General features: G+C 43.7%; 1 protein-coding gene and 1 long non-coding RNA gene across 2 annotated transcripts; both read right to left on the reverse strand.

Moving 5' to 3' along the window:
• Positions 1–32,579: 32,579 nt before the first annotated feature.
• On the reverse strand, positions 32,580–54,434 carry TNNI1 (troponin I1, slow skeletal type). The gene is made up of 6 exons (XM_073618003.1): positions 54,362–54,434; positions 52,048–52,179; positions 51,849–51,938; positions 51,341–51,517; positions 33,498–33,608; positions 32,580–32,730 (listed from the first exon to the last, which is right to left on the reverse strand). Exons 2-5 carry the CDS (start codon positions 52,171–52,173, stop codon positions 33,501–33,503), a joined length of 501 nt encoding a protein of 166 aa, XP_073474104.1. The 5' UTR covers positions 52,174–52,179; positions 54,362–54,434; the 3' UTR covers positions 32,580–32,730; positions 33,498–33,500.
• Positions 54,435–66,731: 12,297 nt separating this feature from the next.
• LOC141128603 (uncharacterized) lies at positions 66,732–94,863 on the reverse strand. Its single transcript, XR_012241717.1, has 3 exons — positions 94,704–94,863; positions 91,330–91,481; positions 66,732–66,770 (listed from the first exon to the last, which is right to left on the reverse strand). It is a non-coding gene; the product is annotated as an uncharacterized lncRNA (long non-coding RNA).
• Between the last annotated feature and the right edge of the window lie 49,316 nt (positions 94,864–144,179).

The following is a 144,179-nucleotide window of genomic DNA, read 5'->3' on the forward strand; positions in this document are numbered from 1 at the left end:
AATACAGCAGCAAACAAAGGAAGAAGTTCATCAGCTACTGTCCAGGTTGTATAAATATGGTACTAAAGTTTGGCAAATCATGCTTTCTTAGCGTGAAATTTTGTTCTAAGGGGTGAGTCAATTGAGAGATCCTGTTTCTGTTGACAACTCAGAATGCTAAGAGGTATTCTGGACCACCTATGGGATGAACACATTAGGAGAAGTAGTTTCCTCACTTTGGGGACACATCACCAGAAGTAAATATGTCTGTTTTATGTGGATTTTTGTTTTTTTAGTTATGCAGAATAAGTGTTTGTTGTATACCTGTATTAATTAATGAATTAGTGCACTTATCTTTTTTGTGAAAAACGTAATTTTTACCCTGTGTTCACGTCAAACAATAAATTATGTTCTTGGAGACTGGGTAAGGGGAAAATAAGGTTCACCCTATTTACTATCCTCTGACTACTACACATGATGAGCTTTGAATTATCATTGGAATTTTTGAAAATGGAACCATGGCACGAGTCAGGGAATACAGTCATCTGACACTGCTGAAAATGTTGAATGCCAAAGAGTCTTATATAGGTTGCGGCCCTGGAACAGAAAGTAGGTAGGAGACACATACTGCATCAAATTTTCAGCAGGAATTTTTTTGTAACCTTACAAGGTCACTTTAAATGAACATGTGAAGCCCCTGGTCCTAAACTGGGGCTTCTATTACAAATGTTTTGGCTGGGCTGTAGGCAGCTCAGACTGATTGTACAGTTTTTAATTTGGCCTTTCCCTAAGCTCAGTTGGATTGTGCATTTCTCACTGTCGCCAGTAAGTGTCATTGGTACCTCAGGCCGTAGTATGAGATTGTACAACTAGACTGAGTTATAAATATTTATATTTCTTAAGCCAGGCAAGTAGGAGGTTCTTGGCCACTGGTGCACACTGGGAGAAGAGATAAATATTTGAGATGGGCCATGTGCTCGCTCTCTGGCCTGAGGAGATGCTGTTGAAGTGATCTCTGTGCTTAGGCCCAGAAGCCTGTCTGGGGCCTACTAATGATGAGGCTATCTTGACTGGTGTGGAAGAAGCCAAGCCAAGGTAAGAAGACCAAGGGAGGACCCTTGCTGGAGAGAGCCAGGATGAAGGTTGGACTCTCGGAAGGGCCTGGTGACTCGTTTGGAGGACGCACCAGAATCTAAAAATGTGCTTGCAGTTTTGCCAAGTCGGCTTAAAGGTTCTGACACTGTAAAGCTGGATCTTGTTCTACATCTAAAAATGCATTTGCAGTGTTACTGGGTTGGCTCAAAGGTCCTGATACTATGAAGCTGTACTTAATTTGGATCCGAGGAGTCTGTAAGTGATCCGCTGCTGGTATCTGAGCCCCCATACCCTCTCTCCTATTACCTTATTTCCAAGTTTAACATTAAAGCTTTGAAAAGAACAAAAGTGACTGGCACCCAATTTTTGTTCAAAACTCCCCATTATAGCCATGGACTCAGCCCTGGTGTAAATGCCTCCCTCCCTGCAGGTTTCATATTGCCTTTAGACGTACCGGAGGGTGCTACACATGTATGCAGTTAACATGAAAAAGATATCTGATGGCCCACTTTGACGCTGTTTTCTTTGTTTTCTTTTGTCCCTCCTAATGTGTATGGGAGATGTAATCTTCACTTTAGCTTTACTGCCAAGTTTGACAGGTGTAGTGCACTTTTACTGTGCCAAGCACACTGCAATGCAATGCAGCACCAACTCACTTAAATGTGCAGATAGCCTTGCAAAGTTTAAATTTTAGTTTCAGTTTTAGGAATGATTATCTGTTATACATTGGCAGTATATAAGTTTAATTATGTTCTCCAGTCTAGACAAAGTTCTGACAAAAAAATAAAAATAAAAGCAGATGTCCAGCCAGAACTTTATTTTTAGTTTTGAAAAGAGAAGAGCTGGTATAGAACTGCTTTGTTGATGTCTGTGCCCCTATTCGAGATATTCCTTCACTTTTTTTCCAGTGACATCATTAAAGCAGAGTTCCACCCAAAAGTGGAACTTCCGCTTGTTGTACTCCTCCCCCCCTCCGGTGCCACGTTTGGCACCTTTCGGGGGGGAGGTGGGACAGGATACCTGTCTAATACAGGTATCTTGTTCCCACTTCCGGGAGCCTCAGCCTGGGCTCCCTCCACCTCCCTCGTCTTTCCCTGGCCGCCAGGCCAGTAGCAGAGAGGAGCGGAGACTCACACATGCGCAGTAGAGTTCCCGGCGTGAAACCATAAGGCTTCACTGCGGGGTTCCCTTACTTGCAATGGAGACGGCATGCACCCAACAGCTGATGGAAACTTCAGCTGCGGTGCCGACATCTCTGGATTTCAGGACAGGTAAGTGTCCGATTTAAAAACTCAGTTATAAAGTTAGAAAAGTTCATTCATTTGAAAAGTGGTGATCAGAGTACTGAGCTATGATGTATTGTGGTAAAAATAACTAAATAAAAACAACAAACAGTTTTCATTTTCTAATTAACCTTTTAATATTTCACTGTGATCCTAGAATAGGCAATTAGACCCCAGGGTGTCAATGCAAGTGATCATTAACGTCAGATTTTATTGGGTGTTTAGCCTGTTGCCTTTTCTCCTGAATCAGGTCTAAATTTATGAAAATACAAAAAGATGTTGGGCAGTAAAACAAAATCAAAACAGGGGTTTACTTATCTGAGCTGGGCTAGAATTACATATTAGGGACGCATGAGTCAGTGCATGGACCTGTAGGTTAAGAGAGTGCCACAGAAAAATGTAGAATTAAAGTGTTTGCAAATGCTAAAAATACATGTATCTTGTTTGCCTCCTTTTGATTTGTTAAATATGCAAATGAAAGCGTTTTATTATATCTGTTCAACAAATGCAAAAAAAATTGCTGTTCATCTGGCCAGAAATTGTGTGAACTGATAGCTTCCTGTGTTCTCTGCCTAAGGATCAATGGTTGTGTTCAGATCAGGATATGAAGTACCGTATATACTCAAGAATAAGCCGACCCGAATATAAGCCGAGGCACCTAATTTTACCACAAAAAACTGGGAAAACTTATTGACTCGAGTGTAAGCCTAGGGTGAGAAATGCAACAGCTACTGTAAGTGGAAAAGAGGGTCAACAATGCCCATCTGCAGCCTCACTGTGCCCATTTGCAGTCTCACTGTGCCCATTTGCAGTCTCACTGTGCCCATCTGCATGCCTCACTGTGCTCATCTGCATGCCTCACTGTGCTCATCTGCATGCCTCACTGTGCTCATCTGCATGCCTCACTGTGCTCATCTGCATGCCTCACTGTGCTCATCTGCATGCCTCACTGTGCTCATCTGCATGCCTCACTGTGTCCATCTGCATGCCTTACTGTGTCCTGTGCCCATCTCCCTGCCTCACTGTGTCCATCTGCAGCCTCATGTACCTTGATCTCCAGAACACTGGCGCTGTGACATGCAGTCAGTCTAGTCGGCGGCTGTCCAGTGTAACAAAACCCCACCTCCTCCTCACCCGTGACGGAACACTGATTCAGTTTCCCAGCAGTGAGTCAGTGTTCCACTTACCACGGACGAGGAGGAGGCGGGGCTTTGTTACACTGGACGGCAGCCGACTAGACTGCACATCACAGCGCTGGGAGATCAGGCGCATGAGGCTGCAGATGGACACAGTGAGGCAGGGAGACTCAAGTATAAGCCGAGGGGGGCTTTTTCAGCACAAAAAATGTGCTGAAAAACTCGGCTTATACTCGAGTATATACGGTAAGTTTGTCCCAGATTCAGGCAGTTTGCAGAGTGTTTTTCTAAGTCTGTGTACCGCCATAATGTTGATGTCACATGAACATTGCCCAACCTGGTCCTAGGCAGGGATGGGCTGAACACCCCCCTGTTCTGTTCGCAGCAGAACTCTCGAACAGGGGAAATGTTCTAACCATTGAAGTCTATGGGAGCTTAACAGGGAAAATCAAAAGTGCCCATTTTGAAGGCTTATATGCAAGTAATTGGCCATAAAAGGGGTATGCAGGTCTGGGTACTGCCGTGGGGGACATGTATGAATAAAAAAAAAAAAAATGCTTTTCAGGAGCAGTGATTTTAATTATGCTTAAAGTACAGCAATAAAAATTAATATTGCTTTAAATATAGTGCCTGGGGGTTCCCGTTAATGTGCCTGTAAAGTGGCGCATCTGTAGTATGCATAAAACATGCAACAGCAAAAATTACATTTCTAAAGAAAAGAAACAAGTCAAATCCCATTTAAAATGACTCACGGTTACAATTGCCGGCACCCAGCTATTGAAAATATAAAGAAAAAACGGCATGCCCCCCCCCATTCCATACCAGGCCTTCCGGGTCTGGTATGGATTTTAAGGGGAACCTCATGCCAAAATTTAAAGAAAAAGCGGCATGGGGTCCCCCCCAAAATCCATACCAGACCCTTATTCGAGCATGCAGCCTGGCAGGTCAGGTAAGGGGAGGGGACATACCAGGCCACATGCCCTCAACATGGGGGGTGGCTTCTTTGGGGCGGGGCTCATGTTGATGGGGACAAGGGCCTCTTCCCGACTACCCTGGGCTATGGTTGTCAGGGTCAGTGGGCGGGGGGGCTTATCGGAATCTGGAAGCCCCCTTTAACAAGGGGGCCCCCAGATCCCCCCCCCCCTATGTGAAAGCATAACAGGTACATCGTACCCCTACCCATTCCCCCAAAAAGTGTTAAAAAGTAAAAATCACAAGAAACAGTTTTGGACAAGTGCTTTATTATAAAATAAAAAAATAGTGTCCCTCAATGTAAATCCATCATCAATCATGATGTCCGCTGGACCCGAAGAATAGAAGAAAAAAAAAAAGCTCAGCCTCCTGGGAGTCCTCCCGCTGCTCTGCGCTGTAACAGTTCTTATATAGGCAAGGGGCCATCCGGCTACTTCACCTGGTGACACCACCCCCTTCTGACGTCACAGAGTTCGGGTGTTTTGGGCGAACAGCCAAACAGACAAAGGTTCGGCCCAAACTCATGCTCGGGCCAAACCGTTCGCCCATCCCTAGTCCTAGGCATTAGCAAGTGCATACACCGGAGAGTCCGGAGGAAGGAGAAGAGTAAGGTCCCTTTCACATGGGCTTTCTGATCATGTCCGCCTGTTCGTTTTTCAGGTGAACGCCACTGAACGCCCCATAATGCACTGCGAATTCACAGTGCATTGCTGTATGATGATTGGCTAAAGCATGCACCTGACTTGCATGCTTTGGCCAATCACAGTGCGCTCTGCTGAGAGCCGTAATTGGCCAAAGGCAGGTGCCTTTGGCCAATAATGGCTCAGGGGGGCTAAGTCCACTAAGTCCACGCCCCACACTATATAAGGCAGGCTTACAGAGCGGCCATATGTAGTGTTGTTGTTGTTGGCGTGGACAGAGAGATAGCTGGAGTTAGATTAAGCAGGCAGGTTATTCAGTTAGTGGCAGTGTATTTGAGATATATATACACAGTCATATATATATATATATATATATATATATATATATATATATATATATATATATATATATATATATATATATATATATATATATACAGTTGTGACATACATATATATATGTGAGTACACCCCTCACATTTTTGTAAATATTTTATTATATCTTTTCATGTGACAACACTGACGAAATGACACTTTTCTACAATGTTAAGTAGTGAGTGTACAGCTTGTATGACAGTGTAAATTTGCTGTCCCCTCAAAATAACTCAACTCAACACACAACCATTAATGTCTAAACCGCCGGCAACAAAAGTGAGTACACCCCTAAGTAAAAATGTCCAAATTGGACCCAAATAGCCATTTTCCCTTCCCGGTGTCATGGGACTCGTTAGTGTTACAAGGTCTCGGGTGTGAATGGGGAGCAGGTGTGTTAGATTTGGTGTTATCGCTCTCTCATACTGGTGACTGGAAGTTCAACATGTCACCTCATGGCAAAGAACTCTCTGAGGATCTGAAAAAAAGAATTGTTGCTCTACATAAAGATGGCCTAGGCTATAAGAAGATTGCCATGATCCTGAAACTGAGCTGCAGCATGGTGGCCAAAACCATACAGCGGTTTAACAGGACAGGTTCCACTCAGAACGGGCTTCGCCATGGTCGACCAAAGAAGTTGAGTGCACGTGCTCAGCATCATATCCAGAGGTTGTCTTTGGGAAATAGTTGTATGAGTGCTGTCAGCATTGCTGCAAAGGTTGAAGGGGTGCGGGGTCAGCCTGTCAATGCTCAGACCATATGTCACACACTGCATCAAACTGGTCTGCATGGCTGTCATCCCAGAAGGAAGCCTCTTCTAAATATGATGCTCAAGAAAGCTCGCAAACAGTTTGCTGAAGACAAGCAAGCTAAGGACATGGATTACTGGAACCATGTCCTGTGGTCTGATGAGACCAAGATAAACTTATTTGGTTCAGATGGTGTCAAGTGTGTGTGGCGGCACACACACTTGCGTAGCCCCTACGGAGCACCGCTGGTTCAGAGGACAAATCCGCAGAGGAAGAGGCCATAGAGGAAGAAGAAGAGGAGGGGGTGGAGGAGAGAGCTGTGGCAGAATCACCACTAGCATTTTGGAGGCGTGGTTGCGAAACAAGCTCCAATAATACTGAACCCTGTCCTGCATCCTTCCCAGCTGCCAGCAGAGTTACCCAGTGCGCCATGAAAGAAAGGTAACGTCCCTGTCCATGCCTGCTGGACCATGAGTCAGCGGTAATATGCACTTTACTGCTGACCGCCCTGTCCAACGAGGCCAAGACATTGACTTCCACATGCTGGTAGAGAGCCAGAATGGCCTTCCGTGAAAATAAATAGCGTTTGGGAACCTGCCACTGAGGTACCGCACATTCCACAAATTCACAAAAGGGGGAAGAGTCTACCAGCTGAACAGGCAGCAGTTGCAGTGCTAGCAATTTGGCCAAGCTAGCATTTAGATGCTGAGCATATGTATGGCTGGGACCAAATTTCTTTCAACGGTTTAGCAACTGGGGTAGGGAAAAAGTACTTTGGACACCTATTTCTATACCTTCATTCCTCTCAGGGCAGGTTTCTGAGAGGACTGGAGGTATAGTGGGATTGGAGAAGAGGTCCGCCTTGTTCTTTGATGTGGGTCTTTTAAGTGCTGTTGCCAATGGACTGCATGGGAGGTCGTCATATGTCTGGTCAAGCATGTGGTGCCCAAGCAGCTGCTATTTTGGCCACACTTGATACACTTCAGACATATGTTGCAATCTGCTGCACACGTGTCAAAAAAGGCCCACACCAAAGAACTTTTCAAAATATGCGGGGAGTCAGCAGCACCCCGCACCTGCTTAGCTCTGCGGTGTGATGCAATAGGGTGGCTGCCCTTAAGCTGCCCCCTGGAGGGCATCCTGCCTCGTTGAAGATGTGCCTCCTCCTCCTCTCTTCTATCAGGCACCCAAGTAGAGTCAGTGACCTCATCATCCCCTCCCTCCTTGTCACTGGAGCAAACTTGGCAGTATGCTGCAGCTGGGGGACATGACTGCCAGTTTCTTGTCCTCCTTGGGCACCCCCTCTCTCTAGGCTCACGTTACTCCCTTCCTCAACCTGGGTACCATCATTGGAGCCTTCAAATCTCTGCGCATCCTCCTGCAGCATGTACCCGACACTGTGGTCGAATAGTTCGGGGGACTCCTCCGTGCATGATGGTGGGGCTAGGGAAGGAAGCTGCATTGGCAGGCAAACTTCTCTGAGCCTGGGTTACGGAGGATGAGGACGGCTTTGTTATCTGTTCCACCAACTCTTCTGCATGTTGTGGCTCAAAAACACAGGCAGCTGCAGAAAAAAGGACAAGCGAGCCCCACGGCCACGAGCTGAGGATGCACCGTGTCCATGACCAGCACTGTTGACTGTAGACACAGAGCCTGCTTGCCCTCTTTTAGTGGCCTGTGAGCATCTGCCTCTCCTTGGTGGTGTCAGGAAATGTTCCATCCGCTGGTAATATCTGTCATTTGGCATGCAGTACTGAGGTCCACCAGCAGGTGTCTCCTGGAAGTTTGGAACTGTCAGGAGAGCTTTTCCCTGCTGATGTTATGTCATCTTTGGGCCGCAGTACTGGCGTCCACCAGCGGATGGATCCTGGCAGTGTGGAGCAGACAATACCTCCTACAATCAGGTGTCACTTGAGGCCAATCACAGGCCTATAAATACCCGGCAAGCACTCACATGTTTGCCTTGGTTTCTTCATTGCCCCCTGACCTGCTAGCTTCTGATCTGATCCTGATTCTGAACCTGTTCCTGTGCCCTGAACCTGATCCTGTCTCCCTGTCCCGATCCCTATCCTGTCCCACCTGTTACCTTGCATCCCTGCCTGCAGTCTGATCCATCCATCCTCTCCCTGTCCTGTGTTCCATACCCCATCTGCTAATCTCCCTGTGTATGACCTTGGCCTGGCTTACGTTTATGTCTCTGGAACATCCCCTGTCCATCTGCTGATCTGCTGTGTATGACCCTGGCCTGGCTATTGTTTATGACACTGGTATTTCCCATTTATTGTACTTATCTGTCTGTTGTTATTTGTGGGTCTCTGTCTGTGGTTGGTTATTGCACTGTGTCATATTGGAGTTGGTTGTACTATATTATTCACTTACTTGAATAAATTATTATATTTTCACTTATATACGTTTTGGTGTCCTCTGTCGCAGATCACACGGTTCTGGTCACACCTGTTCATGACAGGTGGCCTTCCGGACATGCTGTAAATTTTGTTTAGCAAAACCACACTGCACTGTATTGTGTACTGTGTACACCACCAGAAAAGTAGTAGCAACTGTACTAAGAGTGCACGGTATTGTGTACACCACCAGAAGTCTAATAGCAACTATGGGTGCACGGTACTGTGTATACCGTCTGAAGTATATTATAAAAAGTACACCAGGAATGGCCTGCAGTCAGATATAGGCTACACTGGATGCAGTGTGTGTATATCTATATATATATATATCTATATATATATATATATGAGACTGACTGTGTGTGTATATATATATATATATATATATATATATATATATATATATATATATATATATATATATATATATATATTTAATACACTGCAGCTAACTGAATAACCTGCCTGCCTGAAGTATATTATAAAAAGTACACCAGGAATGGCCTGCAGTCAGCTGTAGCCTTGGCTACACTGTATATATACATACACATATATATATATATATATATATATATATATATATATATATATATATATATTGTGACAAACCTAGCCGGAAAAGAGGCTTTTGGAGGGGACTGAATGCCAGCCTCCTGCAAACCGATTATGGTCCCTGGCATTTGGGGGGACGGTGCTCTTTGTGAGCTGTATGCCTGGGGACCCTGGAGGTGGCGTTACTTTAGATTCAGGTCCATGTCCCCCAAGACACACAGACTCTGGGGACCCTGGATATGCCATTGTGATGGGAGTCACTAATAGGGGCACAAGGTGAATGAGAACCCCACTATGATCTGTGCTAGTCAGAGACTCAATGCTGTATATATGTGTACTGTTTGCTGTGCTACTTTGGGGTGGGGCTGTATTCCAATGTTCTATTGTGTTTGTCTGCCTTGGATCACAGGATGTGTATTGCTGTGAGGAAAGAGGGAGGGGGGATTCCTCCAGCAGCCCCCCTGTTAAGACTGTTTACTGATGAGAAGTTAAGCACACCTGACCTGTGTGTCCATTGTTATTGGACAGTTTAACCCGCCCTGTTTTCCAAGGGTGGGGGGGAAATGTTTTGAAGTGGGATCTGTATAACATGTGTTTTTTGAATAAAGATTAATTCCTGCTTGGAACCTGAAGACAGAGCCGTGTCTCGTTTTTGGGGTGGATTATTTGTACGGGTTCCTTGTTCGGCTGATTGGAGTGTTCGGTAGCTGCCTTTGTGTTTGGGTTTGAAATGTCCTAAACGACTTTAACCCCTTTCATACTCGGGGTGTCGTTACACTGGTGGCTAGCAGCGGGATCATTCCCACAGCCCAGAAGGACAGCTACAACCGGAGACCGGCCAACAACCGTAAGAAGAGGGACATTATCGCAGAACTAGTCGAAATGGATAGAGCGGAAAGACCCAGCATAACCGAAAGACCCAGCATAACAGACAGGACACCCGAAGAGGAAAGTTTTGATCGGGCTGTTAAAATAAGACTGGCACATTATGGCCCTAACCCTACAGCGGAGATCATAGACCGAGTTATAGCGGCTGTGGATGCAAATTGGCTACAGCAAAGACGTGCTGCAGCAGCGGGAGTCGCAACAGCACTAACTGAAAAGAGAAAGGTACATTTTGCTGCTTTTAAAAATTTCATTGAAGCAGAAGGGGAGATTGATGGGTACCTTGCAGATTTTGAACGGCAATGTGCCCTACACCGGGTGCCCACAGAGGAATGGGTTACCATTTTGTCTGGGAAATTGTTCAGCCGGGCCAGTGAAGCGTTCAGGGCCATCCCAGACAAGGATATTATGAACTATGGGCTGGTAAAAGAAGCACTGTTGGGCAGGTATGCCGTCACACCGGAGGCATACCGGAGGCGGTTCCGAGAGACGAGCAAGCAAACTGGAGATTCATATACCGAGTGGGCATGCCGCCTACACCACACGGCATCCCACTGGGTCGCTGGATGCCAAGCAGTATCCGGGGAAGAGGTGCTGCAGCTGTTCCTGCTGGAGCACTTCTTTGACAAGCTGTCCCCAGAAGTCAGAGAGTGGGTCCGGGACCGAAAACCTTGCACCTTGTCTGAAGCAGCTCGCCTGGCAGACGAATACACAGACGCCCGCAAACTGGATAACCATGTGGTCAAGACAACAGCTCGGGTGGATTATCGATCAGCGGCACCCCCTCCAGCTGGTGCCTACAAACCACAGTTGTACCGCCCTACAGCACCACCTCCAGTGGCCACTTATTCTCGGCAGCCCAGGTTCAACTCCCAGGGCTACTCACAACCCCTCAGGTGTTTCGGGTGTAAACAGCTACGGCACAAAAAGCCAGACTGTCCGTTGAATCCAGCCAGGCAGTCCCACTCGTGGAGAAAGCCAGCAGGGGGGAATCCCCGCACATCCATGCCTGCGGCTCACTGCATTGAGGAGGAAGAACGTTGGGGCGTCCTGCATGAGGCTGATCTAGTACAAGCAGCTAACCAGGACAACCGGCAGCAACACAGGCAGACCGTCCGGGTTAATGGAAAGGTAGCCAATGGCCTACGTGATACTGGTGCCACCATGACCCTACTACGGAAGAACCTCATCCCAGAGAGCCAACACACCGGGGACACTGTAGTCGTAAGGGTAGCAGGAGGCACCATTTTCCGGCTACCCGTTGCCCGTGTTCACCTGGATTGGGGGGTTGGTTCGGACACATGAATGTAGGGGTGATGAAGGATTTGCCAGCGGATGTACTACTGGGGAATGATTTGGCCCCCCTTATTTCTGCTTATGCCCCGATAGGCCCCGCTGAAGCCAACCGAGTGACTACCCGTGCCCAGATCCCCAACAGCATGATGGCGTGAGCCCAGTCACCCTGTCTTCTCTCCAGCACCTGAAAAGACTACAGGGTGAAGGGCCAATCCAGGCCTCTCCCCAGCGGCGGGCGTGTTCTCCGAGAGAGGCAGAGGTTGGCTGGGTAAGTAATGATCTGTTTGGAACAATTTGTTTGGGGTACGGTGTGGATACCAGCATTAGAGGACTGGAACTACTGACTAACTTCGGAGTCAACCCATCTGGGGTCTCCTCCTGTGTTAGTCTCCTGCCGAAAGGGGAGAAATGTGACAAACCTAGCCGGAAAAGAGGCTTTTGGAGGGGACTGAATGCCAGCCTCCTGCAAACCGATTATGGTCCCTGGCATTTGGGGGGACGGTGCTCTTTGTGAGCTGTATGCCTGGGGACCCTGGAGGTGGCGTTACTTTAGATTCAGGTCCATGTCCCCCAAGACACACAGACTCTGGGGACCCTGGATATGCCATTGTGATGGGAGTCACTAATAGGGGCACAAGGTGAATGAGAACCCCACTATGATCTGTGCTAGTCAGAGACTCAGTGCTGTATATATGTGTACTGTTTGCTGTGCTACTTTGGGGTGGGGCTGTATTCCAATGTTCTATTGTGTTTGTCTGCCTTGGATCACAGGATGTGTATTGCTGTGAGGAAAGAGGGAGGGGGGATTCCAGCAGCCCCCCTGTTAAGACTGTTTACTGATGAGAAGTTAAGCACACCTGACCTGTGTGTCCATTGTTATTGGACAGTTTAACCCGCCCTGTTTTCCAAGGGTGGGGGGGAAATGTTTTGAAGTGGGATCTGTATAACGTGTTTTTTGAATAAAGATTCATTCCTGCTTGGAACCTGAAGACAGAGCCGTGTCTCGTTTTTGGGGTGGATTATTTGTATGGGTTCCTTGTTCGGCTGATTGGAGTGTTCGGTAGCTGCCTTTGTGTTTTGGTTTGAAATGTCCTAAACGACTTTAACCCCTTTCATACTCGGGGTGTCGTTACATATATACTGGATATATATATATATATATATATATATATATATATACACACACACAAGACTGACTGTGTGTGTGTGTGTGTGTGTGTGTATATATATATATATATATATATATATATATATATATATATATATATATATATATATATATATATGTACAATGCAACTAACTGCCTAAAGTATATTAGAAGTATACCAGGAATGGCCTGCAGTCAGATATAGATACACTGGATGCAGAGTATATATATATATATATATATATACATACATATATATATATATATGAGACTGACTATATATATATATATATATATATATTAAATATACTGCAGCTAACTGAATACCCTGCCTGCCTGCTCAATCAAAATCACACTCTCTCTCTGTCCACACCGAAGAACACACTACACAGGGCCGACGTGCAGGCAGTCTTATATAGTGTGGGGTGTGGACTTAGTCCCCCTGAGCCATAATTGGCCAAAGGCACGTTGCCTTTGGCCAATTATGGCTCTCTTAGCTGAGGGCACTTGGATTGGCCAACGCATGCAGGTCATGGTGCATGCTTTGGCTAATCATCATGCAGCAATGCACTGTGATCTCGCAGTGCATTATGGGGCGTTACACGGCGCTCGAATTTGCCGCTAACGCCCCATAATGTTGTTTTTTGACGAACGGGCGAACACCCGATGTTTGAGTCGAACTCATCTTCGACCCGAACATAAATCTCATCCCTAATTCCTAGGATTCGTGGTATCAAGGAGAGGGATCATTACTGGCTGGTAACCCTTCTTGATCCACATTACAAGGGCAAAGTTGCAGAACTCATCCTGCCTTCGCAGAGGGAGCAGAGGATGAAACATCTTCAGGAGGCCTTGAAGAAAGGTTTGTGTAATGCATTTCCAGACCCTGGGAGGTTACCATTTCCTGGTGCTGGACAACATGTTGCTGAGGCTTCGTTCAGTCAGAGGAAGAGCGGTGGAGAAGGTGGCCGGCTGACCGTTGCCTTTAAACAATTTTCAGTCCTCAGTGCCAAGGACTGATTGGTTCAAGCAACCATTGCCAGCGTCTGCATTATGTGGTGCAGGAATATCTAGGGACAAGAGCAGACTTGGAGACCTTTCCAACAGAGCATCCACTGGGTTACTGGGTCTTGAGGATGGACCACTGGCAAGAACTTGCTCAATATGCAATTGAGCTACTGGCCTGTCTTGCATCCAGCATGCTTTCAGAACGCACATTCAGTGCTGCTGGAGGGTTTGTAACGGATCGAAGAGTGCGTCTGTCCACAGACTCCGTTGATAGGCTCACATTCATAAAAATGAATCAGTCTTGGATCAGCAGCTTTCAAGCACCTGATGCTGATGTAACTGATTGAATTTACTATTGATCTGGGATCCCTTAAAGACTGCCTATGCTGACTATCCTATTCCTCCTCAATCTTGATGATGCTAGCTTCCAACAATATTTTTCGTTTAGGGCACCACCACCACCACTACTCAAGGCCCAAATATTCTGCCCCTGTTTAACAGGGGCATGTAATTACAATTTTTGATATAATATTTCACAGCAGGACCTGTTCCTGCACCCAACAAGAGTAACTGTGAGGGGTTACAGTTTTCTGGTACCACCAACACCTAAGGCCCAGTTTTTCTGCAGAGTATATAGGGCAGGCCGTATAGTATATATACTGCTGTTCAGAGTATATAATGCCTGGGGGACCCTCATGCCATTTTTTAGAAAATTTTGGTGCAGAGTTCCCCTTAATATCCATACCAGACCTGAAGGCCCTGGTATGGATTTTAGGGGGGCACATCCACTCCATTTTTTTTGGTATTTTTATCTATATTGCCGGGATCCGATGATACATTACATCCGAGAGCAGTTTTAAATGACATTTTTTCTTTAGAAACGTCATTTTGCTGTGGTACTGTTATAAACATGGGAAAGATGTGCTACTTTACAGGCATACTAAGGACACCCCCAGGCACGATATGTAAAGGAATATTTGATTCGTATTGTTTCACTTTAAGCATTATTAAAATCACTGCCCCCAAAAAACGCCCGTTTTTAAAACTTTTTTTTGCATTGATACATGCCTCCTGGGGCAGGAACCGGGTCCCCAAACATGTTTTGTGGTAATAACTGCATATAAGCCTTTAAAATTAGCACTTTTGATTTTGCAGGTTCCCATCCCATAGATTTTAACAGTGTTCGCACAAATTTTTTGCCTGGTCACATGTTCGCATGTGTTCGGCTCATCCCTAGTCAGGATCAATGATGTCAAAATACAGGCAGGTACTTATTCATCAAAACAAAACAAAAAAGGATGCTCCAATGGGCTTTAAGGCCGCAAAGAAAGGTCAGACCAATACAAAAATATACAGTATGTAGAAAAAACGTATTTTTTGATACAAAAGTATTTGTTAAAATATCAACATGGCTAGGTTAAAACATGAGCTATGGTATGCATAACCTCAGCAACAAAAGATGTCCCTATTCTACAGGCAGGAAACAAATATATATATATGCATTTTCCAACTTGTATTACTGCCAAGAAGGGGCCTCAATTGGAAGAAGAGACAGAAGGATTTGAGGCAGCCTACATCCACAGAAGATCTGTAGTTAGTTCTCCAAGATGGCAACAATGAGGTGCCGTATTATAACGAGGACTATCTAGTCATAAACCCTTTTTTTCTCGTTCTCCAAGATGTTTGTAACAACCTACCTGCCAAGTTCCTTAAAAAACTGTGTGCAAGTGTACCTAGAAGAATTAATGCTGTTTTGAAGACAAAGTGTGGTCACACCAAATATTTATTTGGCTTTCTCTGACATACGTTATGATCTGAGGAGTCACAGGTACCCCAATCTGACACTATGCCTAACATCAGATTTACAAAATGCACAAAGGATTTAATTTATTGTTCCAAACAGCACTGTATGCAAGTACAAATCTGGAGCATATATATATATATATATATATATATATATATATATATATATATATATATATATATATATATATATATATATACATACATTACCACATTTCATCACACAAACAATGCTGTGATGTAATATAGTATAATAAGCTTCTACTCAGTACTGTATGCCAGTATATGCCATTGTGGAATATGGCTTTGTTGTCTACCCCCTAGAGCGAGTTCTGAAGTCAGCTTTGGTTAATATTTAACTTCTGTGTTCTTTACACCTTCTTTTCAACAGAAGGAACTTGGGGGAAGGGAAGCAGAGATGATAAGGAATTGGAAAAGTATGACTTAAAGAAAAGGAAGGAGAAAGTCATTTGTCACTGCATGTTAATTAAAAATCAAGAAACAAAAATGTATTCTCATTGCATTGATTACCATGATTTGTGAAGACAAATGTCTTAATAAAAACGACTTTAGCACATCTGCAGATATTATACATGACATAAACAAATACATCTGTATTCATCATACAGAAAGATGCATTACCAAGAATCAGATGATTAACAAAGAATGCAGACCTCACCTCATCTCTATAATTTCCCTTTGTGTACAGGCAGAGAGCACAGTTATCAGCTCACAAGATTTCTGGCAGGATCACCAGGTATTTTTTTTTAAATTTTCAAACAGATATAACAAAAAACTTTCAATGGTACAGTGGGGACGGAAAGTATTCAGACCCCCTTACATTTTTCACTCTTTGTGACATTGCCGCCATTTACTAAAATCATTTAAGTTCATTTTGTTTCCTCATTAATGACACACAGCACCCCATATTGACAGAAAAACACAGAATTGTTGACATTTTTGCAGATTTATTAAAAAAGAAAAACTGAAATATCACATGGTCCTAAGTATTCAGACCCTTTGTTCAGTATTTAGTAGAAGCACCCTTTTGATCTAATACAGCCATGAGTCTTTTTGGGAAAGATGCAACAAGTTTTTCACACCTGGATTTGGGGATCCTCTGCCATTCCTCCTTGCAGATCCTCTCCAGTTCTGTCAGGTTGGATGGTAAACGTGGGTGGACTCCTAACCTAAATGATTTTAGAAAATGGCTGCAATATAACAAAGAGTGAAAAATGTAAGGGGGTCTGAATACTTTCTGTCCCCACTGTATATTTAGCAGACCAAAGGGGAGCAAATAAGAGAAGTTAATAGTTAGGGCTTTTGCACACAGGCTGCCTGAGCCAGTTCAGCATAATGTCTGGAATATTACCTCTGCCCAGGCAACCCAGGTGCAGTGTGGATGTGCACCATTGTACTTGTGTATATGGCGGTGCTATAGTAATCACAAGTACAGCATATGAGCATTTTCATTCATTTAGGTTAATGATATGGCTGTATGCACCTGGGCTACCTGGGTGGAAAAATACACTGGGCTGGACATTATACTGACCTGGCTCAGGCAGCCTGTGTGCAAGAGCCCTTAAAGTGGTTGTAAACCCTAAAAAGAAAAATCCAAAAAAGAAAAAACCTGCAAGACAAAGGCATAATGAGCTAGTATGCATAGCATACTAGCTCATTATAAATTACTTACCTGAGATCGAAGCCCCCACAGCGGTCCTTGTTCACCGCTCTGGCTGCCGACATCGCTCCTGGGGGTTACTTCCAGGTATCGTGGCTCCCACGCATGCACGTGGGAGCCGCCGGTAACGGCACAGTCTAACTAAAGCAACGGCACGTACGTGCCGTTGCTTCAGTTTGCTTAAGTGCGCATGTGCCGATGACGTAGGCACATGCAAATACAGGGATAGCTCCTAAACTGTGCAGGTTTAGGAGATATCCAGTGTAGCTACAGGTAAGCCTAATTATAGGCTTGCCTGTAGTAAAAAGTAGTTGTAAAGGGTTTACAACCACTTTAGGCTAGCAATATTGCTGGTAAAATTTTGTGTAGCACCCTCCAAGATAGGTGCTAAGATTAGGTAGATTTTGTTTTGGCTCTGGCTGTGTTCAATGGAGCAGTATTTTTGCAAATTTAGTTTGCTTCACTGTAACCAATGTGGCTGCAATTGCTTTGCTAGGTAAATTCAGTTGCGCTAACTGTATGTGATTAGTTAGGTCTGTTCAGTGTTTAAGATGCTGTTCGGTTTGATTGCTTCTTCTGCTTTCCAGAGAACGGTCGATTCCTTTGGAACATAGGTATGGAGCAATGTGAATAGCAGCATGAATATTTATACAGCCCTGGCCAATCCCAGGGAGGGTGGTGATAAAGGTTGCTTGGAATCTGTATAAATACTCTGAGACACAGAGTTGCTGGGTCTTTTCCTTCAGGAGAGGAACACAGGAACAATACAGACCTGATCACGGATGTGGAAATACGGGGAAATTTAGGAAACAGCGATCACAGGTCAATTAGCTTCAGTATAAATCACACAAATAGGAAACATAAGGCCCCTTTCACACGTGCAGACAGTATGTCCATATTTCATCCATCTGTTTTCGGATGAAATACGGACATACATGCATCCCTATGGTATAGCAGGTGTCAGTGGATGAACATGCGCTGACACCCGATATCATCCGTCCCTGCTATCGTCCGATTATGCAGACAGAGGAAAATCCTATTTTTGTCTATCCGTCTGCAATAGCGAATCGGATGAACACGGACAGACGGTCCGTGTTCATCCGATCACCCATAGGGGAGAGCGGAGATCTGACAGGGTGGTCCCTGCACAGTGTGCAGGGACCGCCCTGTCATCCGCCGGCTCAGCGGGGATCAACGGAGCGATCCCCGCTGAGCAAGCGGATGTTCACGGGGCGGATCATCATGGATCCGTCCCGTGTGAACGGACCCTAAGGGGAATACAAAGACACTGAATTTCAAAAGAGCCAACTTCCCTAAACTATGAACCTTGCTAGAAGATATTAATTGGGATACAATTTAGGAACTAAGAACATGGAGGAGAGATAGGTTTGCTTTAGGAGCATATTAATTAAGGGCATTAGCCAGTGCATCCCATTGGGAAATAAATTTAAAAGAGCGAACAAAAGTTCTGGGTGGCATGGACCATAGGGTGAGTACATGGATTGAAAACTGACTATAAGGGCAAGTTCAGAGGGTGGTAATAAATGGGGAGTACTCGGAATGGTCAGGGGTAGGTAGTGGGGTCTCCAAGGGTTCTGTGCTGGGACCAATCCTGTTTAATTTTTCATAAACGACCTGGAGGATGGGGTAAACAGTTCAATCTCTGTATTTACAGATAATACTAAGCTAAGCAGGGCAATAAATTCTCAGCAGGATGTAGAAAAATGTAAAATAATGCATTTGGGTGGCAAAAATATGAATGCAGTCTATACACTGGGGGGAGAACCTCTGGGGGAATCTAGGATGGAAAAGGACCTTGGTGTCCTAGTAGATGATAGGCTCAGCAATTCCATGCTGCTGCTAACAAAGCAAACAGAATATTGGCATGCATTAAAAAGTGTATTAATTTCAGAGATAAAATAATAATTCTCCCACTCTACAAGACTCTGGTCCGACCGCACCTAGAGTGTGCTGTCCAGTTCTGAGCACCAGCCCTCAGGAAGGATGTACTGGAAATGGAGCGAGTACAAACAAGGGCAATAAAGCTAATAAAGGTTCTGGAGGATATTAGTTATGAGGAAAGTTTGTGAGCACTGAACTTATTCTCTCTGGAGAAAAGACGCTAGAGAGGGGATATGAGTTCAATTTACAAATACCATACTGGTGACCCCACAATAGGGATAAAACTTTTTTGCGAAAGGGAGGCGTGACCGGATGTTGGAGTGAGAGGTGGTATTAGAGATCTCTCCCTGACCCGATGCCTCCGTGACCATCCGCACTAGCCGGTGGATCAAGCCCAGCTAGATGCGCTCTTTCCCGCAGTAAAGCCTGTGGATTGCTCGGCTGCCTGGCTCCCTTCAACCCCGCCTGTATCGGTGTGTGCTGCTGGAACATCGACGCTGCGGCTTAGACAGCGGCGCCGGCGACCCCCCTCCCTCGGATCGGTGAGGAGGAGTGTAGGGACTGGCCGCGCTTGAGAGGGTTGCCAGGGCAACGGCTCCGACGCTTGCGGCGGGGATAGACAGCAGAAGGAGCGAGCATTGGAAACGTCCCTGCACTGCCCAGGTAGTCCGGCAGCAATAAGGTATTAATCACTTTGGTCATCTGAGAGGTGGACTGTTTTACCTCTCCCCCTGGGGGCTGTACTGCTGCCTGAAGTGGAGGGGCTCAGGTCCAGGCAGCCTTAATTTGTGACTGAACGGAGGCTTATCCCTGTGGGGGAGGGGGACATCCTGCTTGCTGGAGGTGGGATGTGTAACCAAAGTAAATGCTGATCTATGGCAAAGTATATAACAACCTAATAAAGTTGAACTACCTGGTACATCAGGCTGGGTGTTAGCCCTAGTAACAGCTGAACACCAGAAAGATATTGTTGGGACAGTGTTAATATTTGACCTGAGAAAAGGAAGGGAAAGGTCAACTCGAGGTGCTGTTAAACCCCTATTAAGTGCTCCCCCCCGGACTACATAACAAAGCCATGACTAGAAAAAAGGGAGAGGAGCTGCAGCAGCAGGAGAATACTAGCTCTCAAACGACTCGTACATCTAAAGAAAAGGGGAACCAGGCAGCAGCAGCGGCCAAACTGGAAAAATTTGCGCACCCCTCTACATCATCACCATCTAGAAGCATCCCTCAGCAGCAGGAGAAATCCCATGTGGGGGGCTCTGGGGATAGGAAAAGTGTAGGTAAGGGGCCGACGGCAACACACATAACAAAAACTGCGAGCAGCAAAAGCCCTGCGGGTGAGCCCTCAGGAATGGCAACTAGTAACGTCGCCGAACACAATACATCACTAACAGCGGAACCTACACTGAAAGATGTTCTATATGCTGTTAATTCCTGTAAAGCCTCCCTAAGTGATTTGTGCGACCAGTTGAAGGGGTTAAAGGAGGAGCTAATCACAGTAAGCCAAGAACTGCAAAGGACTGTTGTTAGAACAACCACATTAGAGGAGAGGTTGAGTCAGGTTGAGGATGATTTGACCCCATGGAAGCAAGAGCTTAAAGCAATGAAAACGCAGATTGACCTGCATAAAGCTAAAATGGAGGAAATAGAAAATAGGTCTCGAAGGAACAACGTGCGGGTGGTGGGCCTACCGGAGCGGAGTGAGGGTCCCCACCCCGAAGAGTTCATGGAGGAATGGCTCAAGGGAATATTTGGGACGGAAACCTTTTCTCACCTCTTCTCTATTGAAAGGGCCCATAGAGTGCCAACTAGGGCCCCGCCATCAGGGGGGTATCCCAGATCAATAATTATTAAATTTTTAAATTACAGAGACAAGGTAACGCTGATGCGCAGGGCTAGAGAGAAGGGGGAAATCTTGCACAACGGGGCAAAAATATTATTTTTCCCCGACTACTCTCCAGACCTGCAGAAACAAAGAGCCGAGTTTAGGGACATTAAGCGTAAGTTACGAGACTATAAAATTGAATATGCCCTGTTGTATCCAGCACGTTTGCGCATCACTGCCCTAGGGGCTACTCATTTTTTTGACACAACGACAGGGGCAACAAAATGGCTCGAAGACAACAAAGTGAACCTGCAGAGCTAGGGGTGGCATAAGGCCGGTTGAATTATTATGCTTTTTTTTTTTTTTTTTTTTGTTTCCTTTTCTTTTCTTTTTCTTTTTTGCAATATATAGCGGATGGCACGGGGGAGGGGGGGCAGGGGGGGTGTGTTGGATGGAAGCACGGATGAAGGATGTGGCCTCACTAGGTATATATGCTTTAAGTATTGTTTTGGTGTTTTGGAGCTGGGTCGTGGGAGGGGGGGAGGGGGGGCGGAGTTTGGAAGTACGTCACAAAGTATTTGGTCAGTACATGAGTAGGGAGTTTTTTCTTGAATGGTTGGGAGGGAGGAAAAAGGTCACAAGCACAGCCCCTAGGGCAAGCCTAGCTAGGCAGGAGGGGGGGACAAAAAAAAAAGGTGTGGGGAAAAGGGGGACGGGTCAGGTAGTAGCAGGGGGGAGAGGGGGAAGGGGGGTAGGTCAAATAGAGGGTGGGGGGGGAGGGAGGTTTGCAGTGAATTATAGGGTTAGTTACTGGGGAAAACGAAAGGTACACGTATTTAGGAGGAGGGAGTTTATAAAAATAAAGCACATGTGCACATATTGTTTATGGTTGCAGCTAAGTGACACTAGGGGAGGGGGTGGATCAGTCCCTGGACGTGGGGGACCTCGCCCCTTCACCCTTTTTGTTTATCCATACTTCTTTTTTATTACCACAACCACAGAGAGGATGGCAAGTTCCACAGACATAATTGCACAAATGAAATGCCCCTACTTTTCGGGGGGGGGGGGTTTCTTTTTCTCTTTTTCTTGTGTTTCTGTTTTTCTTCTTTTTTTTCGTTAGATGCCTTTTAAAACTCTAAAAATAGGCTCGTGGAACATAAGGGGTATGAGTGTCCCTGCTAAGAGGGCAGCGGTGTTTTCGGTGATGGAGGACTATGGTGTTGAACTGGCTTGTCTGCAGGAAACCCATCTCACTAATGAAACTAAACTACATGTTCGGAGTAATAAATTTCAAGAACAGTACCACTCAACCCATACCTCTTATTCAAGAGGGGTGAGTATCTTGGTCAAGAGAGGTATTTCATTTTCCTGCAGAGAAGCCAGGATAGACACGTTGGGAAGGTATGTCTTCCTGAGCTGCGTTGTGGAGAGTAAACCTCTGGTGATAGCAAATGTTTATATCCCTCCTCCGTTCAAAACAGAGGTCATGCTGGATTTGCTGGAGTTTGTTGATGGTATGGTGGATACTCCAATAATAGTAGTAGGGGACTTTAACGCAGTCCTAGATAACAACATGGATCGGTTCCCGCCCGTAATCCGCGCGGAAAGGGTATCAGAGGGACGACTAGGCCAACTTCTCGAAGAGATTGGATGGTGCGATTTGTGGAGATCTCACAATCCAAATACTCAGCAGTATTCCTGTTACTCAGGGTCACACTCTACTCTCTCGCGCATAGATATGGCAGTGGGCAACAGTGAAGCCCTGCGACTAATAGGAAATATAGAGTATAGACCAAGGGGAATATCGGACCACTCACCCATGACCTTGACCTTAAATTTAAGCACCAGATCTAGCCAGAAAAGGTGGACAATAAATCCACTATGGTTGGATCTGATTAACAGCCCAGTAGAAGTAGCCTCCAAGCTAAAAGAGTTTGTAACATTCAACTCAGGTACAGCACCAGAAGGAGTAGTGTGGGATACTCTAAAAGCATACCTTAGGGGGCTACTACACCAGCAGGTTGCTATAGTAAAGAAAACATCAAGGGACTGGGAGGTGAGGGCCAGTAGGGAAGCCATGGAAGCGGAAGCACAATATGTGTTGGATCCAACCCCGGAAAAACAGAAAATTTGGCTCAATAAACAACAAGAGCACAAAGAAGTAATCAACAGAAGAGCAGAGAACAAGAGACTTTTTCAGAAACAAAATTATTTTGGTGAGGGAGAGAGAGTAGGCCGGATGCTGGCTCTCTTAACTAGGTCTAACTTATTCTCACCGGCCATCTCCTCAATTAAAACATCGGCTGGAAAGATTACATCTGATCCCTCCGAGGTCCTAGAAACTTTCGCTACATTCTATAGAGACCTGTATAGATCGCGCCGGGGTTTGAGCCAGCGCGAGATGGACGGGTTCTTAGGGTAGATTTGCCCGTACTCTCGGAGAGAGATAGGAGCGAGGTGGATTCTCCTCTGGCCTTGGAGGAGCTACAGAAGGCAGTCGCAGAGTTGTCAGGTCAGAAATCTCCGGGCCCGGATGGGCTGCCACTGGAGATCTATAGGAAATACGGGGAGGTCCTGCTCCCGGAGCTCCTAAAAGTGCTAGAACAGATGACCAGAGATGGAAGGCTGCCCCTATCAATGTCAGAGGCCGATATAGTAGTGATCCCAAAGGAGGGGAAAGATCAATCGGAAGTCTCCTCATACAGACCGATATCACTGCTGTGTACAGATGTCAAGATCATTGCAAGGGTGCTGGCATCCAGACTAAACAAATGTATTGCGAAACTCGTGCACCCGGACCAATCGGGGTTTATCCCCGGTCGGTCCACTAGCATAAATATCAGAAGGGCCTATCTGAACCTTCAGGTACCAACAGATAATGCGGGATCCAGAGCTATATTGTCTTTGGATGCTGCCAAGGCCTTCGATAGCCTTGAGTGGGAATATCTCTGGAGGGTGCTAGAGAAGTTTGGATTTGGCCCCGTATTTATCAGCTGGCTAAAAATCCTATACAACTACCCAAGGGCAAGGCTCAAGATAAACGGCGAATATTCGGAAAGTTTCCCCCTCGAAAGAGGGACAAGACAGGGGTGCCCCTTATCTCCTTTGCTGTTTGTCTTGGCTATGGAGCCATTGGCGGAAGCAGTGAGATCGTCAGCTGAAATACAGGGATTTCAAAGAAAAGGGAGGGAAGAGAGAATAGCGCTTTTTGCAGACGATGTTATATTTTTCCTGGGGGACACGGCCTCCTCGCTAGAGAAAGTGACGCACCTAGTGGAGAACTTTGGAAAGTTCTCAGGATTAACTATTAATTGGGAGAAGTCATCGCTCCTACCGGTTGACCTACTGGCTAACCTTGCCCCGATGTGTCTGCCTCATTTGAAGGTTACAGGGAAAATGAAATATCTTGGCGTTGTGTTGTCCAAGGACCCTGGCGCGTTCATTGAGGACAACCTGCTCCCTCTCTTATCAAAATTTAAGAGAAAATGCGACATTTGGAGAAAACTCCCTCTGTCTGTGGCAGGCCGAGCCAACTTGATAAAAATGGTTTGGATGCCGCAGTTGTTATACTTACTCCACAACTCACCAGTTTGGATCGGAGAGAAGTGGTTCCAAAAGATTCAATCCCTATTCAGGGAATTAATATGGAAAAAAGGACAGGCCAGGATTGGCCTACAAAAACTTCAGCGCCCCGACACGGAGGGGGGACTGGGGGTTCCTCAACCGTTTATCTACTATCTGGCAGCCCAGCTACAACAATTGGGTGGATGCGCCACTGAGACAGAGGGAAGCAATAATGTTAAAACTGTTCTACAGGGGAACCCACACAGCTCATTAGTGGGAGCTCTGGAGGCAGATTCATTGCAAAGGGAAATCCCGACACTTAAAATGATCACCAGGGTTTGGCATGTATCTAAGAAAATAATGGGGTATAAAGGAATTTCAGAATACGCACCAATCTGGAACAACAAGCAATTGCACGAACTATTAACAGTCGACAGGAACAGGATGTGGGAAAATTGCGGGGTAAGCCGGCTGATACAATTATATGAAGGGGACACTCTGAAATCTTTTGAGGATCTGAGGCACGAGTATGGGATACCAAACCAGGTATTCTATAGTTATTTACAGATTAGGCATGCCTTAAGCAAGCAATTCAGTAGACAACCCCCAATATGGTGTAGAACCCCACTACTACAAACAATAATCAAATCAGAGACCACCAAGGGTTTAATCTCAGAGATATATACCCAACTAACAAAGAGAGGAACTACGAAGGCGAGTCTATCAGGGGTAAGGGGCAGATGGGCGACCGACGTGGGGGAGATAACGGACGAACAATGGGAGAGGATTCTTGAATTTGGATCAGAGGTGTCGGTTTCTCCCTCACAAAAAGCCTCCCACTTGATGTTGCTGCACAGATCCTACTATACACCAAAAAAGCTGTTTATGTTTGGCCGTAGAATCAACGATGAGTGCCCTAGATGTAGAGGAACAGGCGACCTAATCCACATGGTTTGGAGATGTCCAAAACTAGTCAGGTATTGGACCGAGATTCTAAAGAAAATAAATGCCACGTTTAGAGTTAATCTAGAGCTTGATCCTAAGACCTGTGTGCTGGGCTACGTCAACAACGGGCTGAGGGATAGGAGTACAGCCGTAGCAATAGCAAGATGCTTATTTCAAGCTAGAAAATTAATAGCACAAGCCTGGCAATCAAGAACACCTCCAACCCCGGAAACTTGGGCCGGAACGGTCAACTCCGCAATATGGAGTGAAAGGACATTCTATACAAGGCTAGGCAATCGTAACACGTTCGTGAAACTTTGGAACCCGTGGGTCCAAGCAATGCCATGCCCCTTACCAGTGCTATTGTAGCGCCGAGGGCAACTGTCTTTCTATCAGGGCAGAGATGATATTACTGAGCACACTAAGAGAGAATAATGAAAAAAACAATAGCTTGATATAAGGTGTGCCTTGGAACAAATAGGGTGGGTCACTGGGGGGTGGGGGGCTTATTAGATTGAAAAGCAACAATATACAGCCACGTATTGAAACACAAGAGATTATGCGGCCGGCGGGCTGGGACGTATACAGCGGGTGCTTTTTTTTTTTTTTTTTTTTTTTTTTATTATGTTACACTTTTGTATAATAGTAACCACTTGTATATGGAACGTATATAGCAAGAGAAAAGTCGAGAAGGCCACAATGATGAGACTCAGTAAGAGACAAATATGACCATCAATCTGAAAGATGTCTCTGGATCAAGGTAACTGAGTGGCAAAAAAAAGAGAAAAAAAAAGAAAAAAATGGAGGAAAAAAAAAGAGTTTAACAAGACACGTGGCCACTCATCAAAATTAGAAGAAAAGAGGTTTAACCTTAAACTACGTAGAGCGTTCTTTACTGTAAGAGTGGCAAGGATGTGGAATTCCCTTCCACAGGCAGTGGTCTCAGCGGGAGGCATCAATAGTTTCAAGAAACTATTAGATAAGCACCTGAACAACCACAACATACAGGGATATACAAGATAATACTGACATATAATCACACACATAGGTTGGACTTGATGGACTTCTGTCTTTTTTTGACCTCACCTACTATGTAACTCCAGTGTAAAAATGCATATAAAAGTAAAGGAGAAGGCCTTCAAAAAATACTGAGGGATCATCATCAGCATTCAAACTTTGCCCCCCTACATTTCTTGTTACATTCTTTGTAATTAGGGCGGCTAAGATAGAACACGAAAGACACATAGCGGAGGAGAGCAAAAATAAACCCAAGAAATTCTTTAACTATATAAACAGTAAAAGTGGGAGGACATACCATATTGGCCCCATAAAGAATGAGGAAGGGAAATCTGGTTACAAGGGATGATGAGATGGTGAAGGTATTGAATTCATTCTTCTCCTCAGTCTTCACAAGGAAATCGGGGGGCTTTAGTAAGCAAAACTGCATTGTTTATCTGCATGACACATCACAGGAAGCACCCTCATGGCTATCAGAGGACAGACTTAGGAATGAACTTGAAAAACTTAGCATTAATAGGTCACCAGGACCAGATGGCTTGCACCCGAGGGTCCTTAGGGAACTCAGTCAAGTAATTGCCAGGCCATTGTTCCTAATTTTTACTGACAGCCTACTGACTGGAATAGTACCTGATTGGAGAAAAGTCAATGTAGCACCAATATTTAAAAAAGGGCCAAAATACATGCCTGGGAATTACAGACCAGTTAGCCTAACATCAATAGTATGCAAGCTCTTGGAGGGGATGATAAGGGACTATATACAAGATTTTAGTAATGAAAACTGTATCATTAGCAGTAATCAGCATGGATTCATGAAGAATTGTTCTTACCAAACCAATCTATTAACCTTCTATGAGGAGGTGAGCTGCCATCTAGATAAAGGAAGGCCTGTAGACGTGGTGTATCTGGATTTTGCAAAAGAATTTGACACAGTTCCCCATAAACGTTTACTGTACAAAGTAAGGTCCGTTGACATGGACCATAGGGTGAGTACATGGATTGAAAACTGGCTACAAGGGCAAGTTCAGAAGGTAGTGATAAATGGGGAGTACTGGGAATGGTCGGGGTGGAAAGTGGTGTCCCCAGGGTTCTGTCCTGGTACCAATCCTATTTAATTTGTTCAGAAATGACCTGGAGGATGGGGTAAACAGTTCAATCTCTGTTTTTGCGAATAATACTAAGCTAAGCAGGGCAATACCTTCCCTGCAGGATGTGGAAACCTTGCAAGTAGATCTGAACAAATTAATGGGGTGGGCAAGTACATGACAAATGAGGTTTAATGTGGAAAAATAATGTAAAATAATTCATTGGGGTGTCAAAAACATGAATGCAATCTACTCACTGAGGGAATCAAGGATGGAAAAGGTCCTAGTAGATGATAGGCTCAGCAATGCCAAGCTGCTGCTAACAAAGCAAACAGAATATTGGCATGCATTAAAAAGGGGATTAACTCAAGAGATAAAGCGATAATTTTCCCGCTCTACAAGACTCTGGTCCGGCCTCACCTGGAGTATGCTGTCCAGTTCCGGGCACTAGTCCTCAGGAAGGATGTGCTGGAAATGAAGCGAGTACAGAGAAGAACAACAAAACTAATAAAGGGACTGGAGGACATTAGTTATGAGGAAAGGTTACAAGAACTGAACTTATTCTCTCTGAAGAAGAGACGCTTGAGAGGGGATATGATTTAAATTTCCAAATACCAACTGGTGACCCCACAATAGGGATAAAACTTTTCAGCGGAAGGGAGATTAATAAGATATGTGGCCACTCATTAAAATTAGAAGAAAAGAGGTTTAACCTTAAACTGCATAGAGGGTTCTTTACTGTAAGAGCGGCAAGGATGTGGAATTCCCTTCCACAGGCGGTGGTTTCAGCGGGTAGCATCGATAGTTTCAAAAAACTATTAGATAAGCACCTGAACAACCACAACATACAGGGTTATACAATGTAATACTGACATAAAATCACACACATAGGTTGGACTTGATGAACTTGTGTCTTTTTTCAACCTCAACTACTATGTAACAGCCTGGAGGGCTTGCTGCCCTCTGGGCAGCGCTGCCATGTGCTTGCTTATTATGAGGCCTAAGGTGGGCAAACTGAGGGCCTGGATGCTGAAGCTACAGAGAGCTGACTGAGGGGCTGTCATCTGAACATCTAGTCTGGTATCACTGAAGGAAGGTGTCACATAGATGTTGGAAGGAGGCAATCAACTTTCCTTGGACATTTGTGAGTACAGACTGCTGAGAGATCTTAGAGGCTTTTGGGCTGCTGCCACCCCTCTTGTGTTAGAGATACAGCTGTGTATTTGTCTAAAGGGGACAATGGCTGGTGTCCTGAAGAGCTCAGACCAGTGGCAGCTGGTGCTTAAAAAATTTGGGAGGTGCAAACAAACTGAAAAAAGCATCAAATTCAGCCACTGTGCCATCAATTGCAGCTGCTTTTCCCATCAAATGCAGCCACTGTGCCCATCAAATGCAGCCACTGTGTCATCAATTGCAGCCACTGTGCCATCAAATGCAGCCACTGTGCCATCAAATGGCGCCATTGTGCCCATCAATTGGCGCCATTGTGCCCATCAAATGCCACCATTGTGCCCCATCAAATGCAGCCACTGTGACCCCCGCCCACCCGCTGTCTGACAGGCACTTACCCCATCTTGGTGGCGGGTCAGGCAGTGGCGAGCTGTGTCCTCCATGTGTCTCTTTTTGCTTCCTGCTAGGCATCCAATAGCAGCACCTGTCCTTTCAGCCAATCAGGTGACAGGTATCAGACCCGCGCTACCCGATTGGCAGAGAGGCGGTTTAGTGTTAGAAAAGCAAATATTCATTTGCTTTTCTAACACATCTGGGTGGACTCCGAGCGCAATGCTCTGCACTCCGAGTCCACCTTTTTTGAAGCCTATTAGAGCCTATGGCGCTAATCAGGTACTTCATAAAAACACCCCCGCCGCTGTAATTCAGGTGCCCGGTGTCCTAAAAGGGGCCAGATGCCTGAATAGGGGGTGGCAGCAGCGGCCTTGGATAGATTCATGCAATGCATGAATCTATCCATTCTACATAGAGGGAGTGGCTGGAGAGAGGGGGCGGCGCCCGTGAGCCCTTAATGGATGGGCCGCCCCTAGTTCTATGTGAAGGGACTCTGCTTTTGAAGAAGCTTGCTTTTAACTGCTTCTACTATCAAGCCAAGTACATAGTTTCCTATTGCAAAGACTTCTGCTTCAGCTTTATAGAAAGGAATTCACTGTCCTCAACTTGCACATAGTTCTCATTTTGGAGTATCCCACTCAATTCCCTCAACCCTATCCTAGTTACTCCAAAAATAAACACAATAAAGAGAATACCCCTAGACTTCTTAGTGAGCAACTGTGAATGTGTGCCTGGCATAGGATGCATTAAGGTGAAAAAACATGAGGGTTTACTACCTCTTTAAATTTTATGTACCATTGTTGCTACATACAGTAAATTGTAACCTGCTAATGTTCCTGTAAGTAAAAATATTGAACAAGAAAATAATATTAGCCTCCCCCAAATCAATGGTGGTCAGAGACACTTTGATCCCCCTTCCCCAAAAGCATTAGTGGTTGGTGGCAACATAAAAAATAAACTCATTGGTGCTTAGTTTGAACTTACCTGTTGAGATCTGCCCCGCACCACTGCCCTTAATAGGTGCTGCCGAGCAGGATACACAGGATCCAGGAAGGTTGGTAGCTCTGCTATTCACTGTCTGCTCTTTGCTGTGCAATGTATAGTAGCACATCAATTATTATCATTACTTTTTGTTGCAAATTTTAATACATTTTAATAGGGATCCACAGATCCCTTGTAAAATTGCTAATAGCTATGCCTTTGTTTTTCACTTCTCCCTTCTTTTACTGCATCAGGATGGTGACAAGACCAATGCAAACACCCAGGAAAAAGGTTGGACAGGGCCCATTTTGAGGTTACTTACTTGAGTAAGGTTAGGGAGTTACCAAGTCATGAGTAAAACTGAAAGTGACAGGAACAGAGAAGAAAGTCAGGGATTTTCCTGCTTGTCATTTGTGTACTTTAACAACTTTAGGATTTTACTTCCTACTTTTGTTATTTGCTGCTGTGTAATGATAAATACTCATATAAATCATGATAAATACTCATTATACTGCACTTTAGTATGTTCTCTTTCACAAAAAGATAAAAATATTATTTCTCCAAGTATTCTTCGGGGACAAAGTTTGCCTTCAACTGATAGGTTGGACACACTGAAAAGCAAAAACATCACAGTCCTATTTAATGGCTATATCCCTGCACATACAGCATAAGATGTATCTGCTGGTTCCAGACCTTCGAGCTAAAGATCCTTCAATTAGCAACTGCTGGCAATGTCATACCAGACCCCCAGATAATAAATATTTAACCCTGCAGTTGATATACTTATGCAGTGTCATGCAGGAAACCCACATTTAGATATTAACTGCAATGGTCATTCTGCTTCTCCATGACATAATTAACCCCTAGATTCAGATAATCTGTGCAGTGGTCCTCACCATCAATCTTCATACTAAATTCCCCAGATTCACATACTTACTGCGACGCTGCTCTGCATCTGTCATATCTGCCCCAAATCCAACTATTCACCAGCACCAGGTTCACCGTGGTCTCCCAGGTCACAGACTATCACAGAGATCACCAAGGGTGGTGAGTAGGCTGTATGGTAAGGGTTCTGCTGTATGTCCTGGAGGGCAGAATTGTTTGAACACTTCACCTAAAATATTATTTTTTATTCAAACTTCCTGGAGTCCTCTTGTTTACTTTTGTGTCCTCCTTTGCTTGTTCTCACTATTTATGGCACAAAATTTACTTAGAGCTGGCAGTACACCATGCACTAAGATCTTTCACGCATGCAATTTCCAGTGCTTGCTCCTAGCACACTGTACAGTGGTAGTGCTGGGTTTGTAGATTTATCCCCCGCTCTGACCACTTCTATTCCAAATTTAACCATTTTTCAAATGGCTCTGGGGAGAAACCAGTGGGACACAATAACTGTCACTATTTTCCACTTGCCTAAATCTCAGTGAATAATTGAACAGCCTGAGAACCTAGTGCTATGCCTTCCAATTGTGCGCTTGGCCACCTCTGCTAATGCAAGGCTCAGGTGGAGAGTTTTCAGTGGGACTTTTAAAGATATGCAATCCACAGCCTTTCCTTAATTTTGGCAATATGTGGACACCATAAAGCAGACACTGATTTTGGCAGACTCACACAGCAAACTTTACATTTGCTTGTACCATTGTGCCAGCTTGGGGCTGGGTTCACACTAATGCGAATTGGATGCGGGTTTCCCCGCTCTCTTTGTATACTTGTGTTGTGCTTCAGGTACTCTGTCTGAGTGTACTGTGCTTCAGATACTCTGTCTGAGTGTATTGTACTTCAGGTACTCTGCCTCAGTAACGCTTAGCTTAGCATGTCCCTCTTTTAAGACCAAATCCCTCTGTCCTTTGTGCTGCCTCAGTTGTCCCTCTTTTTGGTCTGATGTGTACATCTCTATACAAAATGTACAATTTTACTACCATAAATGTTGTGTTGCACTAAACTTTTCATCCAACCTCTATATTACTGTGTTTGTTATTTTGAAAAGCCAATAAAAATGAAAAATAGAGGTAAAAAAACACTTGTGTGGTTTAGCCAATATTTTCTGCATATTATAGTCTGATTAACCGGGACCATGGCAGGGATGTGTTCTTTGCCTAGATACTGTGTGCTAATAGGTGTCCTTTATCATTTCAGAAATTTGTGGGGTATATAATGGTAATGAATAAATATGACAGTGAACAGAGAGAGCTACTGATTTTTAAGTAGGTGCATGTTGATGCCACACAGTATGGCATAACGGTGCATGGGCTCCAGGGGGTTAGTACTCTGTTTCAATTTTACTCCTGTAACTTAACAGTCAATGTGGTACTGGAGTATACAGTACAGGGCTCAGTAAATAACCAAGATATAGTGACTATCATCAGGTCAGGAGTATACACATTGCATTATGCCTAATATAATCTTTAGTCCCCTGGTCCTGTTCAGTCTGTATCCATATTGTGATCTGATGCAAAGATAAAACTATTTTAAGGTTATCAATGAAAGGTTTTTAACAAAAAAAAGTTATTTAGTGTATATATAGTAGCCTTTAAACACACACAGAGGGCTTTCTAAAGAATATTTAGAAAAACTAACATAATTTAATCTTCCTCTACAATCAGAAATATTCAGAGTACCCGCTGCAAAAATAGAAACTCTGTCAGCAACAAAACAACCCAAATTCTAAGTAACATATTAGACCAAGTAAAAATGTGACACAGATATAAATTTATTGAGGTGTTTTTGAAGTCAAAGCCACTGGAAATTGACACAGCAGCTTCAGCTGCAGGACGAAATCTGGAAAATAATGTTGCAGATAGAACAGCAAAGTGACATGAGTTGAAGTAGATATTCACCTGATTCTGAAAAAAATACAGAAGAGATCAGATATAGCAATCATGTGTTAATGTTATTCACAAAAAATCAATGATTATATTTTAGGTTTCTATCCTTTTATCGTGCTCCTTCATCTAGATCTACATTATAACAGTGAATTAAATGACCCCTGCCAGATAGCAGAGTTAGTTCCTGGAATAAATTCAGGAACCCCACCCAGAAAGCACAATAATTTCTGGACTCACATGAAATCCTCTAAATGCACTGTAGTATTGAAATATAGCCTGCTCAGGTAACTACCCCAACCTGCTGAATGGGTGAAGAAGGAGCAGAAGCACACTGAAGAGATCAACACTCAGTGCTCTTCTCCTCTCTGTTAGATGTACTGACTGTGCACAACAAAGGTTTTTCATTTAGTATATTAACACTACTATGTATACATTTAAACAAGATTATAACTTCACATATTAAATGTTACTTTCTTTACTTTACACCCACTATTTTTATCCCTTTTAGGTAACCTTAATACAATGCATCCCGCAATATATTGAGTATATGCATACACATTGTGGAAACATATATTATTTCTTTGGACCTTAAGAGAATTATGGATATGCATCTCTGAATTTAAGTTGTATAAAGCACAAGTAAATAGGGAAATGCATATATAGATTTAAAATACCATAATAAATTTGTTGGGCCTGAACTATATACTATATATATTTTTTTTATATAGTACTTTTTGCAACACACTATGCTACTATAAGCAGATAACATTATAAACAATGCATACCTCTTATTGTGATGTTGGGGATTTTGCTGCATCAAACATTTTCTTTCTGCCTTCCATACCTGACATGGCCTCTACATTCTTACGCCAGTCACTGACTTCTACAGGACGCTCCTGAGAAGTGAGAACATAACATTTTATACAGTAAACACAGTTACTATCTGCTATGAATAATTTATAAGGAAACGTAAAATATAGTAAAAAAATTAAGTAAAACCTGGCACCATACTTTACACCAAGAAATTGCTACTGGCAGGAAGTAGACACAAAAAGTAAATTTAAAGTAAACTTGAGATCTCAAAAAATGTTCAGTGCACTTTTTATAATATTCTGATTCTCAAATCTTTAGTTAGTTTGATAGTAAAATGTAACTCATTGAATACTTGGTTTTTGTATTTATCAATTTGTATTATCTCCCCATCAAAGCAAAAATATCATAATGAATATGAGGCTTACCAGAAACAAAATGAAAGACTTTGCTACTTGACAGCTTTATCTTTCTCCAGCAAGTAAATTGCATAGAACAATACGGTTGTCATTGGTATATAAATAACTGGAGAATGCAAAAGCATATCAGAACAAAATTTAAACTGGGCAATGATCAGAGATCAATAATATATGCAGTTGTTGCTAGAAACAAGTTGCTACCCAGAAACAAAGTAAAAATACAGGACAATGTATGATGAAACAAAAAAAAAAAAAAAACACAGGGATTTTATGTCACTAATCTATACAAAATATTACCGAATATTAAAGTGGAACAATGTACACATTCTTCCAAATTGTTTACTAAAAAAAAGTAAAAAGTCTTGATTGCTTTGCTATTCACCCTTTGTCTACCTGCATGTAAAGATGTGCCATGTAAAGACTTCAGAACACGTTTAAAAAGCACCAAAAAGATAAAGAAGCTATCAAAACATGTCTTGGATCAGGTTCTTGAGAAGCACCAACTCAGTTTGAAGTTTTAAAAAAATATACCAAATGTTGAAAATACTCCAGATCACCATTATTAAACATAAAAATAATACTACTTAACGTGGAGTTCCAACAACATATAGCACTTTTTATAAAAACTCCTTCCATTAGCAGCATAGTCTTCTAATGTGGCACTCATTTGTCTTCTAATTTTCAACGCTATCGTTTAGATTATATATAAAAACTTATCTTATATTTACTCTTCTTGTGTGTTCCCATCTTGCTTGTGGGCAGATGAAGCCCACAAGGATATTCTTCCGGGATATAGTGCTGCTGAATAACCAGCATGCACCGCCCGTTCTCGCGCATGCACAGCATGGACACATCGCAGCGCTGGAAACGTGATGCTAGCCCTTGGCGCTGCCCGCTGACTCCTGGGAAATGATGACAAGCATCTCCCAGGAGCACTAGCGAGCACAGGCGCGGAGGGAAATGACATGAGGCGCCGCGGAGAGGAAGTGGCAGAATATAAGGGACCCCATAGCAACAGTGCTGAAGGGGAGAGCAAAAAAAAAAAAAAAAAAGCATTGCTGATGCATAATGCTGTTGATTTCTGCAAAGTTCATTTTATGGGTGGAACTCCGCTTTAACGCAGCCAAGGTTTTGACACCTATAGAAAAAGGAGGGGATTACCCGGTATGGAGAATGCTGGGTAAAAAAAGGGGGTTACTTTTAGCAACAAAAATTGATCAAAGCTAATAGTATCAAAAGTATCACATTTATTACATTAAATATCTCTTCTTTTATTTAAGTCAAACAACTAAATCAAACACATTGATGTATTCAGACAAGACAACACACACAAAATACAAAACACTGAACACTGTCGGGACACTTTGCGGTGGTCAGTGACCCAGCATCTATTCAATTGGTTTATTAGAAGTATTGTCCTTGAAGGGATCAAAATGGATCACCTGGACTACTAAATTTTAGTGATAACTGGCACTGATCAGCACAAATATGGGGGAGAAAGGATAGGTGAGAGAGCGGGTAGGGGGATACTGTTGGGTAAGGTTCACTGGGCCAGCATAAATGGAGTAACCTCACACATGTGCTATTGAATTGCTGTATGGGATTTCAGGTAGAAACAGCAGAATTGTCTCATAGAGGTCAGGTAGTCCATAAGGTACTATTAACGTGGGTTTGGTCAGGTCCTCACAGATGGTGGATTAACCTTTAGATTTAGAGATGTTGTCTGCCTTAATTCCCTAGACAATAAGCAAATCGTGAGTATAATTCACTCTAACATTCGATCACATATAGTGAAGTCACTCACTGATTACTGCATACTGGAAACAAAGCCCTTGATGTAAACAGATACTGTCACTGCAGTACTGAGAACCAGGACTAATGCCCTGTACACACGATAGGATTTTCCAATGGAAAATGTGTGATAGGACTTTGTTGTCGGAAATTTCGACCGTGTGTAGGCTCCTTCACACATTTTCCATCGGAATTTCTGACACACAAAATTTGAGAGCTTGCTATAAAATTTTCCGACAACAAAATCCGTTGTCGGAAATTCCAATCGTGTGTAGACAAATCCGACGCACAAAGTGCCACGCATGCTCAGAATAAATTAAGAGACGAAAGCTATTGGCTACTGCCCCGTTTATAGTCCCGATGTACGTGTTTTACGTCACCGCCTTCAGAACGATCGGATTTTCCGACAACTTTGTGTGACCGTGTGTATGCAAGACAAGTTTGAGCCAACATCCGTTGGAAAAAATCCATGGATTTTGTTGTCGGAATATCTGATCACTGTCCGACCGTGTGTACAGGGCATAAAAGTAACGAAAGCGACAATTCTGCAACTGAGCAAATTTCAGTGTTTTTGATTTGATTACATTATTGAATAATTTTTATTATTATTATATTATTATTTGTTATAATTATTTATAGTTATTTATTATATTATAATTTTTTATTTCCTTTTTCAAACTTTATCATACCAGGGATGTCTACTAGACTCTTGTTTGGACAGATTTAAGTGAATTATTCCTAAGAATTACAGGCCTACAATATAAAACGCCAAATTTCTGTGCAAAATAATTGTACCGCTTTCAGCACCTAAAATCTGAAATAATCACACCGCCAGGGAGGCTAGAAGACTATTTTGGAATTTCTAAATAAATGATACTACCGGATAGACTACTGTATATTCAGTCCAATGATTAACTCTGTAATCCATGAATTAATGCCAGAGTGTCATGGAAAGCTTGTCCATAGTACAGATGGAGTTTTTAGGCGCATATATGCAGAAGTTTGCAGACGTTTGCAGATGCGCAAGCTTACATATGTTCACGCCTGTCACCAGTACAGGCACCAAATGGCCTAGTTAAACAGGGCTTCAGCACTGGCTCATTGCTGTTTGGTCTACAGCATTCTGTGAATGTGTTCCTGATTCCTGTGCTTGACCATCTTGACTCCTGACAATCCTTGTCTGCTACCTGCCCTAACCTGGGCTGGTCCCCGAATTCTGTCTCTGCCTTCTGCTCTTGCCTGATCTATTCACCGTTGCTGACATTGATCTGTGACCTGACAAATCTTCTGTCTGCTGTCTATGCCTGACCTGCCTGCCCATTGCCTGACCCTGCATCCAGCTCTTCCAGCTTGCTACAACTCCTCAAGTCCTGCACACCATCTTCCAGCATAGTGCTACTTATCAGCAAAAGACTGGAAAACTTGTCAGAACTGAAGGCAGGTCTACAGTAAAACCCTCTTCAGTTTACAGAAGACCTGCCACTGGGGTGAAGGTTCACTATCCACTAGGATAATGACTAAACATTATTGGCTTTAATACAGGAACTTGAATGTCTTGTAATGGTCCAGTCAGAACCTAGACATAAAACCTTTTGGAAATCTGTGGCAAGGCTACCACATTTGCTTTATTCTAACGCTTCAGAGTGGTTGGTTCACCAGCACAACATACCCACATACTTTAATTTCACCCCACACCTCCCCTAAAAATCCTTCCCCTCCTTCCCAATCCCCTTCCTCCACTATTTTGTTCTCTCTCCTACTTCTCCCTTCCTCCCCTTCTACCCTACACTCCTTCATCTCTTTCACTTCCCTAATGATTCTAAAAATCCTTTTTTTTTCTTGTCAGAAAGTACACACTGTTGGGAATATTTCAGATATTTTGGGGAAATTCCAACCTTCATATCACTCCAATCTATACACTGCCAGTACACGCTGGAAACCCCTAATACTATTATAATGCTATCACCATGTAGTCATGTGCCTACCTTATTTACAGTTTTACTACGTTGCATATGTGTCATTTGAATGTATACTTTGCCCATTGTCCCTTGGATCCTTTTTTCTACCCTATTAAAACCTTCAATAAAATGTTACTGCATACAAAATCTGTGGAAAAGCCTGAATATTGGTAACAGAAGACAGGATATTAGGGGAAATATCTCAAATCAGACATAGGTAGCAATTAAAACACTTTAAAACACAGGTTTGTATTGTCATGGGAAGGGAAGGATTTGGGTTTCTAGAGCACAGGGTTGATTTTTCATTGGCGTACAGCCTATACGCTATAGATGGTTTGCACCTAAATGAAAGGGGGGCTGTTGTGTTTGGGGGAGAGGTTTATGGGAAAGCTTAAGGTGTATTTAAACTAGGATTGAGGGGGGAGGGTGAATTAATGGTGAATGAAAAGGGGTAAGATGGGCGGGGGCGCTATGGCAGGTAATAAGAAGGTTTTTATATTGTAAACAACCATTGGAAATGATATTACTATTTGTACTAGAAAAAATATGTATACAGTGCCTTGAAAAAGTATTCATACCCCTTGAAATTCTCCCACCCAAGCTGTGGATCTCTGCAGCTCCTCCAGAGTTACCATAGGCCTCTTGGCTGCTTCTCTGATTAATGCTGTCCTTGCCCGGCCTGTCAGTTTAGGTGGACGGCAATGTCTTGGTAGGTTTGCAGTTGTGAGAACTAAAAATAAGGATCCCTCAAGGTGCATATCCCTGCTAATGCCAGCTATGAATACATCTATAAATATAAAAATAAACCCCTATACGCTTGAAACTGCAAAAAAAGGAGAGAGAGGGAAAAGAATTGGAGTGGGAGCTCTCGGTATCATATCATCAAAAACTCATAATAAAAACCCTGTTTGGGCACAACCGACTCCAATAACATAAAAGGGATAAAGAAAAGGATATACACAGCCCACTGTGCAGGTACAAAAGGTCAAAATGTATTATATTAAAAACACATAAATGGAATAGCCAATGATAAAAACTAAATCATTCACAATGTGGCAATCATGCTATGATAAAAACTCAATGTCCACTCAATGTCCACCATTCTTGCCCCTATCCAGTGACAGTAAATTCCAGTGACAGTAAATTCCAGTGACAGTTAATTCCTTGATATATCCAAGAGGGGGGAATTGCTGAGATATGAAAGGGAAAGGGACGGCACCCTGGGTCAACAGTGGTCTAGAGGAGGTATATGAAATTGAAAGGTACAGTCACAGTATGTATATGGCATGAAACACCAGAGATTTGAATGCAAAACAAGATCCTGTAACCTCCCTCTCACTGTTGCAAATAATAATTTGATATCCAGAGTATGCATGCAAGTTGACAGTCCTTGGCCATGGGAGATCATACATGGATCAAAGCATATAGTCCAAAGTAGAAAGAGAGTAAATGGATACTTATCATGTGGTGATGGAAAGAAAAATCTTCAGTGCCAGTACCATTGCTGATTTCCAATGAGGCCCGTCAAGCATAAGCAAGTGTTCATATCCACCAGTCACAGGGGCAAGGTGGACAAGGAAAAAGAGAGCCTAACCGGTTTCGCCGTTCACCGCCGGCTGCATCAGAGGTTTGCAGTTGTACCATACTCTTTCTATTTTCGAATGATGGATTGAACAGTGTTCTGTGAGATGTTCAACGCTTGGGATATTTTTTATAACCCAACCCTGCTTTAAACTTCTCCACTACTTTACCCCTGACCTGTCTTGTGTGTTCCTTTAGTCTTCATGATGTTGTTTATACACTTAGTTTCTCCAACAGACCTCTGAGGGCTTCACAGAACCGTTGTATTTATACTGAGATTAAATTACACACAGGTGGACTCTATTTAGTAATTAGGAAACTTCTGAAGGCAATTGGTTCCATTCGATTTTAGGTAGGAGTATCAGAGTAAAGGGGGCTGAATACAAATGCACGCCACACTTTTCTGATATTTATTTCTAAAAAATTTTGAAAACCATTTATCATTTTTCTTCCACTTCACAATTATGTGCCACTTTGTGTTGGTCTAGTACATAAAATCCCAATAAAATACATTTACGTTTTTGGTTGCAACATGACAAAATGTGGAAAATTTCAACGGGTATGAATACTTTTTCAAGGTACTGTGTATGTATGTATATATATATATATATATATATATATATATATATATATATATATATATATGCAAAACACAAGTGCAAAACGTGACAATGAATTAAAGTGTTTGTTCACCAATGCCAGAAATATGAGAGTTGTGATTTTTGGTGCATAAAGAGAATGGTGGAACTACATATGGGTGTGCATAGTTAATTATTGGAGTGGTTATAGGCAATCCAGATGTGGAAAATCAACTCCTAGCACAAATAGAAGGGGCTGCAAGGGATGGGATAGTAATAATAATGGGCTATTTTAACTACCCTGGAATTGACTGAAGTAATCGCACTGCTGGAACACTAACAGGGCAGAACATTATAAACCTATTACAAGACAATTTTATAGTACAATTGATAGAAACCTCAATTAGAAATAATGTTCTGCTAGACTTAGTAATCTCAAAGTATGCTAGATTATTATTAATGTTTGTATAAGAGAACATCTGCGTAGCAGTGACCATACCATGATTTAGGCTAGGTTCACACTGCTGCGAATTCTATTGCGAATTTGAGCCGTTGCGATCGCTCAAATTCGCAAGTCATTTAAATTACATAGATTAACATTAGTGCCGTTCACATCGACGCGTTGCGAATATAACCTGCGTGAAAAAAAGGTCCTGTGCGAGTTTACTGCGTTGCGTTGCGAATTTAGTCTCCATAGACATCAATGTAAATCGTTCTTGAATCGCATTGATTGGTTCACATATGTGCGAATTCCACCACACTACTCTCCACAAAAACCAGGAAGTACACAGGAAGTTAAGACCCTTTTTTTTTTTACATTATGATTCCATTGGCTAGACTATCAATCGCAGCTATATCCAACTCCTGAAATTCGCGGTAAAATCGCGGTAAATTCGCGGTAAAATCGCGGTAAATTCGCACTGCAGCAGTGTGAACCTAGCCTTAATTTGATGTTAGCTGTAAGCAACAAGCATATACTGGAAAAATAAAATCACTTAATTCTAAGGGCCAGTTCACACCAGATGCAGTTCCGTGCACTTTTTTCTGCACTAAAAATGCATGCACAGTGTTTTCCATGTATTCCAATGGCTCTAGTTCACACCAATGCAGTCAGTTTCCGGTCAGTTTATGCACCGAACACTGACTGGAACTGACTGCACTGGTGTGAACTAGAGCCATTAGAATTTATAGAAAACACTGTGCATGCATTTTTAGAGCCAGTTCATGCCACAAAAATGCACTCATATCAGTTTTCGCTTACAGTTCACACCACACGCAGTTCCAGTGCATTTTTGATACAATTTGCTAGGTTCAAGTACAGTTCTGTGCAGAAAAAATGCAGCACGCTCTACTTTTTTTTCTGCACTGGAAACTGACTGCACTGGTGTGAACTAGAGCCATTGGAATAAATGGAAAATACTGCATGCATTTTTAGTACAGAAAAAAAGCGCATGGAACTGCATCTGGTGTGAACAAGCACTTTAGTGCAGAAAAAAAGCGGGCAGAACTGCATCTGGTGTGAACTAGTGAGGACATTTTCCAAGCTTGAGAGCTGCTCTCCAAGATTTAGGCTCCATTCACACTAATGCGTTTTTTGATGCATTTTGCATTTTGCAGAAATGCATGGGAATTTTTTAACATGGGTTCCTATGGAACATGTTCACATCAATGCATTTTTGTGCCTCTGCATTTTTGGAAAGGGTTGGGGACTTTTTTTCAAGCAAAATGCAGCATTTTGCATGCAATAGAATTCAATGGACAAGCATCAAAAACGCAAGTGCAGCGTTTTTTGCAGCGTTTTTACAGCGTGTTTGCAGCGTTTTGATGCGTTTTGCATTTTTGACGTTTTTTTCTTTTTTTAGACTGTATACAGTCTAAAAAAAACTGTAAAAAAAATTAAAAACGCCGCAAAACACTGTAAAAACGCTGCAAAAATCCTGTTAAAAAACATGGCAAGCATCACAAAAAAACTCCAGAAACGCTCAAAAGCAACATGCATAGATGTGATTTGAGCCTTAGACTATCATCGAAGAACACAGATGTATGCAAACACACTGCAAAATACATTCTCACGGGCATATGTTTAAAATGCTTAAAATAAAATCTATGTGGCTCATGGCCAGTTAAAATAGTTATAAATATTAAGAAAAAGGGCATTTAAAAAATATAAAAATGGTGAAACAGTATTATCATTGAAAATGTAACAAAGTAACAGAATGTAGCAGAAAGTAAAAGAGCCACAAAAATTCTAAATGAACAACAGGTTGCAAATGAGATTAGGAATAAACCCACAAAAATTCTTCAAATCAGATATATTAAACACATAGTGAACATACCTCATACTTACCGGGTTCTAGACCAGAGTCCTTAAACTCTTGCAGTCTCTATTTAATTGCCCTTTTCCTAGAGACCACTGGTTTGTTCTGCCCCATTTAAAACCACCAAATCCCACTAAATCCCAATTGAAACTGGTGACTTATGTTCTGTCAGGAAAACCAAGTTCAAGCCAGTGCTCAAAAAAGTGCACATGTGCAGAATCGTCCACAGAACTAGGATCGTGCGCGCAAGTTCATGTGCACGTACTGTACGGACGTTTGAGTGGTCTTTGGCACCCAGCTCTGTAAGACTCAGGATCATTACTGAGTGGTTGTCAGCTCCTGTCAGCCTCAACCAGACACTGCTTGTTGATTGTTCCTGTGCTATACCCGTCTTCTGACTACATCTGATCTCGATCCCTCTGGTACCTGACCTGTACCTTACTTCTTGACCCTCCACCTTGCTTTTCCCTCTGGCTAATTTGCTGTCCATGTGATACTGACCTCAGCCTGGCCCCAGTTTATGCTCTTGTCTTACAAATCTGTACTTGTGCTGCTTGCCTTTACCAACTTCTACCTGTCTGACCACGGTCCTGCCTCCTGCTTCTGCTAGCCCTATGACAACATTCAGCATGAGTTCCCGTTCCTCAGCTTCTACTTCATCCCAAGATCCAGTTTTCCTACTGGCTAGGACTTATTACAAGCACCAGTGCCACTCCATGTCCTCTCCTACACTGTTATCAATCTCGGGGGACAAACAAGACAGGAGGCCTCAACTTTGTCCTATTTGCAGCGAAGCAGACTATAGCTGGGCGGCACAGTGGTGTAGTGGGTAGCACTCTTGCCTAGCAGTAAGAAGGGTCGCTGGTTCGAATCCCAACCACGACACTACCTGCCCGGAGTTTGCATGTTCTCCCTGTGCCTGCGTGGGTTTCCTCTGGGTACTCCGGTTTCCTCCCACACTCCAAAGACATGCTGGTAGGTTCATTGGATCCGGTCTAAATTGTCCCTAGTATGTATGAATGTGAGTTAGGGACCTTAGATTGTAAGCTCCTTGAGGGTAGGGACTGATGTGAATGTACAATGTATATGTAAAGCGCTGCGTAAATTGACGGCGCTATATAAGTACCTGAAATAAATAATAGCTAAAGCATGGAAACAACAGTTTGCCCACTTTGCAGAAGCAGTGTTGCCAACCGCCCGTAGATTTATGGGCAGTCCGTAAAAACAGGGCATTTTTTTTACCGCCCATAAATGTCCGTAGTAGCAGATATGTGCCAGTAAAAAAAATGGTGGTGACGGCGGGTCAGAACTGCGCATGCGTAGTTTGCGGAAATCGCCGAGAAGATCTGATCCTCTGCCCACCGGTGCCGCGCAATGATGATGTCAGCCGCGCCGCCTGCCCACCAGACCAAAGCAGGAGCTGAGGGCGGATGGACAGAGGACTGAGAGGAGCCTCGCGTTTAAGTCAGTGCCAGTGGACAGAGCAGCAGTCAGTCAACAGCTAAGGACAGTGCGGCGGAGTCGGACTGCTGACGTGAGCCTGTAACCTGACCAGCCAGAACACTACAGAGTGCCCTGGTCGGTGTCGGACGGTGAGTGGCTGTGCACTGCAGATTGCACAAAGTCGGGTCGGGCGTCGGGGAGACTCAGGAGGACTCAGACATTCTGATCCTAGAGATTTTTCGTTTTCCTAGCCTCCCACAGAAAGCTCATATGTCAGGGCTGGGACTGGAGTGTGCTGGCTGGGAAGGATGTTGGCTTGTATATTATTACTCCCTCTCTTTGGCAGCATCCTATCCCACTGCTGGCTCTGTACACCCACCTACCTTGCTTGCTGCAACCTCTCTCTCTGTCTCTATTCCTCTTGCTGCTTTTTTTTTCTGATAAGTAACTTGATTAATAGGTAAGCTTGCAGTGCCCACCACACATTTTTTTTTCCTGAATAGACGATAGGGGAAAAAAAAAGACAGAGAGCAGAGTAGGGGAGAGAGAGAGAAGGAAGCGTGAATGAAAGGCAAAGTCCAGCAAGGCAGACAAAGCACAGCTTCACCAAAGACAGCTCCAGAATTTTGGTATTTCCCTGCCTCGCACAGTCACAGCTCCTGTGCTACTCCTCTGCTACTCAGTGTGCTCACTCAGGGCAGGGGGGATATACAGAGTGACTCTGAGTCAGTCCCAGAGAGAGTCAGACAGGGGCCAAGGCCTGGCCCGGGGGAGTATATGAGTGAGTGATTCAGTCAGTCAGGGGCGGCCCCAGCCAATAATCCCTTCCCAGAGCAGGCTGGAGGTGGTGGACTGCAGCAGCACAGTGAAAGGGGCACAGGAGGAAGTACACTGATGTAGAGAAGTATGGTAATATGAAGGGGGCAGAGGAGGAAACTACCATGTCCACAGTCTCTGACCATCTCCTGTATCATGTCCACAGCCTCTGACCATCTCCTGTATCATGTCCGCAGCCTCTGACCATCTCCTGTATCATGTCCGCAGCCTCTGACCATCTCCTTTTATCATGTCCGCAGCCTCTGACCATCTCCTTTTATCATGTCCGCAGTCTCTGACCATCTCCTTTTATCATGTCTGCAGCCTCTAACCATCTCCTTTTATCATGTCTACAGCCTCTAACCATCTCCTTTTATCATGTCTACAGCCTCTAACCCTCTCCTTTTATCATGTCTACAGCCTCTAACCATTACCTTTTATCTTGTCTACAGCCTCTAACCATCTCCTTTTATCATGTCTACAGCCTCTAACCATCTCCTTTTATCATGTCTACAGCCTCTAACCATCTACTTTTATCATGTCTACAGCCTCTGAGGGGGAGTCTGGAGAGGAATCAAGAGTGGGAGCGCCGTCAGGATGGGGATCATGGAAGAAGTCAGACGTGTGGAATATGGAGAGGAGACTATAGGATAATCCCAGAGCCACCAAGCTGGAGCCATCTGACTGAGCCCTGAATGGTGTACCTGAGAGGAGGTCAGTGACAGAATCGCCAGGCCAGTCTGGGGGGGGGGGGGGCGGGTTGCTGATGTAAGGGGGAAGTGAATACAATAATGTAAGGGGCACTAATATAAAGGTCCCCCCCCCCTATATTAGTGATCTCCCCTTACCTTAGTGTATTTACTCTATGGAAGGTGGTCTCTGGACACCAGAGTGCCCCCCACATCAGAGTTTTTGGCGTTCCCCTTTTCATCAGAGTCTGCAGGATTCCCCTTACAGTGCAAGGGGGAAATCAGTCTGCAGACTCTGATGTAAGGGGGAACTCTGGTGTAAAGATAAAGCAGTGGACTCTGATATAAGGTGGTCTCTGGTCACCAGAGCCCCCTCTACATCAGAGTTCCCCCTTAGATCATGATCTGTAGCGTTCCCCTTTACATAAGAGTTTCCTTTCACTGTAAGGGGGAATCCTGCAGACTCTGAGGGAACTCTGTGCTGGCTGGGTTATAGTAACCTGATCTTCATGTCAATGGAGAAATATGTTTTTTTACTTTTGTTTAACGTAAACACATTGCTAATAGCACTAGCTATATGTTTAAAGTTTAAATATTGATATGTGCACTGTAAAACTGTAATTTAGGTACTTTTTGGCAGTTCCAGTAAAAAATTTGTGCCGTTTGTAAATTTTGGCATCCTGCCAGTAAATTTCACTTTGGGGGGTTGGCAACACTGTGCGGAAGTCCTTCGCTGGGTCAAAGCCTTTCATTAACATAAAACTAACTGGCATTCTTTTAGACACCTATAAAAATTCCAAGAAATAGGGGAACGATAAAATAAATGAGCAGAAGTGGCTGCACGCCCCCAATGAAAATACAAAAATTTGAGGAAATTTCCTTGTGGGGTTTTGTGTTGCAGCAATAGAGTTAAAAAATGATTATAAAATATGTTTATTACAAAAATAAATGAAATTACAAAAGCATAACTGTCTGTTAAAACATGAGCTCTGTGATGGGGGCTAGCAAACATACATAATTTGTATAATAATACAGCTGTACAGTGCACATTTAAAACATAGCATGATGTCAAAAAATAATACTAGGAGAACCCTGATGCGCTTCGACCATATATAGTAGAGGTCTTCTTCAGGGAAAGGGTCTAGAAACATTTAGACAGAACAGGACTGGCGCAAGCAATAGGCAGACTAAGCAGCTGCCTGATGGCACCAAGAGGGGGTAGTAAAATCCAAATCCCCAGGAGCTGAACCCAGTATCTGAACTCCAGAGCCCAGTGCTGGAACAAGCCCTGGCACCTATCTCCAGTGACTTGCCTGGCAGGTGCGCTCTGGTGGATGTTTTGGGTCCCACATGGCAGCCGCATCTCTCTCCTCACCCCCCTCACCCCCAACTGCCTCACACTAGCACAGTAAGCACAGTGCAGAGTGGACTTCTCCTTCTCGGCTCTGCTGTTTTCATATACAGTATACATAGACAGGAGGAGAGGGGGGAGGAAGATGGACACAGCTCTGCATGACCCACTCTGATCTGAGGTCTGTACTGATTGCAATATACAATCTGAGACTTCCATGGGAGGGGACACAGGGAAGGGGGGCAAGTTGTCAAAGTAGAATAATTGCAGTGATTTTGGGGGATAAGAGGATACTGTATGTGCTAGGGGGCCTCTATCCCCCAAATCACTGCAAATATTCTTGACAACTTGCCCCCCCCCCCCCCCATCTTCAAAGAGATGCTGGCTGCTACGGAGGGGACAATCATGGCATCTGGGACCCCAGGCACCTCACTTGAGATTCGTGGCAATTGTCCCAAGTGTCTACAGTAGTGTCTCCCCCTGCCAGGCAAGTTAGCGGAGCCAGGTGCTTGAACTTTTTTCAGCACTGGGCTCATGCACTACTTAACAAAACGTACAGAAATTGGATCACTTGGTACTTTTGATCATACAATCTGGTAGAGGCAAACACACTGCATTTGCAAGCTGCGCTTGGGGAGTCATTAAGCTGACACCCACTAAAGATCACAACTGCAGTGCATTTCAAATGCTGTATGGGAAATGCACAAAGAACGCGTGTTTCCCTCACAGTGTTTTGGTGTAAACAGGCCCTTAGTCTGGATGCATGGGATTTCGTTCGTATCTCAGAAAGGTCCCTCCAAAATTAGAAGAGGAGAGGATTTGTGTTTGGGTGGGGGGGGGGTGTTATTTGGGTTGAAGAATTTGTGACAGAACTGGAGAGAGGACTTATGCTGGCTTGAGGGATTTGGCGGAAAGAGGATTTGTGCTGGGGAGGATGGAGGGGGGAGAGGATTTGACCTACAATGGGGAGGAAGTTGTGCTAGAAGGGATGACCTGGGGGAGAGGATCTGTGCTAGAAGTAGGGAGAGGATTTTTTCTGAGAGGGGGATTGGGGGGTGGATTTGTCCTGGGGGGTTTGAAGAGACATCCTTAACACTGCACCGCATCACAAATACGGGTGCAATGTAAAGGAGGTCCCAGCGCGGCTGTGGACACTGGGGGTGGGGGGCTGAATTGTGGAGGGGAGGGGGGTGACAGGAGGATGGTGGGGGGGCAAAATGCACCTTCGCCTGTGTAGACGAAAATACTTACACCGCCTCTGAGACAGAGTAAAGGTAAATAAGGTACCTGGATCAGATGGCATACACCCATGTGTCCTAAAAGAGTTAAGCTCTGTCATTTCAAAGCCATTAGTATCTATTTTTTAAAGAATCTTTATCAACTGGTATAGAACCACTGGATTGGCGTAGGGACAGTGTGTTGCCTCTATTTAAAAAAAGATCAAAGTCTTTATCAAACAATTACAGACCTGTTAGTTTAACTTAGATACTGGAGAGTTTAATAAAAGACCACAAAGAAAAGTTTTAGCTAAAAAAAAATATTTTTTTTGGATTCACAAAGACAGAAGCTGTCAAACAAATCTGCAATGTCCATTCACGGGAGCAAGGCTGCTCAAGTGCCCCCATAGCAAGAGGCTTGCTATTGTCGGCACTCTGCAGGGGGGGAAGAGCCAGGACCGTTGGCAGGGGACCCAAAAAGAAGAGGATCGGGGCTGCTCTGTGCAAAACCATTGCACAGAGCAGGTAAGTATAACATGTTTTTTTTTTTAAGTCTACAGGCTTGGAACATTCAGTTTGTAAATGGATATAAAACGGGATAAAAACCACATTCAGAGGCTAGTGATTAATGATTCATACTCAGAATGGTATAAAAGTTATTAGTGGTGTACTCCAAGGTTTAGTGTTGGAACCCTTACTTTTTATTACATTTATACCTGATGTAAAGTTTGTGATCAAAAGTACCATTTCTGTGTTAGCAGATGACACCAAAATATGTAGTGGAATAGCGTCCATACAGTCTCCAACTTACAAATAGACCTCAATGCACTGTTTAATTGGGCAACTATTTGGCAAATGAGGTTTAATGGTGAAACATGTAAAGTTATGCACTTGGGGGCTGAAAACATGCATGCATCTTGCATACGTTGAGAAGTACAACTGGTGGAATCAATAGTGGAGAAGGGATATGGGTGTTCTGGTAGACCATAGGCTTAATAGCATGTGATGCTAAACTGCAGTTTCTTATCATTAGTGTAGAAATAACTCTCGGTGGAGCTGCTGGTTTAAAACGGGCTGTTACCTTTACTCCCGCCACCTCTGTTTCACCAGCATCGGGTGTAGGGTCCCGTTGAGTTTACCTCTGGATGATGTAGGCACCAAACACTTGAGTATGTTTTCCAATGCTTTAATGAACAAGTAATAAAGGCAGTAGCAGGAAAGAGGCAGAAGGAAAGTTGCAGGGAAGCTCAAATACCCTTCTTTAATATTCTTTAGAACATTATTAGGAATTGAACACTTGTAGTTGAATGCTCTCCCCTTGTGGGATCCAATCTTTGCCTGCCTGGATAGGCCTCTCTCACTTGCCTAGCAGCCAGTATGTAGCACGAACAAAAGTCTCTGCCACAGACTTGTTTGAAACAAAACCCGTACGATCCTCTGCCACAGGATGTAATGGGTTATGATGAGTATCAGACACAGCACTTGAACCTTTAAGCCAACCCGGCAGTACTATGCAGTAAGATTGCTTCAGGATACGGCCTCCAACCGAGTCACCAGGCCCCTCTCCAGACCAGCACTACGCATGATCCTTCCATGATGGGTCCTCTCGCTGGGATCTCCTCAGTTGTCCAGCTTCTTCACTCAGGATAGACAACCCAGGATCATTACTCTGCCGCTGTGGTAGGCCCCAGACAGGCCTCTGGGCCCACCCACACACCATAGCAATGTGGGCCTCCGGAACGGAGGACCACGAGGTGGTATTCCTAATGCATACCTGTCAGCCAGGAGGGCCAGGAGGGCCAGCAGGTGGCTGAAAATGAACCCCTAAACATGGCGTCTGTCCCATAAATACCCTCTCCCAAAATGCAACTCAGGGGACCACCTCCACAGAGGAGAACTCATACGCTTCGACACGTTGCTTTTCCAACACTGGCCCATGGTGACAACGACACCTACCGGCGCAGTGTGGAACCACACGCAACTCAGCCAAGCTGGAACAGAGGCAAACCTAACTTTGCCTAACAAGTAACCCACTAGATTTACCTATCAGCAGTAGATTAAAAATCTACCAGCGCTACATTAGTAAGACCTCATCTGGAATATGCAGTTCAGTTTTGGGCACCACATTACGAAAAAGGTATCAGAGAATTGGAAAAAGTGCAGAGAGGGGAAAAGAAACTGATAAGAGTCACAGAGGAGCTCAGCTATGAGGAAAGATGAGCTGAACTGAATTTATTCTTTTTTTAGAAAAAGCAATTAAGGGGGAGGGGGATATAATCAATACATATACTGTACATACATGAGTGGTCCTTATAATGAACTTGGTGTAGAGTTATTAATTTTAAAGTGGAGTTCCACCCAAAAATGGAACTTCCACTTTTTGGATTCCTCCCCCCCTCCGGTGTCACATTTGGCACCTTTCAGGGGGGAGGAGAGAGCAGATACCTGTCTAATACAGGTATTTGCTCCCACTTCCTGGCATAGATCACCGCGGCGCTTGCGGTGACCTACGCCACTTCCGGCGCTTACACTCTCCTCCACCGCTGTATTCTGTGAGACACAGAACACAGCAGGGACCAGAGAGGATGCGCAGCGAGACTTGCACATGCGCAGTAGGGAACCGGGAAGTGAAGCCGCACGGCTTCACTTCCTTATTCCCTTACCGAGGATGGCAGTGGCAGCAGCCAAGAGCCGAAGGACGGATCGGCTTCGGCTGCCGACATCGCGGGCTCCTTGGACAGGTAAGTGTCCATATAATAAAAGTCAGCAGCTGCATTATTTGTAGCTGCTGGCTTTTAATATTTTTTTTTTCAGCGAACCTCCACTTTAAGATCATCACAAAGGACAAGGGGGCGCCCTTTAAGTCTGGAGGAAAAGAAAATGTAACCTCCACGTTTGGAAAGGCTTCTTCATAGTAAGAGATGTGGAATAGGTACCCTCAAGAACTAGTTATCGTTAGCTCACTATTAATTTTAAAAAGGTCTGGATTCTTTCCTGAATGCACAAAATATAACTGGATACTAATATGTATAGGCAACAACACCAGGGGTGATTGATCCATTGAATGTTCCATAGCCTCCTGGGGAATCGGGAAGGAATTTTTTTCCCCGCTTGAACTAATTGGATCATGCTTTATTGGGTTTTTTTTGCCTTCCTCACGATCAACTGTAGGTATAGGACTGTGTATATGGAAATTTGCTTCTTGTGTGTGCTTTTTTGTTTTTTTTTACATTATATTGGTTGAACTAGATGTGTCTTTTTTTAACCTGGCTATGTAACTATATATCTGTGTCTATATAATTACAGTATATAAAGACCAACATATTTTTTTTAAAGAGTGATGAGTGGGGGTTAGAATCTGTCAGGTATTTATTGCTTGGGAAGGCAGGAAGATTGAAACTGGAACCCTAGATTTATAATATTGATATGGGAATTTGATATGGTGTTTGGCTTCTCAGCTGACTGCTTTCCCAAACCAAAGGATTGCTGCAACTAACTTCAAGATGTAATATAAACTGTAATTTTACAAGAGGAGTAAACGCTCCTAAACACTGCAAATACGCTAAATATTATCTTTTTTTTTTAGAGGTTTTTGAGCATCTAGTGTGCACGGAGCCTTAAAGCCAAAAAGCAATGTGTGTATTTTTTTTCAATTACCTTCTCAGTATCCTCTTTCTTCACAGATTTCAGGTTGGCACGCAAATCCATGGAAACCTTATGTTTTGAGCCCAGGAGAGCACGGAGCATAGCATCGGCTGAAACCCGAACTCTACGAAGTGGCGGTCTCTTAAATTTGCCGCGCAGATCCAACACCTTCATTCTTAGGTCTTGAATCTATAATGGGGTACATTTTATATATAAACATTTTTTTACCTTATGTATTATTAGAAAATCATGTTTTCTGTGTTTTAAGATTTATACAGTGTCTACATAATGTTCATACAACACAACACTGTTCATGTTCTAACTAAGAGAAATTATAACTTTAAACTATGGTGTAGTTCCTGTAGATACATTTGTATTTAAGTTAACGTCAAATAATTATTTTCCTCTAAAAATGTTGGTATAACTGAGCAACTATATAGACTTCTCTAAGAGCCCTATGTGGCAAGGTTCCAATTTAGGGTAATAATGTCCCAATCCAATAGCAGCAACAATAACTTACTTCTCTTGTATTATGAATAACTTTTGCTTCGATGTCATATCTTTCCTCATCAACAATGCCGACTTTCTCATGGAGTTCCCGACACAGCTCCTGCAATAATAGTGTTGGGGAGAATTCAGTGTCAGTACTTTGATTCTCTACTGTAAACAGCATTTGATGTCAGAGAGCATATTGGTATGAATCCCAACAGAATAAATACCTGTAAGGCAGTCAATCCCAAACCATGTGTGTTAGTTTGTGGAATCCTTTCGTTAAGATATGTCTGCTTTTCCTCTTGTCTTGTCATATGCTCTTGGTCCCATGCTTCTTTTGCCTTTGCCAGCATCAAACTCTGAGAAGGTACAGCATAAAAGAAGGAATATACCCCGAGATTATATTACCCATTACATTTACCAGAGCGTTCTATGGCTGTTCCTATGTCTAAGTGGACCTTACATTGTTTGTGAACAGAAAGCTTTCAGAAATAGTATTTCTTACTTGTTTATGAAGCATGCACTTCATGTTCCAGAGGCTTTCCAAAAGCTAGATATAAAATTTTAGGCAACCCCAGCACTGATTTGCTCTAGTGAGTCTCCTGTTAATGGTGGGATACCTGCTAAGCTATTGTACTTCAGGGTAAATACTAAGAAGCTGGTTTTCTCCTTTTACAACACTAGCTAATTAAGTCATTATAGTAGGCAGGTTATCACCTTGAAATTACGGTCTGAGAAAGTTGAAGAAGAAACTATACCCAGACTGTGCAGGCTTTTTTTCATATTCCAATCAAGCAACAAATGTACTTTGAAACAAGCCTTAATTCATCTCTGTAGCTTTAGGCATTGTGAAGAAATGAATCTTCAATTAGACAACAGAGGCCCAAATTTTTAGGGTTTTTTTTTCCTATTACTTTGTACTGCACCAAAATTTTTGCATGCTGCCAGCCTTCTAACATTGTTTCTAAATTGTTGGAAACTGATTGAAATGTGACTTTAGCCTTTGTTGTGATTTTTGGAGATTTTTCAGAATAAATAATCTAACATTACAAGTAGCTACAGAAATCAGGGATGGCTTAGTTTAAACTCTTTTACTTGTTAAAAATATGTAAATACGCCAACATCCATAATCTGGGCACAGATGCCTATTAAGGCTGCCACAGATGGGACATTCAGATCATGCTTATAAATCAAACCACCCTCAGGCATCTATGCTAGCTATGCTAGCCACCGAGTCTCTTAACATTTCAGGAAGTAAATATCCATTTTTAGCCTATAGAGAGGGACAGTGAAGGTGCACAACAGATAACTCCAATGCTAGTCTATTAGGGGAATAACAGTAGCAAATAGACCTTCTCTGACATGTCTGATTGTTATCCTACCACCATCATCCACAAGCCTTGTCCTGCAGTGTCTGCTGGGGATGCATATGGGTTTACTAAAAGCAAAAAGACCATTTACTTTGAATAAAATTAGGTTCTGCTGACTTCCATTATCCAATCATGTGCAAGAAAAATTGCTGTTTTTTTTTTTAATTTTCCTTTCATGGGATTGGGTATTCTTGGCAAATTGAAATTTTACCATATTCCCTTGCAAAGTGCAACTTTAATTGCAAAGCGAACAACCACTTGCCTTTAGTAAAACATCCCCACAGACTTCTAAAGTATAGCACCTACACTACAATAGCCTGTAATAGGGTTTACTAAAGCCAAAAAGACTTCACAAAGGAATTTTCCCATTAGTTTAATGAATGTGGAAAAGTTTTGCTAACTTCCATCATCCAAACATGTGCAAGCAAATATGATGTTGTTTTTTTTTTTTTAATCGTGTTCTTGCACGTAATTGGGTATTCCTTGCAAAATGAAATTTCACCACATTCATTAAGCTCTGGGGAAAATTCCCTTGCAAAGTGAACAGTCTATTTGCCTTTATTACATCAACCCCAACATTTCAACAGAAAAGAACAAGGTAAGATTCTGCAGCAAACTTTGCTTAAATCTTTGCATTGTTTATAACTGACATGGAGAAAAGTAGTTGCACTTTAAGTTAAGAATTAGTAGCATTTGTAATTATTACTCAGGATGTCAAGAAAATGTTTTTTAAAGATTGAACTAGATTCAAGTATTACTTAAGGCCCAACTCTGGGCACAAAAAAAAAAGTTTTCCCATGCAGTGGGGCTGTTCTATAGGAAGCGGCTTCCTATGGTGGTACACCGAGAAGAGGAGGAGCCAAGAGCACTGGCAGGGGATCTCAGAGGAGGAGGTTCTGGGGCGCTCTTTGCAATACCATTGCACAGAGCAGGTAAGTATAAACCTGTTTGTTTTTTTATTTACAAAGAAAAAACTTTATGATTACTTTAAATTTTCATTTTTGTGTTAAGGTATGTTCTAAGTAACTATTTTGTAAACCATTAGGATGATACCAGTTACATGCCTATATCATCAAAAAACTCATGTAACCATCTTATGCCTCTGTGTCCAAACAAATATAACCTTTATTCCTGCTGTTGTTTTTGATGCTGTACTGACATTATTGCTTACCTTTAGCAGGAGCTTACGTGAAGCTGAAATCTTTGACTTCCTCTATAAGACAGAACCAACACACTAATAAATTATCACTCATTAATGTATATTAGCGTGTACTTTATGAATTATTGTATAAAGGAGACACAGAGAAAAAGGTAAGTGCATTTACAAGAAAAGCTATCTTCAAAGAACAGTCTTTAGCCCTGTCTCTATTGTTACAGGAAGCCTTTTTTCCATATGCCACTGATGGGCTCCTTTAGAAATTGTTGTTTTCCTCATTTTCATATACATTTGGTATTTTCTGAATCCATAAAATGGAGCAAATATGCAGCCAAAGAAATCAAAAGTTCTGGTATTCAGTGCCAGGGATGGACTGGCCATCGGGACTACCGGGAGATTCCCGGTGGGCCGATGGCTCAATCTGGGCCAGTTTCACTTCCAGCCGCATCTGCGGTGTGCGGCGATCTACCCGTCAACCGCCGACAGCTGGCGCCTGACGGGTAGATCGAGATTAGCCAGCATGCAGAGTAGCACAGGGAGCTTCTGTAGTAATAAGTTCTCTCTCGTGTCATCATGCTGTTGCCCGGCGGCCCCTCCTCTCTTCTCGTCTATACCAATTGGCTTGTAAGATCATCTGGTATAGACAAGAAGAGAGGAGGGGCCGCCGGGGAACAGCGTGATGACACGAGAGAGAGAACTTATTACTACAGAAGCTCCCTGCGCTACTCTGCATGCTGGCTAGTAAGATCCCACAATGTGCCCTGATTATGTGCCCTGATGTGCCCTATCATGTGCCCTGATGTGCTATGTGCCCCGATGTGCTATGTGCCCCATCATGTGCCCTGATGTGCTATGTGCCCCATCATGTGCCCAGTGCCCTGATGTGCCCGTGCCCTGATGTGCCATGTGCCAAGTGCCCTAATGTGCCATGTAGCCTGATGTGCCCTAATGTGCTATGTGCCCTGATGTGCCACGTGCCCTAATGTGCCATGTAGCCTGATGTGTCCTAATGTGCTATGTGCCCTGATGTGCCCCATAATGTGCCCTGATGTGCCCCATCATGTGCCCTGATGTGCCATAATGTGCCCTGATGTGCCATGTGCCCCGTGCCCTAATGTGCCAGGTGGCCTGATGTGCCCCATGCCCTGATGTGCGATGTGCCCCATAATGTGCCATGTGCCCCATCATGTGCCCTGATGGGCCCCGTGCCCTGATGTGCCATGTGCCCTGATGTGCTATGTGCCCTGATGTGCCCCGTGCCCTGATGTGCCATGTGGCCTGATGTGCCCCGTGCCCTGATGTGCCCGTTCCCTGATGTGCCATGTGCCCTGATGTGCCATAATGTGCCCTGATGTGCCCCGTGCCCTGATGTGCCATGTGCCCTGATGTGCCATGTGGCCTGATATGCCCCGTGCCCTGATGTGCCCTGTGCCCTGATGTGCCCCGTGGCCTGATGTGCCCATTCCCTGATGTGCCATGTGCCATGATGTGCTATGTGCCCCGATGTGCACTGATGTGCCACGTGCCCTGATGTGCTATGTGCCCTGATGCGCCCTGATGTGCTATGTGCCCTGATGTGCCCCGTGCCCTGATGTGCTGTGCCCCGATGTCCTATGCCCTGATGTGTCTTGTGCCCCGATGTGCTTTGCCCCGATGTCCTGTGCCCTGTGCCCTGATGTCCTGTGCCCTGGTGTGCTGTGCCTCATTGTCGTGTACCCTGATGTTCTGTGCCCTGATGTGCTGTGTCCTGATGTCCTATACCCTGATGTGCTATACCCTGATGTGCTGTGCCCTGTATCCTGATGTGATGTACCCTGATGTACTGTGCTCTGACATGCCCTGATGTGTTGTGCCCTATTAGCTGATGTGCTGGGCTCTGTACCCTGATGTGCTGTGCACTGTACCCTGATATGCTGTGCCCTGTACGCTGATGTACTGGGCACTGTACCCTGATATGTTGTACCCTGTACGCTGATGTGCTGGGTACTGTACCCTGATATGTTGTGCCCTGTATGCTGATGTACTGGGCACTGTACCCTGATATGTTGTGCCCGGTACGCTGATGTACTGGGCACTGTACCCTGATATGTTGTGCCCTGTACACTGATGTCCTGGGCACTGTACCCTGATATGTTGTACCCTGTACGCTGATGTGCTGGGCACTGTACCCTGATATGTTTTACCCTGTACGCTGATGTGCTGGGCACTGTACCCTGATATGTTGTACCCTGTACGCTGATGTGCTGGGCACTGTACCCTGATATGTTGTGCCTTGTATGCTGATGTACTGGGCACTGTACCCTGATATGTTGTGCCCTGTACGCTGATGTACTGGGCTCTGTACCCTGATGTGCTGTGCCCTGTACCCTGATGTGGCCTGGTGTGCTGTACCCTGATGTGCTGGGCTCTGTACCCTGATGTGGCCTGATGTGCCTTGTGCCCTGTGCCCTGATGTGCTGGGCTCTGTACCCTGATGTGGCCTGATGTACCGTGCCCTGATGTGTTGTGCCCTGGGCCGGTCTGGATGAAGTCCAGGGCCACATTTTTGTCCCAGTCCAGCCCTGTTCAGTGCTGCCTTCAGTCACATGCTTTTAGTCACATCTACCATGTACGGAACCAAAATGAAAGCGGCAATAAACCCAAGACCAAAAATGTAATATATTGCAGCTTAAAGTGGTAGTAAACCAATTTTTTTCTAAACCCTGCAAGGTAAAGGCATAATGTGCTAGTATCACATTATAATATACTTACCTTAGAATGAAGACCTCCAGCGCCACACTGTCACTGCTGACAGACTCTTCCATCTTCACCCAGTCTTCCTTCTGGATTCACATCCTCCGGCCGCCTGATTGGCCGCACCGCGATGACATCAATCCCACGTGTGTGCGTAGGAGTCACGGACAGCGGCGCAGATCTCTGAAGGGATGGCACAGGTGTACCATCCCTTCAGAACGCATGCGCCGGAGATGTCACCAGTTGCATGCAGTGCAATAATGCACAGTTTAGGAGATATTCACAGTACCTACTGGTCAACCTTATTATAGGCTTACCTGTAGGTACAAGGTTACAAAAAGGGTTTAATTCCACTGACACAAACTTAGACGTGGTGGCTGTATTGGTTTTATTAATTTTTTTAGGAATTTTTTCCCCTCTGTTTTCACCTGGTGATCTGGCCAGTAACATACATACTGTGTTAGCGTGCCCCCACTCTTCATGAAGGAGAACAGGAGCACATTTGGACAGCAGCATTGCTAATCTGGGGAGAGGGGCGTGTTAAATGTACTAACAGATTTAGATACACTAACAAATTGAAGCTCACACTGCAGTTTTTTCCTTTTGGGATAAAGGTTTTACATGAATAAATCAAAGCTGATCACTGTAAATACCCCTGTCAGTGGTAAATGGTTTCTCTCAACACTCATAACTGCAGGAGGGCTTGCTCTATTGAAAAACAACAGACTTGCTGTCCAGATCACTAAATGAAAATAAAGGCAAGAAGGCCTAAAAAAAAGAAAACACATCTTAGAATTGTCAAAGCAGAGTTCTACTCATTTTTCTGTTTTTTTAAAAGTCAGCAGCTACAAAAAGTGTAGCTGCTGACTTTTAATAAACACACACTCACCTGTCCCACGATCCAGCGATGCGGCCGCCCAAAGCCTCAGTTCTCTCCTCCCCTCTCCCCAGTGCTGGCATCACTAGTGTGGGCACCCAGCTGTGACAGCTTGCGGCTTCACAGCCGGGTGGGCATGCGCGAGTCGCGCTGCGTGTCCTGAATGGCCGAACAATCTTCTGGGACACGTCACAGGTCCCAGAAGATTGCAGGGAGGGAGGGGATAGAGGAGGAGTCGCCTAGGCGGTGCGAGCAGAAGTGGGAGCTGGGTACCTGTCAAAACTAGGTACCCCCCCCCCAAAAAAATGACATGCCAAATGTGGCATGTCAGGGGGTCAGGAGTCCTTAAAGCAGAAGTTCCACTTTTGGATGGAACTCCGCTTTAAGCTGTAATATATTGTTTGCTTTTGGGTTTAATGCCATTTTACAGTAAACTGATTAGCAGTACTAGGTTTAGGCCTATTTATTATGATGTAAACTAATGCATAGTTTGAAACTGGGTGGTTAGTTATGTCAGCTGCCTCAGAAAATGTTAGGCTACAAGGTATAATGAGACTTACTATATGAACAGTAAGAAATGGCAAATTGGCAAATTGGATAATGGTGCTGGGAGAAATATAGATCAGTAAGTATCCCTGCCAAAACTATCAAGCAAAAAAATCCTACTGGTTATACAAACAACCAATTGGTTGTTTGATATAATAATATTTGAAAAAAAAAAGAATTGCATATTTTGGATAAGTGCTTTGATCAGTAAATTTAATAGAAAACATATGACCTGTTTTGGCACACTATCCAATCAATAATCTACCATATAGGTCTTCTTTGTTGTGTAAAAATATTAATTTTCAAGCAAATGATTGAAGACCATCAAATCGAAGATTAGTCCTTGTTTATTGATGCATGTATGACCAGAACACACAAAGTGCATTCCTAAATTATGGCATCATTTTTTTTGCAGTGCCACTAAGGTAAGATCAGACAGTTTAAAGATTATAAGATAAGTTGTTCCTTACCTCTCTGTTGTGTTGCCATATGAGCAATGAGAAAAAGAAATCACAAATGTTACATTTAATAGCAATAACAATATAAAATCAATATAAATTCCATTTTATAAAAACACATTTTGACCCTATGAAATACATTTACAGTTTATTTTAAATTGCTGCCTAATTTTGTTGTCAAGGTTTGACAATAGTTGTAAAAAGATGATGGATGAATACAAAATCAACATAGAGATCTGACATTTCTTTATTTCACAAATCTATTCTAGAGTAAATACATTTAACAGTGAAAGGGCCTTAGTGCAGATTGTGATGCCACACTAATGTACATGACAGGTTCACTTTATGCGGTTAAATTTCCTGTATTTTTTTGTAACTACATACTGTAGCCCAAACACACACACATTACCACAATTTCTTAATTCAATTACTTTTTTCCTACATTTTGATTGTAAAATATTTTAATGTTTTCATAATTCTACCTAAAGTTTAAAGTGTTACTAAATACAGGACCATTATCATTACCATATGCATTCAATATATCTGGTCTCCCACAGTACACAGAGCATGGAAATGCAATAGTTTTAGTAAATATAAACTGCTATATACCTTTTCTCATCAGCAGTTAGAGCAGTCAGGTGACTTCTATCAGTGCCCAGCAGAACACTGGTTAAAGCTTATAGGAGGGGTTTTCATTCTACTCTGACTGTCCTATGAGGTTGCAGGACCCCTGACCCTATGTCTGGACAGTGCCGATTGGCCCTGTGCTTATCACATGCACTCTCCCAAGAAAAAAAAAACTCTAGCAATACACACCAAACTGAGCATGTGCAGCTTGCCCCCAAGGCTCTGTACTATCAGGAGATGGATTGGGGACAGCAGAAGAAGGGGAGGAGATGAAGACAGGATCAAAGAGCCTTTTTACACAATGCAGAGGATTAACTCCTTAGGTTTCACAGTGAGTATAACAAGCATGCTTTACTTCATATACTGTACAGACTGATTTTACTGTTGTGGGTTTAGTAACACTTTACATTCTATACTGTCAAATTGCATGGGGTCAATTTAATCCTACTGGATCGAACAGTGTCCCAAATATGATCAGATCGCTGAGTAAAATATGCACCAAGCTCTGCTCTTTATGGTCCCCTCTCCACCCTAATATCATTGCACTGTCTGGAGCAATCCATAGACATGAGATAACAGTAATCCAGTACAAATGTTTTAGCTGGATTGCTCAATGGTTTCATGTTTATGGATCCCCAAATGACTGCCAACTGACTATTCTTACTGTGAACAATCAATCTGCCACTCTAGAATACTGTGCTGAGTGCTATTTTCCTGTGTATTAAGCAGCATTAGTGGCATCTACATTCATTGTTACATCAACAGGTGTCTGAGCAAAATACTATTTTTTTAAACCAGCTGTCCATAAACTGGCCCTGCAATGAGAAGGCCTTGCTTTCAGGGCTTTCTTATTGCACATATGAGCAATCCACTGGGTGCAGAATAGCAGCAGAGCATTTCAGCACCCAGCAATTAGACACTATTAGAAGAGTGATCGCCTACTGGACTGTGTCTCTATAGTCTCAGGCTTGATGTCTTCCAGTCAGTAGAGAAGCAGCTTCGCATATGAAGCACATTGAACATTAAGTGCCAATGAATACCAACAATGATCTAATCCCACTTACACCAACAGTAGAAACATCTCCTTCCAGCTGACCCCAACACTATTCCTCCCACTGACACCAGCACTATTCTTCCTACTGACACTGATGATGGGACATTATTCTCAGTTCATATAAAAGTGTCAAATTGTGACATTTAAATAATAAACAATTTTACAAATAAAGGGTCACCTGGGTATGTAAGACATGGAAGTTCTACTTTTCATACATGAAGTTGCAGCCTGAGACAGCAGTCTGAAAGCTTTCATTTTAACTTAAACTGCAACATGTTCAAAGACAAGCACATCTTTTTTTAAGCTTTCCTTGGAGTGAAAAAAGGTTAGTGCCTCTGTCTGTGTCCTTATTTTTTCTCACTTTCTACAGAAAGCAAGGGGTAATACCTGCACAATGGACACAAGCAGCTTAAAAACAAACTCTCTAGCAGAGGTAATAATAAAATAGTTTCTTATGCCTTTCTTAGATTCTGAATTTCTGTATCAGTCCTCGTTAAATTCAGTATGGCTACTTCATTGTGTAACTATGGTGCTTATAGCATGGGATCTTTAGAGCAGATTAACCAATTCAGGTCTTATCCCTATTAAAGTACACAGAAGATATGGTAATCATTGGGCATTGTTTTCCCAAGTAAATGTGCTACTGTATGCTCTGTACTGAAGGATAACAGACAATCAGCCTCACAGGGAGGCATTAGAGATCAATTGGAAAGGTGTCCATCCATTTACAGTGGGTGAAAACGTTATTTGATCCCCTGTAGATTTTGTAACTTTGCCCACTTACAAAGAAATTAAGGGTCTGTAATTTTTATTATAGGTGTATTTTAAATGATAGAGACAGAATATCAAACAAAAATCCAGAAAAAAAACATGATACAAATGTTATAAGTTTGAGTTGCAGTTCAGTGAGTAAAATAAGTATTTGATCACCTACCAACCAACAATAATTCTGGCTCCCACAGACCGGCTACAGTATGTGCTCATGTGGTACACAGATTAGTCCTGTCAATTTAAGAAGGTGCTCCTAATGACAACTCATTATGTGTACAAAAGACACCCATTTACAGAATCTCTTTCTTCCATTCAAACCCACCATCATGGATGCACCCACACTAGCACCCAGACTACACAGTCTGTACCCGCTCTCTTTGAAAAAGGATGATGCTACCTCCCTCTATGCATCAGGCCCACATAGTTTTATTCCATAAACCAGGGAAGGATCCTCATACAGGTCCATTTCATTACTAAATTATGACCTTAAAATTGTAGCTAAAATACTGGCCACTAGATTGATGAAATTTATTCCGGACCTACTTAGTATGAATCAAACTGGATTTATCCCTGGAAAGTCTACTGATATAAACATACACAGGGTTTTCACTCATTTACAACTACCCTCAATAGATTCCACTTCTAGAGTCTTGGCCGCACTCGACATTGAGAAGGCCTTTGACTCCGTAGCCCGGCTTTATATGCTTGCAGTCCTAGAAAATATGGGGTTCGGACCAGTATTTTTAAAATGGATCCAGTTGCTCTGCTCATCCCTGCAGGCGCAGATCAATCTAGTGGGTGAGCTCTCAGAACCCTTTCCAGTAAAGAGAGGCACGAGGCAAGGCTGTCCATTTTCTCCGGGACTTTTTGCTATAGTGATGGAGCTGGTGGCAATGGCCCTAAAGAAGGCTTCTACTGTTATAGGTATCCGGGTAGGTACTTTGGTTGAGAAGATAGCTAGCTATGTATGCAGATGATCTTATCCTGTTCCTGAATGACCCAGGGCCCTCCCTTAAGGAGGCCCTACAAATTTTGTCTGAGTTCTCTGTTTACTCAGGACTAAGAAACAATTGGGGGAAATCACAAATCCTACCTATAGATAGGGAGGCTCAATGCAGTGCTGATCCTACCCTACCTCTTCTATGGGGATGTAGTATTAAGTATCTTGGTATTGAAATCTCCTCAGATCCCTCAGAATATTGTACGTTAAATTTAGCCCCACTTCTTAACAACATGAAGTCAAAATTGAAGACTTGGGTTAACCTGCCTCTGTCCCTCATAGGGTGCATAAATTTAAAATTAATTGTTACCGGGTTTTCTATATGTACTAAGACATGCACCAATATAGATCACTAAGTAGTATTTTAAAATGAAAAACTCCAATATAACTTATTTTATTTGAGACTCACAACAACCAAGGTTTAGGCTGACGGTCTTGCAGCCACTGTGGTTGCAGGGGGGCTTGGCGTGCCCCTACCTTCACAAATATTTTCTGTCCGCCATGCTCAAACTTGTCCACAACTGGCTTATAAAGAGGGATTCTAATGCTGCGATTGTGCTAGAGCCATCCTGTGTAGGCTCCTTTGAAGCTCTTAAAAACCTCATATACAGAGGGGCAGCAGCCTCCCTGCCCTTGACTGCTGCCATGAAAGCTGTCTTAAAAGCATGGTCGATGGCCCAAGCGCTACATCCTACCCCCCCCCCCGGACATATTTCCCAAGATACCCCTTTATGGCTTAATTCATTATTACCAGAATTTGTCTCTATACCCAACCCCCAGATTTGGGCAGTAAAGGGCATTAAATATCTGGAACAGATATGTGTAAGTGGAGAATTGAAGACTTTTGATACTCTAAAAACACAGTTTGAAAAGCGTGCCTCAATTGAAGGTATCTTAAAAGGTATACCTTAGGAAGGTCAAACACAATTCGGGCAGCAACCGGTATCCTTCTATACCTCTACCCTCGAAGATGTACTTAGAGATGACACGCTCACCAAACCTCTTTCTAATATATATATAAGACTATGTCTTCCTCTGTCCACTCAGGGTTGGAGACTCTTAAATTTTAATGGGCATGGAACCTCCCTAACTTAGACGATGAAGATTGGGAGGAAATGTGGGAGTATTCCTTTCTGCAGCTAGTTTCTGCAAAGGATAGGTTGATTCAATACAAAATCCTACACAGGATTTATGTCACGCCGGCATGTTTACACAGAATATACCCATCTGATCCTGTGGAGTGCTAGTGGTGCTAAGCAGACCCAGTGGACTTTATTCACATCTTTTGGCAATGCCCCCATAATCAAACATATTGGGGAGCTGTAGCTTCAGTAATACACTCTGTGACTACTATCTGGGTACCCCGGACTGTGAAAGTATGTTTGCTGGGTCTGGTAGACACTCTGATAGGATAATTATTGTTCTATGCAAGAAAAACTATTCTGCTCTAGTGGAAATCCCCATTGGCACCAACTCTAACCTTGTGGAAAAAATTAATCAATGCTAGTCTGCCATTATACAAAGCCACTTATTTAGCAAGAGGGTGCCCCAAGAAATTCCACAAAGTTTGGGACATTTAGGTCTTAGATCCTTCCACTAATACTGTCCCTGAACCTTAATAAATAAACTTGAAGAATATATAATTATGGTAGAGAATAAAAATCATTTTGCACTCCAGGGAACTGTGACTTCCTGCTTACCAGAACAAGGCTCAATATTAGCTTTAGTAGCTGATACCCTACAACATACAAATATGGAGCAATTTGTTTAGTTTCAGCGCCAATTTCGGCACTTGGGATACGTTTTTTTGATGCTTGTTTTATCTGTATTGAATTGTATATGTTCCCATTCTAGGTATGCCCAATGTTTTTATATCTTAAAAATTTAAACTAAAATAAAAAGAATAAAAAAAAAAGGTACAGGCCGACTTTACTGCATTGAGGGGCCAAGAGACAGGGCCATGTATTGTAAAATCTTGGATGAGAATCTTCTTCCTTCAGGCAGAACACTGAAGATGGGTCGTGGATGGGTCTTCCAGCATGACAATGACCCAAAACATACCACCAAGGCAACAAAGGAGTGGCTCAAGAAGAAGCACATTAAGGTCCTGGAGTGGCCTAGCCAGTCTCCATACCTTAATCCTATAGAACATTTATGGAGGGAGCTGAAACTTTAAGTTTCCAAGCAACAGCCAAGAAACCTTAAGGATTTAGAGAAAATCTGTAAAGAAAAGTGGACCAAAATCCCTCCTGAGATGTGTGCAAACCTGGTAACCAACTACAAGAAACAACTTACCTCTGTGCTTGCCAGCAAGAGTTTCTCCACCAAGTACTAAGTCATAATTTGCTTGGGGATCAAATACTTATTTTACTCACTGAACTGCAATGCAATTTATAACATTTGTATCATGTGTTTTTCTGGATTTTTGCATGATATTCTGTCTCTATCGTTTACACCTATGATCAAAATTATAGACCCTTCATTTCTTTGTAAATGGGCAAACCTACAAAATCTGCAGGGGGTCAAATAATTATTTTTCCCACTGTAATTTGCAGCAACCCCCCTTTTGTCAGTGTCTACAGTTGCCACTGAAACATATAACAGCAATAATTTGCCACTTTTGGTAATCTTGGAAAAAATATTTACATTCTGAAGTTGGTGAAATGGCCTATTCTCTTACTGTATCTCACTATCAGTCATTTATTTTAATACCAGCTGTTTAAACGCCTTGCGCCATCAAATTATGGCCAGGCAGCGCAGCTCTCGTTCTGGGCGGGCGTCATATGACATCCTCCCAGAACGACCGCTCTAGCACACCGCTACACTGATCTTGGTAAAGAGCCTCTGACGGAGGCTCTTTACCACGTGATCAGCCGTGTCCAGTCACGGCTGATCACGATATAAACAGGAAGAGCCGTTGATCAGCTTTTCCTCACTCACGTCTGACAGACGTGAGTAGAGGAGAGCCGATCAGCTGCTTCCCTGACAGGGGGGGTCTGTGCTGATTGTTAAGCAGCACAGCCCCCCCTTGGATGCCTGCCCAGGATCACCAGGATGCCCCCCGGACCACTAAGGACTGGCACCACCCTGGACCACCAGGGAAATGCCAATCAGTGTCCAGGCAGCTGTCTATCAGTGCCCAGGTAGCTGCCAATCAGTGCCTATCGCAAATGCCTGCCAGTGCAAGTGCAATCAGTGATGCCTATAAATGCCGCATATCAGTGCCCAGCAGTGCTGTCTATCAGTGCCCAGCAGTGCCCAGCAATGCCGCCTATCAGTGCCCATCAGTGCCATCCATAAGTACCCATCAGTGCAGCCTTTCAATGCCCATCAGTGTCGCCTATCAGTGCCCACCAGTGCCACCCATGAGTGCTCATCAGTGCTGCATATCAGTGCCACTCATTAGTGCCGCCTAACAGTGCCCATCAGTACCGCCTATCAGTGCCCATCATCAGTGCCCATAAGTGCCCATCAGTGCCACCTCATTGGTGCCACCTTATTAGTGCCTGTCAGTGCTGCCTTATCAGTGCCCCTCAGTTAAGGAGAAAACTTACTTATTTACAAAATTTTATAACAGAAACAAAAGAAAAACTTTTTTTTTTTCTTTTAAAAATTTTAGGTCTTTTTTTATTTGTTTAGCAAAAAATAAAAACCGCAGAGGTGATCAAATACCACCAAAAGAAAGCTCTATTTGTGGGAACAAAATGATAAAAAATATGTTTGGGTACAGTGTAGCATGACAGCACAATTGTCATTTAAACAGCGACAGCACTGAAAGCTGAAAATTGGCTTGGGAAGGAAGGGGGTGTAAGTGCACTGTATTGAGGTGGTTAAAAAAGTATTTTCATAAAAACAAAATATTTATTTTCTTAGGCTAGGTTCACATCATGATTGCAATGCATTTCTGCATATTTTTTGTGCGTTTGCACGCGTTGTGTATAGGGCAGCCCATTCATTTCAATGGGCTGTCCTTTGTGTGAGAAATGCGCGAAAGAAGTTACTAACCCTTTTTCAAAATCACTCCAACGTGCATTGGTGCTGTGGCAACATGCAGTTACGCCCACGTGAAAATGCATACTTTAGAAGATGCATGTGGGAGCCATTAACAATTACATCTATAGATTTGTTAAAAGGGCAGCATGTTTCTGTGCATGTTGGAAATTAATGCAATTTTGTACACATTCCTGACACACACATGATGTGACTGTGACATTGTTATCACAGTAATCAAAACAGAAATTACTTTTGTCACATTGTTATAATGGTACTGACGCATAGTTGTACACCTAGACAGACTAATTTTTTTTTTTATGTTTACTCACGGTTCTGGCATGATTGGTATCTGTAGTTTAAGAAACCTGTATGGAAATAAAATGCAGCCAAATATGAGAAACATGAGCAGCTAAATGTGTTATAAGACACTAGAGACAGCTGACAAGCCTGACATATTAAGAAATTCAGAGATCATTGCCAGTAAACAAAGACCTTGAACCTCTGATATCTCTTTGCTACCTACCAAACAAAAAAGGCCAACTAGGTGTGCGGAAATAAGATAAAATGTTTGAGAAAAAATTGCCCTGAAATTTCATATGTCTGCCTCTGTAAATAAAAATCAACACCAGGGAGTGTGGTGCTTGGGGATGTGTGTGAGTGAATGTGTCTGGCTTTGGTTCACAGGGAAGTTTGACAAACCGAGTGTGATATCCGAAATTCTGAACGAAAATTTGAACCCCATTGAAGTCTAGGGGTGCAAATCTTGATAATCAATTCTGGCCATTTTTAAAGCTATTGGGCTAGGGATTGTCAAAAAACAAGCATACAAAAAAAACGCATGGGGAGTATTACACTGGGGACATGTACCAAAGCCTATTTAATGTGACTTTTAAGCCACAATACAGCAGCCTTTATTGTTTTAGACTGCTAATGCATCCTTCTTCTGCTTCTGTTTGAGGGTGGAGTGCAACCATTTTGAACTGATTTCTGGACAATTTCTTGGACTGCTGATGTGCCCTTTTTCTCCTCATCCTCCTCCCTAAAGGAACAGAGCAGCCACTTTTTTGTAATGCTGCTCGTGCACCCCTTTCCTCCTCTTTAGCTAATTCTGTCATAACCCCACCAACTGATTATAAGTAGTCAGATTAACTGTGCCAAGTGTCTTAATGCTAGCTTTGCCAAATACCCCTTTAGGTGTCAGTGTCAGGTATCTAGCCACTATTATTTGTCAAAGAAGGCCACCACCGGCATGTGGAATGGCATAAGGCAGCAGGGTGCAGAGGAGGGATACAAGGAGGAGGTGTAGGTTTTCAGTGTTGAAGGTGAATAGGAGTAGGATTAGGGTAATAGCAGTTAGGAGGAGTGTTGTCGTGCTGCCTATGAGAGAAAGGGGGAGTATTCTTGTGTTGCCAGTGAGGAGGGGGGCAGTTGGAGTGCTAGTGGTACAAAGGAGGAGGGTTGGGGTGCTAGCCAAATTTGACTCCAAATACCAGCAATTCTGTCTAGCATTTGATCCCCTACCAACCAACAATAATTCTGGCTCCCTCAAGCTGCCTTCAGTATGTGCTCATGTTCTACACAGATTAGTCCCATCAATTTAAGAAGGTGCTCCTAACGACAATTTGTTAGGTGTACAAAAGATACCTGTTCACAGAATCTCTTTCTTCCATTCAAACCCACGATCATGGGCAAGACCAAAGCTGTCAAAGGATGTCAGGGGCAAGATTGTAGGCCTGCACTGTGCTCGAATGGACTACAAGACCATCAGAAAGAAGCTTGGTGAGAAGGAGACAACTGTTGCAATTTTTTACAAATGGAAGTAATACTAAATAACCATCAATCGCCCTCGGTCTGGAGCTCCATGCAATATTTCGCCTCATGGGGTAGAGATGATCATGAGAAAAGTGAGGGATCAGCCCAAAACTACACGGGAGGAGCTTGTGAATGATCTCAAGGCAGTTGGGATCACAGTCACCAAACAAACCATTGGTAACGCAATATGCCCCCATTCAATTGAAATCCTGCAGCGTCCGCAAGGTCCCCCTCCTCAAGAAGGCATATGTACAGGCCCGTCTGAAGTTTGCCAACGAACATCTAAATGATTCAGTGAAATTGGGAGAATCTGTGCTTTTTGGCATTAACTTGACTCGCCGTATTTGGAGGGCTGACTGGCATAAGACAGCAGGGTGCAGGGGAGGAATACAAAGAGAAGGCGTAGGTTTGGGGTGCTGAAGGTGAGGAGGAGTGTTGTCATGCTGGCTGTGAGGGGAAGGAGGAGTATTCTTGTGTTGCTAGTGAGGAGGGGGGAAGTTGGAGTGCTAGTGGTACAAAGGAGGAGGGTTGGGGTGCTAGCCAAATTTATTTGACTTCAAATACCATCAATTCCCTAACTGATATCTGGTGCACAAGAAACTAAAATTGCCTTATTCCAATTCACCTATTTATAAAAACATTAAATATATAAATGTACCAGTAAAGTGAGACAAACAACTGATGACTGTTTTTCATATCAAAATTTTATAAAGAAGATTTTCATTCATGATGATAAATGAAAAAAAAGCAAGAGACTGGACAGCTAAAACTGTAACATATTTACACACACACACACACACACACAAAATTATTTCTATTTAGAATTTTTATTGTTTTTCCTTGTAAGGCTGTCCCTATCCTAGTGAAATAAACACAGTCAGAAATGGCAATGCAAATGTAGTATATCAGAGAGGCAGTATGGGGGGAAACATTGACTGTCATAGACTGTTGATTGTGTTTATGACTAGTATATACATTTATTTACACATTTTATTGTATACATTCATAAATATTTTATACTATTTCTTTAATGGTTTTTATTTTTTTTACTTGTAAGGTCATCCCTGCCCCGGAGATGAAAACACAGGCAGAGATGGCAATGCAAACTGGATACTACCTTTGAAAAAAAAGGAAGTTGTAGGCATAAACTACAACTTTTCCCAATGCAAAAATAAAAAAATGGGTTCTCTAGAAGATAAGGCTGCCAGCTTACACACTGGCCTTCTACAAGAATCTACAAGAAACCCCACCTTGTAGGCAAGAGTAGACAGAGAGTAATTTCTCTAATGTTTAATAGAAGACTGTTTCTGAAGTGCAGCAAGAACCAAAGTAGGTATTCTTAATCAAGGACTAAGAGACCAGTGGTCTCTGAAACAAAATCGGAAAAGGCAGAAATCTGACCTTTTACGGGTCCTGCAGAGAATACAGCAGGGTAAAATTAGCCACCAACAGCCCAGGATTAATCAGGGATAACAGACCTAACTGATGTATGCCTAAATTCTTTTAGGCACAGGGATATAGGGCTGGAGGGAGCAGTGAGTATGAGTAATGTAATGTGAAGTGGTTTAGGTGCACATTGTTCTTACACGGATTGATTTGTGGGGTTTTTTGAAGATGCAAAAATCTAATTAATAAAAAAATATAGTTGTTGATGTCAATCAGTTGTTGCAAACAGTTTTTAGATCTTAAAAAGATTTTTGGGTGTACATCAGCACTGCAATTGAAACAACTCAAGCAAAGTTTGCTAGAGTAGATAAAAACCCAACAACTAAAATCTCAAAAACGCTTTAACAGCTGGTGGTATTGATATAAAGGCCCTTATTTGGTCACTTTGTGTTATGGGGTCACAATGTTTGACCCCTGTCTACCACAATCTCTTACCTGTAAGTCACCATGTCACATGCTTTCCCAAAAGAAAAAAATAAGTTGGCGTGCTGGTGCATATTGAATAGTACACTGTTTTTATAAAAATATCTTGTTAATTTAAAAAATGCAACCAGCAAGAATTAGGAAATTAAATATGCCCAAATGACAGGAACAAGCTGTAAAAAAATCAATTGCAGTTAGCAAAAAATAGGAAATTAAGAAATATGTGCTGTGAAAAAACATATGCAACATGTACTGTATGACTGTAAGTGTAGTTGGGGAGGCTGTAAAGAAACCGCAGGACACACATCAGCAACATTAAGGAATAAGTTCACTTTTGGGAACATGTTACACATTAAACCCATATTTGGGGCATCCCCCTGATCCTCCCCTTGTGACCTGCTGTCTTAATTTATAAACACCTGGGCCATGCGATGCTCCGCCCACACAGCAGCGTCATTTATTTACAGGGTTCTGTGAATGAATGAACTACAACTACTACCTGCCATTGCCGCAGACAGCTTGTAGGTCTTAATGAATTGTGAGGGTGCTGATGAGCGCTCTCGTAGTTCATTGATCCTCCTGCTCTTCAGTTACTGCCTGTATGAGAGGTACAGACAGAGAGCTATATTGAGAGTCTGTAAGAGCCTGGCATTGCACTTGTGATCTACTAATCACAGGTGCAATGCTTTCCAGGCTTCTTGCAGGAAAAAAATAATACATTTCTGCAGATATATTAGCATTTATAATTTTTTCCCAAAAGGTAAACTTAGCCTTTAGGATGTAAAATACTTCCCTCCCACCCTCAAACTCCTAAGATACAGTTTTGCTACTCAGAGGACATTAGGTAAGGATTTACATCTACTTTAAGCCTGGGTTCAAACTATTGCGAACACAGACATCACATGTGATTCGCACCGCATTGCTGTGCAGATCACATGCAATGTCTGTGCAATGCGAATTCAGCCATACATTTGTATGGCTGAACTTGCATTGGATTCGCACCAAAAAGGTGCAGGAACCTTTTTTTTCATGCACTGGAATCGGATCTCATGGGTGTTCACACCCATACGATCCGATTCCTGTCTGAATTCACAGTTCGGACTGCGATCGGATCTGGGGGTGTCATTAACTTTGTATTGACACCCGTAGCGGTTGGCAGAGGTCTTTTTGATCCCAGATTTCACATTTAAGAGGTTCTGTCATGTTTTTTTTCTATTACAAGGGATGTTTACATTCCTTGTAATAGGAATAAAAGTGACCCAACAATTTTTTTAAAAGGACAGTGTAAAAGTAAAAAATAAAAAGTAAAATAAATAAGAAAAAAAAATGTAAAAGCGCCCTGTCCTGCCAAGCTCGTGCGCAGAAGCGAACGCATATGCAAGTCGAGCCCGCATATGAAAACTGTTTTCAATCCACACCTGTGATGTATCATGTGATCATTAGAGCAAGAGCAATAATTCTAGCAAAAGACCTCCTCTGTAACTCAAAACTGATAACCTGTAGAAATTTTTAAACGTCGCCTTTGGAGATTTTTAAGGGTCAAAGTTTGTCGCTATTCCACAAGCGGGCGCAATATTGAAGCGTGACATGTTGGATATCAATTTATTCGGTGTAACATTATTTTTCACAATATAAAAAAAATTGGGCTAACTTTACTGTTGTTTTACTTTTTGATTAAAAAAAGTGTATTTTTTCCCAATGAATTCCGCTTGTAAGGCCACTGTGCAAATACTGTGTGACATAAAGTATTGCAACAACCCCAAGTTTATTATCTATGGTGTCTGAAAATATATATATATATAATGTGGGGAGGGGTCCTAAGTAATTTTCTGGCAAAAAAAAATTATTTAAACTTGTAAACACCAAGTCTGAAAAATAGGCTTGGTCCTTAAAGTGGAGTTCCGCTTAAAAAAAAAAAAAAAAAAAAAAGTCAAATACTGCAGCTGCTGACTTTTTTAATAATTGGACACTTACCTGTCCCAGGGTCCAGCGATGCTGAGGAACAAAGCCTGCTCACCTCCCCCTCCTCTGCGGCGCCAGCATTGGCACTGTGGGCACCCGGCTGTGGCTTCAAAGCCGGGCACACACTGCGCATGCGCAACCCACGCGGCGCTCCATGACTGGCCCTTGCAATCATCTGGAACCTGTGATGTGTCCCAGATGATTGCTGAGAGGGAGGGGGGAGAGGCATATAACTTTCTTTTATATTTTTTATCCACACATACAGTACATGCAGACATAGCTGTCCAGTAAAAGTGAGAGAGGCTCTATGCATTAAAATCTAAGTGTTATCTTCAAACTGGTCAGGGCCAAATTTAGACATCATGCTGTCCTAGGCACATTTGCATGACAACACTTTAGTAAAGCTCTGCCCCCTGTGTCATGTGATTAATTTAATCATCCTAACCCTTCTGAATCACAATTGACAAATTATTTCAGTCTTGACAGTATTATATGGTACTTTCCACCTTTACTCTTCCATATACACAAGTAAAGGATTAGGTCCCTTGACAGAGATTTTTCAGAGAACTGAAGAATCTCCATAGTCTCTCTGCTGAGGATATTTCCAATGATCAAGTTTTATCTAGTTTTTTTTGTTGTTGTTTTTATAAAATGTTGCTACAATGTCTCAAGTAACCCCTGGTAATGCTATAATCTGTTCCTACTCCTGACACTGTCATTCTTACTGAAAAGCTTGGTCAGCAGCATGTAAATTTGGAGAAAATAATAAAAGGCTTGGAGATGTACTGAATACTATCTTTGCATATACAGTATCTCACAAAAGTGATTAGACCCCTCACATTTTTGTAAATATTTTATTATATCTTTTCATGTGACAACACTGAAGAAATGACACTTTGCTAACTGTAAAGTACTGTACTGTAAAGTAGTGAGTGTATAGCTTGTATAACAGTGTAAATTTGCTGTCCCCTCAAAATAACTCAACAAACAGCCATTAACGTCTAAACCGCTGGCAACAAAAGTGAGTACACTCCAAGTGAAAATGTCCAAATTGGGCCCAATTAGCTATTTTTCCTCCCCGGTGTCATGTGACTCGTTTAGTGTTACAAGGTCTCGGGTGTGAATGGGGAGCAGGTGTGTTAAATTTGGTGTTATCGCTCTCACTCTCTCATACTGGTCACTGGAAGTTCAACATGGCACCTCATGGCAATGAACTCTCTGAGGATCTGAAAAAAAGAATTGTTGCTCTACATAAAGATGGCCTAGGCTATAAGAAGATTGGCAAGACCCTGAAACTGAGCTGCAGCATTGTGGACAAGACCATACAGCATTTTAACAGGACAGGTTCCATTAAGGACAGACCTTCGCCATGGTCGACCAAAGAAGTTGATTGCACATGCGTCATAACCAGAGGTTGTCTTTGGGAAATAGACGTATGAGTGCTGCCAACATTGCTGCAGAGGTTGAAGGGGTGGGGGGTCAGCCTGTCAGTGCTCAGACCATACGCCGCACACTGCATCAAATTGGTTTGCATGGCTGTCATCCCAGAAGGAAGCCTCTTCTAAAGATGGCAAAAAAAGAACTGCGCTAATAAATAAAATGCTAAAGCTTCAACTCAAAGTGATATACAACATAAACGAAACAATGGAACAAAGGGAGCTGCGCTATGGTAAAACAAAAAAATGTGCTATAAACACCAAAATGATGTAAAAAATGGTGATATAAAAACCAAAAATAATTCAAACGAATAAATGCTACAAAGTAAATAGAACATATATGTATGTGTTTAACACCAAAATACTCATAATGTGAATAAACCCTCCGGACCCAAAGTCTATGATGCTAAATGCTCAAAATAAATGTGCACAAACACGATAAACAAAAAGTCTGTGACAGTTGAAATCAGCTCGATGATAAAGTTGCAACACCTTGTGACAAATCTTCATGGGATAAAAGACTGTGTGATTCCACCAACTTAAAGAATGCAAGCTTACTAGATAGCCAATATGATAGGCTTGTCACCCAATCCTAGGTAATGGACATCTCCTGCTGCTGTAAACAACCACTTAGGAATGATTCACAGACCTGGCGTTCTCCTGGCGACCCAGCTTGGAAGATCCAGTGACCACAGTAGGTTAATATCAGCTGACACACTCACTCGTTGGTCATGCAGCACTCAGTCCAGCAGATGGAAAATAGTGAAGGTGGAAAACCAATCACATATGAATGACTGTGGAAAAAAAACAAGAGGGTACCGCCATAGGTAAAATCCCATGGTTTAATGGTATATAAAAAAAACTGATCAGTGTCAGTCAATACAAGTAAAAAGCGCTATAGACTAGCGCACAGTGAAAGCTGGCCGGCAAGTTTAAAAAACAGAAAAAAAAACACACACCTGTGCAATACGGAGTGGAAAAATATGCGGTGACGTCAGCACGTCTTCTAAAGATGATACACAAAAAAGCCCGCAAACAGTTTGCTAAAGACAAGTAGACTAAGGACATGGATTATTGGAACCATGTCCTGTGGTCTGATGAGACCAAGATAAACTTATTTGGTTCAGATGGTGTCAAGCATGTGTGGTTGCAACCAAGTGAGGAGTACAAAGACAAGTGTGTCTTGCCTACAGTCAAGCATGGTGGTGGCAGTGTCATGGTCTGGAGCTGCATGAGAGCTGCCGGCACTGGGGAGCTACAGTTCATTGAGGGAACCATGAATGCCAACATGTATTGTGACATACTAAAGCAGAGCATGATCCCCTCCCTTCGGAGACTGGGTCGAAGGGTAGTATTCCAACATAACGACCCCAAACATATCTCCAAGATGACCACTGCCTTGCTAAAGAAGCTGAGGGTAAAGGTGATGGACTGGCCAAGCATGTCTCTGAACCTAAACTCTATTGAGCATATGTTGGGCATCCTCAAATGGAAGTTGGAGGAGCACAAGGTCTCTAATAGGGATGAGCTCGATGTTCGAGTCGAACGTTAGTTCGACCCGAACATCGAGTGTTTGTCCGTTCGCCGAACAGTGAACATTATGGGGCGATCGTGGAAAATTTGAGCGCTGCGGAAATCCGAACGCCACAGGGTGCCTTTGGCCAATCATGGCTCAAGGGGACTAAGTCCACGCACCACACTATATAAGGCTGCTGGCTGCTACACAGTGGCTGCATGTAGTGCTGTTGGCATGGACGGAGAGATAGCTTGAGTTAGATTAAGCAGGCAGGTTATTTAGTTAGTGGCAGTCTATTTGTGATATATCTATATATATATATATTTATTTATATATATATATATATATATATATATATATATATATATATATATATATATATATATATATATATATATATATATATATATATATATATATATATATGTAGGAAGGCCAGTATGGTGGCCTGAATTTATGGGAGGAGCCCGGGGGGTATTTAAGCAGCCCGCTCACCTGTGGTGCTTGTCGGTTTCCTGTGCGCGATACGTTACGTCACTAGGCCGACTATTCGAATGCCAACGTCCGCAAGTTGTTGTCTCACGAAGTTCCCGCATTGCTATTTTCGTGCTCGAGTGTCAGTGTTTACCGATTCGTATCGTTCGTACCACGCGTCTGGCTTGGCTGTCGCAGGTAGGGTCCCGTCGGACTTTTGTTTTTTACGCATTGTTAGATATCATGTCACTAAACCGTGATATCAAACTTACGAAGCTCCCGCAACTTTTACGTACGTTACCGCAATGTATATCACTCGCACTATCGTTATGTAACCATTTCGTGTTATTTAAGGAAACCACCGCGACGCGTGCGTCGCTTCATTTCAGGCATGTCTAAACTGCTAAAAACATGAGTCAGCAGACAGCCATAGCGATTCGCAGTTCACAATCTTATCGAACCACGTCAGTTTGATACCAATCATTTCTCATTTCTGAACATTTCTAGATACATTTCTATCATTTCAAACCATTTCAAAATCATTTCTCATTTCAGTCACATACCGCGCTCCGATTCGAATCCAGTCGCACCTAAAAGATGCACCGATTTGCTCCGGTGTGCCCCAGTAGTTAGGGCCTCATTTCAGTACATGCTCCAGAGTCACGTCATAAGCAGTCGATAAAAAAAAAAAAAAAAAAAAAAAATATTATATATATATATATATATATATATATATATATATATATATATATCGACTCACCGATTCGTACCTCTGTCATGGTTATCATTTCATTGCCACGTAGCACACTCCGATACGAATTTAGTCGCATGGAAATGCACCGATTCGTCTCGGCGTGCCCCAGGTATTTGCCACATTTCAGTACATGCTCCAGAGTCCGATTCGTAGTCAGTCGCTACAGCAGCACGACCGATTCGTGCCTCTGTCATGGCGAAACAATATGTTACACCTGCACTTACCGCGCTCCGCTTCGAATCCAGTCGCATCCTCCATGCACCGATTCGTTACGGCGTGCCCCAGGGCTCGGCCTCATTTCAGAAACATGCTCCAGAGTCCGGATCACAGCTAGTCGCAGATATCGGGCGACTGATCCGCATCTCTGTCATGGGAATTGCTACCATTTCACTCCCACAGCGCATCACCGTTTCGAAAACAGTCGCATCCGACATGCACCGATTCGTCACGGAATGCTGCAGTTGATTCGGCCGTATACATACCTATACCAGAACTCGGTTAGTTGCTAGTCGCAAAATGCGGCACAACCAATGCGAGCCTCGGTTAAGGTAAATACATTTCTCTCATTTCGTTCACACTGCGCTCCGATTCGAATCCAGATGCATCAATCATGCACCGATTCGTCCCGGTGTGCACCACTGTTTTTCAATTGCCTCATTTCAGTACATGCTCCAGAGCCCGGTTTTCGGTCGGCTCAATCACGACACGACCGAGCCGGACCTCTGTCATGGAGTTCACTCATTTCATTATCAAGGCAAACATTTCAAAATCATTTCATTGTCACAAGATTGCAAGTACCATACAAGTCATTGCTTCAAGGAAGTCAGAAAACCCTTCACGAATTATCACCAAAAAAAAAAAAATGGCAAGAAATAAGTTGGGTAAGTACGACTTAGAGAATCAAAGGAAAAAACTTGAAATTCATGTCACCCCCAATAGGTTACAGTCAACCAAAAAATACGAGCTCAAAGACAGGATATTCTCATCAGATCAATCATGTCACAGGCCGGCAGCGAAGACTTCACGGCCCCTCTGTCACCTTCCCCGGTCTCAGAGAGCGGCAGCGTGCAGTCCCTCAGGGGATGGACTATCCCCAAACTGACGGCGGAGCTAAGACGCAGAGGTGTGCCCTTCCCCGCCGCAGCGAGGAAAGGCGAGCTGTTCAAGCTCCTTTTTCCCCCACCAGCAGCAGGACCCAGTACCCAACAGGCATCCCTTCAGTCAATATCTTCGGCCATCGCACAACTTCACACGATGGTGTCGTCCCTGTCTACCTCGGTCTCAGACATACAAACCAGGGTGGCACTCCTGGAGGCTCGACCGACCGCGGCTATCGGTGGTCCTTAAAACCAAAGACCCCAGACTGAACCGCAAGTTATCTGTCCCAGAATTCACCTTGCCCTTCGGCATGCTGAGAGACGTCCCATGCTCAGCCGCCCCCAGCAGAAGGGAAGAGCTGGATTGTACCTCCATACGGTAGTAGACTTGGGCTACAAGTATGGAGGATTTCCTTTTACGATTACCACCGTTCCTTTTCCGCAAAGGCTGCAGCCAGACTCACACAGTTCCAAACAACAACAAATTGGAGTCTCATGGACACAGAGCTCTTCTGCTGCCATTTTGCCGGCTTACGCTCACCCCTAGGTGCGATTTGCCAGACCTCCATCCACACTGCCACCTGGTGCGCCAATGCAACTATCAAACGTCCTTTTGAAATTTCCCTCTACCTCCGGTGCACTTCAGGGCCAGTCGGCCCCTGAACAAACGCCTCAGGTAGACAAATTCGGACGCCCACTCCGAACCCTGGGAGGGGCAGCCATCTGCAATAATTACAATTGCGGGTCCTGCAACATCAGTCAGTGTCGCCTACTCCACATCTGCACCTTATGCCAAAGAGCGCACCCAAGGAACTTGTGCGAAGTCAAACAACAGAAGAGGGCATGACTAAGCCGGATCAACGTCTTATGGCTAAGACTCTACCTCACCTCACATCCCACCCCCTCTCTGGCCACCTACCTTATTCAGGGCTTCACAGTAGGCTTTCACACAGGCCTCATTTCACTACCCCACAGTACGTACGAATGTGGGAATCTTCGTTCAGCAGCCATCGACGAACAAACCATAGATCGGCTCTTACAAACAGAACTAGACCGAGAGTACGTTATAGGCCTTTCACTCAGCCCCCTTTCAGCACTTGGAGAGTCAGCCCTATTGGGGCTTGTCAAGGGCAAATTCACAAATACATTACGTTTGGTGTACGACCTGTCTGCGCCGCATTCTTCCCACATCCCTAGTCTTAATTCCCTGATTCCCTCCGAAGAATTCTCCCTAAAATATTCCTCCGTAGACATGCCGATACAAGCAGTCATCAAAACAGGTACAGGTGCCTGGCTTTCCAAAGCCGACATCTCGGATGCCTTTAAGCTCCTGCCTATCCACCCATCCCTTTGGTGCTGGCATGGCATCAAATGGAAGGAGGCATATTATTTGGCCACAAAACTGACGTTCGGTTCGAAGAGTAGCCCTTGGCTCTTCGACACATTCGCTCAGTCTCTTGCTTGGATACGGTTACACAAGGCTCAGTGACAAAAAGTCATCCATTACCTGGACGACTTCCTACTAATAGAACCTCCCAGCAAGCCCCCAGGAGACCTCGACAAACTCAGAGCGATATTCGGAAAACTCAATCTTCCCATCGCCGAGCACAAAGTAGAAGGCCCAGCACATAACATCACCTTTCTCGGGGTCAACTTAGACACCTGCGCTATGCAAGCCAGTCTCCCCCTCGACAAACTAACCCGCATTAAGGCGGTCCTTCACAAATTCACCCACACCAAGGGGTGTACCAAGAAGTAGTTGCAATCTCTCCTGGGAATGCTGAATTCGCCATGCGAATTATTCCACAAGGCCGCACCTTCGTGTCACGCCTGCTGAGATTCCTGCCAGAAACACAAGACCCCGATCAGATCTTAAATCTAGACTCCGCAGCAATAGCGGACCTATCTATGAGGGACGAATTCCTGTCCTCCCGGAATGGTATATCCCTAATTATACCCATGGTTTCAGCCCTGTCACCCCAGGGGTGACAGACGCTGCAGCCACCACAGGTTTCGCGGCAATTTTTGGCCATCATTGGTTTTCAGGACCCTGGCCTCAACAGATACTGTTGATACCCGGCTTTATTCAAACATCTTCCCTCTTCGAACTCTATCCCATAGTGGCAGCTGCACAACTCTGGGGTCACCATTGGACAGGGCAAACAGTAATCTTCACCACCGACAATCATGCCACGGCAGACATCATCAACAAAGGCAGGTCCAATTCCCTAGCAGTCATGTCCTTCCTGCGCAGATTGGTACAACTGTCCTTACAGCATCAGTTTAACATACACTGTGCATTATTCCAGGCAGATACAATTTAGCTGCTGACGCACTGTCACGTTTTAACTACACCTCCTTTTTCAAACAGGTTCCCGGAGCCGATCCAGTGTCGGCCCCTATCCCTGCCTGGTCACAACTGACCCTGGACTAGTTCAACATTACAAGGAGCAACGCAGCTCATCAATCCCTCACTCTCTCATAACACACTCAAAGCCTACCAGACAGCTTGGAAGGCGTTCAATAAATTTCTCACATCCTGCCGTAAAGGACCAATAGATGTCAAACAGGTACTGGCCTTCATTTCATACTGCCACACTCCGCTGGCTTATCTTACAATACCATTCGGCTATACCTAGCCGGCATACGACATTTCGTGACCCTGGAAGACCCCACAAAATCTTCACTGTTCTCATCACACGCTATACGAGCCATCCTAATGGGCATCCAGAAACAACAACCAGTGATCAGTACTAAGCGCTTACCCATTACGGGGCCCATCTTCAGGGATATGTCGACTATTCTGGCTACTTCGCCATTCGGTCTGCTGCCCAGCACGGCCTACAAGCAGCCATATAGTTGGCTTACTACGGGTTCTTGCGACCTGGCGAATTCACCTATAACCACCCCACAGACCAAGTTTTATGCAGACGGCACTTGCTTCGCCACCAAGACCATTTCATCCTTCACCTCGAGGTTTCTAAAACCCAGCAAACAGGCTCTGGAGTGGACATTCACCTCTACAAAACCAATAACAGCTGGTGTCCAGTCACCGTACTTAAACGTCTCCTCTCACTCCTGCCTGAACAATCGGACACCAGTCCTCTTCTACCATTCCCAGTTAAACCCTTAAACGCATGTCAGTTTGTAAAACACATAAGGATACTTCTCCGCAATCTTCACCTTAACCCCAGTCAGTACTCCGGACACTCCTTCCGCATCGGAGCAGCCTCCGCAGCAACCCACCGGGGGGTTCCAGACCACATCATCAAAAAACTAGGCAGATGGAAATCAGCCTGCTTCGCCCGGTATATACCCAATCCTCAAGTAGAGATGGCACAGGCATTCTCCAAATTGGCTCAATGAATACCTGAAAACCAATAATATATCATACCCCTACCTGAATGTTTTTGCCCCCTTATTTTGGCATACCGGCCATTAGACCAAGGCACACTTTCAGGTCCATTTCATATGGTAAGTCCACACTTCCAGGTCTATTTCCGATGGTAAGTCTTATCTTTACTATAAGTGTTATCTATGTCCATATCGGACATAGGGCTCCGACCATAAGTAGGAAGGCCAGTATGGTGGCCTGAATTTATGGGAGGAGCCCGGGGGGTATTTAAGCAGCCCGCTCACCTGTGGTGCTTGTCGGTTTCCTGTGCGCGATACCCACCCTCCCATCCCCATTTCACAGCATTTCTCAACTATTCATTTCATTCATTTCTCTTTCAGAATAATCATTTCTTAAACCAGGGTATGCCCCCTTATTTTGGCATACCGGCCATTAGACCAAGGCACACTTTCAGGTCCATTTCATATGGTAAGTCCACACTTCCAGGTCTATTTCCGATGGTAAGTCTTATCTTTACTATAAGTGTTATCTATGTCCATATCGGACATAGGGCTCCGACCATAAATATATATATACACACACACACACAGTCAGTCTAGTAGTGTATATAGATATATAGATATATATATATCTATATATCTATATATCTATATAGATATATAGATCTATATATCTATATATATAGATATATAGATCTATATATCTATATATATATACACTTTCGGGTGGTGTACACAGTATATAATACAGTGTAGTGCGGTGTTACAAAAAAACCCTGTCTTGTCCGGATGGCCACCAAGGAGAGGCAGGCGCTCACAGGCCACTAAAAGAGGACAAGCAGCCTCTGTGTCTACAGTCAATAGTGGTGGTCGTGCACATGGTGCATTCTCTGCAGGTGGCCGTGGGGCACGCTTGTCCTTTTTTTCTGCTGCTGGCCCTGTTATTGAGCCACAACATGCAGAAGAGTTGGTGGAGTGGATAACGATCACCCAGGCTCAGAGTAGTTTGCCTTCCAAAGCAGCTGCCAAAGCGGCCTATTCCATTGGCTCCTTGTCCACAGTTATCCCTTCTGTAGCCCCACCATCATGCATGGAGGAGTCCCCAGAATTATTTCACCACAGTGTCGGTTACATGCTGCTGGAGGATGTGTAGCAATTTTAAGGCTCCTCTGTTGGTTCACAGGTTGAGGAAGTGAGTAACATGAGCCTAGAGAGAGGGGGTGCCACAGGAGGACAAGAAACTGGCAGTCATGTTCCCCCAGCTGCAGCATACTGCCAAGATTGCTCCAGTGACAAGAAGGAAGGGGATGATGAGGTCACTGACCGTACTTGGGTGCCTGAGAGAAGAGACGAGGAAAGTGAGGAGGAGGAGGTACAACTCCAACGAGGCAGGATGTCCTCCGGGGGGCATCTTTAGGGCACCCTATTGCATCATACCACAGAACTCCGCAGGTGCAGGGCGCTGCCGACTCCCTGTTAACTTTTAAAAGTTCCGTGGTATGGACCTTTTTTGACACATGTGCAGCAGATCACACCGTTGCTGTTTACAACCTATGTCTGAAGCGGATAAAGCGGTACGAGAACAGCAGCCACTTGGGCACCACTTGCTTGACCAGACATATGATGACCTGCCATGCAGTCTGTTGGCAACAGCACCTGAAAGACCCACATCATAGGAAAAGGTGGACTTCTCCTTGCGCCTCATCTGGGATCTCAAACCCTACTATGCATCCAGTCCTTTCAAAAACCTGCACTGAGAGGAATGAAGGTATAGCAATAGGTGTCACAAGTACTTGCAGCCTATCTGCTAGCAGTACACCAACAGTTGATTTCAGCAGGCAAATTTCCCTACCCCAGTTTCTGAACCATAAAAAGAAATTCTGGCCCAGCCATCCACATGCTCAACGTCTAAATGCTAGCTTGGCCAAATTGCTAGCACTGCAACTGCTGCCTTTTCAGCTGGTAGACTCTGCCTTTTTCATGAATTTGTGGAATGTGCTGTACCACAGTGGCAGGTTACAAAACGCCATTTCTTTTCACGAAAGGCCATTCTGGCTTTCTACCAGTGTGTGGAAGGCAATGTTTTGGTCTCGTTGGACAGGGCAGTCAGCAGTAAGGTTCATATTACTGCTGACTCATGGTCCAGCAAACATGGGCAGGGACGTTGCCTTTCCTTCACGGCACACTGGGTACCTCCGCTGGCAGCTGGGAAGGATGCAGGACAGGGTTCACAGTTTGTTGGAGCTTGTTCCATCCCCACGCCTCCAAAAAGCTAGTGGTGACTCTGCCACAGCTCTCTGCTCCACCCCCTCCTCTTCTTCTTCCTCTATGGCCTCTTTTGCATTTCTTGACCAGGTACCCAGGCTTACAAGATCTCCTGAGTCAGGCCAGAAAAGTGTGTGGTCATTTCCGACGATCATACAATGCCAGTGCTTGGCTGGCTGACATTCAAAGAAAATGCAACCTGCGCACAAACCGCCTCATTTGTGACATGCCCACCAGGTGGAACTCAACATTGGCAATGCTGCAGCGGCTGCACATGCAGCAGAGGGCCATCAATGAGTACCTGTGCGAGTATTGCACCAGGACAGGGTCAGGGGAGCTTGGGTTCTTTTCACCATGCCACTGATGAAAACTGATCAAGGATGCATGCACTGTCCTGCCACCATTTGAGGAGACCACAAGGATGTTGAGCAGCGACAATGCATGCATTAGTGACACAGGCTGGATGGATCAGCAGACAGGTGAGCAGAGTGAATGGATCAGCAGACAGGTGAGCAGACTGGATGGATCAGCAGACAGGTGAGCAGACTGGATGGATCAGCAGACAGGTGAGCAGACTGGATGGATCAGCAGACAGGTGAGCAGACTGGATGGATCAGCAGACAGGTGAGCAGACTGGCTGGATCAGCAGACTGGCTGGATCAGCAGACAGGTGAGCAGACTGGATGGATCATCAGACAGGTAAGCAGACTGGATGGATCAGCAGACAGGTAAGCAAACTGGTACTGAAGCTGGATGGCTGCAGTAGGTAAGTATAGCAGACTGGAGGAGAGTCTTGGAACGTCAGGCAGGCCGGGTCGATAATCAGGCTGGCAACAGAGGTACAAGAGGAGCAGGCAGAAGGAATTGTCAAACAAGCCAAGGGTCAGATGCACGCAGATGACAGGAACAGTCTCAAAACAAACCGGGTCAAACAGGAGCAGATATCAGATCTTCAGGGAATGCATACACAGAACTGCAGATCAGACAGCAAGGACACAGTGCTACTGAGGTGTTTAAATAAGGCAGCCTGTTGCCAATCACTGAAATCAGCCTGGACTAAGTTAACCCTTAGGTGGCAGATCCATGACATTGCCCCCTCCTAAAGGGCAGCCTTGGCAATAGGGAGTAAAGTGACCCAGTCATCTTGTGAGAACGAAGAAAAGCAACGGAGGTACTGCTCCAGGGTCTGATTGGTTCTTTCCATTTGCCCATTCGTCTGAGGGTGGTATGAAGAGGAGAAGGCCAATTTGATCTCAAGGAACCCACACAGAGCTTTCCAGAACTTGGAGGTGAACTGGACACCCTGGTCGGACACAATGTTGGCTGGGACTCCATGGAGCCTTACAATTTCTTTGATGAATATTTTTGCAGTTTCCACAGCCGAGGGTGTTCCTTTCATGGGGAAAAATTGGGCCATTTTGGACAGCCTGTCCACCACCACGAAGATGGTAGAAAAACCCTCTGCCGGAGGGAGTTCCACAATGAAGTCCATTGACATCATTTTCCAGGGTCTCTCTGGAAAAGGCAATGGCTTTAGTAAACCCCAGGCTTTTACCTTGCTGTTCTTGCTTCGGGAGCAAGTAGTATAAGACTCCACATAACTCTTACAGTCATCTACCACCTGAGGCCACCAGAATGTGCGTTGTACCAGTTTGGCCGTCTTCAGGGCACCGAAGTGCCCAGCCAGCTTGTGGTCATGACAGAGCTCCAATACTGCCACCCTTAATTCCTTAGGTACAACAATTTTACCTTCATGCCACAGTAGGCCATCCTGTTCCTGTAAGCTGGTTTCAGAAGACGAAGCAACCTCAGCAGAAGCTTGTTTGATTCGGGATAGCAGATTCTCCTGTAGTATGAGAAAGTTTCCTGAGGGAAGGATGGTGTGTGGAAGTGTGGACCTCTCAGAGTCGTTGAACATACGTGAGAGTGCATCTGGTTTTGTATTCTTCGACCCTGGCCTGTACGTTATATGGAAAGAGAATCTAGAGAAAAAAAGTGCCCACCTTGCCTGCCGTGGTTTTAATCTCTTTGCTGTTCTCAGATATTCTAAATTCTTGTGGTCCGTATAGACCAGAATGGGATGTGCTGCACCTTCAAGTAAGTAACGGCATTCTTCTAATGCAGCCTTGATGGCCAAAAGCTCACGGTCTCCCTCATCAGGTAACGAAGGGCCGCATCGTTCCAATTGGTATCAGAACTCCAACACCTGCACTGGGCCGCGTAGTCCTCTGCCGCTCTGCGGCCTTGCTGAAGTGGATGTAATGCGACCTCAGCAGTGGCAGTCTGCTGGGGGTTCTCATAAAGTTGTGACATAGCGACAAAGAATGTGGTGAGGTTGTTTAACGATTTGGCCCTTTGTTCCAGAAGGCTCTGTATTTGCTACGTTCACCCGCAAATCTTTCGGGCGTGGGTACCCTTGGTTCTGGTGGTAACATCACTACTGAAGGTGCGGATGAGATACCAGCTGAGGTAGCGCTTTGAGGGTTGGCGAGAGATGACAGAATTTGAACTCGTTCTTCCAGCCGAGTATATCCCTCTTGTAGATCTTTAACAGCTTGTGTCAAACCTGCCAGGTGTCGGCACAGTTCTTCCAGGGGGGAGGTTCCTCGCTCAGGCTCAAACATGGCTGTCTGATACTATCAAGTTCTCACGTACCTGACTGATGAGCCCGATAGTGCAGAGGAAGGCCTCCCTTGCGTATCTGACTCACGGCCCCTGGTAGAGTAGACAGGTGGCACGGGAGTGCAGAATGGTATGAGTGCCTGGCAGGATCAACAGCAGATGGGTCAGATGGCCGGCACAGTAGACAGGACCAGCAGGCTGGATGGATCAGCAGACAGGTGAGCATACTGAATGGATCAGCAGACAGGTGAGAAGACTGGATGGATCAGCAGACAGATGAGCAGACTGGATGGATCAGCAGACAGGTGAGCAGACTGGATGGATCAGCAGACAGGTGAGCGAGCAGACTGGATGGATCATCAGACAGGTAAGAAGACTGGATGGATCATCAGACAGGTAAGCAAACCAGGACTGAAGCTGGATGGCTGCAGTAGATAAGTATAGCAGACTGAAGGAGAGTCTTGGAACGTCAGGCAGGCCGGGTCGATAATCAGGCTGGCAACAGAGGAATCGTCAAACAAGCCAAGGGTCAGATGCAGGTGGTCTCAAAACAAACCGGGTCAAACAGGAGCAGATATCAATCTTCAGGGAAGACATACACAGAACTGCAGATCAGACAGCAAGGACACAGTGCTGCTGAGGTGTTTAAATAAGGCAGCCTGTTGCCAATCACTGAAATCAGCCTGGACTAAGTTAACCCTTAGGTGGCAGATCCATGACACGGTGCATGGCCACCCTGATTCTGCAAAGCCTGCGAAAGGACCCTAGGATTTGTGGTATCAAGGAGAGGGATCATTACTGGCTGGCAACCCTTCTTGATCCACGTTACAAGGCTAAAGTTGCAGGACTCATCCTGCCTTTGCAGAGGGAGAAGAGGATGAAACATCTTCAGGAGACCTTGAAGAAAAGTTTGTGTAAAGACTTTCCAGACCATGGGAGGCTACCATTTCCTGCTTCAGAACAACGTATTTTTGAGGCTTCATTCGGTCAGAGGAAGAGTGTTTGAGAAGGTGGCCGGCTGACTGATGCCTTTAAACCATTTTTCAGTCCTCAGCGCCAAGGTCTGATAGCTTCAAGCAACCATCGCCAGCGTCTGTATTATATGGTGCGCGAATATCTAGGGGCAAGAGCAGACTTGGAGACCTTTCCAACAGAGCATCCACTGGTTACTGAGTCTTGAGGATGGACCACTGGCCAGAACTTGCTCAATATGCAATCGAGCTACTGGCCTGTCCTGTATCCAGCGTACTTTCTTAATGCACATTCAGTGCTGCTGGAGGGTTTTTGTAATGGATCAAAGAGTGCGCCTGTCCACAGACTCCGTTGATAGGCTCACATTTATAGAAAATGAATCAGTCCTGGATCAGCAGCTATCAAGCACCTAAAGCTGATGTAACTGATTGAATTTGCTATGGATCTGGGATCCCTTGAAGACTGCCTATGCTGCCTATCCTATTCCTCCCGAATCTTGATGATGCTAGCTTCCAACAACATCTTTGGTTTAGGGCACCACCAACTTCCAAGGCCCAATTTTTCTGCCCCTGTTTACCAGGGGCATGTAATTACAATTTTTAAAATAATATTTAACAGCAGGGACTTTTTTCTGTGCTCACAAGAGTAACTGTGAGGGGTTACCATGTTCTGGCATTACCACCCAAGGCCCAATTTTTCTGCTGCAACACCTAAGCAAGAGGCACCACTAACCAATCACTGCCACGAAGTCCAAACAAGTAAGGGACAATGTTGAGAAGTACAAGTCAGGGTTAGGTTATAAAAAAATATCCAAATCTTTGATGATCCCTAGGAGCACCATCAAATCTATCATAACCAAATGGAAAGAACATGGCACAACAGCAAACCTGCCAAGAGACGGCCTCACACCAAAACTCATGGACCAGGCAAGGAGGGCATTAATCAGAGAGGCAGCACAGAGACCTAAGGTAACCCTGGAGGAGCTGCAGAGTTCCACAGCAGAGATTGGAGTATCTGTACATAGGACGACAATAAGCTGTACGCTCCATAGAGTTGGGCTTTATGGCAGAGTGGCCAGAAGAAAGCCATTGCTTTCAGAAAAAAAACAAAATGGCACGTTTTGAGGTAGCGAAAAGGCATGTGGGAGAATCCCAAAATGTATGGAGGAAGGTTCTCTGATCTTTTTTTTTACTTTTTGGTCATCAAAGAAAACGCTATGTCTGACGCAAACCCAACACATCACATCACCCAAAGAACACCATCCCCACAGTGAAACATGGTGGTGGCAGCATCATGCTGTGGGGATGTTTTTCAGCAGTCGGGACTGGGAAAACTGGTCAGAGTTGGGGGAAGATGGATGGTGCTAAATACAGGGGTATTCTTGAGCAAAACCTGTACCACTCTGTGTGTGATTTGAGGCTAGGATGGAGGTTCACCTTCCAACAGGACAATGACCCCTAACACACTGCTAAAGCAACCCTTGAGTGGTTTAAGGGGAAACATGTAAATGTGTTGGAATGGCCTAGTCAAAGCCCAGACCTCAATCCAAAAGAAAATCTGTGGTCAGACTTAAAGATTTCTGTTCACAAGTGCAAACCATCCAACTTGAAGAAGATGGAGCAGTTTTGCAGAGGAATGGGCAAAAATCCCAGTGGTAAGATGTAGCAAGCTCATAGAGACTTATCCAAAGTGACTTGAGCTGTGACAGCCGCAAAAGGTGGCCTTACAATGTATTGACTTTAGGTGGGTGAATAGTTATGCACATTGACTTTTTCTGTTATTTTGTCCTATTTGTTGTTTGCTTCACAATAAAAAAAATCTTTAAAGTTGTGGGCATGTTCTGTAAATTAAATTATGCAAATCCTCAAACAATCCATGTTAATTCCAGGTTGTGAGGCAACAAAACATGAAAAATGCCAAGGGAGTGAATACTTTTGCAAGGCACTGTATAATACAGTGCAGGGTATATAGTGCAGTATATAATATAGTGTATTGAAGTGGTTAAGGGGAACCCTATGATAGAATTAATTAAAAAAACGGCATGGGTCGTGTCCCCCCCCCCCCCCCCCCGTCCATTACCAGGCCCTTTGGGTCTGGTATAGATATTAAGGGGAACTTCATGACAATTTTTTTTTTTTTAAATGGCGCGGGGTCCCCCCAAAATCCATACCACGCCAACATTTTTTAAAAATTGACATGGGGTCCCCCCCAAAGCACCTTGTCCCCATGTTGATGGGGTCAAAGGCTTCATCCCCACAACCCTTCCCTGGTGGTTGTGGGGCCCCCAGATCCCGCCCCCTATGTGCTATGGGGTACATTGTACCCCTACCCATTCACCAAAAAAGTGTCATAAAGTAAAAACCACAATACACAGTTTTTGACAAGTTCTTTATTAAAAAAGAAAAGTCCGGAGATGTCCATCCATCTTCATGGTGCCAACGGACCCGAAAAATGGAAAAAAAACCTCCGCCTCGATGGGAGGCGTCCTGTCGATTGCTGCCTCTTGGTCTTGATGGCTGTTATATAGGCAAGGGTGGAGCCACCCCTTCTGACATCATGTGCCATCAGAGGGGGCAGGGTCATCTGGTTACCTGAGTGGGTGGCCCCGCCCTTGTCTATATAAGAGCTGTCACAGCGAAAAAAAACAGCAGTCGGCGGGACGCCTCCCATGGAGGCAGAGTATTTTTTTTTCTGTTTTTCGGGTCCGTCAGCGCTGTGATTGCAGATGGATGGACATCGCGGGACACTTTTTTTTTTTTAATAAAGGAATTGTCGTTTTTACTTTTTGGACAACTTTTTTGGTGAATGGGTATGGGTACAATGTACCCAATACACATTCACATGGAGGGGCGGGATCTGGGGGACCCCCGGCAAGGGTTGTGGGGATGAGGCCCTTGTCCCCATCAACATGGGGACAAGGTGATTTGGAGGGGACCCCAAAGCACCCTCCCCATGTTGAGGGCCTGTGGCCTGGTATGGTTAAGGAGGGGGGCGCTCTCTTGTCCCCCCCCTTTTCCTGCGGCCTGCCAGGTTGCATGCTAGGATAAGGGTTTGGTATGGATCTTGGGGGGACCCACACGCCATATTTCTTTTATTTTGGCACAAGGTTTCGTTTCCCCTAAAATCCATATCAAACCTGAAGGGCCTGGTATGGATTTTTGGGGGGACCCCCACGCCATTTAAGTTTTAAATAAAATATTGGCACTTTGGGCCCAATTCGGACATTTTCACTTAGGGGTGTACTCACTTTTGTTGCCAGCGGTTTAGACATTAATGGCTGTGTGTTGAGTTATTTTGAGGGGACAGCAAGTTTACACTGTTATACAAGCTGTACACTCACTACTTTACATTCTAGCAAAGTGTAATTTCTTCAGTGTTGTCACATGAAAAGATACCTCTGCAGCAATGTTGGAAGCACTCATAAGTCTATTTCCCAAAGACAACCTTTGGTTATGACGCACATGCAATCAACTTCTTTGGTCGACCATGGCAAGGCCTGTTCAGAATGGAACCTGTCCTGTTAAAACGCTGTATGGTCTTGGCCACCATGCTGCAGGTCAATTTCAGGGTCTTGGCCATATTCTTATAGCCTAACCCATCTTTATGTAGAACAACAATTCTTTTTTTCAGATCCTCAGAGAGTTCTTTGCCATGAGGTGCCATGTTGAACTTCCATTGACCAGTATGAGAGAGTGAGAGCGATAACACCAAATTTAACACACCTGCTCCCCATTTACACCTGAGACCTTCTAACACTAACGAATCACATGACACCGGGGAGGAAAAATGACTAAATGAGTTCAATTTGGACATTTTCACTTGGAGTGTATTCACTTTTGTTGCCAGCGGTTTAGACATTAATGGCTGTGTGTTGAGTTATTTTGAGGGGACAGCAAATTTACACTGTTATACAAGCTGTACACTAACTACTTTACATTGCAGCAAAGTGTCATTTCTTCAGTGTTGTCACATGAAAAAATATAATAAAATATTTACAAAAATGTGAGGGGTGTACTTACTTTTGTGAGATAATGTAATAATGACAAACAGAATATTGTATTTATCATGACAGTGATTCTTTAACTCATATTCCACCAGTTATCGCTAGCAATGAGTTGATTGGTCAGATTACTAACCACAAACTACCTGATTGGTGCTTCTAAAGTATGCCTGTTGCTAACTTTCAAACTGACCATATTTACCATAATCTTAGGTTGGGCCGGGCCCCTCCCACCTACAAAGGCTTCTTTAGCTGCTTTTAATTGAGCACTGGCCATTACCATTAGAGGCTTCACATCATAGCTTTTAGATCAAAAGTTCAGAGGTGCTTATGAGTTCAGCTGTCTAGTGATCCCTTCCACATGCAGTTATCACTGGAGGTAACTTTTATATCATATGGTCAGTCTACATATCTCAGGTTTGAGACAGGTTTAGTTTAAATGTTAACATGAAAAAAATGGTCTTATTTAATTTGACAACAATTTCAATACCCCATAGAAAAAGACAGGAGAAATGACTTAAATGTCAAGACGTAATTTACAGCTTAAATTATACAAAATAATTGTTAATACCTGACATTTCAAACACGATTAGGCTTAATGCTGTAGTCTCTTCAATTACAGTATATTTATGCTAATTAATAAATGCATTGTATTATTAACCATTTGACCGAATACTTGCATCATCTTTATGTAGAAGCTTAAAACCTGATAAAAAATGACCCCTTGCAGTGGGGCTGAATCCGTACTGCAATAGTTAAAAGCTCTTTTTGTATTGTCTAGGGAAGATTACCTGATCCTCTGCTCCCTCGACAGGTGACGCTCCCCAATGATCCAGTGGTTGACTGGCCCTTGACATCCTCATATCCAGTGCAGTGGTATGAACCCTGCTCTGGTCTTGATGATGCCAGGACTCTAGACCGGTAGAGTGTGGAGGTTCAGATGCTGCAGGGAGGAGCAGAGGAAGTAGGTAAATTTCCTTTTATTATTCCCCTAGACCTAAATGAGCAATTAACCCTTGCAGTGCAGGCACAACCCCACCGCATGGGATAATTTATTTAATTGCCCGGAGTTGGGCTTCACGTTGGAAGAGTATAATAATGATACCCACTTGCTCCTAATATATGTAGAGGCATTCTTTTAGTGAGAAAAAGTTAGACCTTCTGCCAAACTTTTTGTTACGGTCTGTGTCCCCGTTGGGGAGCTTAACCCCTTTTTTTTACCTGGTAACCATTGTCAATATGACAGAACGTAAGATAAAATCCTACATTTAAATATTATGAGTTCAAAAGTAAACATTCCAATGGGCACAAATGTTCTGGTGAAAACTATCTCTAATGCCGCGTACACACGGTCGGACTTTTCGTCTACAAAAGTCCGACAGCCTGTCCGACAGACTTCCGGCGGACTTTCGGCGGACTTGCAGCAGACTTTCTAACGAACGGACTTGCCTACACACGACCACACAAAAGTCCGACGGATTCATACGTGATGACGTACGCCGGACTAAAATAAGGAAGTTCATAGCCAGTAGCCAATAGCTGCCCTAGCATGGGTTTTTGTCCGTCGGACTAGCACACAGACGAGCGGATTTCGGGGTCCGTCGTAGTTACGACGTAAAGATTTGAAGCATGTTTCAAATCTAAAGTCCGTCGGATTTGAGGCTGAAAAAGTCTGCTGAAAGTCCGGAGAAGCCCACACACGATCGGATTACCAGCCAGCTTTAGTCCGTCGGCGTCCGTTGGACTTTTGTAGACGAAAAGTCCGACCGTGTGTACGCGGCATAAGTTTCCCTCAGTTGAGATTTTCCTTTAACTTCCTGTTGTGTTTCCAAGATAAGAAGTGAGAGGATATCTCCATGGAAGGATACAGAGAGCAAAAAATAACCTAGTAGAGAGTTTAACCTTTCTCTACACAATCTAATACTAAGAAAATAAGTTTTGGCTACACATACATTTTAAGATGGCCAAAAGCATGGCGATTCTCAGTCAGTTTGAACCACTTTCCATCAACCAGATATCGTAAATACCATCAAAAGTAATTGCTGAAAACCACACAATTTATGATTATCAATGAGTTCAATTGACCACCAGAATTTAGTCAATTGTGTATTGAAAATCAAGCTATAAATTGAAAGTTTCAACAGTGTATTAAAAGATCAAATCGAAAACAGAAAAAGTTCTGGCAATTTAATTAGCATTTTTCTAACAGGTTTGATCAGGGCCATTTCAGTTGTATTACCTTGTGGACAATCATAACCACTATTTTATGTTTTGATTGCTTTGCCATTTTGACAAAAAAACTGTGTTGAAACGTTGATCACACTATCAAATTGCCACATGTAAATTGCCAGCTTTGAGGACTTTTACAACTGTACTTTTTATTGTCTCCAAGTGAAAGCAGAAATAAAATCGACATCATTTTTCCTACAGCCTCATTCACACAGGCAATTACATACTTGTGTTATAAGACATATGGTACTGCCTGTACTCAATTTAAATGGTACTTGCGTTTAAGTGCATTTATTTTAATTGCATTTAGAGAAAATAGAGTTCTGTGTATTCAATGATAGATTAGATTCTCCAGATTGATTTCCCCCCAGATGACTTTTTCCTGCATTTAAATAGAATGAATGCAGAAAGTCTAACAGTAGTTACAGATCCGATATTCCATTGGTCTCTGAACATGCTCTTTTTCCCTGTTTAGTGAAATCCTCTTTTTTTAGGCTGGGTTCATATGTACTGCAAATTGAAGCTCCATTTTCATAGCTAATTGACAAAGTAGTTCAGCGTTTCAGATCAGTTTTTGACCAGGATCAGGTCAGGTTTGCATCAGGATCAGGTCAAGATTTTTTCCTGTTCACAACTGAATGACATGCAATTCAGAAGCGTTCCCAAAGGAGCCTGACTTGCACCTGAGCCGGACTGCACTGCTCAGAAAACTGACAGCACTCTTTTCCAATTTGTACTGAACCCACAATCTGGCAGCTCTGGGCATATGCACAATAGGCCCACTAGAAAGCAATGTTCTTTCAAATGTCATGCGAATAGGATACGGTTCAGCAGCTTGGCATTGCATGCCATTGCTGAGCCTGTCATCTACTAGGACCCCCAGGTCCTTTTCCATCCATTCCCCCCAGAGGTTCTCCCCCCAGTGTATAGATTGCATTCATATTTTTGCCACCCAAATGCATTTTTCTACATTGAACCTCATTTGCCATTTAGTCGCCCACCCCATTAATTTGTTCAGGTCTTTTTGCAAGGTTTCCACATCCTGCGGAGAAGTTATTGCCCTGCTTAGCTTAGTATCGTCTGCAAATACAGAGATTGAACTGTTTATCCCATCCTCCAGGTCGTTTATAAACAAATTAAATAGGATTGGTCCCAGCACAGAACCCTGTGCTGGGACCTGAATAATAGTTCTTTTTTTACTATAAAATGGTGAAAATTAAATCTTTAATACAAGTACTGTATGTCAATGAAATGTATGTAAAGCTGAAGCTTTCAATTTAGTTTTGTAAAGAGTAGTGCATGGTAAAACCCAGGTAAATAATACATATCCTACGCTGGAGAGTTTTTCCTTTCATTCCTGTCCTGAAGACGCAACAAGAAATTTTTACAAATTGAATGAAACTGTTGTCAGAGTGCAGTTAAAGAGACAGGTGTCCCCAGTACTTGCATGTGACATCTAAAATCTGAATTTCCCTGCACTTTCTGTCTTGGTTACAGAAGTCACTAGGTCAAATAGAGAGGTAAATCCCCTCAATGGGGGCACAGACACAATAAAAAAAAAAAACATTTATTTTCTAATACTAAAAAATGCCTTTACATACACTTACATATTCTCATATAAATTCTGACACAAATTGAACTTTGACATATCATTTAAAAATGAATAAGTCTGTGATCAGCATAACATGGCACTGTTATCTGTTTTTGCAATGCAATGCAAAGAATAAGAAATTATCTGTTAATGTATAAACCATGCACAGGTTATTGTGATCAGGAAGAATCCTATCTTTTTCTAAAATATTTTGTAATAAAAATATTTTAAAAAACTTAAATGCGTTTTATAGACTTATCAACTAATAGATAAAAGATCTGCTTGTGTGTGTGTCCAGGTCTCATGTATCCAGTCTAACGAAGGCAGTAGTATCTGAGCACTCACCTCTGTTGTGTCTGTGCTGGAGGCTCTGTTAGGCCAGTCTGAACAGTGTGAGCCCTGTCAACATTTTTAATTCAAGACCCTAGTTTCCACAGAGTGACAACATTATGAAATCATGACACCCCTACAAATTCACTGAATGCCAGAGAGTTTGAGAGAGGAACATTACTTAGTGCTTGGATGGGTGGATAGCAGGGGAAAGGGATATTCTGCACCTGTCTTTTTTTGTTCTGAGAACAATGCTGTTATAAAAATGCTAGTAATTTTAATCCTGAGCACTATTGTGGGAGCGGAATGCAGAAGGTTTATAATCCTGTGCCCAGGCAAAAAAAAAGAGTAATTGCTGCTATAGAATTCAGACACACACAGCTCTTATAGCATAATAATTTTACAGAACCAGAAAATGTATTAAAAAATGGCATAACAATTATCTTTAAACCTGATACTCAGAAAGGGTCCAGAACAAATCAGGAATTTCTATATATTTTGTGTACTATTTTACTAAAAGGTAACTATTTGGCTAACATCTCATAGAAGATCCTACTAGCAAACTGACAAATTATCTATGTTTAAAGAATAATTCCAGGCATTGACATGTTATACATAGTTACGCTGGTCCAGCTTGCTCAGCTGCATTGTGAGCACAGTCGGTTGGCTGCTTGAGACAGGCATCATTCAGAGATTGCTTTGCTATGAATTATTTCAAAGTATTCTCTGACTGGAAGAGGTGTAAATGCAGGGCAGTGACGTCATGCTCTCCACCTTGTCCAATCAGAGGAAGGGTTTTCAGGCATTCAGAAAAAGCAAAGCATTCTCTGAATGACGCCAATGCCGAGCATCCAACCTCCTGTATTCACAATGCATCAGGCTGGCCACTCAGTGCAGGGTCCAGAAGCAAGTGGAGCAGTGTCTACTTCGGTGATTTCCAGCTTCCAGTGGCATCAGGCTGGTGTGGTATAAACATAGTTGTCTTCTCCAAGTTGGACCGATGAAATGGACCAATGTATAACATGCTGATTCCTGGAATTGTTCTTCAAAAGTTACTGTACATATAGGCATGAGGGAAAATGTACTTAAACTCAACAACCAGCCGAACTCCGCTTTATTAAAAGTCAGCAGCTACAAAAATTATAGCTGCTGACTTTTAATAAACAGCCACTCACCTGTCCCACTGTCCCGCAATGCAGCTGCCCAAAGCCTCCATTCTCTCCCCCTCCTCTTCGCTGGGCCAACATTGTAAGTGCTGGCGCCTAGCTGTGACAGTTTGCGCCTTCACAGCATGTCAGGGGGCGAGGAGTACTTACAGCGGAAGTTACACTTTTGGGTGGAACTCCGCTTTAATCCAGCTGTTTACAGATTGTGGAATGTTCATATGTTGGCTTTTATCTTCCTGCCAAAGCCTAATTGATATAACAACTGATCACTATTTCAGCAAAGAAACAGCTTGCATCCCAGCACTTCTCCTCCCCTCTTCATAGCCAAAACATAAAACTGCATCCAATTCAAGTTTGCACACTTGTATGCCCATTGTTACTGGTAATACTTGTTCTGTAGACAAAATCTAATGTTGTAGGCATCTTAAGAATGAAATATTTGAGGAATTTTACACAAAGACTAACTATTGATCAAGGTTTTACCTTTAATATAAACACCAGCATTTGAACATTTTTCCACTTAACTGCTGTTTTTGTACAATATTGGATAAATTCATGAAAAATAATATGCTTTGGTGCTAGCTTTCATTAAATGTAAACATGCCCATTTTATTTTTATTTTTGTCTTCTCATAGATTCCTGTATTAAGTGTACATTTAGTGGTAGCTCCTCAGCACTATAATTTTCTGTTCCAGATCTTGCAATGTATATACAGTATGTGTTTTATCATGTACTAATTACATTAACTGTGATTTGTACATGAAGTGATCAAACCTATAGTACATGGCAGTAGATTGTGGTCCTACCAAAACCAAGCAAAGATACTGCCATATGTCGTAGCTACTGCCCTATCTCCTGCACTAATATCGTCATTTGTATATATAAAAACTTGGCAAATAAGCTCTAACCCTTAATTTCAGATGGTATTTATTTGGACCAAGTATAATTTACCATAAGCAGTGAAGCCCAAGACAATACCCTCAAAGCTGCCGTATATCAATTATTGAGTGTCCAGAGACAAAAGATCCCTGCATGCCTAACATTGGTTGACACAGATAAAGCATTTGAGAGAGGACAGAGGGGATCATTGAGAGAGAGATACTTCATAAAATAGGTTTGGGCCTAAATATCCTTTAAAAAAATATTAGTGGGGGGGGGGCTTGTTAAAGTGGGCTTCCAGATTCTGATAAGCCCCCTGCCCACAGACCCCCCCAACCACCGCCCGGGGTTGTGGGGTAGAGGCCCCCCACCTGCCCCAAAACACCCAGCCCCCATGTTGAGGGTGTGTGGCCTGGTATGGTCCAGAAGGGGGTGTTCACTCGGTCCCCCCCTTTCCTGATCTGCCGGGCTGCATGCTCCAATAAGGGTCTGATATGGATTTTGGGGAGGACCCCACGTCGTTTTTTTTTTTTCTGTTTGGGTGTGGGGGTTCCCCTCAAAATCAATACCAGACCTAAGGGTCTGGTTTGGTCTTGGGGGGGCACACCAAACGTAAAAAAAAATGGTGTGGGGTCCCCCTTCAAGATCCTCAGTGCAAAAGTCGCACCACAAGTTGGATCATCATGATCCGACTTGGATGCAACTTTATTTAAATCAATAAGCTCTCATAGGAAACCATTGATTTTGACATGTCAAAAAAAATAAATAAATGATTGACATGGCTTAACGCCACGTTTGACAGCCATTAGCAGTATCAGACCTTTTAACAGCTGCATTCGCCGGTCCTCAGAACGCGCTGGCCCTGGGGTTTTTTTGCAGCTTGAAAATGCCTATGCCACTTACAGCTCCTAAAAGCCTGTGTGCATGAGACTTTAGAATAACATGGAGAGGCGTTTTTAGGCTGCAAAAAAACCTCTGATGCTGGTATAGGCAGCTGTAAAAATGTCTTGTGTGCATGGGGACTAAAGGTTCATTTAAAAAAAAAAAATAATAAACATGTCATACTTATGATCTGTGCAATGGTTTTGCACAGAGCAGCCCAAAACCTCCTCTTCTGGGGTCTCCTACTGGCGCTCCTCGTATTTCCTCTCTTCCACATTTCCATCATAGCAAGCCTTTTGCTATGCGTGCACTGGTGCAGCCTCACTCCTGTGGGCTATGTGTTCATTGAAACACACAGCGCGGCTTGGCCCCTCCCCCAACCCCCCCTTAGGATTTGATTGCCAGTAGCCAATGACACCCGCTGATGCCTCCATATCCAGTGAGGAGAGAGTGCAACACTGCTGCTCTCGGGCATGGTGCTGGATCGAGATTAGGCTCAGGTAAATATTTAGGGGGACTTCGGGGGGACTGATCACAGAAGGTTTTTTTTTTTTTTACCTTAAAGAGAAGTATGGGCCAAACTATTTTGGCTATACTTTTCCTATGGATCACAGGAATTCACTTTGTTTTGTACTCCTATGGCCCACTTTCAACTGGTCCAGGCTTTGGAAAGATCCAGACTTTAAATTCGGGATCCATACAGATACCTGAAATGGCAGTTAGCTCAGCCTTGCTGACAGCCTGAGCCAGCCACTCCTGCCTCCTCCACAGCCCAGCGCTCCAGTGAGCGCTGAAAGGGCAAAGCATAGAGTCAGTGACTGACAGTTACCAGCTCTCTGCAAACTAAAGAGTGAGAACTGAGTGATCAGCAGTGTTTGATCGCCCAGTTCTCGGGCTTAGAGCCGGTGAGGGACAGATGCAGTATGGATCGATGCTGCATCCACCTAGGTGAATATGAATTTTTTTTTTAATATTCACAAACTTCTCTTTAAAACCCTTCTGTCTTTACAACCACTTTAAACATCTATTTCACATTGTCTCTGTGCAGGAGTTACCTTTAATAAAGCCTGGTCACTTCTGTTTTCTTTCCTTGTGTCGGGTGACTGTTTTTGTACCCATCCCCCTTAGTTTTCTGCGGCTATTCTGAAGTACATGGATCACAGTGATGATGTCATGAATTTTACAAGCTGATAACTATACTTGCAAAGGCATTCAATACACACAAAAGGTATTTCTGTAGTTTGGGAAAGTTTTGTGCACAGGGTTCAGTTTTAACAGACCAAAAGGGACGAGAAAGTACTGTATTTATCGGCGTATAACACGCACTTTTTTCCCCTTAAAATCAGGGGAAAATCGTGGGTGCGTGTTATACGCCGATCCCCACTAATTGTGATCGATCGGAGCGATCACCACCGACATACACATAGCTGAGTGTAGATTTAAATATGGCGCCGCGGAGTTTGCAGGGACTCGGCGGAGCAGAACGAGCGCCGCCGAGATCACAGGGACTGGGCGGAGCCGAGATACACATAGCCGAGTGTACTCGGCTCTTCTCGGCGCCGCTCACAGTCACGCCCAGTCCCGCCATTGGACCTGTGTTATGTCCATCATAGGGCGGGACTGGGCGTGACTGTGAGCGAGAAGAGCCGAGTACACTCGGCTATGTGTATCTCGGCTCCGCCCAGTCCCTACTATCTCGGCGGCGCTGGTTCCACTCCGCCGAGTCCCTGCAATCTCGGCTGTATATTTAAATCTGTCCAAGCCTGTAATGGACACTGGGGCAAGGCTGAAATGACAAAGGCTGCACTGACCACTGGGGCAAGGCTGCACTGGGGCAAAGCTGCACTGACAAGGCTGCACTGGGGCAAAGCTGCACTGACAAGGCTGCACTGGGGCAAAGCTGCACTGACGAGGCTGCACTGGGGCAAAGCTGCACTGACGAGGCTGCACTGGGGCAAAGCTGCACTGACCATTGGGACAAGGCTGCACTGGGGCAAAGCTGCACTGACAAGGCTGCAATGGACACTGGGACAAGGCTGCAATGGACACTGGGGCAAGGCTGCACTGACACTGAAAAGGCTGCAATAACACTGACAAGGCTGCAGATGGACACGATAAGCCTGCATTGATGGGCATTTTAATGTAAGTTTTTTTTCCTTAAACTTCCCTCCTAAAAGTTTTTTCCTTAAAATTCCCTCCTAAACTTGGGGCAGGGGCGGATCCAGGGGGGGGGGGCAATTGCCCTGTTGCCCCCCCCCCCCCCAAAATAATAGCACACACACTCTGAATGTAATTGTCTCCTGCGCTCCGCTGCCGGCCCGTGTCTCTCTCTCACATGTGCCGATCAGCTGCGCCGAGAGAGAGAGACTCGCGTGTGGTACGTACGGGCGGCGGCGGTCACTGACACTGAAGGAAGGATAGGTCGGTGGAGCCTCTTCCCTGCTCTGCACTCGTTGCTAGACGCCAGGTGGCCCTGGCGTTAGCAACGAGTGACGTCACGGTCAGTCACACTCACACTGCAGTGAGTGAGTGAGTCATGGCGTCACATCGGAGGTCGAACTCGAGTCTCTCAGAGCTGACCGACGTGACAGTGTGACAGGGCCCGGAGCGGGCGGCTGGCATGTGACCGAGGCTGAGCGAGGCAGCTCCCCTTCTGATAATGTGACTGAAGGGACGTTGCGTTGCGGCCATCTTGGTACTCCCGCACTCGTCCACAGTAAGCCTAGTGTTTGTAAGTCGGCAAGCGGACATCTTTATACACCCACCAGAGTCTTGCTTATCACAGTTATTTTTAACAGTAAACTCAACTTATATTTCACTAAATAAGCTGAGTTTACTGTTAAAAATAACTGTGAAAAGCAAGACTCCGGTCTGTGTATAAAGATGTCTGCTTGCCGACTTCTAACTCTAGTCTTACTGCTGACAAGTGAGGGTGTACCAAGATGGCCGCATTGCAACATGCTTTTGCATGCATATTCTGATGAGTTACAATATCTCTCACTGCCCGCCCTCACTCTGGGACACATCCACTGGCAACTTGGCAAGTGACAATCCGCATGTTGTGGCAGGCGACATTGGCAAGTGACAATCCGCATCTTGTGGCAGGCGACATTGGCAAGTGACAATCCGCATCTTGTGGCAGGCGACATTGGCAAGTGACAATCTGCATCTTGTGGCAGGCGACATTGGCAAGTGACAATCCGCATCTTGTGGCAGGTGACATTGGCAAGTGACAATCCGCATGTTGTGGCAGGCGACATTGGCAAGTGACAATCCGCATCTTGTGGCAGGCGACATTGGCAAGTGACAATCCACATCTGGTGGAAGGCGACATTGGCAAGTGACACGCTGCATCTGGTGGCAGGCGACGGTAGCAAGTGACACGCTCAGGGCTCCCAATGATTCTGCATTATGGTGAGTTGAACGATTTCATTTTACATTACAATGTAATAATATAAATAATGCGCCTCAATCATCCTGACACCACATCAACCATGGTGCTGTGATGATTGAAGCGCCAACACCAGCCATTGCCCCGACAAATTGCCCGCAAAATTTTATGGCAGTGCCCCTCCCGAGACTAGGCTCTGGATCCGCCCCTGACTTGGGGTGCGTGTTATACGGTGATAAATACGGTAATTGTTAGACTTTACAGATGTGGCCAGGAGCCAGCTATCTTACCTGCAGTATCAGAAGACACTTTGCAACATTGCTGCAGTGAAACTGTTTCCCTCTAGTGGCAGCAAAGACTGTGTCATTACATCCTGCCAGCGGAGTGATTAACACCAGGAAGCAAAGCATACAGGGAATTGTAGTTCCAGGACTCAAGTTTCACATTAAGATTGCACTGTTTTAGGACTACAACTTCCAGACTGCTGAGGAGAGAAGAACAGACTTCTGGGAGAGGATATAAAAAGGCTGATCTAGGCCTAGATTGCTCTCTTGGGTCGCCAGCCTGGATCTGCAAGCAGGGGCTCTGTGTTGGATAGTGCTGATTTGCGGCCTGCACAAGAAGAGTCACCACACGTGCATCTTTGGAGCACCTGCGGACAGCACTGCTTTACTGTCCAGCGGCAGCCTGGAGGCCGTTTCTGCTCCATCTGAATCACACAGTAGCTGATCTGGGTAGGCCACGGCGGAGGTCAGACGCCATTCCCTGAGCCAGGAACCAGAGGGAAAGCCTGTAAAGTCATTGTCATCAACACAAGCTTCATCTGTTGCAGTGTTTGGTGAGGGGCACCTGCCTATTTAATTACATAAACACTGTATACAGACACCATTGTCTTTGTTCACATCTCTGGTATTTGTAGTACCACCAGACACAAGCTCATTTAATCCAAAAAACACTGTATTCAAGCAACATTGCCTTACCAGTGGCCACATTTGCAGGAACACCTACACCCTGCTGAACAGTCAGTACATTTTATCTGCCTTATCAGGATACAGGCAGTCCCCGGGTTTCGAACAAGATAGGGACTGTAGGTTTGTTCTTAAGTCGAATTTGTTTGTAAGTTGGAACAGTACCTTTTTTAAGTGCAACTCCAGTCTCAGAGACAGGAAGTGAGATTAAATCCATCTAATGAGGATACAGACAGCAGTAAAAACTTCAGTGACTCTAACCACACACCACACAGTACTGTAGGTACTAGGCAAAACTAATAAATAAATACAACGTAGACAGGTGTTTGAAAATGTTTAAGCATTTACATGTATCTGCATCTACATGCATAGGTAAACATAAATAATATGTTAAGGCAAACACTGTACAGAACAGTACAACCTTAAACAATCATGGTAGAGGATGATGAGCTTGTTGAAGATGATGGGACTGCTATTATAAAATCTGATTCAGCTGCTGGACTCTTGAGGATGTCTGCACAGCGCTTTTCTTTATCTCATCATAAATAGCCCTGTAGCATCTCAGGCCTTCGGTAACTGTACGATACACTTTGGTAAACCTCTCTGTATCAGAATCTTGCTCCTCTAACTTTGCCATTCCTGCTTCAATGAGATGAAAAGCATCAGCTCACTGTTTTGTAGAAAACTTTTTCAATTTTGGAGTTTCTAGGTCCTGGTTTTCTTCCCTATATGCTGTCATCTGCTGCTCTAGTTCCATAAGGTCTTCATTGGTTAGTTCTTTGGCATGGGAGTCGAGTAATGCCGCGTACACACGGTCGGACTTTTCGTCTACAAAAGTCCGACAGCCTGTCCGACAGACTTCCGGCGGACTTTCGGCGGACTTGCAGCAGACTTTCTAACGAACGGACTTGCCTACACACGACCACACAAAAGTCCGACGGATTCGTACGTGATGACGTACACCGGACTAAAATAAGGAAGTTCATAGCCAGTAGCCAATAGCTGCCCTAGCATGGGTTTTTGTCCGTCGGACTAGCACACAGACGAGCGGATTTCGGGGTCCGTCGTAGTTACGACGTAAAGATTTGAAGCATGTTTCAAATCTAAAGTCCGTCGGATTTGAGGCTGAAAAAGTCTGCTGAAAGTCCGGAGAAGCCCACACACGATCGGATTACCAGCCAGCTTTAGTCCGTCGGCGTCCGTTGGACTTTTGTAGACGAAAAGTCCGACCGTGTGTACGCGGCATAACTCGATGATATCATTTTCACTGATGTTCAACTGCAGTTGATTACCAATAGTAACCACAGCTTGCCTGGTTGTGGCGATTTCTTCATCCGTAAACCCCAGAAATTCTTGTGTGAATTGGGGGCACAATTTGTTCCAAACTCCTCTCATATTTGTTTCTTTCACTTCAGCCCAAGCATCAGCAATATTTTTGATGGCATCATAAATGTGATAATTCTTCCAGAACTCTCTTAAGGTCGTATGATCCTTTTGGGTAGCCTTGACAGCTTGTGAGAATGTCCTCCGTAAATAATAGGCCTTAAAGGAGGCTATGACTCCTTGATCCATTGGCTGAAGTAGTGATGTGGTTTTGGGGGGTGAAAATACCACCTTTACATTGAGGGGCATGCCAGCTAAAGTGTTTGGATGTCCAGGGGCATTGTCAAGCAGAAGAAGAATTTTGAAGGGAATGTTTTCCATCAAGCAACAACGTTCAACAGCAGGGACAAAATGGTTTGAAAACCAATCTTCAAAGACTGTAACTGTAACCCAAACCTTTGCATTTGCCCTCCAAATAACAGGAAGAGCCTTAGTGACATTACATAGTGCCCTGGGATTTAAGAAGTGATGCACTAGCAAAGGCTTGAGCTTGAAATCCCCAGATGCATTACCCCCAAGTAATATAGCCACCCTGTCCTTTGATGCCTTATGTCCTGGTGCACATTTTTCCTCTTTTGAAATGTAGGTCCTCTCTGGCATTTTTTTCCAAACAAGCCAGTTTCATCTACATTAAAAATTTGTTCTGGCATATAACCTCCGTTGTCAATAATATCTTTCAATACCTTGGGAAAATCATTTGCAGCACTTACATCGGCGCTTGCTGCTTCACCTTGAACTCTAACGTTATGCAAATTAGCTCTTTCTTTAAAGAGACTAAACCAACCCCTACTTGCACCAAATTCTTCATTGCAATCCTCTTCACTTGTTGGATGGGCAGCGTTTAAATCTTTGAATAGGCTTCGAGCCTTTTCTTAGACTAAAGAAAGACAGATAGGCATATTACTCTGATTTTGGTCTTCTATCCAAACTGTCAGCAGCCTTTCCATCTCGACAATTAAACCACTGCATTGCTTGGTAACAATCATAGACTGCATTGGGGTATGGCCTTTCACATGCTCCATTATTCTACCTTTATCTTTTAAAATTGTTGCGATCATTGACCGATTGTAGCCTAATGCTCTGCCAATAGATAATGGAGTTTCACCTTTTTCTGATCTTTTTATTATTTCTACTTTATTTTCCATGGTGATGGTTCTTCTTTTCTTTGCTGTATCACTAGCACTTGCATCAGATTTGTTTTTAGGAATTTTAAAGAAAAAAATGTGGAATGAAGTGCACTCTAGAAAAGAAGAATAAAAAGAAAAAGTGTAGCAGCCAGCCAATTTATTACCAATTTATTCTAATAAGACTGGTACTGTTTAAAAACACTCACTGTGGCGGCAAGATATAAGGTTGGAGATGCCTGCTTGTTGTACGTCCTCAGCCCACAGCAGCAGTGGTCCTCAGAGTCATCCAGCACTGTTGGATCCAGTACAAAAAACAGGGCTAAAAGAGTCCCAGAAGGATAATTACATTCAGGACCAAGCAACTTCTGTACAGTACTGTATAAACAATAAAAGATGGTATAAAAAAAACACACACGATTGAATGAAAGCTCCACATAGGCAGATGACATGAGCTCATGCTGGAACACAGGGATAGAATGTACAGTAACACAGTCCAGCTATCACATAAGTTACAGGTACAAGTACTATACAGGGCATATAGTAGTGGGCACAGAGAACAGTATGTAATCTCACCAGCTCCACAGGGGGTGTTTTTCTGGGCGCTTCTGGGCATGCAGTCCTGTACTGTATGTGGGGCGTGCAGTACATCTGCAGTGTGAGATGTGCAAGATGGCTACTCCTCAGTTTCTGGGACCAGCGTGGAACGCAAGCTGCCAGCAGTGACATCACGCCGACTCCGTTCGTAAGTAGGAGTTGTTCGCAAGTCGGATGTTTGTAACTCGGGGACTGCCTGCACTGCTAGCATCCTACATTCCACTATGCCTTACCAGGATACTTTCAAGTATACTTTGTTTATCCTGCTCAACAGGACACCAAGCGCAGGCCTAGCCGAAGATCCTGGATCTCTCCATTGTGAGGTCCCTTTCTGTTACTCTTTCAGCATCAGTAATTTAGTGATTCCATTGATTAACAAATAACATGAGAGTTCTCCTTTAAAGGTAAAGTGATAATTTGCATTTGTGGCCTTTTGCCTCACTTTTGCCTCACATGATCATTGCCTGGGTCTGTGATTTCAGGATTTGAAGGAAAACAGACTGATCATGTTTGAGCCAGATCTGCTCCCCTTTATGCCTGAGTGCATAGGCCACTTTAGAGACATTTAAGTTGTTTGACTGTGCTATTTTGAAGTCTAAATTTGGTTTTGATTCACACTGTTAAATATCACAATTTGCTATTCTTCACTATTGAGTTATCAAACTACTTTTTGTTTGATTGTGGAAAGTTCCCCAGTAAACACACTTCCTGTTCACTATATTTGTGTCTGTTATTACTGTGTTTGCAAATACCTTTTTTGGTAGGTGTGCCAGAGGGGCTGGGACAGTTGTTGGGGGTGAGGAGCAGTGTACAGAACCAACTATACTTAAACGGCTCCTCCAGGGGTAGCGCTACACATACATATTAATTCTGTACATATAAATTTCTCTGTGCTATGGCTACATAGTCCATATTTTATTTTCCTTGAGATACAGTGGATATATAAAGTCTACACACCCCTGTTAAAATGTCAGGTTTCTTCAATGTAAAAAAATGAGACAACGATAAATCATTTCAGAACTTTTTTCACCTTTAATGTGACCCATAAACTGTACAACTCAATTGAAAAACAACCTGAAATCTTTTAGTGGGGCGAAGTCAAAATAAAAAAAATAAAATAATGTGGTTGCATAAGTGTGCATACCCTCTTATAACTGGGGATGTAGCTGTGTTCAGAATTACACAATCATATTCAAACTCATGTTAAATAGGAGTCAGTACACACCTGCCATCATATAAAGTGCCTCTGATTAACCCCAAATAAAGTTCAGCTGTTCTAGTAGGTCTTTCCTGACATTTTCTTAGTCGCATCCTACAGCAAAAGCCATGGTCCGCAGAGAGATCCCAAAGCATCAGAGGGATCTCATTGTTAAAAGGTATCAGTCTGGAAAAGGGTACAAAAGAATTTCCAAGGCATTAGATATACCATGGAACACAGTGAAGACAGTCATCATCAAGTGGAGAAAATATGTCACAACAGTGACATTATCAAGAACTGGACAACCCTCCAAAATGATGAGAAGAAAACTGGTCAGGGAGGCTGCCAAGAGGCCTACAGCAACATTAAAGGAGCTGCAGGAATATCTGGCAAGTACTGGCTGTGTGGAACATGTGAGAACAATCTCCCATATTCTTCATATGTCTGGGCTATGGGGTAGAGTGGCAAGATGGAAGCCCTTTCTTACAAAGAAAAACATCCAAGCCTGGCTAAATTTTGCAAAAACACATCTGAAGTCTCCCAAAAGCATGTGGGAAATTGTTTTATGGTCTGATGAAACCAAGGTTGAACATTTTGCCCATAATTCCAAAAGATATGTTTGGCGCAAAAAAACAACACTGCACATCACCAAAAAACACCATACCCACAGTGATGCATGGTGGTCGCAGCATCATGCTTTTGGGCTGTTTTTCTTCAGTTGGAATAGGGGCCATAGTCAATGTAGAGGGATTTATGAACAGTTCCAAATACCAGTCAATATTGGCACAAAACCTTCAGGCTTCTGCTAGAAAGCTGAACATGAAGTGGAACTTCATCTTTCAGCATGACAACGACCCAAAGCATACATGCAAATCAAAAAAGGAATGACTTCACTAGAAGAAGATTAAAGTTTTGGAATGGCCCAGCCAGAGCCCAGATCTGAATCCCATTGAAAATCTGTGGGGTGATCTGAAGAGGGCTGTGCACAGGAGATGCCCTCGCAAACTGACAGATTTGGAGTGTTTTTGCAAAGAAGAGTGGGCAAATATTGCCAAGTCAAGATGTGCCATGCTGATAGACTCATATCCAAAAAGACTGAGTGCTAGGGATGAGCCAAACAACCCTCCCGTTTCGGTTCGCACCAGAACATCCAAACATGCAAAAAAGTTTGAACACGTGAACACCGTTAACGTCTATGGGACACGAACATGAAGAATCTAAAGTATTTATTTTTAAGGCTTATATATAAGTTTTTGCCCTAAAAAGTGTTTGGGGACCCGGGTAATGCCCCAGGGACATGTATCGATGCAAAAAAGTTTTAAAAACGTCCGTTTTTTCGGGAGCAGTGATTTGAAGACTGCTTAAAGTGAAACAATAAAAATGAAATATTCCTTTAAATATCATGCCTGAGGGTGTCTATAGTATGCCTGTAAAGTGGCGCAGTTTTCCCGTGTTTAGAACAATACCACAGCAAAATTACATTTTTAAAGGAAAAAGTCATGTAAAACTGCTGTAATGTATTGTCGGGTCCCGGCAATATACATGAAAATCATTGAGAAAAACACATGGGCCCCCCCAAGCCCATTACAAGGCACTTTGGGCCTGGTATAGATATCAAGGGGAATCTCGCACCCAAATTTAAAAAAAAATGGCCCCAGGCACTATATACTCTGAACAGAAGTATATATACTATAAGGCCTGCCCTACATACTCTGCAGAAAATTTGGCCTTAGGCGTTGGTGGTGCCAGAACACTGTAACCCTCACAGTTACTCTTGTGTGCAGGTACAGGCCCTGCTGTTAAATATTATATCAAGAATTGTAATTACCTACCTTTGTTAAACAGGGGCAGAAAATTTGGGCTTTAGGCAGTGGTGGTGGTGGTGCCACAACACTGTAACCCCTCACAGTTCCGCTTATTGGGCGCAGAAACAGACCCAGCTGTGAAATATTTGATCAAAAATTGTAATTACATGCCCCTGTAAAACAGGGGCAGAAAAATTGGGCCTTAGGCAGTGGTGGTGGTGCCACAACACTATAACCCCTCACAGTTACGCTTGTTGGGCACAGGAACGGGCCCTGCTGTGAAATATTTGATCAAAAATTGTAATTACATGCCCCTGTTAAACAGGGGCAGAAAAACTGGGCCTTGGGCAGTGGTAGTGGTCCCCTAAACCAAAAATATTGTTGGAAGCTAGCATCATCAAGATTGAGGAGGAATAGGATAGTCACTCAGCATAGGCAGTCTTCAAAGGATCCCACATCTATAGAAAAATCAATCAGTTACATCAGCATCAGGTGATAGCTGCTACTGATCCAAGACTGTTTCATTTTTATGAATGTGAGCCTATCAACAGAGTCTGTGGACAGGTGCACTCTTTGATCCATTACAAACCCTCCAGCAGCACTGAATATGCATTCAGAAAGAACGCTGGATGCAGGACAGGCCAGTAGCTCAATTGCATATTGAGCAAGTTCTGGCCAGTGGTCCATCCTCAAGACCCAGTAACCCAGTGGATGGTCTGTTGGAAATGTATCCAAGTCTGCTCTTGCCCCAAGATATTCCTGCACCGTGTAATGCAGATGTTGGCGATGGTTGCTTGAACCGATCAGACCTTGGCGCTGAGGACTGAAAAATTGTCTAAAGGCATCGGTCAGCCGGCCACCTTCTCCACCGCTCTTTCTCTGACTGAACTAAGCCTCAGCTTAGGTGTCCAGCACCAGGAAATTGTAACCTCCCAGGGTCTGGAAACACATTGCACAAACCTTTCTTTATGGCCTCCTGAAGATGTTTCATCCCCTGCTCCCTCTGCAAAGGCAGGTTGAGTTCTGCAACCTTACCCTTGTAACGTGGATCAAGAAGGCTTGCCAGCGAGTAATGATCCCTCTCCTTGATACCATGAATCCTAGGATCCTTTCGCAGGCTTTGCAGAATCAGGGAGGCCATGCAGCGTAAGTTTGCAGACACATTTGATTGTGAGTCCTCTGGGTCACTGAGGATGACATTTGTCAGGAACTACCTCCCAACTCCTTGGGTTTCTGGGGACTAAAAACCATCCCTTGAAGGCTGCTGCTGAGTGTTATCCTCTACATCCATGCTGACACAATCCTCTTCCTCCTTCTCCTCCTCTTCTTCCTGTGTGTTTGGCGGGACCACAGGAATGCTATCTGGATAAAGGGGGCCTTGAGAGGTAAGGAAGTCCTCCTCTTCCTCCCGCTGTTCTGCCTCAAGTGCCCAGTGCATTATTCCACGAAGCGTGTGCTCCAACAGGAAGACAAGAGGGACAGTATCACTGATGCATGCATTGTCGCTGCTCACCATCCTCGTGGCCTCCTCAAATGGTGACAGGACAGTGCATGCATCCTTTATCAGTAGCCACGCTCCCCTGACCCTGTCCTGGTTCCATACTCCAACAGGTACTCATTGATGGACCTCTGCTGCGAGTGCAGCCGCTGCAGCATTGTCAACATTGAGTTCCACCTGGTGGGCATGTCACAAATGAGGCGGTTGGTGGGCAGGTTGCATTCCCTTTGAATGATGTCAGCCAACCAAGCACTGGCATTGTATGACCAGTGGAAATGACCACAGACTTTTATGGCCTGCCTTAGGAGATTCTGTAAGCCCGGGTACCTGCTCAAGAACCGCTGCACCACCAAATTCAGGACGTGTGCCAAACATGGGACATGGGTCAAGTGTCCCTGTCGGAGGGTGGAGAGAAGGTTGGTACCATTGTCACATACAACCATTCCTGGCTGAAGCTGGCGTGGCATCAACCACCTCTGAGCCTGCCCCTGCAGAGCTGACAGAATCTCTGCCCCAGTGTGGCTCCTGTCCCCTAAGCAGACCAACTCAAGCACCGCATGGCATCTTTTTGCCTGAGTGCTTGCGTAGGCCCTTGACCACTTACGGAGCACCGCTGGTTCAGAGGAGAAATCTGAAGAAGAGGCCATAGAGGAAGAAGAAGAGGAGGGGGTGGAGGAGAGAGCTGTGGCAGAATGACCACTAGCATTTTGGAAGCGTGGTGGCAGAACAAGCTCCAACAATACTGAACCCTGTCCTGCATCCTTCCCAGCGCAACATCCCTGCCCATGCCTGCTGGACCACGAGTCAGCGGTAATATGAACCTTACTGCTGACCGCCCTGTCCACCGAGGCCAAAACATTGCCTTCCACATGCCGGTAGAGAGCCGAAATGACCTTCCATGAAAAGAAATGGCATTTTGGAACCTGCCACTGAGGTACAGCACATTCCACAAATTCACAAAAGGGGGCAGAGTCTACCAGCTGAAAAGGCAGCAGTTGCAGTGCTAGCAATTTGGCCAAGCTAGCATTCAGACGCTGAGCATGTGGATGGCTGGGACCAAATTTCTTTTTTGCGATTTAGCAACTGGGGTAGGGAAATTTGCCTGCTAAAATCAGATGGAGGTGTACTGATAGCAGATTCGCTGCAAGTACTTGGGACACCTATTGCTATACCTTCATTCCTCTCAGTGCAGGTTTTTAAGAGGACTGGAGGTATAGTGGGGTTGGAGATCCCAGATGAGGAGCAAGGAGAAGCCAGCCTTTTTCTTTGATGTGGGTCTTTCAAGTGCTGTTGCCAACGGACTGCATGGGAGGTCGTCATATGTCTGGTCAAGCATGTGGTGTCCAAGTGGCTGCTGTTTTGGCCACGCTTGATCTGTTTCAGACATAGGTTGCAAACAGCAACGGTGCGATCTGCTGCACACGTGTCAAAAAAGGCCCACACTAAGGAACTTTTCAAAATCAGCGGGGAGTCAGCAGCGCCCTGCACCAGAGGAGCTCTGCGGTGTGATGCAGTAGGGTGGTTGCCCTTAAGCTGCCCCCTAGATGACATCCTGCCTCGTTGGAGTTGTGCCCCTCCTCCTCCTCCTCCTCTCTTTTATCAGGCACCCAATTAGAGTCAGTGACCTCATCATCACCTCCCTCCTCATCACTGGACCAAACTTGGCAGTATGCTGCGGCTGGGGGAACATGACTGCCAGTTTCTTGTCCTTCTTGGGCACCCCCTCTATCTAGGCTCACTTTACTCCCTTCCTCAACCTGGGAACCAACATCGGAGCCTTCTAATCGCTGCATATCTTCCATCATCGTGTACCCGACACTGTGGTCGAATAGTTCGGGGGACTCCTCCGTGCATGATGGTGGGGCTACGGAAGGAGTGACTGTGGACAAGGAGCCGGTGGAATAGGCCACTTTGGTAGCTGCATTGGAATGCAAATTACTCTGAGCCTGGGTGACAGAGGATGAGGAGGATGAGGACAGTTTTGTTATCCACTCCACCAACTCTTCTGCATGTTCTGGCTCAATAACACAGCCAGCAGCAGAAAAAAAGGACAAGTGTGCCCCACGGCCACCTGCAGAGGATGCACCATGTCCACGACCAGCACTGTTGACTGTAGACACTGAGCCTGCTTGCCCTCTTTTAGTGGCCTGTGAGCATCTGCCTCTCATTGGTGGCCTTCTGTACATGATGTATATTTTGTTTGGCAACACCACACTGCACTGTATTGTGTACTGCGTACACCACCAGAAAAGTAGCAGCAACTGCACTACAGCTGCACTGTATTGTGTAATGTGTACACCACCAGAAAAGTAGTAGCAACTGCACTACAGATGCACTGTATTGTGTAATGTGTACACCACCAGAAAAGTAGTAGCAACTGCACTACATGTGCACTGTATTGTGTAATGTGTTTACCACCAGAAAAGTAGTAGCAACTGCACCACACTGCATTGTATTGTGTAATGTGTACACCACCAGAAAAGTAGTAGCAACTGCACTACGGTTGCACTGTATTGTGTAATGTGTACACCACCAGAAATGTAGTAGCAACTGCACTATGGTTGCATTGTATTGTGTGCTGTGTACACCACCAGAAAAGTAGTAGCAACTGCACTACGGCTGCACTGTATTGTGTAATGTGTACACCACCAGAAAAGTAGTAGCAACGCCTGAAGTAGATTAGAAATAGTACACCACGGAATGTACTGTAGAATGTAGATCTCTAGGTTACACTGACTGGATGCAGATTATAAATATATATATATATATAATATATACTAGACTGACTGTATATATATATATATATATATATATATATATATATATATATATATCAAATACACTGCCTGAAGTAGATTAGAAATAGTACACCACGGAATGCACTGTAGATATAGGCTTCTACACTGACTGGATGCTGCAGAGTATATATATATATATATATATATATATATATATATATATATATATATATGACTGTATATATATATTATATATCAAATACACTGCCTGAAGTAGATTAGAAATAGTACACCACGGAATGCACTGTAGAATGTAGATCTCTAGGCTACACTGAATGGATGCAGAGAATATATATATATATATATATATATATATATATATATATATATATATATTAGACTGACTGTATATATATATATATATATATATATTAAATACACTGCCACAACTGAATAACCTGCCTGCTGAAATCTAAATCAAGCTATGCCTCCGTCCACGCCAACAACACTACACAGGGCCGCCGTGCAGGCAACCTTATATAGTGTGGTGCGTGGACTTAGTCCCCCTGAGCCATGTTTGCCTTTGGCCTGCTGGGATTGGCCAAAGCATACAGGTCAGGTGCATGCTTTGGCCAATCATCATACAGTAATGCACTGCGATCTCGCACTAGCAGTGCATTATGGGGCATTCTGCGGACGCTCGAATTTCCCGCGAACACCCCAAAATGTTCGATATTCAGCGAACGGGCGAACACCCGATGTTCGAGACGAACTCATGTTCGAGTCGAACTCGTGTTCGACCCGAACATCAAGCTCATCCCTACTGAGTGCTGTAATAGAATCAAAACATGCTTCAACAAAGTATTAGTTTAAGGGTGTGCACACTTATGCAACCATATTATTTTACTTTTTTATTTTTTCTTCCCTCCACCTAAAAGATTTCAGTTTGTTGTTGAACTGAGTCGTACAGTTTATAGGTCACAATAAAGGTGGAAAAAGTTCTAAAATTATTTATCTTTGTCTCATTTTTTACATCACAGTAACCTGACATTTTAACAGGGGTGTGTAGACTTTTTTATATCCACTGTAAATTGTACTTAACCACATCTATTAGGTCACAGCCTCCATAGAGATGCTCAGTTTTTTACCAGCTGTCTCAGTTCATTTGGATTGTGGCACATTAATTCTTCCACATCAGCTGCTGTTCCTATTTTAGCAGTTAGCACATCTGAGTATTGTTATGAAAGGTCATTGGCATTACTTGCTGCTTTACATAAAACTGCAGACATATAGTATTAGACACATGTCTTTATGAGGCAAAGTAGATTGTTTCTTTGAAGTTAGTAGAAATAAATGTATATTTGTCTTCATCCTAAACACAGACACCACCTAATAAGGTTGCAATTGTTTTGAAATTTAGTTTGAAGATCTGTAAGATTTATCTGGCATCAGCTATCATTTGTGGAACTTTTTAAATGCCACATTTTACATGAAAAAACTTTAGATACAGGGGCGAGCAACATAACAGTACGATCAGAAATCTGCTGTATCAAAACAAATTATTGGGATTTAAAAAAACTTTTTTTTCTAAATGCAGACAATCATCTGCTGGTTAGTTGCTTTAATATAACTTAGAGAACTGGAACAGGAGGGGGGAGCTCATGCACAGGAGTGCCATCACATTAGTTTCTGCCAGACCATGTTCCCTGGCGTGTGTTTTTTTTTTTTTTTTTTTAAGGGGTTCTACTTGTGCATATTTTGTCTGCAATATTGTCACTGACCTCTTGCTTGATATCTAATCAACCCCATGTCACTGTCAGGTTGTATGTTCCATTGGTGTAGCTAAGCCCAGACAGCATATACCCCAGGTCTCCTCCTTGGTGGCATGGGTCAGTGCCACAAGCACTAGGTGGAAAGTTCCTGCAATACTGTAGGACATGTTGCCAGTGGTTTTACTTGGGGAAGGTAAGGAAAAGTATTGGGGGGGGATTTCTGCTTGAAGACTTCTTGGTCTGGAGGGATAAAAACATACGTAATTGAAGAGTTTAAAAAAAAAATATTGTGACATATGTGCTGTGTATACAACAAGGCACACAACCGTGACTATTTGAGCCTTTATCATAGTACAAGCGACCTACTCTGCATCATTATGCTCCCTAGTGTGCCCAAGGTCTTTTACAATCCTTGCAATCCACTTGGTACATGCAATCTGCTCTACTGTTACCGAGGCTTGCTTTATATTGGGTTTAACCTTTTTGGATGGATTGCACACACTGCTCTGTTGTTAATGACCCTCACCTTATGTGTTGGGACTACTGTTTAAGGTCTTATGGTTTCTGTAGCACAGAGCACAGAGGGGTTTGCTGACACTGAATGCCCCTGCATATCACAGCCTGAAGAACAGAGATTTAATGCTGGAATACATCATACTGCAAAAGTAAAGCAGCTTCCCAAGTGGTGGTAGCCTCACATAGGTTTAGTAGGTCTGTTGCTAATTTGCTGGGGTTTCAAGAAGAAAGGTGTCTGTAAAACAGCTGTAGGGGACATAAACAGGCTCCTTGCCTGAAAGTCTTACTTTTTCTACTTACAAAAATCAAATTTCTAAACAGCTGGAACCTAAAACTAGGCATGGTGATATCGTGATATTATGTCTCTAGGACCAACAACTCTATATTTACACTGCTCAGTTTGTAATTTTCATTCAGCAGGGTCATCTTCTCCTCTCCTCCTTGTAAGTACACCTTCCTGGTAAAGCTAAAGGAGGTGGAGTTATTATAGGCATCAAATTACAGCCAGTAAGAGGGGTCAATATTTGTCATACACACTGCCTTGGGGATAGAAAGTAAGTCTCACTTAAAAATGATATTCTCTTTCTCCAACAACCCACCATCAGCAGCATATACAAAACGTCTTTCCCCAGCCACCCCAGCAGTATATATGGAACTTTGCTATCCCAACCCCCTCCGGTGATAATGTTGAATAAGAAAGATGACCTCTCTAGAACCTACTCTTTTCTCTAGCGTTCTAGCAACTGTTGAGATGTAACTGTGTTTCTCATCTCTACCCTAATTGAATGCTCTGTCTTCGCTATACTGGTTATTCCATGAAGGGAATCTGTACCCAAATGCCTGTCTACTTTTTTCCCCTCGTGGGGTTTCTGTTCTGTTAAACGTATAAAAACGTAATAATAGGATGGGAATTAAAAATGGAGTTACCCTTTAAGTGATTGCCTTAATTGGATAATCTACAGTGCCTTGCAAAATTATTCACCCCCTTGGCTTTTTACCTATTTTGTTACATTACAGCCTTTAGTTCAATGTTTTTTTAATCTGAATTATATGTGATGGATCAGAACACAATAGTCTAATGGGGCGTACACACGGTCGGACTTTTCAGCTACAAAAGTCCGACAGCCTGTCCGACAGACTTTCGACGGACTTTCGACGGACTTGCGGCGGACTTTCTAACGAACAGACTTGCCTACACACGATCACACAAAAGTCCGTCGAATTCTTACGTGATGACGTACACCGGACTAAAATAAGGAAGTTGATAGCCAGTAGCCAATAGCTGCCCTAGCGTGGGTTTTTGTCCGTCAGACTAGCATACAGACGAGCGGATTTTTCGACCGGACTCGAGTCCGTCGGAAAGATTTGAAGCATGTTTCAAATCTAAAGTCCGTCGGATTTGAGGCTGAAAAAGTCCGTTGAAAGTCCGGAGAAGCCCACACACGATCGGATTACCAGCCAGCTTTAGTCCGTCAGCGTCCGTTAGACTTTTGTAGACGAAAAGTCTGACCGTGTGTACGCGGCATAAGTTTGTGAAGTAAAATTAGAAAAATATATACATAAAACTATTTTTCAGAAATAAAAAACTGATAATTGACATGTGTGTATGTATGTATGTGTGTGTATGTATGTATGACCCCTTTGTTATGAAGCCCATAAATAGCTCTGGTGCAACCAATTACCTTCAGAAGTCACATAATTAGTGAAATGATGTCCACCTGTGTGCAATCTAAGTGTCAAATGATCTGTCATTACATATACACACCTTTTTGAAAGGCCCCAGAGGCTGCAACACCTAAGCAAGAGGCACCACTAACCAAGCACTGCCATGAAGACCAAGGAACTCTCCAAACAAGTAAGGGACAATGTTGTTGAGAAGTTCAAGTCAGGGTTAGGTTATAAAAAAAATATCCAAATCTTTAATGATCCCTAGGAGCACCATCAAACCTATCATAACCAAATGGAAAGAACATGGCACAACAGCAAACCTGCCAAGAGACGGCTGCACACCAAAACTCACGGACCGGGCAAAGAGGGCATTAATCAGAGAGGCAGCACAGAGACCTAAGTTAACCCCGGAGGAGCTGCAGAGTTCCACAGCAGAGACTGGAGTATCTGTACATAGGACGACAATCTGCCGTATGTTCCATAAAGTCGGCTTTATGACAGAGTGGCCAGAAGAAAGCCATTACTTTCAGCAAAAAACAAAATGGCACATTTTGAGTTTGCAAAAAGGCATGTGGGAGACTCCCAAAATGTATGGAGGAAGGTGCTCTGATCTGATGAGGCTAAAATTGAACTTTTTGGCCATCAAAGAAAATGCTATGTCTGGCGCAAACCCAACACATCACATCACCCAAAGAACACCATCCCCACAGTGAAACATGGTGGTGGGGATGTTTTTCAGCAGTCTGGACTGGGAAACTGGTCAGAGTTGAGGGAGAGATGGATGGTGCTAAATTCTGGGATATTCTTGAGCAAAACCTGTACCACTCTGTGTGTGATTTGAGGCTAGGACAGAGGTTCACCTTCCAGACGGACAATGACCCCAAACACACTGCTAAAGCAACACTTGAGTGGTTTAAGGGGAAACATGTAAATGTGTTGGAATGGCCTAGTCAAAGCCTAGACCTCAATCCAATAGAAAATCTGTGGTCAGACTTAAAGATTGCTGTTCACAAGCGCAAACCATCCAACTTGAAGGAGCTGGAGCAGTTTTGCAAGGGGGAATGGGCAAAAATCCCACTGGTAAGATGTTACAAGCTCATAGAGACTTATCCAAAGTGACTTGGAGCTGTAGTAGCAGCAAAAGGTGGCTCTACAAAGTATTGACTTTAGGGGGGTGAATAGTTATGCACATTTACTTTTTCTATAATTTTGTCCTATTTGTTGTTTGAAGATGTTTTTTTTATTGTGAAGCAAAGTTGTGGGCATGTTCTGTAAATTAAATGATGCAAATCCTCAAACAATCCATTTTAATTCCAGGTTGTGAGGCAACAAATCAAGAAAAATGCCAAGGGGGGGTGAATACTTTTGCAAGGCACTGTATACTATGGTCACAGTATACAATTAAAACATTAACATTGTCTGGCTGTGGTACTACACTACATCTGAGCAGCACAAGCCAAAAACACTATTTCATTTTTAACATTCAAAGCAAACTCATCCATCCATGTCTCCATACTTTATTTTGCTGAGAAATCACTTTGAAGAAAACCCCCTATCATTTCTGGCCATGGCCATCTTGAGTAAAGGCATATGATTGATGTAGCATTTACTTTCTGGATCAATCTGCCCTTAGCTCAGACAAGTAGGCAGGAGGGTGTACTTAGTCGAGACTCCTCTTCTCCTCCTGAAGATTCCTGAGATATATGACATCACTTGTATTGGCCTGGAACCAGGAAATTAAGAAATGTAACAAAAAAATAAAACTGATATACTTTCCTATCTGTTTACTAATGCTAGCAGCATAAGGATTAAAAATAGTCAATGTTGATTGAGAGAGTGAGGTTCCGCTTTAATGTCACATAGGCATTTATGACCCCGTGTGGCTGGGTTAGAAACCCAGGAACAGGAGAGAGAATGGGGCTGAGATTACATGGAAGAAATGTTGCTAATCCAGACCAGAAACAGGTCTATTAGGCAAGTGTTTCTCATGTTAATAGTTTACTATTAGCTTCTGATATATATATATATATATATATATATATATATATATATATATATATATATTGTCCATTTCTTCTGATCATCCTTGAGATGGTTCTACACCTTCATTTGAGTCCAGCTGTGTTTGATTATACTGATTGGACTTGATTAGGAAAGCCACACACCTGTCTATATAAGACCTTACAGCTCACAGTGCATGTCAGAGCAAATGAGAATCATGAGGTCAAAGGAATTGCCTGAAGAGCTCAGAGACAGAATTGTGGCAAGGCACAGATCTGGCCAAGGTTACAAAAACATTTCTGCTGCACTTAAGGTTCCTAAGAGCACAGTGGCCTCCATAATCCTTAAATGGAAGATGTTTGGGATGACCGGAACCCTTATTAGAGCTGGCTGTCCAGTCAAACTGAGCTATCGGGGGAGAAGAGCCTTGGTGAGAGAGGTAAAGAAGAACCCAAAGATCACTGTGGCTGAGCTCCAGAGATGCAGTCGGGAGATGGGAGAAAGTTGTAGAAAGTCAACCATCACTGCAGCCCTCCACCAGTCAGGGCTTTATGGCAGAGTGGCCTGACAGAAGCCTCTCCTCAGTGTAAGACACATGAAATACCCCGTTTTGAGTTTGCTAAAAAACACCTGAAGGACTCCAAGATGGTGAGAAATAAGATTCTCTGGTCTGATGAGACCAAGATAGAACTTTTTGGCCTTAATTCTAAGTGGTATGTGTGGAGAAAACCAGGCAATGCTCATGACCTGTCCAATACAGTCCCAACAGTGAAGCATGGTGGTGGCAGCATCATGCTGTGGGGCTGTTTTTCAGCTGCAGGGACAGGACGACTGGTTGCAATCGAGGAAAAGATGAATACAGCCAAGTATAGGGATATGCTGGACGAAAACCTTCTCCAGAGTGCTCAGGACCTCAGACTGGGCCGAAGGTTTACCTTCCATCAAGACAATGACCCGAAGCACACAGCTAAAATAACGAAGGAGTGGCTTCACAACAACTCCGTGACTGTTCTTGAATGGCCCAGCCAGAGCCCTGACTTAAACCCAATTGAGCATCTCTGGACAGACCTAAAAATGGCTGTCCACCAACGTTTACCATCCAACCTGACAGAACTGGAGAGGATCTGCAAGGAGGAATGGCAGAGGATCCCCAAATCCAGGTGTGAAAAACTTGTTGCATCTTTCCCAAAGAGACTCATGGCTGTATTGGATCAAAAGGGTGCTTGTACTAAATACTGAGCAAAGGGTCTGAATACTTAGGACCATGTGATATTTTAGTTTTTCTTTTTTAATAAATCTGCAAAAATGTCAACGATTCTGTGTTTTTCTGTCAATATGGGGTGCTGTGTGTACATTAATGAGGAAAAAATGAACTTAAATGATTTTAGCAAATGGTTGCAATATAACAAAGAGTAAAAAATTGAAGGGGGGCTGAATACTTTCCGTCCCCACTGTATAAATATATATATATATACACACACATATTTTTATATCGAAAGACTGGTGACAGGAATATATCTGCCCCCTTGTTGTTATCATGCACTATACCAGATAGCTGAGTCTGTGATACAGTATGCACGTGTAGTGGTCACCTTGTATGTTAGCAGAGGAACCTGTTTATTGTAATAAAGTTTACACAGTATTCTGCTCCAATTTTTTTAGTTAACTTGGTCCCTTCAATTCTGGGCTTCTATAGCTAGCTTTAGCTCAAGGCTTAATAACCAGCAAAGGCTAGAGCCAGGTTTGGCATCCAACAGCCTACAGACAGTTAGAGGTCCGATTGCATGGCAGATTAGAAGTTACTAGGGACTAAGATGCAGAGTAAATAGGCTGACTCTGAATTCCAGTATCACATCATGGTTTCAGTTGGTGAGAAGCTACATTCCAGGCTTATTTGGACAAAGGCTGGAGGATCTCCCCATCATCATTATTCTGTCTTCAGGTCTTTGATACCAAGATAAACACAGCATTGTGATCATCCTCGGGGGCCCCTGCAACTGGACTTTGCTGCAACGTTCATTTAGAGGTATCTTTATTAATAACTTCATATACCTGGGTATATGTACACAATTCAACCAGGTATTTGGCCCTTTGTTGATACTACCTTTTTGTATATTGAATGTATATACTTTTATTAAAGTGTTACTAAACCCACATCATAAAAAACTATTAATAAATGCTCCATTACATGCTGTTCATACTCACTGCAAAAAACCTGGTTGATCCTGCTGTTCTCTATCTCCCCCTTCTGTCCAAGTCCTCAATAGAGCTAGGGATTTTGCAGAGCAGTGTTAACAATTTTCAGTGAGTTTCTATGCTGAGCGTTTCCTTCCTATCACATCTGAGCAGCCCATGTGACTATAGAGTCAAATAAGTGGGCGTATACACAGTGGTAAATGACAGCCCGCTCCCTCCTTCCTACTCCAAGCACACTAACCAGCTAAACACAATGGAGGTGGGATGAAACATTGTTTGATGGAGGCTTCATCCCCCTCTTATTCTAAGACACAGGCTGGAGGGGCGTGACACAGCCTGTGACTGGCAGAAATCCGCTCACACCATGTTATTACAAAAAAAACAATAACAATTTGATTTCAAAAATATAATAGTATGACAATGTAAAACAGTTTAATGATATTCATTATTTGTTTTTACTCTGTATTCCTGTTTTGTTTTTATTTGAACATGTGACCAGCAGCAGAGGACCAAGTGCCCAAGTGGAACGAAGACCAAGGAGATGCTCCTCTAGCGCAGGAATACTTTGCAGAACAAACGAGTCAGGCAACATGGAAGGTTGGAAACCATAATTCGCCATAACCGGAGACAATCGGGAAGCAGAATTCAAGGCACTGTTGTGAGCAAACTCTGCCCATGGTAATAGGCCTGACCAGTTGTTGTGATGGTCAGAAATACAGCAATGTAGGAATTGCTCCAAGGACTGATTGGCTCGTTCTTGCGGCCACATTAGACTGCAGGTGATACGCAGAGGAGAAAGCAAGCTGAATTCTCAGCTGTGCACAAAAGGCTCGCCAGAACCGGGACACAAACTGACTACCCCTGTCCGAGACAATCACCTTGGGTAGCCCATATAAGCGAAAGATCTCCCGAGCAAAAATGGAAGCCAGTTCCTTAGAAGTGGGCAACTCCTTAAGTGGAATACAATGACACATCTTTGAGAACCGGTCAACCACCATAAGGATAACTGTTGCCTTGGGAGTTGGGCAACTCCACAATTAAATCCATAGACAGGTGAGTCCAGGGCCTCTCTCCATTGGGTATGGGTTGTAGGAGGCCCACTGGAAGGTGTCGTAGAGTCTTACTCTGAGCACACACAGAACAGGCAGCTACGAAGGCTGTTACATCAGCACGTAGACTAGGCCACCAGAATTGTTGGGAAATGGCCCAAACGAGTTGATTCTTACCAGGGTGGCCAGCTGCCTTTGGAGAATGGTAAATCTGGAGCACGGCAGTATGGAGACTCTCTGGGACAAAGCAGCGGTCACAAGGTTTCTCAGGAGGAGCATTGACCTAAGCAGCAAGAATTTTGTCACCCAAAGGAGAAGTAAGACTGGTGCAAACCATAGCCAGAATACGATCAGGAGGAATCATAGGAACCGGCACCGACTCTAACTTGGAAGTGGAGGAAAATTGTCATGATAAGGCGTCAGCCCTTACATTCTTTAGTACCGGGTAAGAATGAGACAATGTAATTGAAACTTGACAAGAAAAGAGCCCATCGCGCCCTTCTGGGAGAGAGGCGTTTAGCCTCAGACAAGAATGTGAGATTCTTATGGTCAGTAAGAATGAGAACCGGCACAGTGGTACCTTCGAGGAGATGTCTCCATTCTTTTAGGGCTAAAATGATTGCCAACAGCTCTCTGTCACCAATCTCGTAATTGCACTTGGCAGGTGACAATTTCTCGGAAAAGTAGCCACAAGGATGCATAGCACTCTCAGAGGTAGGACGTTGAGACAGAAGGGCGCCAACCCCAGTCTCAGAAGCATCAACCTCAAGGATAAAAGGAAACATAGGATCAGGATGTGCCAACACAGGAGCAGAAATAAAGGCAGCCTTGAGACTTTCAAAGACCTTAATGGACTCCGGAGACCAACTCTGTGGGTTACCGTTCTTTCTGGTCATATCGGTCAGGGGCTTGACCAGAGATGAGAAGTTACGAATAAACTTCCAATAATAGTTGGCAAAACACAGGAAATGCTGCAGAGGACATAACCCCACGGGTCGAGGCCACTGTAGGACTAACAAAAGTTTCTCTGGGTCCAGAGATTGTTCTCTCTTAATTTCTGAAGCACACGACAGACATCTGTGTGGTGGCTCTCCAGGGACTTGGAAAATATGAGGATATCATCGAGATAAACCACCACAAATAACTGCAACAAATCTCGGAGGACATTGTTAATAAGTTCCTGGAAAACTGCCGGGGAGTTACAAAGGCCAAAAGGTCATACGAGATACTCATAATGGCCTGTTCTGGTATTAAACGCAGTTTTCCACTCGTCAACCTCCTTAATCCTCACGAGATTGTAAGCCCCTCACAGATCAAGCTTAGTGAAAATCATTGCTCCCTTGAGGCGATCAAATAACTCTGTAATCAATGGGATCGGGTAGGCATTCTTAATCGTGAAATGGTTGAGACCCCTATAATCAATACAAGGTCTCAGTTCCCCGCTCCTCTTCTTCACAAAGAAGAAACCAGCACCAGTATAAGACAAGGATTTGCAGATGAAACCCAGAGAAAGTGCATCTGCAACATACTCTTCCAATGGCTTTATCCTCCAAGACTGACAAAGGGTAAACCCGGCCACGAGAGGGAGTGGCACCAGGTTGATGGTCAATTGTGCAATCATACGGCCGGTGTGGAGGCAAATTACCGGCTTGACCTTTGTCAAAGACATTGCTAAAATCACGGTACTCCTCTGGCAGGGAGGAGAGTGAAGAGGTACACAGGACCTTGGCTACCTTCCGGAAGCATGTTTCACTGCATTATGGTGACCAGAAGAGAAGCTCAGCAAGGAGCCAATCAAAAGAGGGGTTGTGCCTCTGTAACCAAGGATAACCAATAACCAGCGGAAACTTAGGAGAGGAAATCTCTTGGAATTGGATTATCTCATGGTGAAGAGCCCCTATGGCCATGGACAACAGAACCATCACATGAGTCATATGGGCAGGCTGTAGAGGTCTCCCGTCAAGAGCCTCAATGGCAAGTGGAGTGTCACGCAGCTGCAGTGGAATCGAGTGCTTTGATACAAAGGCAGCATCAATGAACAGGCCTGCACCCCCAGAGTTGATTAGAGCCTGTATCTCAACAGACAACTTAGCCCAAGAAAGGGTGACCGAAACCAGGGGCTTATCCTTCTGGATAACTGGGGACGACACAACACCATCTAAGGTCTGTCCATGACAGGACCTCAAAGTTCGGGTGTTCCCAGGACGGGTAGGACAAGACTTCAAAAAGTGACCTGTCTGGCCACAATAAAGGCACAATCTCTCCCTCCTCCAAAAGGCTCTCTCACCCGCAGAGAGACACGTGAAGCCCATGGGTTCATCTTCACTGACCGACTCGGTACCAGGAGGCATGGGAGGTGAGGGAGGCACAGGTGGGACTGTAAAGCTTGGAGGCAAACGTACAGGAGGCTTCCGCAAGCGTTCCTTAAAAGAAAGTCTTTCTCTGAGTCTGGAGTCAATGAGGATGGCAAACAAGATCAAGCTCTCCAGCTCAGTGGGTATATCTCGGGCTGCTATCTCATCCTTGATAGAATCTGAGAGACCATGAGAAAAAGCAGCCACGAGGGCCTCATTGTTCCAAGCAACCTCTGCTGCCAGAGTACGAAACTCAATGGCGTAGTCGGCAACAGTTCTCGTACTCTGATGGACATGAGGCACTTGGCAGCAGAAGCGGAGCGTGCGGGAACGTCAAATACCCTTTTAAAGGAGGCCACAAACTCAGGGTAACTCAAGACAACAGGTTTTTGCATCTCCCATAGAGGGTTAGCCCAGGCCAAGGCTCTCTCAGAAAGCAAAGATATCACAAACCCTACTTTGCTTCTGTCCGTGGGAAATGCCTGGGGCAGCATCTCAAAGTGTATCTCAACTTGGTTGAGAAACCCTCTGCATTGAACTGGATCGCCCCCAAATCGCTGGGAAAGCGGGGCGGAACCAGACATACCTCTTATAGAGGTAATACTCAAGGCGGATGCCTGCACAGAGACTGGCGTGGCAGCAGGGACGGCCTGCAACTCAGGTTGTACTGGAGCAGCCACAGTGGGGGATTCCAGGTGAGACTCAGGAGCGTTTGTAACGCCATGGCAAACTGATCCATGCGGTGATCTTGCTCATCCAATCTGGAAAAAATATTACCAACAAGTGGATTGACTGTATCTTCTGAATTCATGGCCTTCGCCTACTGTCAGAAACCATGAACCAGACTGAGACAGAAGTACAATAAAATCACATTTGTTTATTAATAAAAATAAAAAGGTAAATAGAGTAAGCGTAGTCAAAGCATAGCCAGAGTCCAGTAACCAGATCGGGTAGTCAGCCAAGCCAGAGTTCAGTAACCAGATCAGGTAATCAGCCAAGCCAGAGTTCAGTAACCAGATCGGGTAATCAGCCAGGCCAGAAGTCAGGGATCCAAGTAGAGGAACAGCAAGCAGGATAAGGAGCCAGAAGGGATGTCAGCAAAGCCAGTCTTTAAACAGGAACCCAGGAGATGGTTTCTTGTGATGTGACCAAGGCGAAAGCAGGAATGAAGTGAGCTGGAGATCTTTAAGTAGGCGGGACTGATGAGCAGATCCACAACAGCTGGTTAACTGTGGAGAGAGATGAGAGCTGGCAATTAGCCGACAGCTGAGCCAGCCCTGACACTTTATTATCAAACCCAGACTTTCATTTAGCAAAGGTTCTGGTTCTCTTATTTACCTACAGGTTTAGCACAATACACAATATTCTGGTTGGGTAGGGCCATTTCTCATACTCCCCCTAAAGAGGGCTGCAACAACAATACAAACAAAAGTATGCTTGCTTGAAAAATTACCTTTCATGTGTTGAGTTCTGCGTGTCTGCTGGCTATCTTTTTTAACTAATCCTTGGAATCCCTGCATGCTTTGCAGCTTCTCCTCTGCTGTTTACTTTCCATTTCTAAGGACTACATATCCCATGGTACCTTGCTGCCTGTAAGCTGTGATTTTGAATCTAAAAATTCCTATTCTAAGCACATCTGTAGTTTGGAAGGCAGGCTCTGTGAAATGTGAAACACAGCAGTGCCTACTCACAGGCCATACTAAATATGTGTTGCATATTTCAAGTAGGTAAATTTGTGGAGACCTTCACAAAGTTAATTTTCAAACTCTGAGAATGTTAATATTAATAGGCTAAAAATAATTCATATCCAATTTGGAAATTATTATTATTATAATGATTTAAAATTTTTACTGTAGATAAGCTTTAAGTTATTAAAAATGCAAACTTTTAGGATACCTTTGACCCTTTTGTCAAGTTGTATACATTTCTGAAAAAATGGTTACACAGTTATAAGGAGAAGCATAAAATTTAACACATTTAAAAAAAATGTTTCTTGATATACTTCAGTAGCAAAGGCTATTGTAGGAAATAAAGAGATCAGAGCTTAAAGGTATTACTGGGGTAATTGATTGAGAGAGGATTCCAGGCAAAATGAAATACAACGCATGAAACTAAGTGGCTCAGAGGGTTGAATGTGTCATTGCCATCATCCCTTAGAAGATTAGAAACAAATATACGCCTCAATGTGGGATTTTTAAGGCAATGTAATGAAAAAAGAGGTTATATTAAAAAGAATAATTTATTGATACATAGAAAATATATAACACATACAAAATGCTTTAGTGATTATGCGATTAAAAAGAGAAACCATCAAATAACATGGAATAAACAATGAGCTAAAGCTCCTACATAGTGATACATCCTGCTACAAGATACAATCACCAGTGCGATGGCGTCAAGTAGCGATATTCCAATGCGTTTCAACTTATAGCATCAAAAAGTCTTCTTCAGGGAAAGTTTTAAAAAATAACAATGTTACATACCATACACTTGAGATATATATATATATATATATATATATATATATATATATATATATATATATATATATATATATCTCAAGTGTCATTCAACACCTACATTCAATAAACACAACTTACATTCTTCATGTAATTTGCAGAAAAAGTGCATTCCCACTGCTTTATAAAGAAAGGAAAGGTCTCCAACATTTATTGCCCATACTGTCCCGAATCCTCTACAGGACAACTGGATATATTTAGGGAAAAACACCCCTCATAGGCAGCAAACAAAAAAAAAAGAAGTTTCTAGAAAAGTAAAAAGTGGCCCAGATACGGGGAAATAGCCCGTGAGCGGAAGCTAATCTAGTTGTAACATGGGGCCACAAACCCCACTACTGAGCAAAAAATCAATTAATTCATGCTTCATGGTTTAATAAGATATAATACATAAACAAAATAGGAGACAGTGGAAATAAATGTATCAGCTTCAAATGTTGTATATCAAAAGGAACACCATTGGGGATTATTTTTTAATTACCCTATGTGGGATGCCTGAACCCTTTAAACTGTCCATATCTCCCTATGCTTCAACCCTGGAATCCTGGGAGAAAGAAACCTAATAGGACTAATAACCACCGACATAGTGAGAAACCCCTGGCTAGGAAAGATCCGAATCTAGGGGTGTGTAGGCCACGATATTTCTAGCGTGGCCCTCCTGTGCCAGGTAGGGATAAGAGGACAGAAAGGACAACCATATATGGAAACCTGTAACCTTAGCGGTGGGAAGCAAAAAATTGTTATTATCGAAGTGCATTGACAATGACAGTGAATATACAGTAATCATATCAATGAATGAAAAACCAAGTTATCCATTATAAAGAAAAACAAATAAGTTTAGTGCCCAAGTTGGGAATAAAAATAATAATCATGATATAAAGTAAGAGAAACTCTCCAAAAATGTTTTTCTTGGACCAAGTATATGCCCAATATCCGGGCAGTTGTGGTTGGGGGTCTCCCACTATGGGTCCCATGAGAGGAACCATATTGCTTGAGTGCAACTGAGAATATGACCCTTATGCCCCGTACACACGGTCGGACATTGATCGGACATTCCGACAACAAAATCCTAGGATTTTTTCCAACGGATGTTGGCTCAAACTTGTCTTGCATACACACGGTCACACAAAGTTGTTGGAAAATCCGATCGTTCTAAACGCGGTGATGTAAAACACGTACGTCGGGACTATAAACGGGGCAGTGGCCAATAGCTTTCATCTCTTTATTTATTCTGAGCATGTGTGGTACTTTGTCCGTCGGATTTGTGTACACACGATTGGAATTTCCGAGAACGGATTTTGTTGTCGGAAAATTTTATATCCTGCTCTCAAACTTTGTGTGTCGGAAAATCCGACGGAAAATGTGTGATGGAGCCTACACACGGTCGGAATTTCCGACAACAAGGTCCTATCACACATTTTCCGTTGGAAAATCCGACCGTGTGTACGGGGCTTAAGAGTCATTATTTTAGTGCACGGGAAGCCCAAAAGTGTAGTAATTCCCAGTGGAGTCAGAGCATGCATATTGAGATAGCAGAATGTAATACATATTTATAATTAATTTCAGTCCGTTTTCCCTGAGCTGAAACCCTCCAAGAAGGGTCTAAAGCTTTCAGTTTCATTAAGGCCAGGGGGGTGGTGACCCTAAGGTACCTTATCCAGCGCATTTCCCGCTGAAGCAGAACCTTGTTCCAGTCACCCCCCCTGATTGGTAGATGGATCCTATCTAGGACTGTGAAGTTGACTGAAGGTAGTTTATAGTTATGATGCCTGGCAACATGTCTTCCCAGGGGCAGATATAAGTTGCCAATACGCATGCTCTGCATGTGTTTGTCAACTCGTTTCCCGAGTTCTTGTCGGGTCTTCCCCACATAGAAGGCACCACACTGGCACTGCATGAGGTAAATCATGCCCTGCGTTCTACAGTTGGCAAAATGACGCAGGGAGAAACTCTCCCCATTAGGCAAGGCCAGTGTGGTCCTCCTACCAATGACTCTGCACTGAGCACAGGATCCACAAGGGTAGGTACCCCATGTTTTACAGGGATCCTTTCTGGCATTACCTTTGTATTCACTTTGGGTCAATAGGTTCCTTATCGAACCTGATTTTTTGTATGTAATTTGTGGTTTGGAGCTGATCAGCCCTTTCAATAAGGGATCATTAGTAAGAATGGGCCAGTGCTTAGAGATTATTTTGTTAATCCTTTGATGTTCATTGGAAAACCTCATTATGATTCTAGTAGAGGTATCCTCTTTCATGGATTTTTTAGAAAAAATTACATTTCTTCTATCGGTCAGTTTGACCCGATTGAAGGCCTTTTTGAGAGATGATTTTGAGTAGCCCCTATCCATAAATTTAATGGTAAGTAGATCTGCTTCTTTTTGAAAGTCTTCATCAGTGCTGCAGTTTCTTCTAAGACGAAGAAACTGACTGTACGGGATTGATCTTTTCAGTGGATCCGGATGGAAACTATCCGTGTGCAACAATGTGTTGCCTGCGGTTTCTTTTCTATAGAGTCTGCTAGATAGTCCACCATCAGGATTCTTGGATATAGTGACATCCAAGAAATGTACCTCCTGGGTATCAGATGTCATTGTAAAGAAGAGGTTAAAACTATTGTTATTCATGAGTTTTAAGCATTGTTTAAGTTGCTCCTGGGGGCCATCCCAGATGATAAAGAGATCATCTATGTATCTCTGCCACATACAGTATAAACTTTTAAGTAAGAGCTTCCTAGCGAATAAATTGATGTCTTTGGTGGTCTCAAAGTTGTCCGAGCTACGATTTGGGCAAAAAGAAAGACCTAGGGATAATACTTCCTGTTCTGCTATTGTTAATTTGTGGGAAGAGAGGTTAATGACATTTAATTTTCCTTTGAGGGTAGGACTATTGTCGGTATCATTGACAGCTGTGTCTGGGGAGGCGTTGTCGGGGTTGGGGGAGGTGCATTGTCTCTGTCTAAAAAATTATCTAGTTGAGTCTGCTGAGTTTTTGGGTATGCACCCTGTTCTTTGTAACTTTTCCCAGGATTGAGGGAAGAGGAACCTTTTGGGTTCCGCGATGATGCACCTCTAGCCCTTCCAATCCCACCTCCTCTTCCACTTCGTGAGGTCTCAGTGGGTTGTGGGTCCGTGGTCTGTTTTTTATTCATTTGTTGAATCTCTCCTTCTGTCTCCAAGTGCTTGGGAAAAGGTCCCTTTCTTTTACCCCGAAATCGACCTGCCTGAGTGGATGCTGAAGAGGAGGAATTATTGGAGGGTGTGTCAGAAAGATAATCATTAGTTTGATTAACATTGTCCTGCTGTGAGGATCTTGGATTTTTCTTCTTTGATTTTTGATCCAAATTCCACATGTAGGCCCTGCCCTCCCCTCCCCGAAGCGTTCTTGTCCCTCCAGTATTTTTTCTCTTTTTATATAAAAATATTTTTGCTGAAAGTTTCCAAATGCTCCTTAAGTTTCTTTTCATATCCCGCATATTGTTCATGTTTTTTTAGGGGAGAGAGTATAGCGTATAATGTATTAATTTCTATGTCCATGCCTATTAATTGCTGCTGATATTCGTTTTGTAGCAGCAACATAAGGTTTTTGGAACATTCATTTAATTTCATTTCCCAGATCATTTTGAGTTCTTTCGTGACATTATCTAGGATGGGGAATATTTGTATTCTTACACCTATAGGGTTGATACCCTCCCTGATATATCTTCCAAGTGATTCAATATGCCAGTGTAGGGCCGATTTTTTTTCCAAAATTTTGGTTAACCTCGAAAAGAGTGAAGAAAGGTCAGATGCGACCTGTTCTTTATCCTGGTCGTTTTTTTGAATGTTCGCCATAAGTTCCTCCCATTCTCCTCCCAATAGATCCCCCATCGTGTACACTCACTACCCAGTAAACTAGCCCAAGAAATCAAAAAAGATTCGGTCAAAGAAAATATCAAATGACCTATTGCAGGTGCACTAAGCTCCCCCAGAGGAAATTAATCCTTTAAAAAAGGGGAAAGAAGTGAACCTTCTATTATATTTGAAATAAACCACATATATTGAGGAGAGTCCACATTCAGCCCTCTGAGTCAAATAAATGAGGTATGGGTGTGTTCTCCACCCTAAAAAATGCATTAAACTAAGTGGCTCAGAGGGTTGAATGTGTCATTGCCATCATCCCTTAGAAGATTAGAAACAAATATACACCTCAATGTGGGATTTTTAAGGCAATGTAATGAAAAAAAGAGGTTATATTAAAAAGAATAATTTATTGATACATAGAAAATATATAACACATACAAAATGCTTTAGTGATTATGCGATTAAAAAGAGAAACCATCAAATAACATGGAATGAACAATGAGCTAAAGCTCCTACATGGTGATACATCCTGCTACAAGATACAATCACCACCTATGACAGTGCGATGGCGTTTTTTTTTTTTCTCTCTTTTCTTTATCTTCATAGGAGAAACGGCGTCACTGCAACGTCCAGTCACATGACTTTGACGCTGCACCCGCCACAGAGAGACAGGGAGAGTGCGCACCGTCACCTAGGTGACACGACGCTTCCTTCCCCTGTTCTGGTGAGCCACGCCCACACCCCATAGGATATGGGGATGTGGGGAGTGGAGCTCTAATCAAGGGGCGGGACGTCGCTCGGTCGACACCGCGCCCTGTACGTTGGTATCTACGGGCAATGTGGCGTCACCCGGAGCCCAGCTACATCCACACCTGTCATCTGGTAGCCGCTCAGTCGACACCACGCTTCCCAAGGCTGCACCAATTGGTGGTGGGGCGTCGCTATGGATATGCAACGCCCAGAGCTTAGCCACGCCCATATCCCTTTATTAGGACGCCAGGGACGGCTTATGTCAGCACTTTCCACTCTGCTTCCAACCGAGAGGTACTCAACAACCCAGGCTCGTCACCACAGGCTTTCCTGCATTTTTTACAAAGACCCTCAGTCTACCATACTAGAAGGTAATTTTTTCATACGTTCTAATTGTAAGAGCCTCAGAGAATATTGGTCTCTGAAAGAATCTCATTCTTACTTTTATCACAAAACTTTTTACTTTTCTAGAAACTTCTTTTTTTTTTTGGCTGCCTATGAGGGGTGTTTTTCCCTAAATATATCCAGTCGTCCTGTAGAGGATTCGGGACAGTATGGGCAATAAATGTTGGAGACCTTTCCTTTCTTTATGAAGCAGTGGGAATGCACTTTTTCTGCAAATTACATGAAGAATGTAAGTTGTGTTTATTGAATGTAGGCGTTGAATAACATATGAGATATATATATGGTATGTAACATTGTTATTTTTTAAAACTTTAGAACGTGATGCAATCCTTCCCTGAGGAAGACTTTTTGATGCTATAAGTTGAAACGCGTTGGAATATCGCTACTTGACACCATCGCACTGTCATGGGTGGTGATTGTATCTTGTAGCAGGATGTATCACTATGCAGGAGCTTTAGCTCATTGTTCATTCCATGTTATTTAATGGTTTCTCTTTTTAATCGCATAATCACTAAAGCATTTTGTATGTGTTATATATTTTCTATGTATCAATAAATTATTATTTTTAATATAACCTCTTTTTTTCATTACATTGCCTTAAAAATCCCACATTGAGGTGTATATTTGTTTCTAAATGAAATACAACTACTGTCACCTTAAATTTGTCACCTTTTTGAGTCCCTTTGAGCTCTTCATTCTTTTGGTCAAGAACTTGAGATCAGAAAATTTAATAAAATCATTGTGGCACATACATTTTCTGTCCCCAATCTGAGGATCTGCAACAGAAGGTATTGTGTACTCCTCCTGTGATCCCGTAGTCTGGTTCCCTATGGTGCTGTGGATATACTGTATGCATGCAGAAGAAATGTGAGTTCTGCACAAATAGATGTTCCATTTCGTATTCAGCTATTTGTGGAATATCTCACAATAAGCTGTCCTAAATTGGGTGGTTGTCAGTATGTTATTAGTGGTGGTTCTGGGAATATTTCTTTAAGTCTGCCATCTTTGTGCAGAAGAAGCTGAAACTCTTTTGCAATGTTTCATAGAGCTTCTAGGAGTGGATTGTAGGTGACCACTTTCCTAAATTGTGTGTTTATTGTAACTGCATTATATAGTCCTGTATTATGAAAGCTCTCCTGAATTGTTCCAATTGTGCATTTCTGTCTGTGATATCTGAGCACATTCAGCTGTGCCCTATGGGCTGACTATAGATGACTGATTCCTGTATGTGCCATAAAACCCTTTGTTGATGATATTTTGGCTATCTAGGCTGCAAATGAAGAGGATCTCTCTCAATTTCACAGCAAATTCAACAACTTCCACCCCACAATAAAACTTAAATTAAACTAGTCACAAACAGAAATAAACTTCCTTGACGCTACAATACATATTAAAGGAACACATTTGTGAACACCCATTTACAGAAAACCCTCAGACCGTCCCACATACCTCAGTCATGACAGCTTTCATCCTAGGCACATAAAAGGATCTGTCATCTATAGTCACAATGGACAGTTCAAAGGGACCTAATTAGGTGACAATAGTTGTATTTTATTGCTTCTATGGACATTTCAAAAGGTCTGTCAGTGTAGGTGAGAATAGTGCTGTGTGCACTTTCCTAATGTAAGCATATAGAAAATATTTTTAAAAGTACAAGATTTTCTAATAAAACTGTAATGAAATTCAGAAAGCAGCCTGATAGTATATGTACTTCTGACACTATGAATATTATGAATATGTAGTGATCATAAAAGAACATTCTACACATATTTGGAGCTTATTATCTGGATGTTTATATCTGTATCTGATATAAAGACCAGTATATGAGTAAACACGTGCTGTTTGAAATTTATGACCTAAGGTCCATTTCCTTTGGGGAGTATGTCTTTCTGTAGATGATGCCCTTTGAGCACCTTAAGAGCACAAGTCTTGAAAGTACAAATAAAGGAAAAAGTTTTTTTTTTAGTTTTGGATAGAGTGGAGATGGATTGGAACACCTGTAATTTTTTACGGTTTTCTATTTCCCCGTTAGGGTAATTTACCCTGTCTATATGTCCTATTTACCATTATCATTGAAAGTGAAAGTAAAAGAAAATTCCAAATTTTGTGTTGTTCCCTGGAAAAGTAATAGAGGGGAAATCTTTCATTGGGGATCCTAGTTCTGGTGACCTGGGGGTCCCCAACTGATTCCCTTAATTTTTAGGGATTTCCTCTCACTTCCTGTTTTGGCTGTGGGACAGGAAGTGAAGAGAAATCTCCCCAATGGAACATAGATGGCAAAAAATAAACCAACAGTGGTTATGACCATCCCTTACTCTATCCAAAATCAAAAAAAAAATTGACTATAGTTCTACTTTAAGTGTTGGACTGCACATAATATTGTTAGTTGGACCTGTTATCTAAAGAATAGATAGTGGAGTCACTTCTGTGGACGTTTTTTCTTTTGAGTGGAGCAGCATACTGTCTTGAGAATTCTAGACAATATTTTGTAACACAGCTTTCTTCACAAAATCTTTATACGGTATATGTTTATATGATAAGTTGATCTTTTTGTATTTTTTTTACAGTGGGTATGTCTGACAGCACAGTAAAAAAGGGTAAGAGTCATGAAATAGGGTCATATTCAGTACATTAAGCAACAAATGCTAAGACTTCACAGTCTAAGTACCAACCCATATTTCACTATCAAAAAGAGTTATACTGGCTGCTTAGAGGGTGACCCATGGGAAACAATGATGTGGGTTTATCAGAGGGTCACACATAAAAGGGTTTGCTATTTTAATAAAAGTGATAGCATGCATCCTACTTTCAGATAGGACTTTCTTTTTAAAATATTTAACACCAAGGCAGATTTTCTTGCAGTAAATGTATTAACAACGAATTTATTACATATTTCTTAAACAAATTTAATTTAAAGCTGTACCTATAAATGGGTAAGGCTAGGGAGAAAAAGCATTATAATTTCAGCTACAGAATCATAGAGGTATCGACAGCTGTTTCCATCCATTTCATAGTAGGCTACTCTAGCCTTGTTGATGAATCTTACCAGCATAAGCTACTGTTCCTATTTTTACTTTTAGTTCTATGTGTATTGTACCGATGATAAAAGGTCACTGGCATGAGCTTATGTGATTCATTTTATCTAAATATATCATCTGAGAACATGGATTGTCAATATATTTATTCTGTAACTTAATACAGATGAACGCAACTCCAGGAGTCCAGGACAAGTCTATAGAGAGACAAACTTTCAGGAAACTTTCAAAACCACTTCTTACCAAAAGGAAATATAGAAAACAATGCATCAATTAATACTGAGCTACAACAAATATGACTGTGCTTAAAGCAGAGTTCCACTCGTTTTTCTGTGGGCACCTGGCTGTGACTGCTTGTGGCTTCACAGCCAGGTGCATACTGTGCATTCACGAGTCGCTCTGCACATCCTGAATGGCCGAGCAATCTTCTGGGACCTGTGATATGTCCCAGAAGATTGCAGAGAGGGAGAGGAGGAGTCGCCTAGGCGGCGCAAGCAGATGTGGGAGCTGGGTACCTGTCAAAACTAGGTACCCACCCAAAAAAATGACATGCCAAATGTGGCATGTCAGGGGGTTAGGAGTCCTTAAAGCAGAAGTTCCACTTTTTGGGTGGAACTCTGCTTTAAGCCCTGTCCATGCTTTGGGTACATATATCTACACTAGATAGTTCTGTCAAATGGGTACATATATCTACACTTGGGAGTTTAATGCACTTGGGATAGGAAAATTACATAGAACTGTGGTTGGTACTGTATAATAAACACTCCAATGTCAGTCTGAACAGTTCTTTCTAATCATTGATGTCATAAAATTGTACCCCTGCAACCCATTACATCTCATCATAGACTAGTTTCTAGTAAGCAGATCTTCTCTGCTGTATCACAAATACTATTGCCAACTGTGCTAATTAAAGGGTTAGTTCACCTTTTCATGTTTTGCAAAAAGGTGCACTAACAACACCTTTCCCAGTCACCAATGTACTTACCTCCTTGGATGATTATCTTTCACTACCCATGCTAGCTGATGTCGCAGCTTGGGCATTTGAAAGCCACTCTGTTAGGCACACCAATTTCTTCTGGGACACCAGGATGGCTCTGAGCAGATCTCATTGGTCAGCAGAGTCACATGCTGGAATACCTGTTCACTGCGATGATGCTGCACAGCCCTTGGACTGTGAACTGCATTTTTGAGATGCCTAGAGTGCAACACCAGCTGTGTGGGCAGCAGAAGATAATCAAGATAGGAGATAGGTGGACCAAGTGTGTGCTGAGGGTTCACCTTTTCACTTTTAATTTTCTTTATTATACATCACGGGACACAGAGCACCATAATAATGACTATCTGGGTTATATGCTACCTTTAGGTGATTGGACACTGGCAACCAATAGTAAGAAGGTTCCTCCCATATAACCCCTCTCATACAGGAAGTAACTTTAGTTTTTTGCCAGTGTCTTGAAGGTGATGGTCACGGCTGTGGAAGCTCTTCAAATTTCTTCAATAATATCCCAGTGAGGATGTTATAATCGGATCTATTCGGATGGCGCCTGCATGTACAATGCTGCTTGTCAGTCAGGCTCACAGGAGCCTAGTGCGCGGTGGGACACAGAGGTCTGGGCACGTGAGTTGGACAGTTGCAACAGGTTGAAGGCTGGTAAAAGCTATAGTAGCGGCTATACGCTGGATCCAGCCTTATAACTCAGAGGGAGTGCTTTTTTTTTTCCTCAAAACTTGTAAGCAATGTCTTCCAGGAAACGAGGTACGGGGAGTAGGACAAGTCCAGGGGTTAAAGTGACTCCTTCAAAAACAGGAGATCAAACTCAGGTTACTGCAGCATCAGTCTCCCCTGAAAAACCTGCGGCATTTGGCCTGGCTGAGCCATTGCAGTTGTCAGGCGTGGTGGCCACTACCAATATCCCTACATCGGCTTATGTTACTAAGGATGACTTAGCATCAGCCCTAGCTGGCCTTGAAGGCAAAATAGCTAGTATGATTGCCACAGTAACACAGGGAGGGAAGAAACGTCATAGATCTCCCTCTCCTGAGCCCAGTCCCAGTGGAGAGTCACTTGAGCACCAGGACTCTTTTAGCCACATGGGTCCTTGTGATTTGGATCCAGAATGGGCAGAGGATTTGGAGGAGGAGGCCATTAAAGACAAGGAGGAAGGTGAGGCTGAAGAGTCCTCGGCAGAGGACTCAGATTCTGAGGAACCAATTTCAGCCTCCCAATCCCAGAAATTGTTTATCCAGTCCTTGGCTCTAGATGGTGAGAGCTGGATTTAAATTACCCCCCGGTCCAGGGACCAGGACTCTCCTGTTCTACGTTAGGATCCTTGCGTCCTCAGCCAGGTTCCCAGGCGTTCCCTTTGCATCCTTTATTGGAACAGGTAATTTACGCTGACTGGGACCACCCGGACAGGACATACTTGCCTCCAAAATGGTTTTCTTTTTTATATCCTATGGAGGAAAAATTCAGGAAGAGGGATACACCTTTGGTTGATGCTGCCATTTCTTCAGTGAATAAAAGCCTAAATAGTCCAGTGGATAATGCCCAGGGGTTTAAGGATCCGGCAGATAAAAAACTGGAATCCTTACTAAAAGCTTCCTTTGTGGTGGCTGGGTCAGCAGTACAACCGGCAGTTTTTGTATTTGTCAGGTGTTAAAGGACAGTTTTAAGAAGTTGGTCAGGAACCTACCTGTTCAAGAGGAATTTTCTGACGAATTGTCAGAACTTCCTCGCGCTTTATGTTTTGCGGTAGACGCATTAAAGGACTCGATCCAGCAGATGTCTCGTTTTGCGCTACTCTCAATTCATATGAGCAGAGTACTGTGGTTGAAGAGCTGGTCAGCCGAGACGCCATGCAAGAGGCTGCTTGCGGCTTTTCCTTTTCACGGTGAGCGTCTATTTGGGGAAGATCTGGATAAGTATATCCAAAAGATCTCAGGAGGGAAAAGTTCCTTGCTTCCAGTTAAAAGAAGGAGTAAGCAGGCCTTCTTTAAGATTCCTAACGCTCCTGGGCCAAGTGCCTCTTCTCCCAAGAGGTATCGATGGCCTCAGCCACCTACTTTTAAGAAGCCTCAAGGTCAAAAAAGACCCTGGACCCAGAAACCAGCCAAAACCAATTCCAAGTCTTCCTTGTGAAGGGGCGCCCCCACTCTTGCGGGTAGGGGGCAGACTGTGGCGGTTTGCAGATGCTTGGGGGAAATTGGTTCAGGACAGGTGGGTCATTTCCACTATAACTCAAGGTTACAAAATAGAGTTCCGGGATTTTCCCCCAACTCAGTTTTTGGTATCCAGAGTCCCATCAGACCTGGGGAAAAAGAAGGGCCTGTTCCTGGCTTTAGAACAGCTGGAAAGGCAGAAGGTAATTATCGAGGTTCCGCACAAAGAAAGATTCAAGGGGTTCTACTCGAACCTATTTACAGTGCCAAAGTCGAACAGAGAAGTAAGGCCCATCCTGGACCTCAAATCCCTCAATTCTTTTCTAAACATCCGAACCTTCCTTATGGAGTCGGTTCGTTCAGTAATCGCATCCTTGAGGAAAGGAGATTTTTTAGCGTCCATAGACATCAAAGACGCATACCTGCATGTACCGATTTTCGGTCCACATCAAAGATTGCTGCGCTTCGCAGTAGAAGGGTATCATTTCCAGTTTGTGGCACTTCCATTTGGTCTAGCCACGGCCCCTCAGGTCTTCACAAAGGTTCTGGCTCCTGTGTGGGAATTCCTAAGGTTCCAAAAAATCTTGGTGGTAGGATATCTGGACGACCTTCTGTTAAGGGACCAAGCTTACTCCACCTTAGTAGAAAACGTTACAACTACGGTTCGTGTCCTGAGATTCTTAGGCTGGATTCTAAATATGGACAAATCGGCCCTTCGTCCAGCTCAGGTCTTGACATATCTGGGCCTGATCTTGGACACAACCCAAGAAAGGGTAATTTTACCTCCCTTAAAGGTCAGCTCCATAGTGGAGCTGGTTCGAGAGGTCAAGGGGGTAGAAAGTCCTTCGATTCGACTGTGCATGAGGCTGTTGGGCAAGATGAAGTCACCTTTTAGCGCAGTTCCCTATGCGCAGTTTCACTCCAGGATGTTCCAGAGAACTATCCTGGAAGCTTGGGACAAGTCGGTTCAAACCTTGGATCATCCCATGTCTCTATCCCTACAGGGAAAAAGGGACCTCTCTTGGTGGTCAAAGACCAGCAACTTGAAGGGCGGAAAATCCTTTCCACCTGTAACCTGGAAGGTAGTAACTACGGACGCCAGTCGTCTAGGCTGGGGAGCGGTCCTGGAAGAGGCTTCCGTCCAGGGATTATGGACCCAAGTAGAGAAGACCTTGCCCATCAATCTGCTGGAAATTCGGGCAGCTCGCTTGGCTCTCCTATTTTGGACGTCCAGACTGCGGGTTTTTCCTGTCTGAATCCAGTCCAACAACTCCACAGTGGTACATCAACCACCAAGGGGGCACCCGGAGCTGGGTGGCCCAAAGAGAAGTAAATCACATATTAACTTGGGCAGAGAGACATGTGCTGTTTCTGTCAGCAGTCTTTATTCCAGGGGTGGACAATTGGCGGGCAGACTACCTAAGTCGTCAGCAACTGTTACCGGGGGAGTGGTCTCTTCACCCCGAAGTTTTCCTTCAAATCTGCCAGCACTGGGGGATGCCAGATGTGGATCTTCTGGCATCCAGATTCAATGTCAAGGTGGACAGGTTTGTATCGAGGACCAGGGATCCGCTCGCCATCGGAACGGATGCATTGGTGATTCCCTGGGATCGGTATTCCCTGATTTATGCTTTTCCTCCGATCCAGATGCTGCCGCACCTGTTACGCAGGATACGGGAGGAGTAGAAAACAGTGATTCTGCTGGCCCCGGGGTGGCCCAGGAGGTCCTGGTACTCAGAGATTGTGAGGATGGCAGTGGAGGACCCGTTGTGCCTCCCATACCGTCCAGACCTGTTGTCTCAAGGTCCCATATACCATCCTTCTTTAAGGTCGCTGAATTTGATGGCATGGCTATTGAGACCAGGGTGCTGAAAGACCGTGGTATCAGAGGTTCAGTCTTATCTACTCTGATAAATGCTAGAAAGCCAATTTCTAGAAGTATTTACCATAGGGTCTGGAAATTGTACATTTCCTGGTGTGAGAGGAGAAGATGGCATCCTCGCAAGTATACGATTGGGAGGATCCTTGCCTTTCTTCAAACAGGAATTGATTTAAACTTATCTTTAGGAACCATTAAAGGACAAATTTCGGCCTTATCAGTTTTTTTCCAGAGGCCAATGGCATCTTATTCTTTAGTGCGAACCTTCGTCAAGGGGGTACTGCACTTAAGACCGCCAGTTAAGCCACCCTTATGCCCCTGGGACTTGAACTTGGTACTATCAGCTCTACAGGTTCAACCCTTTGATTAGGCATATTCCTTTAATTCTACTGACTAGGAAATTTTTTTTTTGGTGGCCATAACTTCGGCTAGAAGGGTTCTGAATTGGCCGCCCTTTCGTGTAAAAAACCTTTTCTATTTTTACATCAGGACAAGGTGGTGATGCGCCCCCATCCAGATTTTTTACCGAAGGTGGTTTCCAATTTTCATTTGAATCAGGATATCATTTTACCTTCCTTTTTTCCCAATCCTAAGTCTAAAAAAGAAAAGTTGCTTCACTCACTGGATGTGGTGAGAGCAGTCAAGGTTTACTTAAGCATATCAGCTCCTTTTCGGAAGACTGACTCCCTTTTTGTCCTGCCAGAGGGTCCTAAGAGGGGACAGGCAGCAACTAGTTCAATTATCTCTAGGTAGATTCGCCAGCTCATTATCCAGGCTTTTGAGTTGAAACGCAGGGTTCCACCTGGATATTTCAAAGCTCACTCTACTAGAGGAGTTAGTACATCATGGGCAGTGCGCCAACAGGTGTCTATGGCTCAGGTTTGCAAAGCGGCCGCTTGGTCTTCAGTTCATACGTTCACCAGGTCTTACCAGCTGGATGTTAGATTTCAAAAGGAGACTATTTTTGGCCACAGCGTGCTGCGAGCGGCTTTATAAGTCCTGGGCCTGAAGGGAATTTAGGAATACTATGTTCCCTCCCCTCAAATGCATTGCTTTAGGACAACCCAGATAGTCATTATTATGGTGCTCTGTGTCCCGTGATGTACGATAAAGAAAAATGGATTTTTAAAACAGCTTACCTGTAAAATCCTTTTCTTGGAGTACATCACGGGACACAGAGGTCCCTCCCTTCTTTTCTGGGATCTTCATTGCTTGCTACAAAACTAAGGGTACTTCCTGTATGGGAGGGGTCATATGGGAGGAACCTTCTTACTGGGGGAAAAATCCGGCCCACCAGGCCATTTCATGTGACCTCCACACCCCTCCTGCAGCTGCAAAAGCCCTCTTGTCTCTGGCCCCACCTTGTCTCAGCAGTCGGCAGCAGAGAGGAGGACGGAACTTCTCCTACAGAAGCTCCTGATGTAAGGGGAGGTGCTCTGGACATCTGCTTATAATTATTATGAGAATAGTACAGTTCCATGCCAGTTAAAAAGGAGGGTGTCATCCACAAGAAACATTATTGGTGACTGCTTAGACAGAATAAGATGGCAGCACCATGTTCTGTCTGAGCAGTCTCCATTAAAGTTTCTTGTGGGTGATACCATCAGTGTGCGGCCCTCCTTTTCAGACTTGCATCATCTGCTACAGGAGTGTGAGTGAGCTCTGTGCTGGTCTGCACCTGCCCTTCACACCTCAAGTCTTAAATTATTACTAAAACCAGTAATAATTGAATGTAAAGGCAATTATTTAATATGATAAATAGTAGATACATTTATAAAGTATTAAAGATACAACCAGCCTTTTGAGAGCAACCATAATGCTGATGCGGCCCCGCAATGGAATATTCCACCACAGGAAAAGTTTGTGATGATTGCTACTTGTGTGTCTAATGTATATGTACTCAAAGTATATTCTTTGAAAATAAATTCTTGTTATAAAAACATCTGAAGCTTCCCTCCAACCACGTTGCATATTATTTTATATATACTGTAATTCTGTACTTGTCAAATATGCTGCAGAAATCTCCCTCCACTGAGTCTGGCTGCAACCGTTTTAACTGTGGGCAGCTGAAGCTGCTGCCTGTTCACTTCCTGGATTTACACAGAGGCACACCACCAGCTCTGCAGCTCTTATTGGCCGTCTTATGACTCATCCCCCCTCCCTTCCTGGCAAACTCTCAGGAGAGTGAGAGAGAAAGCTGTGCATGATGTCATAAGCCTAGGCTTTTTACCAGACAAGAAGCAGGAAGTGGGCTGTTTTACTGGCAGAAAAAAAAATGTTTTACTATCCAAAGTTAAAATAACAAGGGCAGAGGATTAAATAGATGGAAAGATGAAAAAATGACTGAGGTTCCGCTTTAAATACTTTCACTTTTTGCAGTTTACACCTAAAAAGGAACAATATGATATAAACATGTCCTGGAGAAATAATTTGACACTTTGCAGAATGTCTGAATTCATGACCAACCTAATAGAATATCCCTAAAATCCTTAAGGGTCCTTTCACACTGGGGCGGTTTGCAGGTGCTATTGCGCTAATAATAGCGCCTGCAAACCAACCCGAAAGTGCCTCGGGGCTTTCACACTGGAGCGGTGCGCTAGCAGGACGGGAAAAAAAGTCCTGCTAGCAGCATCTTCGGAGCGGTGAAGGAGCGGAGTGTATACCGCTCCTTCACCGCTCCTGCCCATTGAAAGCAATGGGACGGCGCGGCTATACCACCGGCGGTGGTTTTAACCCTTTCTCGGCCGCTAGCAGGGGGGTAAAACTTACAATAGCAGTGCTTTACCGCCGCCGCCGCCCCTGCCCCAGTGTGAAAGGGCCCTAAAAGTAGGATAATTCTATACATTGAGTACTGCATGCCTAATCACAGTAAAAGCTTTTTACAGGATGATATCGTTCAAGGTACTTTTATTCAGACTTTAGCCTTGGTGCCCAGCCTGTGGCTTGGGGACCACATGCAGCCCTTATGTACCTACTGTGCAGCCCTCAGAGTCCCTACACAGTGGTGTGTTTGGTTCTTAATCAGTCCAGTGAAGGAAAAACAGTCTAGAGTGGCTTCAAGAAGCTAATGGTTTAATTTCTTTCACAATATCTTACGTTTTAGGGTTGTCCATCCCTATTTTTTTTTTTTTTTTAAGTTTTATTTCTGTTTCCTTTTATAATGGATCTTGCTAAGAGAAATATCAAATGTCGCACAAGAAATTTTTAAGAGGGCTGTAGGAAGCAAAAATGTGGACACGTTGACTAATGCACAGTTCACACTGCCGTGACTTAGGATCCAACGTGAGACCCCAAGTTGCGTAGCATGTGAAATCCCATGTTAGTCAATGAGAGCTGTCTTAAAGCAGTTGTATACCCCGCTTTGTGATTTTTTTTACCTACAGGTAAGCCTATAATAAGGCTTACCTGTAGGTAAAATGAGTATCTCCTAAATGTACACCATTTAGGAGATATTCACCCTGCATGCAGCTGTGCTGACATCAGCGGCGCATGCACTCTGAAGGTCCAGCGTATCGTGCCGGATCTTCAGAGCTTCTTGCCAGAACCAAGGGCTCCCACGAGCATGCGCAAGGGGGACATCATTATGGCTCTGACCACTCATAGTGCCGGAGCCCGGGAACCCAGAAAAAACGCTGGGGGAAATTGTCAGCCCCCTCAGTGGTGACCTGGGCGCCCTTGCGGGGGCTTTGTTCTAGGGTCAGTATTTCATAATGTGCTAGTATGCGATGCATACTAGCACATTATGCCATTGTCTTACAGGGGTTTTTTTTGTTTTGTTTTTTTCCAGCGGTTTGATACCGCTTTAATTAGCGTGATTGAAGTCACTCCGAGTTTAGAAAAAGTTCCGGTACTACTTCAAGGTGACTTCTATCTGACTTGTGTCTATAGACTTTATAGGAAGTTGCCTCCAAGTTGAATCCTCATCTATATTGATGTGATTTGGATCCGACATTACAGGAAGATTATCCAGACATTCCCTGAAAGTTGCTTCAAAGTCTCATCAAGTAGTACTTAAAGTTGCCAGGAAGTCGCCTGGCAAAGTTGCACCGCAGGTCACGGCAGTGTGAACTGAGGCACAGTAACAGCAAAAGGGAAATCTCATGTGGGTCTCCAGTCTTAACAACTCCCACGGCATGTTTTCCGTCTCTGACCATCTCCTAGCATTACATTCACTTAATATTATGTGTGACCCTTTGGTGATGTCACACTTGACTACAAAGAGTAGGTTGACCACAACTGCCTAAGAGGCTACTCTAGCCAAAATGCATAATCTCAAAAACCTCATGCAACCAGTAAGATTAATTTAAAGAAGATACTTCCCCCCTAATCCAAACGCTTGGTCCCTAAACCACATGATTAAAACATGAGGCTCTAATTGCCTTCAAAAAGGGGGTGTGCTTGGGGCGCAGAGCACTGTGCCCTGAGCCCACCCAGTTGTATGACAATAGCGAATTAATATTCGCTATTGCCTTCCTGATTCTCCTCCCGGCCAATCAGGAAGCAGGTCCTGAGACCCGATTGGCCAGGGAGTCCTAGGACTGGCCCTGGCTAATTGGGTCTCAGGACACACTTCTTGTTCAGCCTCAGCCGGGAGGAGAAGCAACAGCCCAGCTCTTCCTTCCCCCTACCTCCTAAGTTAAGGTCAGTCCTCCACGAGGGCAGTGGATCGCCACCGCAGTCTCGTGCATCTAGCCCCGGTGGGGGGGGTTGGGTACTTGCGT

Source organism: Aquarana catesbeiana, linkage group LG02, assembly GCF_042186555.1.
Source record: "Aquarana catesbeiana isolate 2022-GZ linkage group LG02, ASM4218655v1, whole genome shotgun sequence".
In the NCBI taxonomy this organism is placed as follows: domain Eukaryota; kingdom Metazoa; phylum Chordata; class Amphibia; order Anura; family Ranidae; genus Aquarana; species Aquarana catesbeiana.

Excerpts from the sequence above, each read along its gene's own strand:
- TNNI1 (XM_073618003.1), bottom strand. The coding sequence starts at position 52,173 with ATGCTGGCAAAGGCAAAAGAAGCATGGGACCAAGAGCATATGACAAGA. Across the intron at positions 51,939-52,047 it reads TGGGATTGACTGCCTTACAG|GAGCTGTGTCGGGAACTCCA; the intron begins GTATTTATTCTG and ends CTATTATTGCAG. Across the intron at positions 33,609-51,340 it reads AGAAAGAGGATACTGAGAAG|GAGCGTCCTGTAGAAGTCAG; the intron begins GTAATTGAAAAA and ends CTCACTTCTCAG.